The sequence below is a fragment of the Plectropomus leopardus genome, chromosome 2, assembly GCF_026936395.1.
Source record: "Plectropomus leopardus strain MGB_pleo_1.0 chromosome 2, ASM2693639v1, whole genome shotgun sequence".
In the NCBI taxonomy this organism is placed as follows: domain Eukaryota; kingdom Metazoa; phylum Chordata; class Actinopteri; order Perciformes; family Serranidae; genus Plectropomus; species Plectropomus leopardus.
In genome coordinates this window covers 10607087-10730997 of record NC_142177.1, presented here as the reverse complement: position 1 = coordinate 10730997, position 123911 = coordinate 10607087, and the positions used below count along the sequence as shown (strand labels likewise).

Here is a 123911-nt window from a genome sequence, read left to right as displayed (position 1 = left end):
CTATTCTAAGCTGTTTTCAGCTGTTTTCAGATGTTTTTGGGATGTGTCACATTTTGGCATTTTTCGCCTTACTATAGTCTTGGATTTTTTGCTCACTTTTTCGACATGCCAAATTCTGATGTTTTTGGCGATTTCCACAACTTTCTATACTATGGCTTGTGTTAGTAGGCTATTCTAAGCTGTTTTCAGCTGTTTTCAGATGTTTTTGAGACATGTCAAATTTTGGCATTTTTCGCCTTACTATAGTCTTGGATTTTTGTTCACTTTTTCGACATGCACAATTATGCTGTTTTATGCCATTTTTGCAACTTTCTATGCTATGGTTTGTGTTAGTAGGATATTCTAAGCTGTTTTCAACTGTTTTCAGATGATTTTGGGACATGTCAAATTTTGGCATTTTTCACCTTACTATAGTCTTGGATTTTTGGTCACTTTTCCGACATGCAAAATTATGCTGTTTTATGCCATTTTGCAACTTTCTATGCTATGGTTTGTGTTAGTAGGATATTCTAAGCTGTTTGTAGATGTTTTCAGATGATTTTGGGACATGTCAAATTTTGGCATTTTTTCATTTTACTATAGTCTTGGATTTTTGGTCACTTTTTCGACATGCACAATTATGCTGTTTTATGCCATTTTTGCAACTTTCTATGCTATGGTTTGTGTTACTAGGATATTCTAAGCTATTTGTAGATGTTTTCAGATGATTTTGGGACATGTCAAATTTTGGCATTTTTCGCCTTACTATAGTCTTGGATTTTTGGTCACTTTTTCGACATGCACAATTATGCTGTTTTTGGCCATTTTGCAACTTTCTATGCTATGGTGTGTCTTGGCAGGATATTCTAAGCTGTTTTCAGATGTTTTAAGATGTTTTTGGGACGTGTCAAATTTTGGCATTTTTCGCCTTACTATAGTCTTGGATTTTTGGTCACTTTTTCGACATGCACAATTATGCTGTTTTTTTGGGGACATTTTGCAACTTTCTATGCTATGGTTTGTGTTACTAGGATATTCCAAGCTGTTTGTAGATGTTTTCAGATGATTTTGGGACATGTCAAATTTTGGCATTTTTTGCCTTACTATAGTCTTGGATTTTTGGTCACTTTTTCGACATGCACAATTATGCTGGTTTATGCCATTTTGCAACTTTCTATACTATGGCATGTCTTACTAGGATATTCTAAGCTGTTTGTAGATGTTTTCAGATGATTTTGGGACATGTCAAATTTTGGCATTTTTCGCCTTACTATAGTCTTGGATTTTGGTCACTTTTTCGACATGCAAAATTCTGCTGTTTTATGCCATTTTGCAACTTTCTATGCTATGGTTTGTCTTAGTAGGCTATTCTAAGCTGTTTTCAGCTGTTTTCAGATGATTTTGGGACGTGTCAAATTTTGGCATTTTTCACCTTACTATAGTCTTGTATTTTTGGTCATTTTTTCGACATGCACAATTATGCTGGTTTTGGCCATTTTTGTAACTTTCTATGCTATGGCTTGTGTTAGTAGGCTATTCTAAGCTGTTTTCAGCTGTTTTCAGATGTTTTTGAGACATGTCAAATTTTGGCATTGTTCACCTTACTATAGTCTCGGATTTTGTTCACTTTTCGACATGCAAAATTATGCTGTTTTATGCCATTTCTGCAACTTTCTATGCTATGGTTTGTGTTAGTAGGATTTTCTAAGCTGTTTTCAGATGTTTTCAGATGTTTTTGGGACATGTCAAATTTTGGCATTTTTCGCCTTACTATAGTCTTGGATTTTTGGTCACTTTTTCGACATGCACAATTATGCTGTTTTATGCCATTTTTGCAACTTTCTATGATATGGTTTGTCTTGGCAGGATATTCCAAGCTGTTTGTAGATGTTTTCAGATGTTTTTGGGACATGTCAAATTTTGGCATTTTTCGCCTTACTATAGTCTTGGATTTTTGGTCACTTTTTCGACATGCACAATTATGCTGTTTTATGCCATTTTTGCAACTTTCTATGCTATGGTTTGTGTTACTAGGATATTCTAAGCTATTTGTAGATGTTTTCAGATGATTTTGGGACATGTCAAATTTTGGCATTTTTCGCCTTACTATAGTCTTGGATTTTTGGTCACTTTTTCGACATGCACAATTATGCTGTTTTATGCCATTTTTGCAACTTTCTATGCTATGGTTTGTGTTACTAGGATATTCTAAGCCATTTGTAGATGTTTTCAGATGATTTTGGGACATGTCAAATTTTGGCATTTTTCATTTTACTATAGTCTTGGATTTTTGGTCACTTTTTTCGACATGCACAATTATGATATTTTTGGCGATTTCCACAACTTTCTATACTATGGCTTGTGTTAGTAGGCTATTCTAAGCTGTTTTCAGCTGTTTTCAGATGTTTTTGAGACATGTCAAATTTTGGCATTTTTCGCCTTACTATAGTCTTGGATTTTTGTTCATTTTTTCGACATGCAAAATTCTGCTGGTTTTGGCCATTTTCACAACTTTCTATGCTATGGCGTGTCTTGGCAGGGTATTCTAAGTTGTTTGTAGATGCTTTCAGATGGTTTTGGGATGTGACAAATTTTGGCATTTTTCACGTTACTATAGTCTTGGATTTTTGGTCACTTTTCCGACATGCGCAATTACGCTGTTTTATGCCATTTTTGCAACTTTCTATGCTATGGTTTGTGTTAGTAGGATATTCCAAGCTGTTTGTAGATGTTTTCAGATGATTTTGGGACATGTCAAATTTTGGCATTTTTCGCCTTACTATAGTCTTGGATTTTTGGTCACTTTTTCGACATGCACAATTATGCTGGTTTTGGCCATTTTCACAACGTTCTATGCTATGGTGTGTCTTGGCAGGATATTCTAAGCTGTTTTCAGATGTTTTCAGATGTTTTTGGGACATGTCAAATTTTGGCATTTTTCGCCTTACTATAGTCTTGGATTTTTGGTCACTTTTTCGACATGCACAATTATGCTGGTTTATGCCATTTTGCAACTTTCTATGCTATGGTTTGTTTTACTAGTATATTCTAAGCTGTTTTTAGATGTTTTCAGATGATTTTGGGACATGTCAAATTTTGGCATTTTTCGCCTTACTATAGTCTTGGATTTTTGTTAATTTTTCCGACATGCAAAATTATGCTGGTTTTGGCCATTTTGACAACGTTCTATGCTATGGCATGTCTTGGCAGGATATTCTAAGCTGTTTGTAGATGCTTTCAGATGATTTTGGGACATGTCAAATTTTGGCATTTTTCGCCTTACTATAGTCTTGGATTTTTGGTCACTTTTTCGACATGCACAATTATGCTGTTTTATGCCATTTTTGCAACTTTCTATGCTATGGTTTGTGTTAGTAGGCTATTCTAAGCCGTTTGTAGATGTTTTCAGATGATTTTGGGACATGTCAAATTTTGGCATTTTTCGCCTTACTATAGTCTTGGATTTTTGGTCACTTTTTCGACATGCACAATTATGCTGTTTTTGGCCATTTTCACAACTTTCTATGCTATGGCATGTCTTGGCAGGGTATTCTAAGCTGTTTTCAACTGTTTTCAGATGATTTTGGGACGTGTCAAATTTTGGCATTTTTCGCCTTACTATAGTCTTGGATTTTTGGTCACTTTTTCGACATGCACAATTATGCTGTTTTATGCCATTTTTGCAACTTTCTATGCTATGGTTTGTGTTAGTAGGATATTCTAAGCTGTTTGTAGATGTTTTCAGATGATTTTGGTGCATGTCAAATTTTGGCATTTTTCGCCTTACTATAGTCTTGGATTTTTGTTAATTTTTCCGACATGCAAAATTATGCTGGTTTTGGCCATTTTGACAACGTTCTATGCTATGGCATGTCTTGGCAGGATATTCTAAGCTGTTTGTAGATGTTTTCAGATGATTTTGGGACATGTCAAATTTTGGCATTTTTAAGCCTTACTATAGTCTTGGATTTTTGGTCACTTTTTTCGACATGCACAATTATGCTGTTTTTTGCCATTTTGACAACTTTCTATGCTATGGTTTGTGTTAGTAGGATATTCTAAGCTGTTTGTAGATGTTTTCAGATGATTTTGGGACATGTCAAATTTTGGCATTTTTCGCCTTACTATAGTCTTGGATTTTTGGTCACTTTTTCGACATGCACAATTATGCTGTTTTATGCCATTTTTGCAACTTTCTATGCTATGGTTTGTGTTAGTAGGATATTCTAAGCTGTTTTCAGATGTTTTCAGATGATTTTGGGACGTGTCAAATTTTGGCATTTTTCGCCTTACTATAGTCTTGGATTTTTGGTCACTTTTTCGACATGCACAATTATGCTGTTTTATGCCATTTTGCAACTTTCTATGCTATGGTTTGTGTTAGTAGGCTATTCTAAGCCGTTTGTAGATGTTTTCAGATGATTTTGGGACATGTCAAATTTTGGCATTTTTCGCCTTACTATAGTCTTGGATTTTTGTTAATTTTTTCGACATGCACAATTATGCTGTTTTTGGCCATTTTCACAACGTTCTATGCTATGGCTTGTCTTGGCAGGATATTCTAAGCTGTTTGTAGATGTTTTCAGATGATTTTGGGACATGTCAAATTTTGGCATTTTTTCATTTACTATAGTCTTGGATTTTTGGTCACTTTTTTCGACATGCACAATTATGCTGTTTTATGCCATTTTTGCAACTTTCTATGCTATGGTTTGTGTTACTAGGATATTCTAAGCCATTTGTAGATGTTTTCAGATGATTTTGGGACATGTCAAATTTTGGCATTTTTCGCCTTACTATAGTCTTGGATTTTTGGTCACTTTTTCGACATGCACAATTATGCTGTTTTGGCCATTTTGTAACTTTCTATGCTATGGCATGTCTTGGCAGGATATTCTAAGCTGTTTGTAGATGCTTTCAGATGATTTTGGGACATGTCAAATTTTGGCATTTTTCGCCTTACTATAGTCTTGGATTTTTGGTCACTTTTTCGACATGCACAATTATGCTGTTTTATGCCATTTTTGCAACTTTCTATGCTATGGTTTGTGTTAGTAGGATATTCTAAGCCGTTTGTAGATGTTTTCAGATGATTTTGGGACATGTCAAATTTTGGCATTTTTCGCCTTACTATAGTCTTGGATTTTTGTTAATTTTTTCGACATGCACAATTATGCTGTTTTTGGCCATTTTCACAACTTTCTATGCTATGGCATGTCTTGGCAGGGTATTCTAAGCTGTTTGTAGATGCTTTCAGATGATTTTGGGACATGTCAAATTTTGGCATTTTCATTACTATAGTCTTGGATTTTTGGTCACTTTTTCGACATGCACAATTATGCTGTTTTATGCCATTTTGCAACTTTCTATGCTATGGTTTGTGTTAGTAGGATATTCCAAGCTGTTTGTAGATGTTTTCAGATGATTTTGGGACATGTCAAATTTTGGCATTTTTCGCCTTACTATAGTCTTGGATTTTTGGTCACTTTTTCGACATGCACAATTATGCTGTTTTATGCCATTTTTGCAACTTTCTATGCTATGGTTTGTGTTAGTAGGATATTCTAAGCTGTTTGTAGATGTTTTCAGATGATTTTGGGACATGTCAAATTTTGGCATTTTTCGCCTTACTATAGTCTTGGATTTTTGGTCACTTTTTCGACATGCACAATTATGCTGTTTTATGCCATTTTTGCAACTTTCTATGCTATGGTTTGTGTTAGTAGGATATTCTAAGCCGTTTGTAGATGTTTTCAGATGATTTTGGGACATGTCAAATTTTGGCATTTTTCGCCTTACTATAGTCTTGGATTTTTGTTAATTTTTCCGACATGCAAAATTATGCTGGTTTTGGCCATTTTGACAACGTTCTATGCTATGGCATGTCTTGGCAGGATATTCTAAGCTGTTTGTAGATGTTTTCAGATGATTTTGGGACATGTCAAATTTTGGCATTTTTCGCCTTACTATAGTCTTGGATTTTTGGTCACTTTTTTCGACATGCACAATTATGCTGTTTTATGCCATTTTTGCAACTTTCTATGCTATGGTTTGTGTTAGTAGGATATTCCAAGCTGTTTGTAGATGTTTTCAGATGATTTTGGGACATGTCAAATTTTGGCATTTTTCGCCTTACTATAGTCTTGGATTTTTGGTCACTTTTTCGACATGCACAATTATGCTGTTTTATGCCATTTTTGCAACTTTCTATGCTATGGTTTGTGTTAGTAGGATATTCTAAGCCGTTTTCAACTGTTTTCAGATGATTTTGGGACGTGTCAAATTTTGGCATTTTTCGCCTTACTATAGTCTTGGATTTTTGGTCACTTTTTCGACATGCACAATTATGCTGTTTTATGCCATTTTTGCAACTTTCTATGCTATGGTTTGTGTTAGTAGGATATTCTAAGCCGTTTGTAGATGTTTTCAGATGATTTTGGGACATGTCAAATTTTGGCATTTTTCGCCTTACTATAGTCTTGGATTTTTGTTAATTTTTCCGACATGCAAAATTATGCTGGTTTTGGCCATTTTGACAACGTTCTATGCTATGGCATGTCTTGGCAGGATATTCTAAGCTGTTTGTAGATGTTTTCAGATGATTTTGGGACATGTCAAATTTTGGCATTTTTCGCCTTACTATAGTCTTGGATTTTTGGTCACTTTTTCGACATGCACAATTATGCTGTTTTATGCCATTTTTGCAACTTTCTATGCTATGGTTTGTGTTAGTAGGCTATTCTAAGCCGTTTGTAGATGTTTTCAGATGATTTTGGGACATGTCAAATTTTGGCATTTTTCGCCTTACTATAGTCTTGGATTTTTGGTCACTTTTTCGACATGCACAATTATGCTGTTTTTGGCCATTTTCACAACTTTCTATGCTATGGCATGTCTTGGCAGGGTATTCTAAGCTGTTTTCAACTGTTTTCAGATGATTTTGGGACGTGTCAAATTTTGGCATTTTTCGCCTTACTATAGTCTTGGATTTTTGGTCACTTTTTCGACATGCACAATTATGCTGTTTTATGCCATTTTTGCAACTTTCTATGCTATGGTTTGTGTTAGTAGGATATTCTAAGCCGTTTGTAGATGTTTTCAGATGATTTTGGGACATGTCAAATTTTGGCATTTTTCGCCTTACTATAGTCTTGGATTTTTGTTAATTTTTCCGACATGCAAAATTATGCTGGTTTTGGCCATTTTGACAACGTTCTATGCTATGGCATGTCTTGGCAGGATATTCTAAGCTGTTTGTAGATGTTTTCAGATGATTTTGGGACATGTCAAATTTTGGCATTTTTCGCCTTACTATAGTCTTGGATTTTTGGTCACTTTTTCGACATGCACAATTATGCTGTTTTATGCCATTTTTGCAACTTTCTATGCTATGGTTTGTGTTAGTAGGCTATTCTAAGCCGTTTGTAGATGTTTTCAGATGATTTTGGGACATGTCAAATTTTGGCATTTTTCGCCTTACTATAGTCTTGGATTTTTGTTAATTTTTCCGACATGCAAAATTATGCTGGTTTTGGCCATTTTGACAACGTTCTATGCTATGGCATGTCTTGGCAGGATATTCTAAGCTGTTTGTAGATGCTTTCAGATGATTTTGGGACATGTCAAATTTTGGCATTTTTCGCCTTACTATAGTCTTGGATTTTTGGTCACTTTTTCGACATGCACAATTATGCTGTTTTATGCCATTTTTGCAACTTTCTATGCTATGGTTTGTGTTAGTAGGATATTCCAAGCTGTTTGTAGATGTTTTCAGATGATTTTGGGACATGTCAAATTTTGGCATTTTTCGCCTTACTATAGTCTTGGATTTTTGGTCACTTTTTCGACATGCACAATTATGCTGTTTTATACCATTTTTGCAACTTTCTATGCTATGGTTTGTGTTAGTAGGATATTCTAAGCCGTTTTCAACTGTTTTCAGATGATTTTGGGACGTGTCAAATTTTGGCATTTTTCGCCTTACTATAGTCTTGGATTTTTGGTCACTTTTTTCGACATGCACAATTATGCTGTTTTATGCCATTTTTGCAACTTTCTATGCTATGGTTTGTGTTAGTAGGATATTCTAAGCCGTTTGTAGATGTTTTCAGATGATTTTGGGACATGTCAAATTTTGGCATTTTTCGCCTTACTATAGTCTTGGATTTTGTTAATTTTTCGACATGCAAAATTATGCTGGTTTTGGCCATTTTGACAACGTTCTATGCTATGGCATGTCTTGGCAGGATATTCTAAGCTGTTTGTAGATGTTTTCAGATGATTTTGGGACATGTCAAATTTTGGCATTTTTCGCCTTACTATAGTCTTGGATTTTTGGTCACTTTTTCGACATGCACAATTATGCTGTTTTATGCCATTTTTGCAACTTTCTATGCTATGGTTTGTGTTAGTAGGCTATTCTAAGCCGTTTGTAGATGTTTTCAGATGATTTTGGGACATGTCAAATTTTGGCATTTTTCGCCTTACTATAGTCTTGGATTTTTGGTCACTTTTTCGACATGCACAATTATGCTGTTTTTGGCCATTTTGCAACTTTCTATGCTATGGCATGTCTTGGCAGGATATTCTAAGCCGTTTTCAACTGTTTTCAGATGATTTTGGGACGTGTCAAATTTTGGCATTTTTCACCTTACTATAGTCTTGGATTTTTGGTCACTTTTTCGACATGCACAATTATGCTGTTTTATGCCATTTTTGCAACTTTCTATGCTATGGTTTGTGTTAGTAGGATATTCTAAGCCGTTTGTAGATGTTTTCAGATGATTTTGGGACATGTCAAATTTTGGCATTTTTCACCTTACTATAGTCTTGGATTTTTTGGTTAATTTTTCGACATGCAAAATTATGCTGGTTTTGGCCATTTTGACAACGTTCTATGCTATGGCATGTCTTGGCAGGATATTCTAAGCTGTTTGTAGATGTTTTCAGATGATTTTGGGACATGTCAAATTTTGGCATTTTTCGCCTTACTATAGTCTTGGATTTTTGGTCACTTTTTCGACATGCACAATTATGCTGTTTTATGCCATTTTTGCAACTTTCTATGCTATGGTTTGTGTTAGTAGGATATTCCAAGCTGTTTGTAGATGTTTTCAGATGATTTTGGGACATGTCAAATTTTGGCATTTTCACCTTACTATAGTCTTGGATTTTTGGTCACTTTTTCGACATGCACAATTATGCTGTTTTGGCCATTTTCACAACTTTCTATGCTATGGCATGTCTTGGCAGGATATTCTAAGCTGTTTTCAGATGTTTTCAGATGATTTTGGGACATGTCAAATTTTGGCATTTTTCGCCTTACTATAGTCTTGGATTTTTGGTCACTTTTTCGACATGCACAATTATGCTGTTTTATGCCATTTTTGCAACTTTCTATGCTATGGTTTGTGTTAGTAGGATATTCTAAGCCGTTTGTAGATGTTTTCAGATGATTTTGGGACATGTCAAATTTTGGCATTTTTCGCCTTACTATAGTCTTGGATTTTTGTTAATTTTTCCGACATGCAAAATTATGCTGGTTTTGGCCATTATGACAACTTTCTATGCTATGGCATGTCTTGGCAGGATATTCTAAGCTGTTTGTAGATGTTTTCAGATGATTTTGGGACATGTCAAATTTTGGCATTTTTCGCCTTACTATAGTCTTGGATTTTTGGTCACTTTTTTCGACATGCACAATTATGCTGTTTTATGCCATTTTGCAACTTTCTATGCTATGGTTTGTGTTAGTAGGCTATTCTAAGCCGTTTGTAGATGTTTTCAGATGATTTTGGGACATGTCAAATTTTGGAATTTTTCGCCTTACTATAGTCTTGGATTTTTGGTCATTTTTTCGACATGCACAATTATGCTGGTTTTGGCCATTTTCACAACGTCCTATGCTATGGCATGTCTTGGCAGGATATTCTAAGCTGTTTTCAGATGTTTTCAGATGTTTTTGGGACATGTCAAATTTTGGCATTTTTCGCCTTACTATAGTCTTGGATTTTTGGTCACTTTTTCGACATGCACAATTATGCTGTTTTATGCCATTTTGCAACTTTCTATGCTATGGTTTGTGTTAGTAGGATATTCTAAGCTGTTTGCAGCTGTTTTCAGATGATTTTGGGACGTGTCAAATTTTGGCATTTTTCACCTTACTATAGTCTTGTATTTTTGGTCATTTTTTCGACATGCACAATTATGCTGGTTTTTGCCATTTTTGCAACTTTCTATGCTATGGTTTGTGTTAGTAGGATATTCTAAGCTGTTTTCAACTGTTTTCAGATGATTTTGGGACGTGTCAAATTTTGGCATTTTTCGCCTTACTATAGTCTTGGATTTTTGGTCACTTTTTCGACATGCCAAATTATGATGTTATTGGCCATTTTTGCAACTTTCTATGCTATGGTGTGTCTTGGCAGGATATTCTAAGCTGTTTTCAGATGTTTTCAGATGTTTTTGGGACATGTCAAATTTTGGCATTTTTCGCCTTACTATAGTCTTGGATTTTTGGTCACTTTTTCGACATGCACAATTATGCTGTTTTATGCCATTTTGACAACTTTCTATGCTATGGTTTGTCTTGGCAGGATATTCTAAGCTGTTTGTAGATGTTTTCAGATGATTTTGGGACATGTCAAATTTTGGCATTTTTCGCCTTACTATAGTCTTGGATTTTTGGTCACTTTTTCGACATGCACAATTATGCTGGTTTATGCCATTTTTGCAACTTTCTATGCTATGGTTTGTGTTACTAGGATATTCTAAGCTATTTGTAGATGTTTTCAGATGATTTTGGGACATGTCAAATTTTGGCATTTTTCGCCTTACTATAGTCTTGGATTTTTGGTCACTTTTTCGACATGCACAATTATGCTGTTTTATGCCATTTTTGCAACTTTCTATGCTATGGTTTGTGTTAGTAGGATATTCTAAGCCGTTTGTAGATGTTTTCAGATGATTTTGGGACATGTCAAATTTTGGCATTTTTCGCCTTACTATAGTCTTGGATTTTTTGCTCACTTTTTCGACATGCACAATTATGCTGTTTTTGGCCATTTTGCAACTTTCTATACTATGGCTTGTGTTAGTAGGCTATTCTAAGCTGTTTTCAGCTGTTTTCAGATGTTTTTGAGACATGTCAAATTTTGGCATTTTTCGCCTTACTATAGTCTTGGATTTTTGTTAATTTTTCCGACATGCAAAATTATGCTGGTTTTGGCCATTTTGACAACATTCTATGCTATGGCATGTCTTGGCAGGCTATTCTAAGCTGTTTGTAGATGTTTTCAGATGATTTTGGGACATGTCAAATTTTGGCATTTTTCGCCTTACTATAGTCTTGGATTTTTGGTCACTTTTTCGACATGCACAATTATGCTGTTTTATGCCATTTTTGCAACTTTCTATGCTATGGTTTGTGTTAGTAGGATATTCTAAGCCGTTTGTAGATGTTTTCAGATGATTTTGGGACATGTCAAATTTTGGCATTTTTCGCCTTACTATAGTCTTGGATTTTTGGTCACTTTTTCGACATGCACAATTATGCTGTTTTTGGCCATTTTCACAACTTTCTATGCTATGGCATGTCTTGGCAGGGTATTCTAAGCTGTTTTCAACTGTTTTCAGATGATTTTGGGACGTGTCAAATTTTGGCATTTTTCGCCTTACTATAGTCTTGGATTTTTGGTCACTTTTTCGACATGCACAATTATGATGTTTTTATGCCATTTTGCAACTTCCTTTGCTATGGCATGTCTTGGCAGGCTATTCTAAGCTGTTTTCAGATGTTTTTGGGATGTGTCACATTTTGGCATTTTTCGCCTTACTATAGTCTTGGATTTTTGTTAATTTTTCCGACATGCAAAATTATGCTGGTTTTGGCCATTTTGACAACGTTCTATGCTATGGCATGTCTTGGCAGGATATTCTAAGCTGTTTGTAGATGTTTTCAGATGATTTTGGGACATGTCAAATTTTGGCATTTTTCGCCTTACTATAGTCTTGGATTTTTGGTCATTTTTTCGACATGCACAATTATGATGTTTTTGGCGATTTTTGCAACTTTCTATGCTATGGCTCGTGTTAGTAGGATATTCTAAGCTGTTTGTAGATGCTTTCAGATGATTTTGGGACATGTCAAATTTTGGAATTTTTCGCCTTACTATAGTCTTGGATTTTTGGTCATTTTTTCGACATGCACAATTATGCTGGTTTTGGCCATTTTCACAACGTTCTATGCTATGGTGTGTCTTGGCAGGATATTCTAAGCTGTTTTCAGATGTTTTCAGATGTTTTTGGGACGTGTCAAATTTTGGCATTTTTCGCCTTACTATAGTCTTGGATTTTTGGTCACTTTTTCGACATGCACAATTATGCTGTTTTATGCCATTTTTGCAACTTTCTATGCTATGGTTTGTGTTACTAGGATATTCCAAGCTGTTTGTAGATGTTTTCAGATGTTTTTGGGACATGTCAAATTTTGGCATTTTTCGCCTTACTATAGTCTTGGATTTTTGGTCACTTTTTCGACATGCACAATTATGCTGTTTTATGCCATTTTTGCAACTTTCTATGCTATGGTTTGTGTTACTAGGATATTCTAAGCCATTTGTAGATGTTTTCAGATGATTTTGGGACATGTCAAATTTTGGCATTTTTCGCCTTACTATAGTCTTGGATTTTTGGTCACTTTTTCGACATGCACAATTATGCTGTTTTACGCCATTTTTGCAACTTTCTATGCTATGGTTTGTGTTACTAGGATAGTCTAAGCTGTTTGTAGATGTTTTCAGATGATTTTGGGACATGTCAAATTTTGGCATTTTTCGCCTTACTATAGTCTTGGATTTTTGTTCACTTTTTCGACATGCACAATTATGCTGTTTTACGCCATTTTTGCAACTTTCTATGCTATGGTTTGTGTTAGTAGGATATTCTAAGCCGTTTGTAGATGTTTTGAGATGATTTTGGGACATATCAAATTTTGGCATTTTTCGCCTTACTATAGTCTTGGATTTTTGGTCACTTTTTCGACATGCACAATTATGATGTTTTTGGGGACATTTTGCAACTTCCTTCGCTATGGCATGTCTTGGCAGGCTATTCTAAGCTGTTTTCAGATGTTTTTGGGATGTGTCACATTTTGGCATGTTTCGCCTTACTATAGTCTTGGATTTTTTGCTCACTTTTTCGACATGCCAAATTCTGATATTTTATGCCATTTTGCAACTTTCTATACTATGGCATGTCTTGGCAGGCTATTCTAAGCTGTTTTCAGCTGTTTTCAGATGATTTTGGGACGTGTCAAATTTTGGCATTTTTCACCTTACTATAGTCTTGTATTTTTGGTCATTTTTTCGACATGCACAATTATGCTGGTTTTGGCCATTTTTGTAACTTTCTATGCTATGGCTTGTGTTAGTAGGCTATTCTAAGCTGTTTTCAGCTGTTTTCAGATGTTTTTGAGACATGTCAAATTTTGGCATTGTTCACCTTACTATAGTCTCGGATTTTGGGTCATTTTTTCGACATGCAAAATTATGCTGGTTTTGGCCATTTTCACAACGTTCTATGCTATGGTGTGTCTTGGCAGGATATTCTAAGCTGTTTTCAGATGTTTTCAGATGTTTTTGGGACATGTCAAATTTTGGCATTTTTCGCCTTACTATAGTCTTGGATTTTTGTTCACTTTTTCGACATGCACAATTATGCTGTTTTACGCCATTTTTGCAACTTTCTATGCTATGGTTTGTGTTAGGATATTCTAAGCCGTTTGTAGATGTTTTGAGATGATTTTGGGACATATCAAATTTTGGCATTTTTCGCCTTACTATAGTCTTGGATTTTTGGTCACTTTTTCGACATGCACAATTATGATGTTTTTGGGGACATTTTGCAACTTTCTATGCTATGGCTTGTCTTGGCAGGATATTCTAAGCTGTTTTCAGATGTTTTCAGATGTTTTTGGGATGTGTCACATTTTGGCATGTTTCGCCTTACTATAGTCTTGGATTTTTTGCTCACTTTTTCGACATGCCAAATTCTGATATTTTTGGCGATTTCCACAACTTTCTATACTATGGCATGTCTTGGCAGGCTATTCTAAGCTGTTTTCAGCTGTTTTCAGATGATTTTGGGACGTGTCAAATTTTGGCATTTTTCACCTTACTATAGTCTTGTATTTTTGGTCATTTTTTCGACATGCACAATTATGCTGGTTTTGGCCATTTTTGTAACTTTCTATGCTATGGCTTGTGTTAGTAGGCTATTCTAAGCTGTTTTCAGCTGTTTTCAGATGTTTTTGAGACATGTCAAATTTTGGCATTGTTCACCTTACTATAGTCTCGGATTTTGGGTCACTTTTTCGACATGCACAATTATGCTGTTTTATGCCATTTTTGCAACTTTCTATGCTATGGTTTGTGTTACTAGGATATTCCAAGCTGTTTGTAGATGTTTTCAGATGATTTTGGGACATGTCAAATTTTGGCATTTTTCGCCTTACTATAGTCTTGGATTTTTGGTCACTTTTTCGACATGCACAATTATGCTGTTTTATGCCATTTTTGCAACTTTCTATGCTATGGTTTGTGTTACTAGGATATTCCAAGCTGTTTGTAGATGTTTTCAGATGATTTTGGGACATGTCAAATTTTGGCATTTTTCGCCTTACTATAGTCTTGGATTTTTGGTCACTTTTTCGACATGCACAATTATGCTGTTTTTGGCCATTTTCACAACTTTCTATGCTATGGCATGTCTTGGCAGGGTATTCTAAGTTGTTTGTAGATGCTTTCAGATGATTTTGGGACGTGTCAAATTTTGGCATTTTTCGCCTTACTATAGTCTTGGATTTTTGTTAATTTTTCCGACATGCAAAATTATGCTGGTTTTGGCCATTTTCACAACTTTCTATGCTATGGCGTGTCTTGGCAGGGTATTCTAAGTTGTTTGTAGATGCTTTCAGATGGTTTTGGGACATGTCAAATTTTGGCATTTTTCGCCTTACTATAGTCTTGGATTTTTGGTCATTTTTTCGACATGCCAAATTCTGATGTTTTTGGCGATTTCCACAACTTTCTATGCTATGGTGTGTCTTGGCAGGATATTCTAAGCTGTTTTCAGATGTTTTAAGATGTTTTTGGGACGTGTCAAATTTTGGCATTTTTCGCCTTACTATAGTCTTGGATTTTTGGTCACTTTTTCGACATGCACAATTATGCTGGTTTATGCCATTTTTGCAACTTTCTATGCTATGGTTTGTGTTACTAGGATATTCTAAGCTATTTGTAGATGTTTTCAGATGATTTTGGGACATGTCAAATTTTGGCATTTTTCGCCTTACTATAGTCTTGGATTTTTGGTCACTTTTTCGACATGCACAATTATGCTGTTTTATGCCATTTTTGCAACTTTCTATGCTATGGTTTGTGTTACTAGGATATTCTAAGCCGTTTGTAGATGTTTTCAGATGATTTTGGGACATGTCAAATTTTGGCATTTTTCACCTTACTATAGTCTTGGATTTTTGGTCACTTTTTCGACATGCAAAATTATGCTGGTTTTGGCCATTTTGACAACGTTCTATGCTATGGCATGTCTTGGCAGGATATTCTAAGCTGTTTGTAGATGTTTTCAGATGATTTTGGGACATGTCAAATTTTGGCATTTTTCGCCTTACTATAGTCTTGGATTTTTGGTCACTTTTTCGACATGCGCAATTATGCTGGTTTTGGCCATTTTTGTAACTTTCTATGCTATGGCTTGTGTTAGTAGGCTATTCTAAGCTTTTTTCAGCTGTTTTCAGATGTTTTTGAGACATGTCAAATTTTGGCATTGTTCACCTTACTATAGTCTTGGATTTTGGGTCATTTTTTCAACATACAAAATTATGCTGGTTTTGGCCATTTTGCAACTTTCTATGCTATGGTTTGTCTTGGCAGGATATTCTAAGCTGTTTGTAGATGTTTTCAGATGATTTTGGGACATGTCAAATTTTGGCATTTTTCGCCTTACTATAGTCTTGGATTTTTGGTCACTTTTTCGACATGCGCAATTATGCTGGTTTTGGCCATTTTTGTAACTTTCTATGCTATGGCTTGTGTTAGTAGGCTATTCTAAGCTTTTTTCAGCTGTTTTCAGATGTTTTTGAGACATGTCAAATTTTGGCATTGTTCACCTTACTATAGTCTTGGATTTTGGGTCATTTTTTCAACATACAAAATTATGCTGGTTTTGGCCATTTTCACAACTTTCTATGCTATGGTTTGTGTTACTAGGATATTCCAAGCTGTTTGTAGATGTTTTCAGATGATTTTGGGACATGTCAAATTTTGGCATTTTTCGCCTTACTATAGTCTTGGATTTTTGGTCACTTTTTCGACATGCACAATTATGATGTTTTTTGGGGACATTTTGCAACTTCCTATGCTATGGCATGTCTTGGCAGGCTATTCTAAGCTGTTTTCAGATGTTTTCAGATGATTTTGGGATGTGTCACATTTTGGCATTTTTCATTTTACTATAGTCTTGGATTTTTGGTCACTTTTTCGACATGCACAATTATGCTGTTTTATGCCATTTTTGCAACTTTCTATGCTATGGTTTGTGTTAGTAGGATATTCTAAGCCGTTTGTAGATGTTTTCAGATGATTTTGGGACATGTCAAATTTTGGCATTTTTCGCCTTACTATAGTCTTGGATTTTTTGCTCACTTTTTAGACATGCCAAATTCTGATGTTTTTGGCGATTTCCACAACTTCCTATGCTATGGCTCGTGTTAGTAGGATATTCCAAGCTGTTTGTAGATGTTTTCAGATGATTTTGGGACATGTCAAATTTTGGCATTTTTCGCCTTACTATAGTCTTGGATTTTTGGTCATTTTTCGACATACCAAATTATGATGTTTTATGCCATTTTGCAACGTTCTATGCTATGGCGTGTCTTGGCAGGATATTCTAAGCTGTTTTCAGATGTTTTCAGATGATTTTGCGACATGTCAAATTTGGACATTTTTCACCTTACTATAGTCTTGGATTTTTAATCATTTTTTCGACATGCACAATTATGCTGTTTTATGCCATTTTTGCAACTTTCTATGCTATGGTTTGTGTTACTAGGATATTCTAAGCTATTTGTAGATGTTTTCAGATGATTTTGGGACATGTCAAATTTTGGCATTTTTCGCCTTACTATAGTCTTGGATTTTTGGTCACTTTTTTGACATGCACAATTATGATGTTTTTGGGGACATTTTGCAACTTCCTTCGCTATGGCATGTCTTGGCAGGCTATTCTAAGCTGTTTTCAGATGTTTTCAGATGTTTTTGGGATGTGTCACATTTTGGCATTTTTCGCCTTACTATAGTCTTGGATTTTTGGTCACTTTTTCGACATGCACAATTATGCTGTTTTATGCCATTTTTGCAACTTTCTATGCTATGGTTTGTGTTAGTAGGATATTCTAAGCCGTTTGTAGATGTTTTCAGATGATTTTGGGACATGTCAAATTTTGGCATTTTTCGCCTTACTATAGTCTTGGAGTTTTTGCTCACTTTTTTCGACATGCCAAATTCTGATATTTTTGGCCATTTTGACAACTTTCTATGCTATGGCCTGTGTTAGTAGGCTATTCTAAACTTTTTTCAGCTGTTTTCAGATGTTTTTGAGACATGTCAAATTTTGGCATTGTTCACCTTACTATAGTCTTGGATTTTGGGTCATTTTTTCAACATACAAAATTATGCTGGTTTTGGCCATTTTCACAACTTTCTATGCTATGGCGTGTCTTGGCAGGGTATTCTAAGTTGTTTGTAGATGCTTTCAGATGGTTTTGGGATGTGACAAATTTTGGCATTTTTCGCCTTACTATAGTCTTGGATTTTTGGTCATTTTTTCGACATGCCAAATTCTGATGTTTTTGGCGATTTCCACAACTTCCTATACTATGGCTCGTGTTAGTAGGATATTCTAAGCTGTTTGTAGATGCTTTCAGATGATTTTGGGACATGTCAAATTTTGGAATTTTTCGCCTTACTATAGTCTTGGATTTTTGGTCATTTTTTCGACATGCACAATTATGCTGGTTTTGGCCATTTTCACAACGTTCTATGCTATGGTGTGTCTTGGCAGGATATTCTAAGCTGTTTTCAGATGTTTTCAGATGTTTTTGGGACGTGTCAAATTTTGGCATTTTTCGCCTTACTATAGTCTTGGATTTTTGGTCACTTTTTCGACATGCACAATTATGCTGTTTTATGCCATTTTTGCAACTTTCTATGCTATGGTTTGTGTTACTAGGATATTCTAAGCTGTTTGTAGATGTTTTCAGATGATTTTGGGACATGTCAAATTTTGGCATTTTTCGCCTTACTATAGTCTTGGATTTTTGGTCACTTTTTCGACATGCACAATTATGCTGTTTTATGCCATTTTGCAACTTTCTATGCTATGGTTTGTGTTACTAGGATATTCTAAGCTATTTGTAGATGTTTTCAGATGATTTTGGGACATGTCAAATTTTGGCATTTTTCGCCTTACTATAGTCTTGGATTTTTGGTCACTTTTTCGACATGCACAATTATGCTGTTTTACGCCATTTTTGCAACTTTCTATGCTATGGTTTGTGTTACTAGGATAGTCTAAGCTGTTTGTAGATGTTTTCAGATGATTTTGGGACATGTCAAATTTTGGCATTGTTCACCTTACTATAGTCTTGGATTTTGGGTCATTTTTTCAACATACAAAATTATGCTGGTTTTGGCCATTTTCACAACTTTCTATGCTATGGTTTGTGTTACTAGGATATTCCAAGCTGTTTGTAGATGTTTTCAGATGATTTTGGGACATGTCAAATTTTGGCATTTTTCGCCTTACTATAGTCTTGGATTTTTGGTCACTTTTTCGACATGCACAATTATGATGTTTTTAGACATTTTGCAACTTCCTTCGCTATGGCATGTCTTGGCAGGCTATTCTAAGCTGTTTTCAGATGTTTTCAGATGTTTTTGGGATGTGTCACATTTTGGCATTTTTCGCCTTACTATAGTCTTGGATTTTTGGTCACTTTTTCGACATGCACAATTATGCTGGTTTTGGCCATTTTCACAACTTTCTATGCTATGGTTTGTGTTAGTAGGATATTCTAAGCCGTTTGTAGATGTTTTCAGATGATTTTGGGACATGTCAAATTTTGGCATTTTTCATTTTACTATAGTCTTGGATTTTTGGTCACTTTTTTGACATGCACAATTATGATGTTTTTGGGGACATTTTGCAACTTCCTTTGCTATGGCATGTCTTAGCAGGCTATTCTAAGCTGTTTTCAGCTGTTTTCAGATGATTTTGGGACGTGTCACATTTTGGCATTTTTAGCCTTACTATAGTCTTGGATTTTTGGTCATTTTTCGACATGCCAATTTATGATGTTTTTTGGCCATTTTCCACAACTTTCTATGCTATGGCTTGTGTTAGTAGGATATTCTAAGCTGTTTGTAGATGCTTTCAGATGTTTTTGGGACATGTGACAAATTTTGGCATTTTCGCCTTACTATAGTCTTGGATTTTTGGTCACTTTTTCGACATGCCAAATTATGATGTTTTTGGGGACTTTTTGCAACTTTCTATGCTATGGCATGTCTTGGCAGGCTATTCTAAGCTGTTTTCAGCTGTTTTCAGATGATTTTGGGACGTGTCAAATTTTGGCATTTTTCGCCTTACTATAGTCTTGGATTTTTGGTCACTTTTTCGACATGCACAATTATGCTGTTTTATGCCATTTTTGCAACTTTTTATGCTATGGTTTGTGTTAGTAGGATATTCTAAGCCGTTTGTAGATGTTTTCAGATGATTTTGGGACATGTCAAATTTTGGCATTTTTCGCCTTACTATAGTCTTGGATTTTTGGTCACTTTTTCGACATGCACAATTATGCTGGTTTTTGGCCATTTTGCAACTTTCTATGCTATGGTTTGTGTTAGTAGGATATTCTAAGCCGTTTGTAGATGTTTTCAGATGATTTTGGGACATGTCAAATTTTGGCATTTTTCGCCTTACTATAGTCTTGGATTTTTGGTCACTTTTTCGACATGCACAATTATGATGTTTTGGGGACATTTTGCAACTTCCTTCGCTATGGCATGTCTTGGCAGGCTATTCTAAGCTGTTTTCAGATGTTTTCAGATGTTTTTGGGATGTGTCACATTTTGGCATTTTTCGCCTTACTATAGTCTTGGATTTTTGTTAATTTTTCCGACATGCAAAATTATGCTGGTTTTGGCCATTTTGACAACGTTCTATGCTATGGCATGTCTTGGCAGGATATTCTAAGCTGTTTGTAGATGTTTTCAGATGATTTTGGGACATGTCAAATTTTGGCATTTTTCGCCTTACTATAGTCTTGGATTTTTGGTCACTTTTTCGACATGCGCAATTATGCTGGTTTTGGCCATTTTTGTAACTTTCTATGCTATGGCTTGTGTTAGTAGGCTATTCTAAGCTTTTTTCAGCTGTTTTCAGATGTTTTTGAGACATGTCAAATTTTGGCATTGTTCACCTTACTATAGTCTTGGATTTTTGGGTCATTTTTTCAACATACAAAATTATGCTGGTTTTGGCCATTTTCACAACTTTCTATGCTATGGCGTGTCTTGGCAGGGTATTCTAAGTTGTTTGTAGATGCTTTCAGATGGTTTTGGGATGTGACAAATTTTGGCATTTTTCACGTTACTATAGTCTTGGATTTTTGGTCACTTTTTCGACATGCGCAATTATGCTGGTTTTGGCCATTTTTGTAACTTTCTATGCTATGGCTTGTGTTAGTAGGCTATTCTAAGCTTTTTCCAGCTGTTTTCAGATGTTTTTGAGACATGTCAAATTTTGGCATTGTTCACCTTACTATAGTCTTGGATTTTGGGTCATTTTTTCAACATACAAAATTATGCTGGTTTTGGCCATTTTCACAACTTTCTATGCTATGGTTTGTGTTACTAGGATATTCCAAGCTGTTTGTAGATGTTTTCAGATGATTTTGGGACGTGTCAAATTTTGGCATTTTTCGCCTTACTATAGTCTTGGATTTTTGGTCACTTTTTCGACATGCACAATTATGATGTTTTTGGGGACATTTTGCAACTTCCTTCGCTATGGCATGTCTTGGCAGGCTATTCTAAGCTGTTTTCAGATGTTTTCAGATGTTTTTGGGATGTGTCACATTTTGGCATTTTTCATTTTACTATAGTCTTGGATTTTTGGTCACTTTTTCGACATGCACAATTATGCTGTTTTATGCCATTTTTGCAACTTTCTATGCTATGGTTTGTGTTAGTAGGATATTCTAAGCCGTTTGTAGATGTTTTCAGATGATTTTGGGACATGTCAAATTTTGGCATTTTTCGCCTTACTATAGTCTTGGATTTTTTGCTCACTTTTTAGACATGCCAAATTCTGATGTTTTTGGCGATTTCCACAACTTCCTATGCTATGGCTCGTGTTAGTAGGATATTCCAAGCTGTTTGTAGATGTTTTCAGATGATTTTGGGACATGTCAAATTTTGGCATTTTTCGCCTTACTATAGTCTTGGATTTTTGGTCATTTTTTCGACATACCAAATTCTGATGTTTTTGGCGATTTCCACAACGTTCTATGCTATGGCGTGTCTTGGCAGGATATTCTAAGCTGTTTTCAGATGTTTTCAGATGTTTTTGGGACATGTCAAATTTTGGCATTTTTCGCCTTACTATAGTCTTGGATTTTTGGTCACTTTTTCGACATGCACAATTATGCTGTTTTATGCCATTTTTGCAACTTTCTATGCTATGGTTTGTGTTACTAGGATATTCCAAGCTGTTTGTAGATGTTTTCAGATGATTTTGGGACATGTCAAATTTTGGCATTTTTCGCCTTACTATAGTCTTGGATTTTTGGTCACTTTTTTGACATGCACAATTATGATGTTTTTGGGGACATTTTGCAACTTCCTTCGCTATGGCATGTCTTGGCAGGCTATTCTAAGCTGTTTTCAGATGTTTTCAGATGTTTTTGGGATGTGTCACATTTTGGCATTTTTCGCCTTACTATAGTCTTGGATTTTTGGTCACTTTTTTCGACATGCACAATTATGCTGTTTTATGCCATTTTTGCAACTTTCTATGCTATGGTTTGTGTTAGTAGGATATTCTAAGCCGTTTGTAGATGTTTTCAGATGATTTTGGGACATGTCAAATTTTGGCATTTTTCGCCTTACTATAGTCTTGGATTTTTTGCTCACTTTTTCGACATGCCAAATTCTGATATTTTTGGCGATTTCCACAACTTTCTATACTATGGCTTGTGTTAGTAGGCTATTCTAAGCTTTTTTCAGCTGTTTTCAGATGTTTTTGAGACATGTCAAATTTTGGCATTGTTCACCTTACTATAGTCTTGGATTTTGGGTCATTTTTTCAACATGCAAAATTATGCTGGTTTTGGCCATTTTCACAACTTTCTATGCTATGGCGTGTCTTGGCAGGGTATTCTAAGTTGTTTGTAGATGCTTTCAGATGGTTTTGGGACATGTCAAATTTTGGCATTTTTCCTTACTATAGTCTTGGATTTTTGGTCATTTTTTCGACATGCCAAATTCTGATGTTTTATGCCATTTCCACAACTTCCTATACTATGGCTCGTGTTAGTAGGATATTCTAAGCTGTTTGTAGATGCTTTCAGATGATTTTGGGACATGTCAAATTTTGGAATTTTTCGCCTTACTATAGTCTTGGATTTTTGGTCATTTTTTCGACATGCACAATTATGCTGGTTTTGGCCATTTTCACAACGTTCTATGCTATGGTGTGTCTTGGCAGGATATTCTAAGCTGTTTTCAGATGTTTTCAGATGTTTTTGGGACGTGTCAAATTTTGGCATTTTTCGCCTTACTATAGTCTTGGATTTTTGGTCACTTTTTCGACATGCACAATTATGCTGTTTTATGCCATTTTTGCAACTTTCTATGCTATGGTTTGTGTTACTAGGATATTCCAAGCTGTTTGTAGATGTTTTCAGATGTTTTTGGGACATGTCAAATTTTGGCATTTTTCACTTTACTATAGTCTTGGATTTTTGGTCACTTTTTCGACATGCACAATTATGCTGTTTTATGCCATTTTTGCAACTTTCTATGCTATGGTTTGTGTTACTAGGATATTCTAAGCTATTTGTAGATGTTTTCAGATGATTTTGGGACATGTCAAATTTTGGCATTTTAAGCCTTACTATAGTCTTGGATTTTTGGTCACTTTTTCGACATGCACAATTATGCTGTTTTTACGCCATTTTTGCAACTTTCTATGCTATGGTTTGTGTTACTAGGATATTCTAAGCTGTTTGTAGATGTTTTCAGATGATTTTGGGACATGTCAAATTTTGGCATTGTTCACCTTACTATAGTCTTGGATTTTGGGTCATTTTTTCAACATACAAAATTATGCTGGTTTTGGCCATTTTCACAACTTTCTATGCTATGGTTTGTGTTACTAGGATATTCCAAGCTGTTTGTAGATGTTTTCAGATGATTTTGGGACATGTCAAATTTTGGCATTTTTCGCCTTACTATAGTCTTGGATTTTTGGTCACTTTTTCGACATGCACAATTATGATGTTTTTGGGGACATTTTGCAACTTCCTTTGCTATGGCATGTCTTGGCAGGCTATTCTAAGCTGTTTTCAGATGTTTTCAGATGTTTTTGGGATGTGTCACATTTTGGCATTTTTCGCCTTACTATAGTCTTGGATTTTTGGTCACTTTTTCGACATGCACAATTATGCTGGTTTTGGCCATTTTCACAACTTTCTATGCTATGGCTTGTGTTAGTAGGCTATTCTAAGCTGTTTGTAGATGCTTTCAGATGGTTTTGGGACGTGACAAATTTTGGAATTTTTCGCCTTACTATAGTCTTGGATTTTTGGTCACTTTTTTGACATGCCAAATTATGATGTTTTATGCCATTTTGCAACTTTCTTTGCTATGGCATGTCTTAGCAGGCTATTCTAAGCTGTTTTCAGCTGTTTTCAGATGATTTTGGGACGTGTCACATTTTGGCATTTTTAGCCTTACTATAGTCTTGGATTTTTGGTCATTTTTTTCGACATGCACAATTTATGATGTTTTTGGCGATTTCCACAACTTTCTATGCTATGGCTTGTGTTAGTAGGATATTCTAAGCTGTTTGTAGATGCTTTCAGATGTTTTTGGGATGTGACAAATTTTGGCATTTTTCGCCTTACTATAGTCTTGGATTTTTGGTCACTTTTTCGACATGCCAAATTATGATGTTTTTGGGGACTTTTTGCAACTTTCTATGCTATGGCATGTCTTGGCAGGCTATTCTAAGCTGTTTTCAGCTATTTTCAGATGATTTTGGGACGTGTCAAATTTTGGCATTTTTCGCCTTACTATAGTCTTGGATTTTTGGTCATTTTTACAACATGCAAAATTATGCTGTTTTATGCCATTTTGCAACTTTTTATGCTATGGTTTGTGTTAGTAGGATATTCTAAGCCGTTTGTAGATGTTTTCAGATGATTTTGGGACATGTCAAATTTTGGCATTTTTCGCCTTACTATAGTCTTGGATTTTTGGTCACTTTTTCGACATGCACAATTATGCTGGTTTTGGCCATTTTTGCAACTTTCTATGCTATGGTTTGTGTTAGTAGGATATTCTAAGCCGTTTGTAGATGTTTTCAGATGATTTTGGGACATGTCAAATTTTGGCATTTTTCGCCTTACTATAGTCTTGGATTTTTGGTCACTTTTTCGACATGCACAATTATGATGTTTTTGGGGACATTTTGCAACTTCCTTCGCTATGGCATGTCTTGGCAGGCTATTCTAAGCTGTTTTCAGATGTTTTCAGATGTTTTTGGGATGTGTCACATTTTGGCATTTTTTCCTTACTATAGTCTTGGATTTTTGTTAATTTTTCCGACATGCAAAATTATGCTGGTTTTGGCCATTTTGACAACGTTCTATGCTATGGCATGTCTTGGCAGGATATTCTAAGCTGTTTGTAGATGCTTTCAGATGATTTTGGGACATGTCAAATTTTGGCATTTTTCGCCTTACTATAGTCTTGGATTTTTGGTCACTTTTTCGACATGCACAATTATGCTGTTTTATGCCATTTTGTAACTTTCTATGCTATGGTTTGTGTTAGTAGGCTATTCTAAGCTTTTTCAGCTGTTTTCAGATGTTTTGAGACATGTCAAATTTTGGCATTGTTCACCTTACTATAGTCTTGGATTTTGGGTCATTTTTTCAACATACAAAATTATGCTGGTTTTGGCCATTTTCACAACTTTCTATGCTATGGTTTGTGTTACTAGGATATTCCAAGCTGTTTGTAGATGTTTTCAGATGATTTTGGGACATGTCAAATTTTGGCATTTTTCGCCTTACTATAGTCTTGGATTTTTGGTCACTTTTTCGACATGCACAATTATGATGTTTTTGGGGACATTTTGCAACTTCCTTCGCTATGGCATGTCTTGGCAGGCTATTCTAAGCTGTTTTCAGATGTTTTTGGGATGTGTCACATTTTGGCATTTTTCGCCTTACTATAGTCTTGGATTTTTGGTCACTTTTTCGACATGCACAATTATGCTGTTTTATGCCATTTTTGCAACTTTCTATGCTATGGTTTGTGTTAGTAGGATATTCTAAGCCGTTTGTAGATGTTTTCAGATGATTTTGGGACATGTCAAATTTTGGCATTTTTCGCCTTACTATAGTCTTGGATTTTTTGCTCACTTTTTAGACATGCCAAATTCTGATGTTTTTGGCGATTTCCACAACTTCCTATGCTATGGCTCGTGTTAGTAGGATATTCCAAGCTGTTTGTAGATGTTTTCAGATGATTTTGGGACATGTCAAATTTTGGCATTTTTCATTTTACTATAGTCTTGGATTTTTGGTCATTTTTTCGACATACCAAATTATGATGTTTTTGGCCATTTTGACAACGTTCTATGCTATGGTGTGTCTTGGCAGGATATTCTAAGCTGTTTTCAGATGTTTTCAGATGTTTTTGGGACATGTCAAATTTTGGCATTTTTCGCCTTACTATAGTCTTGGATTTTTGGTCACTTTTTCGACATGCACAATTATGCTGTTTTATGCCATTTTTGCAACTTTCTATGCTATGGTTTGTGTTACTAGGATATTCCAAGCTGTTTGTAGATGTTTTCAGATGATTTTGGGACATGTCAAATTTTGGCATTTTTCGCCTTACTATAGTCTTGGATTTTTGGTCACTTTTTTGACATGCACAATTATGATGTTTTTGGGGACATTTTGCAACTTCCTTTGCTATGGCATGTCTTGGCAGGCTATTCTAAGCTGTTTTCAGATGTTTTCAGATGTTTTTGGGATGTGTCACATTTTGGCATTTTTCGCCTTACTATAGTCTTGGATTTTTGGTCACTTTTTCGACATGCACAATTATGCTGTTTTATGCCATTTTTGCAACTTTCTATGCTATGGTTTGTGTTAGTAGGATATTCTAAGCCGTTTGTAGATGTTTTCAGATGATTTTGGGACATGTCAAATTTTGGCATTTTTCGCCTTACTATAGTCTTGGATTTTTTGCTCACTTTTTCGACATGCCAAATTCTGATATTTTGGCGATTTCCACAACTTTCTATACTATGGCTTGTGTTAGTAGGCTATTCTAAGCTTTTTTCAGCTGTTTTCAGATGTTTTTGAGACATGTCAAATTTTGGCATTGTTCACCTTACTATAGTCTTGGATTTTGGGTCATTTTTTCAACATGCAAAATTATGCTGGTTTTGGCCATTTTCACAACTTTCTATGCTATGGCGTGTCTTGGCAGGGTATTCTAAGTTGTTTGTAGATGCTTTCAGATGGTTTTGGGACATGTCAAATTTTGGCATTTTTCGCCTTACTATAGTCTTGGATTTTTGGTCATTTTTTCGACATGCCAAATTCTGATGTTTTTGGCGATTTCCACAACTTCCTATGCTATGGCTCGTGTTAGTAGGATATTCTAAGCTGTTTGTAGATGCTTTCAGATGATTTTGGGACATGTCAAATTTTGGAATTTTTCGCCTTACTATAGTCTTGGATTTTTGGTCATTTTTTCGACATGCACAATTATGCTGGTTTTGGCCATTTTTGCAACTTTCTATGCTATGGTTTGTGTTACTAGGATATTCCAAGCTGTTTGTAGATGTTTTCAGATGTTTTTGGGACATGTCAAATTTTGGCATTTTTCGCCTTACTATAGTCTTGGATTTTTGGTCACTTTTTCGACATGCACAATTATGCTGTTTTATGCCATTTTTGCAACTTTCTATGCTATGGTTTGTGTTACTAGGATATTCTAAGCTATTTGTAGATGTTTTCAGATGATTTTGGGACATGTCAAATTTTGGCATTTTTCGCCTTACTATAGTCTTGGATTTTTGGTCACTTTTTCGACATGCACAATTATGCTGTTTTACGCCATTTTTGCAACTTTCTATGCTATGGTTTGTGTTACTAGGATAGTCTAAGCTGTTTGTAGATGTTTTCAGATGATTTTGGGACATGTCAAATTTTGGCATTGTTCACCTTACTATAGTCTTGGATTTTGGGTCATTTTTTCAACATACAAAATTATGCTGGTTTTGGCCATTTTCACAACTTTCTATGCTATGGTTTGTGTTACTAGGATATTCCAAGCTGTTTGTAGATGTTTTCAGATGATTTTGGGACATGTCAAATTTTGGCATTTTTCGCCTTACTATAGTCTTGGATTTTTGGTCACTTTTTCGACATGCACAATTATGATGTTTTTTGGGGACATTTTGCAACTTCTATGCTATGGCATGTCTTGGCAGGCTATTCTAAGCTGTTTTCAGATGTTTTCAGATGTTTTTGGGATGTGTCACATTTTGGCATTTTTCGCCTTACTATAGTCTTGGATTTTTGGTCACTTTTTCGACATGCACAATTATGCTGGTTTTGGCCATTTTCACAACTTTCTATGCTATGGCTTGTGTTAGTAGGCTATTCTAAGCTGTTTTTAAGCTGTTTTCAGATGTTTTTGGGACGTGTCAAATTTTGGCATTTTTCGCCTTACTATAGTCTTGGATTTTTGGTCACTTTTTTGACATGCACAATTATGATGTTTTTGGGGACATTTTGCAACTTCCTTTGCTATGGCATGTCTTAGCAGGCTATTCTAAGCTGTTTTCAGCTGTTTTCAGATGTTTTTGGGACGTGTCACATTTTGGCATTTTTAGCCTTACTATAGTCTTGGATTTTTGGTCATTTTTTCGACATGCCAATTTATGATGTTTTTGGCGATTTCCACAACTTTCTATGCTATGGCTTGTGTTAGTAGGATATTCTAAGCTGTTTGTAGATGCTTTCAGATGTTTTTGGGATGTGACAAATTTTGGCATTTTTCGCCTTACTATAGTCTTGGATTTTTGGTCACTTTTTCGACATGCCAAATTATGATGTTTTTGGGGACTTTTTGCAACTTTCTATGCTATGGCATGTCTTGGCAGGCTATTCTAAGCTGTTTTCAGCTGTTTTCAGATGATTTTGGGACGTGTCAAATTTTGGCATTTTTCGCCTTACTATAGTCTTGGATTTTTGGTCACTTTTTCGACATGCACAATTATGCTGTTTTATGCCATTTTGCAACTTTCTATGCTATGGTTTGTGTTAGTAGGATATTCTAAGCCGTTTGTAGATGTTTTCAGATGATTTTGGGACATGTCAAATTTTGGCATTTTTCGCCTTACTATAGTCTTGGATTTTTGGTCACTTTTTCGACATGCACAATTATGCTGGTTTTGGCCATTTTTGCAACTTTCTATGCTATGGTTTGTGTTAGTAGGATATTCTAAGCCGTTTGTAGATGTTTTCAGATGATTTTGGGACATGTCAAATTTTGGCATTTTTCGCCTTACTATAGTCTTGGATTTTTGGTCACTTTTTCGACATGCACAATTATGATGTTTTTGGGGACATTTTGCAACTTCCTTCGCTATGGCATGTCTTGGCAGGCTATTCTAAGCTGTTTTCAGATGTTTTCAGATGTTTTTGGGATGTGTCACATTTTGGCATTTTTCGCCTTACTATAGTCTTGGATTTTTGTTAATTTTTCCGACATGCAAAATTATGCTGGTTTTGGCCATTTTGACAACGTTCTATGCTATGGCATGTCTTGGCAGGATATTCTAAGCTGTTTGTAGATGTTTTCAGATGATTTTGGGACATGTCAAATTTTGGCATTTTTAAGCCTTACTATAGTCTTGGATTTTTGGTCACTTTTTCGACATGCACAATTATGCTGTTTTTGGCCATTTTTGTAACTTTCTATGCTATGGCTTGTGTTAGTAGGCTATTCTAAGCTTTTTTCAGCTGTTTTCAGATGTTTTTGAGACATGTCAAATTTTGGCATTGTTCACCTTACTATAGTCTTGGATTTTGGGTCATTTTTTCAACATACAAAATTATGCTGGTTTTGGCCATTTTCACAACTTTCTATGCTATGGCGTGTCTTGGCAGGATATTCTAAGCTGTTTTCAGATGTTTTCAGATGTTTTTGGGACGTGTCAAATTTTGGCATTTTTCGCCTTACTATAGTCTTGGATTTTTGGTCACTTTTTCGACATGCACAATTATGCTGTTTTATGCCATTTTTGCAACTTTCTATGCTATGGTTTGTGTTACTAGGATATTCTAAGCCGTTTGTAGATGTTTTCAGATGATTTTGGGACATGTCAAATTTTGGCATTTTTCACCTTACTATAGTCTTGGATTTTTGGTCACTTTTTCGACATGCAAAATTATGCTGGTTTTGGCCATTTTGACAACGTTCTATGCTATGGCATGTCTTGGCAGGATATTCTAAGCTGTTTGTAGATGTTTTCAGATGATTTTGGGACATGTCAAATTTTGGCATTTTTCGCCTTACTATAGTCTTGGATTTTTGGTCACTTTTTCGACATGCGCAATTATGCTGGTTTTGGCCATTTTTGTAACTTTCTATGCTATGGCTTGTGTAAGTAGGCTATTCTAAGCTTTTTTCAGCTGTTTTCAGATGTTTTTGAGACATGTCAAATTTTGGCATTGTTCACCTTACTATAGTCTTGGATTTTGGGTCATTTTTTCAACATACAAAATTATGCTGGTTTTGGCCATTTTCACAACTTTCTATGCTATGGCGTGTCTTGGCAGGGTATTCTAAGTTGTTTGTAGATGCTTTCAGATGGTTTTGGGATGTGACAAATTTTGGCATTTTTCGCCTTACTATAGTCTTGGATTTTTGGTCACTTTTTCGACATGCGCAATTATGCTGGTTTTGGCCATTTTTGTAACTTTCTATGCTATGGTTTGTGTTAGTAGGATATTCTAAGCTTTTTCAGCTGTTTTCAGATGTTTTTGAGACATGTCAAATTTTGGCATTGTTCACCTTACTATAGTCTTGGATTTTGGGTCATTTTTTCAACATACAAAATTATGCTGGTTTTGGCCATTTTCACAACTTTCTATGCTATGGTTTGTGTTACTAGGATATTCCAAGCTGTTTGTAGATGTTTTCAGATGATTTTGGGACATGTCAAATTTTGGCATTTTTCGCCTTACTATAGTCTTGGATTTTTGGTCACTTTTTCGACATGCACAATTATGATGTTTTTGGGGACATTTTGCAACTTCTTTCACTATGGCATGTCTTGGCAGGCTATTCTAAGCTGTTTTCAGATGTTTTCAGATGTTTTTGGGATGTGTCACATTTTGGCATTTTTCGCCTTACTATAGTCTTGGATTTTTGGTCACTTTTTCGACATGCACAATTATGCTGTTTTATGCCATTTTTGCAACTTTCTATGCTATGGTTTGTGTTAGTAGGATATTCTAAGCCGTTTGTAGATGTTTTCAGATGATTTTGGGACATGTCAAATTTTGGCATTTTTCGCCTTACTATAGTCTTGGATTTTTTGCTCACTTTTTAGACATGCCAAATTCTGATGTTTTTGGCGATTTCCACAACTTCCTATGCTATGGCTCGTGTTAGTAGGATATTCCAAGCTGTTTGTAGATGTTTTCAGATGATTTTGGGACATGTCAAATTTTGGCATTTTTCGCCTTACTATAGTCTTGGATTTTTGGTCATTTTTTCGACATACCAAATTCTGATGTTTTTGGCGATTTCCACAACGTTCTATGCTATGGCGTGTCTTGGCAGGATATTCTAAGCTGTTTTCAGATGTTTTCAGATGTTTTTGGGACATGTCAAATTTTGGCATTTTTCGCCTTACTATAGTCTTGGATTTTTGGTCACTTTTTCGACATGCACAATTATGCTGTTTTATGCCATTTTTGCAACTTTCTATGCTATGGTTTGTGTTACTAGGATATTCCAAGCTGTTTGTAGATGTTTTCAGATGATTTTGGGACATGTCAAATTTTGGCATTTTTCGCCTTACTATAGTCTTGGATTTTTGGTCACTTTTTTGACATGCACAATTATGATGTTTTTGGACATTTTGCAACTTCCTATGCTATGGCATGTCTTGGCAGGCTATTCTAAGCTGTTTTCAGATGTTTTCAGATGTTTTTGGGATGTGTCACATTTTGGCATTTTTCGCCTTACTATAGTCTTGGATTTTTGGTCACTTTTTCGACATGCACAATTATGCTGTTTTATGCCATTTTTGCAACTTTCTATGCTATGGTTTGTGTTAGTAGGATATTCTAAGCCGTTTGTAGATGTTTTCAGATGATTTTGGGACATGTCAAATTTTGGCATTTTTCGCCTTACTATAGTCTTGGATTTTTTGCTCACTTTTTCGACATGCCAAATTCTGATATTTTTGGCGATTTCCACAACTTTCTATACTATGGCTTGTGTTAGTAGGCTATTCTAAGCTTTTTTCAGCTGTTTTCAGATGTTTTTGAGACATGTCAAATTTTGGCATTGTTCACCTTACTATAGTCTTGGATTTTGGGTCATTTTTTCAACATGCAAAATTATGCTGGTTTTGGCCATTTTCACAACTTTCTATGCTATGGCGTGTCTTGGCAGGGTATTCTAAGTTGTTTGTAGATGCTTTCAGATGGTTTTGGGATGTGACAAATTTTGGCATTTTTCGCCTTACTATAGTCTTGGATTTTTGGTCATTTTTTCGACATGCCAAATTCTGATGTTTTTGGCGATTTCCACAACTTCCTATACTATGGCTCGTGTTAGTAGGATATTCTAAGCTGTTTGTAGATGCTTTCAGATGATTTTGGGACATGTCAAATTTTGGAATTTTTCGCCTTACTATAGTCTTGGATTTTTGGTCATTTTTTCGACATGCACAATTATGCTGGTTTTGGCCATTTTCACAACGTTCTATGCTATGGTGTGTCTTGGCAGGATATTCTAAGCTGTTTTCAGATGTTTTCAGATGATTTTGGGACATGTCAAATTTTGGCATTTTTAAGCCTTACTATAGTCTTGGATTTTTGGTCACTTTTTCGACATGCACAATTATGCTGTTTTATGCCATTTTTGCAACTTTCTATGCTATGGTTTGTGTTACTAGGATATTCCAAGCTGTTTGTAGATGTTTTCAGATGTTTTTGGGACATGTCAAATTTTGGCATTTTTCGCCTTACTATAGTCTTGGATTTTTGGTCACTTTTTCGACATGCACAATTATGCTGTTTTATGCCATTTTTGCAACTTTCTATGCTATGGTTTGTGTTACTAGGATATTCTAAGCTATTTGTAGATGTTTTCAGATGATTTTGGGACATGTCAAATTTTGGCATTTTTCGCCTTACTATAGTCTTGGATTTTTGGTCACTTTTTCGACATGCACAATTATGCTGTTTTACGCCATTTTTGCAACTTTCTATGCTATGGTTTGTGTTACTAGGATAGTCTAAGCTGTTTGTAGATGTTTTCAGATGATTTTGGGACATGTCAAATTTTGGCATTGTTCACCTTACTATAGTCTTGGATTTTGGGTCATTTTTTCAACATACAAAATTATGCTGGTTTTGGCCATTTTCACAACTTTCTATGCTATGGTTTGTGTTACTAGGATATTCCAAGCTGTTTGTAGATGTTTTCAGATGATTTTGGGACATGTCAAATTTTGGCATTTTTAAGCCTTACTATAGTCTTGGATTTTTGGTCACTTTTTCGACATGCACAATTATGATGTTTTTGGGGACATTTTGCAACTTCTATGCTATGGCATGTCTTGGCAGGCTATTCTAAGCTGTTTTCAGATGTTTTCAGATGTTTTTGGGATGTGTCACATTTTGGCATTTTTCGCCTTACTATAGTCTTGGATTTTTGGTCACTTTTTCGACATGCACAATTATGCTGGTTTTGGCCATTTTCACAACTTTCTATGCTATGGCTTGTGTTAGTAGGCTATTCTAAGCTGTTTTCAGATGTTTTCAGATGATTTTGGGACGTGTCAAATTTTGGCATTTTTCGCCTTACTATAGTCTTGGATTTTTGGTCACTTTTTTGACATGCACAATTATGATGTTTTTGGGGACATTTTGCAACTTCCTTTGCTATGGCATGTCTTAGCAGGCTATTCTAAGCTGTTTTCAGCTGTTTTCAGATGTTTTTGGGACGTGTCACATTTTGGCATTTTTAGCCTTACTATAGTCTTGGATTTTTGGTCATTTTTTCGACATGCCAATTTATGATGTTTTTGGCGATTTCCACAACTTTCTATGCTATGGCTTGTGTTAGTAGGATATTCTAAGCTGTTTGTAGATGCTTTCAGATGTTTTTGGGATGTGACAAATTTTGGCATTTTCGCCTTACTATAGTCTTGGATTTTTGGTCACTTTTTTCGACATGCCTAATTATGATGTTTTTGTGGACTTTTTGCATCTTTCTATGCTATGGCATGTCTTGGCAGGCTATTCTAAGCTGTTTTCAGCTGTTTTCAGATGATTTTGGGACGTGTCAAATTTTGGCATTTTTAAGCCTTACTATAGTCTTGGATTTTTGGTCACTTTTTTGACATGCACAATTATGCTGTTTTATGCCATTTTGCAACTTTTTATGCTATGGTTTGTGTTAGTAGGATATTCTAAGCCGTTTGTAGATGTTTTCAGATGATTTTGGGACATGTCAAATTTTGGCATTTTTCGCCTTACTATAGTCTTGGATTTTTGGTCACTTTTTCGACATGCACAATTATGCTGGTTTTGGCCATTTTTGCAACTTTCTATGCTATGGTTTGTGTTAGTAGGATATTCTAAGCCGTTTGTAGATGTTTTCAGATGATTTTGGGACATGTCAAATTTTGGCATTTTTCGCCTTACTATAGTCTTGGATTTTTGGTCACTTTTTCGACATGCACAATTATGATGTTTTTGGGGACATTTTGCAACTTCCTTCGCTATGGCATGTCTTGGCAGGCTATTCTAAGCTGTTTTCAGATGTTTTCAGATGTTTTTGGGATGTGTCCCATTTTGGCATTTTCGCCTTACTATAGTCTTGGATTTTTGTTCATTTTTCCGACATGCAAAATTATGCTGGTTTTGGCCATTTTTACAACGTTCTATGCTATGGCATGTCTTGGCAGGATATTCTAAGCTGTTTGTAGATGTTTTCAGATGATTTTGGGACATGTCAAATTTTGGCATTTTTCGCCTTACTATAGTCTTGGATTTTTGGTCACTTTTTCGACATGCGCAATTATGCTGGTTTTGGCCATTTTTGTAACTTTCTATGCTATGGCTTGTGTTAGTAGGCTATTCTAAGCTTTTTTCAGCTGTTTTCAGATGTTTTTGAGACATGTCAAATTTTGGCATTGTTCACCTTACTATAGTCTTGGATTTTGGGTCATTTTTTCAACATACAAAATTATGCTGGTTTTGGCCATTTTCACAACTTTCTATGCTATGGCGTGTCTTGGCAGGGTATTCTAAGTTGTTTGTAGATGCTTTCAGATGGTTTTGGGATGTGACAAATTTTGGCATTTTTCGCCTTACTATAGTCTTGGATTTTTGGTCACTTTTTCGACATGCGCAATTATGCTGGTTTTGGCCATTTTTGTAACTTTCTATGCTATGGCTTGTGTTAGTAGGCTATTCTAAGCTTTTTCCAGCTGTTTTCAGATGTTTTTGAGACATGTCAAATTTTGGCATTGTTCACCTTACTATAGTCTTGGATTTTGGGTCATTTTTTCAACATACAAAATTATGCTGGTTTTGGCCATTTTCACAACTTTCTATGCTATGGTTTGTGTTACTAGGATATTCCAAGCTGTTTGTAGATGTTTTCAGATGATTTTGGGACGTGTCAAATTTTGGCATTTTTCGCCTTACTATAGTCTTGGATTTTTGGTCACTTTTTCGACATGCACAATTATGATGTTTTTGGGGACATTTTGCAACTTCCTTCGCTATGGCATGTCTTGGCAGGCTATTCTAAGCTGTTTTCAGATGTTTTCAGATGTTTTTGGGATGTGTCACATTTTGGCATTTTTCGCCTTACTATAGTCTTGGATTTTTGGTCACTTTTTCGACATGCACAATTATGCTGTTTTATGCCATTTTTGCAACTTTCTATGCTATGGTTTGTGTTAGTAGGATATTCTAAGCCGTTTGTAGATGTTTTCAGATGATTTTGGGACATGTCAAATTTTGGCATTTTTCGCCTTACTATAGTCTTGGATTTTTTGCTCACTTTTTAGACATGCCAAATTCTGATGTTTTTGGGGACATTTTGCAACTTCCTTCGCTATGGCATGTCTTGGCAGGCTATTCTAAGCTGTTTTCAGATGTTTTCAGATGTTTTTGGGATGTGTCACATTTTGGCATTTTTCGCCTTACTATAGTCTTGGATTTTTGGTCACTTTTTCGACATGCACAATTATGCTGTTTTATGCCATTTTTGCAACTTTCTATGCTATGGTTTGTGTTAGTAGGATATTCTAAGCCGTTTGTAGATGTTTTCAGATGATTTTGGGACATGTCAAATTTTGGCATTTTTCGCCTTACTATAGTCTTGGATTTTTTGCTCACTTTTTCGACATGCCAAATTCTGATATTTTTGGCGATTTCCACAACTTTCTATACTATGGCTTGTGTTAGTAGGCTATTCTAAGCTGTTTTCAGCTGTTTTCAGATGTTTTTGAGACATGTCAAATTTTGGCATTGTTCACCTTACTATAGTCTCGGATTTTGGGTCATTTTTTCGACATGCAAAATTATGCTGGTTTTGGCCATTTTCACAACTTTCTATGCTATGGCGTGTCTTGGCAGGGTATTCTAAGTTGTTTGTAGATGCTTTCAGATGGTTTTGGGATGTGACAAATTTTGGCATTTTTCGCCTTACTATAGTCTTGGATTTTTGGTCATTTTTTCGACATGCCAAATTCTGATGTTTTTGGCGATTTCCACAACTTTCTATGCTATGGCTCGTGTTAGTAGGATATTCTAAGCTGTTTGTAGATGCTTTCAGATGATTTTGGGACATGTCAAATTTTGGAATTTTTCGCCTTACTATAGTCTTGGATTTTTGGTCATTTTTTCGACATGCACAATTATGCTGGTTTTGGCCATTTTTGCAACTTTCTATGCTATGGTTTGTGTTACTAGGATATTCCAAGCTGTTTGTAGATGTTTTCAGATGTTTTTGGGACATGTCAAATTTTGGCATTTTTCGCCTTACTATAGTCTTGGATTTTTGGTCACTTTTTCGACATGCACAATTATGCTGTTTTATGCCATTTTTGCAACTTTCTATGCTATGGTTTGTGTTACTAGGATATTCTAAGCTATTTGTAGATGTTTTCAGATGATTTTGGGACATGTCAAATTTTGGCATTTTTCGCCTTACTATAGTCTTGGATTTTTGGTCACTTTTTCGACATGCACAATTATGCTGTTTTACGCCATTTTTGCAACTTTCTATGCTATGGTTTGTGTTACTAGGATAGTCTAAGCTGTTTGTAGATGTTTTCAGATGATTTTGGGACATGTCAAATTTTGGCATTGTTCACCTTACTATAGTCTTGGATTTTGGGTCATTTTTTCAACATACAAAATTATGCTGGTTTTGGCCATTTTCACAACTTTCTATGCTATGGTTTGTGTTACTAGGATATTCCAAGCTGTTTGTAGATGTTTTCAGATGATTTTGGGACATGTCAAATTTTGGCATTTTTCGCCTTACTATAGTCTTGGATTTTTGGTCACTTTTTCGACATGCACAATTATGATGTTTTTGGGGACATTTTGCAACTTCCTTCGCTATGGCATGTCTTGGCAGGCTATTCTAAGCTGTTTTCAGATGTTTTCAGATGTTTTTGGGATGTGTCACATTTTGGCATTTTTCGCCTTACTATAGTCTTGGATTTTTGGTCACTTTTTCGACATGCACAATTATGCTGGTTTTGGCCATTTTCACAACTTTCTATGCTATGGCTTGTGTTAGTAGGCTATTCTAAGCTGTTTTCAGATGTTTTTGGGACGTGTCAAATTTTGGCATTTTTCGCCTTACTATAGTCTTGGATTTTTGGTCACTTTTTTGACATGCACAATTATGATGTTTTTGGGGACATTTTGCAACTTCCTTTGCTATGGCATGTCTTAGCAGGCTATTCTAAGCTGTTTTCAGCTGTTTTCAGATGTTTTTGGGACGTGTCACATTTTGGCATTTTTAGCCTTACTATAGTCTTGGATTTTTGGTCATTTTTTCGACATGCCAATTTATGATGTTTTTGGCGATTTCCACAACTTTCTATGCTATGGCTTGTGTTAGTAGGATATTCTAAGCTGTTTGTAGATGCTTTCAGATGTTTTTGGGATGTGACAAATTTTGGCATTTTTCGCCTTACTATAGTCTTGGATTTTTGGTCACTTTTTCGACATGCCAAATTATGATGTTTTTGGGGACTTTTTGCAACTTTCTATGCTATGGCATGTCTTGGCAGGCTATTCTAAGCTGTTTTCAGCTGTTTTCAGATGATTTTGGGACGTGTCAAATTTTGGCATTTTTCGCCTTACTATAGTCTTGGATTTTTGGTCACTTTTTCGACATGCACAATTATGCTGTTTTATGCCATTTTTGCAACTTTTTATGCTATGGTTTGTGTTAGTAGGATATTCTAAGCCGTTTGTAGATGTTTTCAGATGATTTTGGGACATGTCAAATTTTGGCATTTTTCGCCTTACTATAGTCTTGGATTTTGGTCACTTTTTCGACATGCACAATTATGCTGGTTTTGGCCATTTTTGCAATCTTCTATGCTATGGTTTGTGTTAGTAGGATATTCTAAGCCGTTTGTAGATGTTTTCAGATGATTTTGGGACATGTCAAATTTTGGCATTTTTCGCCTTACTATAGTCTTGGATTTTTGGTCACTTTTTCGACATGCACAATTATGATGTTTTTGGGGACATTTTGCAACTTCCTTCGCTATGGCATGTCTTGGCAGGCTATTCTAAGCTGTTTTCAGATGTTTTCAGATGTTTTTGGGATGTGTCACATTTTGGCATTTTTCGCCTTACTATAGTCTTGGATTTTTGTTAATTTTTCCGACATGCAAAATTATGCTGGTTTTGGCCATTTTGACAACGTTCTATGCTATGGCATGTCTTGGCAGGATATTCTAAGCTGTTTGTAGATGTTTTCAGATGATTTTGGGACATGTCAAATTTTGGCATTTTTCGCCTTACTATAGTCTTGGATTTTTGGTCACTTTTTCGACATGCGCAATTATGCCGGTTTTGGCCATTTTTGTAACTTTCTATGCTATGGCTTGTGTTAGTAGGCTATTCTAAGCTTTTTTCAGCTGTTTTCAGATGTTTTTGAGACATGTCAAATTTTGGCATTGTTCACCTTACTATAGTCTTGGATTTTGGGTCATTTTTTCAACATACAAAATTATGCTGGTTTTGGCCATTTTCACAACTTTCTATGCTATGGCGTGTCTTGGCAGGGTATTCTAAGTTGTTTGTAGATGCTTTCAGATGGTTTTGGGATGTGACAAATTTTGGCATTTTTCGCCTTACTATAGTCTTGGATTTTTGGTCATTTTTTCGACATACCAAATTCTGATGTTTTTGGCGATTTCCACAACTTCCTATGCTATGGCTCGTGTTAGTAGGATATTCCAAGCTGTTTGTAGATGTTTTCAGATGATTTTGGGACATGTCAAATTTTGGCATTTTTCGCCTTACTATAGTCTTGGATTTTTGGTCATTTTTTCGACATACCAAATTCTGATGTTTTTGGCGATTTCCACAACGTTCTATGCTATGGTGTGTCTTGGCAGGATATTCTAAGCTGTTTTCAGCTATTTTCAGATGATTTTGGGACGTGTCAAATTTTGGCATTTTTCGCCTTACTATAGTCTTGGATTCTTGGTCATTTTTTCGACATGCACAACCATAATGTTTTTGGTCATTTTTGCAAATTTATATGCTATGGCATGTCTTGGCAGGCTATTCTAAGCTGTTTTCAGCTGTTTTCACATCTTTTTGGGACATGTCAAATTTTGGCATTTTTCGCCTTACTATAGTCTTGGATTTCTGGTCATTTTTTTGACATGCACAATTATGATGTTTTTTGGGACTTTTTGCTACTTTGTATGCTATGGTGTGTCTTGGCAGGTTATTCTAAGCTGTTTTCAGTTGCTTTCAGATGTTTTTGGGACATGTCAGATTTGGTGGGGTTTCAGATTTTTATAAATATTCACTGATGTCAGAAATGACAGATGTCATTTTAAATTGTCAGATGTCATTTTAAACTGTCTGTACTTACGAAAATAAATATCAAGAGACTTCTGCTGGTACCTTAATGTGTGAAGTCTTTATTCTTAACAGAACTAGTTCTACTGCTGTGCTTGAGACCTTTGATAGTAATGATTGCAGGAAAGCTCTTTTTAAACATTAGTTAATAGAACAATTAAATCAAGTGTCATTTAATAATAATAATTAATAGCATGAAATAAATACATGCAAGAAACTACATGTTCAAGTTTTTTTTATTTTAAAATAGCTTGAGCACAAACATAATATATAGAAAAATCAAATATACATGTGAAAAAGAAAACACTTAGCTGCATCTTCAGAGGCTTGTCCTTTGACCCGTCTGTCACATTACTGTACTTTTACATCAACTGTTTGACATGTACCTTTGTTGACTCAAGCAAAAGAAATTGTCCACTTGTTCAAACTGAAAAGTCTGTCTTGGTGCTTTGTGCGTCAACATCAAGCAGAGCGTTAAGTGACAACAGATCCTTTGTCTCTATGAGGTTTTCCTGGTACAATCTTCAGTGTCCTGTCCACATCAGTTTATCATGATGAAGTTTGACTTGCAATGAGCTAAAAAAAAAAAAGAAAAGGAAAATAATGACCCACATGTTAGTGCTCCAAGATGGGGGTTTTAACATATTATTTTATGTTCTAATTTATGGCCCATTTTAATGTGCGAAAAGCACTTCCTTCCTATTTTTGAGTGCGTGTGAAGCTGTTATTTGCTGTGCATGGTCGCCCTGATCTTATCATGACACTTGACTTTCTCTCTCAGTATAGCGTGAGTGCACAGACTTAAAACATTAATGTGTCACCTACCAATAAACTCTGCAACAGGGTCATGTTCTCCCTCTGTGCGGATTGTTCCTGCGATGCTGTCGTTCTCCAGGATGGGCAGGAAGAGCTGAACAAAGTCTGATGTGTAGGGAGGCGCGATCACATCCAGCACCTTATGAGGAGAAACACTCAAGTTTAAGTGATTTGTTCTAAGTTTTTTTTAATGCACAAGTTATAAATGTTTCCTCATGTAAGTTATATCTGAAAACAGCAGCAAAACTTTAAAGCTGCAATTACAGGCAGCAGAAACAGCCTGTCAACGCTGACATAATCCCTAGCTCTGAGTTGATTTTAATTTCAAATTGATCCATTCAACCAAATATCATTCAAGGTAAGGGTGAGTAATATCCACTGAAATAAAAATCTCTCAAATTTACACCACTTGATTCAAGACTAGTTTAGCACCATGAGTGTAGTCAAAGTTTGAGACTTTCAGGACCTTCAGACACTAACATCTGCGATGGAGGAAAATACTCTTTCTAGTTCTAATTGTGGTCACTTCCTTTCCCAAATTTTATCTCTTTACTGCTAATCAAGATCAGAAGCAGCTGTTACCTCAGTGACAAAATATCTAATGAGGGAGATGTCCGTGTTGAGTTTCTCCAGACACTTGCGAATGTAACCAACTACGGGCAGGACGTAGCCACGACTCAGCAGATGAACCATCCGGTCCAACAGAGTCTTCTTCAGCTCCAGCTGAGAGAGAAGTAAAACTGTCAGCTGTGAGTTACACCAAACCCACTGCTGAAAACTAAAAAAAAGGAAGCATGAGGTTAACACGAGCGAACCTGCTCCATGACGTCCAGCTGAGAGTGCTCCGTCTCAAAAAGCTTGATGAGCAGCTGGAGGACCTGCGGGTGCAGCAGCTGGTGACACGTACAGATCTGTGTGGAGGAAACGTTTATTTTTGAAATCACTTCCTCTTTCAAAGAATTTCAAATGTAAAGTTTCATGTGCTGATAATGTCACACCTCGTCAAGTAAAGCTAAATGAACTGGAGTGTGGTCTGTCTGCAACTGGAAGTACCGCGGCTCAGATACCGTCCAGTCCACCCATTTCAAAACCCCCATAGCAACTACTGGAAACCTGAATACAAACACACAAACATAAAGTGAGCATGGATCAGTCAGAAGTGACAACAGCTGAATATTGAACCTCAGTCATGTTTGAATAAGACTGTAAAGTGGCCTATTGCGTTACTCTTAGATCTGATCTAACGTGGCTTCCACAACAGTACGCTGCTTAGCTCCCGTGTGAGTTAAGGGTTAAAGGAGTGTTGCTGATGTGGAAAGTCGATAACACAAAATTCTCAAAGAAGGCTTGGCTCAGTCGAAGAGGCACTTGGCATTAGGCGGGATAGGCTTATACGTGGCAATGTCATCATGCAAAAACGTATGTCGGATCACATCAGAAAACATTTTTTAAAGGGTTTGATGCTTAAACATACGTACTTTGACCAAAATTTGAATGTTTGGATTTTAATACATAAGGATTGCTACTGGGATGCTGCAGAGTGATATAAACACCTCATAAAATGACTTCAGGTGACTACAGCTGAAATGTAGCCTGATGGCTAACACAGGCACATCTACAGAGATGTTGATTTATGTGCATTGTCCTTATAAATAATATAAAATACAAAACACAAATAACATAGTAGGCCCACCCGTTAATTAATGTTTCATCTTTTGAGGAATGATATCTTGTTAGTCGACTCACCGGATGCACTGATACAAAGTGCCGAGTTCAGCCACCAGCTCTGTGGCTCCTTTGTTTTCATTGCAGCACAGGTTGTGCACGGTCTCTATGGCCTTGGAAGTCGACTTCAGCTCGTCTTTGTTGATGTTGACTCGCTTGTTCTGGGGTTGAACAGACATAAAGGTGTAAAGCAGTTATGAAGTTGAAACCAGGGTTTCTGAAGGACACAAATGATCAGAGGAATTCTGTAAAGAAATAAGTAGTTTAGAACAAACTAGCTGAGCCAGTTGATCAAAATCAAATGAAAACTGAAAACTACCATGAGTGGTAACAAATTACTAGTCTAATCCAGTTAGTCAGTCACCAACACACAAAAATTCATCCCCGCTCTCTGTACCTTTTTCCATGTTTCAACCACGCTGGCAGCATAAGCCAGGATGTGGATGTATTTGTGTTTGTGGTCTTGGTTGATCTTTGATCCGGGCTTAAACAGAGACTGCATGAACAGGTCCAGAAAGGCCGGCACTCTGATCTAAAGACGAGAAAGATAAATATGTCAGCACCTTAACAAGCGTTTAGTGGATACAAACCACAGACTGTATGTAAACATGGACAACGCCCCCTAAATTACCCCCCCATGCTTAAGTGAAGCTAAAATATCCGGGATACGGGCGTTGCCATCTTGCGCTGGTTAAGTCTTTTGGAGCTGGAGTCTGCGCAGTAGTGATATCCACGGTGGGGAAGTCCCCGCCAAAATAACTGTCTGACCAATCGTGAGCAGCTCCATTGAAAGCGAGCGAGCGAACACTTGAACAAACATCAGAGAGATGAGAAATACCTTCAGAAACCAGAAACCGTCTTTGGGAAAAATGTATTTTGTGTGTACTTTGAGTTTTTAGTTTGGCCTATACTGCAGACAGACACCAGGGGGCGATCCAGACTGAAAAGTTACACTTCAGGGTAACTGTCATCTTGTCCATCTTTATATAGAGTCTGTGATACAAACAGGGTCAATGATGCTCAGTACTTACCAGCTCCACAGGAGGCGGGTCCATGCTGCTGAACATCTTGAACAGAACTGTGATGTCTGCAGGATTCAGGGCTCCTTTAGACAACATGGCACCGAGCGCCTGGCAGGCTCGAGGGTAGGCGGCTGCTGTGCCGAGCGCCAGGGTTATCTGACTGGCATCGTGACCTCTGTGATATAAACCGCAGAGTTAATATCATCCAGATTTGAATGAATTCCTGTTTGTATTCAGCAACGTTATCCACATAACATATCGTTGTTGTTTTTTTAATTTAACCTTTGTTTATACTTTATATATAATCTCATTGAGACACAGGGTCTAATTCTCAAGGGAGACCTGTTTCAGACAACATACAAAATAACAAATTAGTTACAGACAGACAGATTTATCAATATAGTACATACTATATTTCAGTCAAATGACAAGTGGAAGCAGATTAAAAATACTAAAAACAGGAACAAGTTTCAGTTTGCAAAAGTGGATAATGATGGCCAGTGGACCACAGAGTACGAAGTGCAATGCTGAGTGAGGAGTTTACAGCCAGTTATGAATCCATGCGCTCCGTGATAGACGGCATCCAACATTTGTAGAGAGCTGGCAGAGGCATTCATGTAAACAATGTCACCAAAGTCAAGAGGAGGTAAGGACGAGACATTTCCTTGCATTAAATGAAAAATGTGATTTGCTCCTAAAGAAAAATCCTGGTTTTAATTTCAGTTTCTGTAAACGATGTTCAATGTGGGCCTTAAAAAGAAAGAATTTTATCAACTGAGATCCGTAGGTATTTACAGGAGGCCACAAACTCCAGGGGGGTGCCTTGTGTGGATGTAATAAAAGGGAGAACTGCTGGCACCTTCCCTTTGTTCGAAAACAGCATACCCTTTGTTTCGGCAGTATTTGAGATGGAACAAGTGCAACTGAATAGTGTCGAATGCGTTTGCATGACAATAAACAATTTTGTCATCGGTATAGAGATGTAAAGATGCATCAGTAATATTCTGAACCACATTGTTAATCCACTCCCTGAAAAAAACAGAAAAAAGAATCTCATTAAAAACGATAAAGTTACCTCTCATGCGCTGACTTCTGCACCTCCTGGCCAATCCTACGAACAGCTGAACCGCCCTGCTCCTCCTGAGAGAGGATGGACATCATCGCCTGGGCAAAGAGGTAAGTGTGCTCACCGTGACACACCATCTTCTACAAGAGAGAGGAGGGAACCGCTCAGCATAGAGCAACACGTTCAGCACATGCACTGTGGTTTTAATAAATCAGCTTGATATTTTTATTTGGGACTGAACTCTCACTTTCTAAGCCGAATCGATAAACAAGCTAGAGAAATAATGATCCCTCTGTCTATAAAATGTCTGATTAGGAGCAGAAAAACAAGCTGAAAATGATTCTTGGTTGTTCTTTCTGACTGACCAACAGTCCAAAACTCAAATATTTATTCAAGTTACAATTATATAAACTGAAAAACAGCAAACCCTCATATCCTCATATCTGAGAAGTGAGAATCATTGATTTTATTTTTTTTTTAATCAACTAAAATAATAGATACAGAGATTAATAATATCATCATTTCAGCACTAAAATCTGGGTTTTAAAATGTCGTATTAAAAAAAAGTGCAAGGTAGATACTAAGGTACAATATAAATGATTCTATATTTGAAAACATGAAAAAGATTTTTAAAAATAACTTACTAAACGCTGAATGTAAATGTATGCAGAAAGTAACTGATAAATGGAAATGACACTTATATTTTATTGCACCACTGTCAATGAAACAGAGAAGCAACAGGCTCACAGCAAATTCTGGCAGGTTCTTCTCCAGGTTTTCTTCTCCTCCGTCCAGCAGCGTCGCTAAAGACGTCCTTAACACCCGCGAGAAAACCTCCAGCTGCTGGCACGCTGTGGATACACTGGTAATCTCACCTTGATAACCTGCGTCTGAAATGAGCTAAACACACACACACACACACACACACACACAAAATATGTTCACGTGATGAAAACGGACATACAGACTCTTTCAGGCATTATAATGTAAAAGCTGAACAAAGCTAACAAATGTTCATTTCACAAAATGTATGAAAGAATGGCGAATCTATGTATTGATTAATCATAGAATTAAACTACGAGCCGTTTTAATTTATTAATTCATCAATTACTGTTTAGTCTGTAGAATGTCAAAAAACAATGACCGGTTACCATCTCAACATGCCAGAAAACAAATCTTGAAATTGCTTTTTTTCTGTTAAAAAGTTAAAAAAAAAGAAAAAAAAAGAAAAAAAGGACAAACTGATTAAATTTATAGTCACAGGAAACATAAAAAGATTGAAATGTGCCTATGTCATTATATGCATCAGCAATCAGCCAACAAGAGTCAGAAAATATCAGCATATCGGATACTGGCAAAAATGCAATATCGGGCATCCCTAAAACTGAAAAAAAAACAAACCCCAAAACAAACAAACAAACAAACAAACAAATCCTGACATTTAATGAGCCAAATTTTAGTGGACCTAAAATACTGTTTCAGTACAAAGCAGTAAACTATTCTCCATTTCTCTGCTGAGGGAAGTAAATAATAGAAAAAATTAAATTTAAAATAAATGTTAAAAAATATATTATTTTTTATAGTAACTCAATAAAAGAGATCACAAATTAGTGGCTTGATATACTTTAATTAACAGCCTTAACTCTAAAACATAATTGTGCTATAAGTCCTACACTTGTGGGCCAGGAACTGCTTTACTGCCGTTTTTACTGCCGTACCTTTACAGTGAAGTTGAGCATCAGGCAGTCTGGGTGAGCCTCTGCCAGCTTATAGAAAAGATCTCTCCATGTAGTGTGTGCTATCATCTGCTCGAGCCAAGCAGGAGTCTGAAAACACAAAAGACCGGATTGGTTTGGTCATGTGTAAACTCAAACAAATAAATATGTTTGACAAAAGATGTTTAGGATTTCTGAACACTCGTATTTGTAAAATTACAACCAGGTTTTCAGAAATCTCACCTCTCCCTCGACAGTGAAAATGGAATCAGCTTTCTGAGGGTCAAAGTGTTTTATCAGGAGACTCTTGAGGTGATTTTCTACTCGCTCCTGGACCTGAGCGGGCTCTACACCTACAATCAAAATAAAAAAATGACAGATGAGTGAATGGTCATCAACGAGGCACAAGGCAACAGTCGGGGCGGGAAGAGCTTTGTTTTGGGCACAGTAATTCTGACTCGTGTGCCCGGAAAACACCCCAGGATCTTGTAGGCTACCAAGTGAAACCTACCCATCTGGATGAGCCACTCTGCCAGCAGATTGACGGTCTGAGCCACAGCAGAGTAGTTTTCAGAGAGAAGCTGGATGACATGTTCTGGAGAGCCACCTGATTGAAAATACCTGTGAGAAAAATGAGAGAAAAGGGTGGTTTTCCATCAACAAATTCTCAGTTTTCAGTTATTTTGTTGGCTTTTTCTCATTTAGAGATGCTTTGTGTGTCCCTCAGTGGGATGAGGGCGATGATGTTATGTTTGTACGAAGAAACAGGTGCTCACGTTTTGAGTGTGTTGAAGATGGCAGGCTCCATGATGTAATCCCGGCTGGAGAATTTCTGCAAACAGTCTTCCTGGATCTTCCCATCATTTTCTCCTTCCACATAATCCTGCTCAAAGACACATAAATACATGTGCTTATGCTTCTGTAATGGCTCTTCTGTCGTTATCAAATTGGGTTATATATTTACATTTATTATGGGTCAACCGATGTTGGTTTTCAGTGCTGATACTGATTATTAGTAGTTACTGGGACCAATAGCCAATATTTGGAACTGATGTGCATTTACAATAAAAATGAAAATCTTTCTGTCAATATTTCGAATTTGGAATTAACAAACTGAGACTTTGAGTAATTCAAGTGACAATTTAAATGAAAAATGTATAAATAAAATTAGCTCCCTGAGGTTTTACAAAGTAAAAGTTCCTCCCATGCTGACACGTTCTTTGCACTTAAATTGATGAATTTTGTCAGCGATCATTGACATATAATGCTGATACAGATATTTAGAAAAATGCAAAATATGGGTCCCGATAATTGGCCAGGCCGAATATTTACAAGTGATATTCTTTATTTTTTTCTGCAAACAGTCATATTGATGGAGAGTGACAAGCGTCACAGAATAAACATCACGGACATTAATTTAAAGACACTTGTCACATGTACGTGACTGAGCATCATCAGCTTTAAAGCACAATAACATGTAGATGAAAGCTCTATGCTTGAGAACAGTAGCGGGTTAAACGTTTACTAAACTCCTTCAACAAATAGACTTTCCATAAGTTACAACACGGGGTCATTTTTTCAGCTGAATTTATATGAATACACAAAGCATCAAACGAGACTCGTGTTGAGTGTTATTGAGCCAGCATTTGGCTTCTGAGGCAGATTTAAGCACATTTTATGTTAGGAAAAATAATCTAAAATACGACGACAGAGATTAAAGAAGTGGTTCAGTTGTACATTAAAGTGAGCTGAGTAACTATTAATGAAACTTTCATTTCCATGTCATCTAGCTGTAACGTTAGTTAGCCTGTAGTTAGCTAGCGGATCCGCTAAGCTGCTGCAGATTCAAACCATGCAGGAAATCTTGTCAGCGCAGTTGTGTGGCCGCATTTATCTCTACACATCACCTCTGTGTTCACTGTAAAGTGTAGAGGAAACAAATCAGCAGCTTGTGTATTTGCAGCTATGCTAACGCTGCTTAGCTAGCTAATGAACTGAGCACCGAGTAGCAACAAGTCATCTCACCATGGGACCCTCCCCCGTGCCTTCCCAGTCTCCGCTGCCGCTGTAATATTCCTCGTCCATGATGACGGGAGAGAGGTAGTGTTGAATCAGCTACAACAACACAACTTTGACTTTTAAATCTTGGCGTGACTTCGTTTTACTGCTGAAGATGCTGGGAGCAGCTAGCCCGTCTAGCTTGCAAGCTAACAACAACAGGATGAAGATGGCGAGTCGGCGAACTTCAGGCCACGCCCCCCGCGGTAAACTGACGGTATTATCTCCCTGAGTTCTGTCTGTCAGGATAACAACTTTAACTATCTGTTATCTTTAAACTGTTAGTCATTTAAGAACAAAACAATTTAACCGAACATCAATAATGCCAAATATTTAGTAAGAAAATGGCATAGCAATAATATCAGTGATAACACATTAAAAATTAATAATAATGAAATGTGCTAATATACTTTCTTTATGTGATTGACTTGAAATCTGACAGGGGGATTCATAAAAGGTGACACGTGCTCAGTGTTACACCAGAGAACTCAGCTTTTATACATTATTTCTTTCATAAAGCTTGCAACATTGGAATAAACAAACACATAAGACAATAACAGAACCAGGGCATGATAAGGAGATCAATCAGGTGCTATTTACAGGCACTGAGAAAGTATATAGAAAAATATCTCTCGGGTTATATGACATGGAAAAACACCCTAAATGAAAATTACAACTTGACAGAGGAAGCAGGTGGTGAGGCAGCTCAGGATGTGAGATTATGTTGTTTTGTGTTGTATTTACATACATGATTGAGATTTAAGATAACTCCACAGGGAGCCTCTAAAACATGAGTTTACTAATCTGATGGTCCTGAAAAGCTAATGTGAGGTGCTGATCTTTAATGTTTATAAACTGCAGTTATTCATACACTGATTTAAAATGTCAAATATGGTATAACATGTTCTGTACAATACTGACTAGATGTTAGTGGATGTTTGCATCATTGTTGAATCAGAGGCCCCACTGTTCACATGAGTATTTATGTTATTATCAATATACTCTGATAGTGTCATTTTCTATTTTACAATGAATTCTTCAACTCAAGAAGCAGCTATTTTTTTGGTCCTTTAAACCCTTTAAAACCTGGTTGGCCATCAGTTTTCTTGTGCTGCCTTCAGACACCTTTCGCAAGGTATTTAACCCTTTCAAACCTGAGCAATTTGGTTTGGTTTCTTTCAAAAACATGATGAAAAATATAATCACCAACCTGGCAAGAAATGTCCCAAAAATTGTATGAAATAAGTCAAAGGTGAAAAAGAAAATGAAGGCAAATAAACAGATTTTTTTTATTTTTAAAAGAGGGTGACAATTATTACAAACTTATTTAAAAAAAAAAAAAAAGAAAAATGTACAGAAACAGTTTATAATTAAATTTGTGTTACAGAAGAATTCTGCATATATTTCTCAATTTTTCTGCATTTTTTTCATGACATTTTCTCATTTGCTTTTGTTTGCTTTTCTTTTTTTGCTTATTTTCAGGTAATAGCAACTTTTTACTCATTTATTTCATGGTTAAGTTGCTTACTGCCTTCTTCCCCTGTTTTTGAAAGAACTTGCTTAGGTTTTGAAGGATTAAAGGTCACAGAAACCAAAACGTAACATCAAAATGTTTGCTTTGTTGACCTGCACTCATCTATTTTGTTAAAATGAAAGTCACCGACTTCTTTAGTGAGGCTGACATTTAAGTTTTATAGTATCAGAAGTAAGAAGTTGGTGTGGACTTAACGTTTTGTAAAACTGTTAGAAAGAGGTTTTTGAAATATATGACTCGCAGCTATGGACAAAGGAATCAGCTATGTTTTGATCTCAGATCTAAAAATCTGTGATGAGTGATGGTGGCTGGCGGACATAATTTCATCACAAAGTTGGGTCAAATGTGAGCAGGGTTGGTTTTAAAAGTAACAGATTCAACTATAAGAACCTAAAAAAATACAATAACAGTCTAAGTGAATGCTGTACTGAGAGTATTTTAAAAATTAAGTTTCATTTCAATCGGATTGCGAAACAGCCACTGACAGAACTTTCTGACCCAAAAAGCTGACCGGAGCTGGATAAGAAAATTGGTGCCAATGGAAAAGGCTGTGTGTATAATGTCCACTTTGATTGATATTGATTTTTTTGGGTAGGCCTTTTTTAAAGTGAAATACATTTCCCATACCAACATGTGTGGTGTGCGCCCCGTCTGCGCAAACTGGAAGTGTGCACCAAGTGTCCACCAGCTAATGTATGTTATACACTGACCATACATAAATATCTCATATAGCCCCAATTCAAAAATCTACAACTATCACTTTAACCTATTATTCTAATATTTAAAAATGAATTCTGGCCAAAAAATATAGCAGAGTGAAAAGTGTGCCAACTAATCCTGATCTCCCCTACAGTATGAGTACATTTTTTTAAAGTCATATTTTGTTTCTCACTTGTAATCACTGATAGACAAAAATGCATTTCCAAGCCGAATACAGACACATTTCCTGTTGTTGTTTTGAATTCCCGAAATAGATCATTTGAGTAGAACAGTTCTTCTTTTAGAGAGACCGTAACGGTCTGAGAGGAAATCAAAGTAAACCAATCAAAATCTACTGCAGACAACAAATGATATATTATGCCTGTATAGCATTTAGCACCAAGAAGATTGATGACTCCAGGCATTTGGGAACAAACAGTTTTTTATTTTATAATGCAAACTGCAACATATGAATTATATTATTTACCCAAAGGAGCAGAAAAAGGTCATATACCCGTGGCAAATAAATCACACAGTCTGTGTTAAATCTAAGTCCAACACAATATTTTCATCTAAACCATAGAGGGAAAATCCACCCTAAAACAAAATGTACATTCCTTTGATGTCGGACAGTTCATTTGCATTTTGTGAACATGATTAAGTCTCAGCCAATGCCGGGACTCGTGATTTTCTTTCGCAGACATTGCAAAAAGGATTCGGACTGAAGTCAGTGACTTGTTAAGGGATATGGGCAAATACTCAGGTGCAAACTTTTGCACATATTGGATTAAAAAGCTCAGACAAACAGTCGTTTCTTTCCGATTCAAGTCCTGTTCACAAATTTTAATTGAACTGTATAATATCATAGGATTCATAAAGTGTATTATTCAGGGTTTTTGCTTCAAGAAGGCATTCTATCAAAGACTTTCTAAGCACAAATATAGCTCAGGTGAAAACTGAACCTCAATTAGTTGGTTCAGTTATTGCTTAGATAAATAATATTTACTCTACAAGAAAAAGATAAGTTTCACATTGTTCAGATGTATGTAAAAAAAAAAAAAAAAAAGCAGTTCTAAAATGTGGTGTCAAATTGACTTTTTTTTTTTGGTTGAAAAATCCCTGCGCTGTTGAAACATTTTGCCATTATGTACATCTGCATCAAGTCCTGGAAAGTTTCAGAAAAGGATTTAGTTGATTGGCTGAAAAACCAGCCACGTGACAAAAACAGTGACAGAAGTCTTTTGTAACTCTGGAAAAAGAAACAGTAAATAGCACCATGTTCACTAAGGGCAAGCCAGAAGGTAAAGGGGGGAGAAGCCACAGGAGCGCACAGAGCTCAGGTGTACCCTCAAGTGCTGCGGCCCACAACAAAACTGCTGATCCTTCAAGTCACTTTTTGGTCCTCATTCTCCTCTGTCGTAGTCTGGCTGTGTGCAGCTTATGCAAATATAGTCCTCCTTCTCTGCGCGCTCAGCAGACAGTCCTACACAGATCTGGTGGAACCACTGATTACAGCTGCCGTCACATTGGACCCAATTTACCTGAAAGCAGTGAGATGAGAACAACAACAGTTAACAAAACCAGCCCTTAAATCAGTTTAAACTCTTCATGTAGAATATTCAGTAGACTGATTTAAAACCAACCTCGTCGCCCTCTGGCTCTCTGCACCACGGCGCAGCACACAGTGAGTAGTCCTCCTCTGAATCTGAAGCAGCGGGGTCAGAAGCTGTGTGTGTGGGAGAACAAGCCTGCTTTGTTTCTTCGCTCCTCTCTTTGCTCTTCTTAGACTTCTTCTTGCGGCATTTCTTGGCCTTCTCGCTGTGCTGAGAGTCGGAGCTGTCCTTACGCCGCTTGGTCCTCTTGCTCTGACCGTTCACCGCTTCCTTTTTGTGACCGGAAACTCCGTTCTGTATTAAGACATAAATATTACAATAACATACCAAAAAGTAGTCTGGATGCTGGAGGATATGCCGATATATACAAAAGTCAAGTCAAGTCAATTTTATTTATAAAGTCCATTATCACAAGACACAGTCTGCCTCGGAGGGCTTTACAGCAAATGACATCCCTCTGCCCTTAGACCCTCACATTGTCTAAGGGCAATCTCCCCCCAAAAAACCCTGTAACAGGGGAAAAAATGGTACAACAACTCATTTGGTCGATAACCAATGCCAATAGATATAATCACCTTTTTTTTTATTATGCAACTCCTCTCCCAAATCCTCTGACAGAACATACCCCATCTGTGTGCCTGAACCCAAGTTTATTTCTGCATTTATATTTATTTTCTTTTATTTACTTATTTATTTTATTGTCTGTTTATCTGTTTGTTTAATTTTTGTAATTTATATCTTCATACATACTCATATTTGTATATCTGTATTTGTATATTTTTCAGATATGTTGTTTTGTTATCTGTGCTGTATCATTTACCTGATGTTTTGTACTTCACTTTAAATAAAAAATGAAAGGAAAAACAAAAAAAATTGGTTTGTCACATCAGCAGATATCACCATACTGGCCGATTCTGATAATTCATTTTAAAGCCAATATTGACCAATACCGTTGATGTGCTGACTTTATTTTGCATCCCTAAAAAGTAGCAATTATACAACTACATCCAGTGTGACGGAGAGTGCGATCCATATATCTGTCTTTACCTTGTGGTGGTGGGGGCTCCCTCGCTGACACTGTTGGTCCTGTTCTGTGTGAAGGGGGCTATGTGAGGGCAGGGGAGCCAGTTTGTAGAGCAGGTATCTGTACAGCTGCTCGGTTTCAGGCAGTGTGACCTGCAGCAGGAATCCCTCCACCATCAGCTCCTCCAGCTCAGGACAGAGACCTGCGACAAATATGATAAGCGGCAGAGAGTTAAGAGGTGAAATTCGAAGGAAAATGCAAAGTATGCACAGATGCAAAGTGCTTTAAGGAATAATTCACCCCCAAATGTTCATATTTATATGAGTTACTTACCACGTGTTATGATGAATTCCTGAAAAAAAACTGTTTTTCTAGCATGCCTACACAGAGGACAAAAAATCCAACAGATACAATTCTTGAGAAATTCAAGTAAAAGGGGGCTGTGGTTAAGAACAGCAAAACTATATCAAAACACCTGTTTACAAACTTTCGCACAACTCGTGCATTATAATCCAAGTCCCATTAATCCAGTCGAAGGATCACTACTTCCCAAACACATGCATTTCTGCTAAAATGTTATTATTTTTAACATTTCTCCAGCTGTGCTACTCGTCTGTGCATGGGACTAGTGTTTTAAATTGTAAAGTCTGAGGGAAAATGCGTGTGTTTGGGAATTACTGAGCATACGACTGGATAAATGAGACCTGAAGTTGTGTGAGAGATTGTAAACTGATGTTTTGATATAGTTTTGATGTTATACAGGGACCTCTTTTATTCCAGTTCATCAAGAATTTTTTTTCAGTTTTTGGATTCTTTGTTCACTGAGGAGGCATGAGAAAAAAATACAAATTTTCTTCCTGAGTTCATTGTAACATGGAATGAGTAATCAATATACATATGACCACTGTGGGGGTGAGGTATTCTTTTAAAGCTCTAACACTCACCCTGGAGAGGAACAGACTTGTGCTCTATATGATAAAATGAACCGTTTATTTCCTGAGTCCGATGTGAAGATATTCCGTGCCCCGATTTCCCCTGAAACATTTAACAATAAACATTGGTATGCTTAAGAGCGATTGGAACATCTGCATCATTAATGTCACAAAGAAAACAAACACTGATGATGAATTATATCAACAACAACAATCAAGAGCAAAATCTATTCAACTACATTTACAGTGAGTAATAACGTGTTCCCACTGACCATCTTTGACACTTTCTCCAGCACTCCCTCTGTGCACGCCTGCTGAACTCTGTGCTGCCATCGCACCGTCCTCTCGATGAGGAAGCGCAGGGCATCCCCTTCTGGGAGTCGTACCCGAATCCTCTGCAGCGAAGCCAACAGAGGCAGGACCTTGTCCAGAGGGGGTTTCCTCGACCGCTGGCAAATTGGGCAAAGCCAGGCTCGGCCGTACTCGAGGTCCGCGGCTGTTGTAACGCAGCCACAGTGGAACACTTCTCGACAGAGCTCGCACTTCACCATGGCACCTGAAGGAGCCTTTTGGCAAACGCAAACACTAAGTGCACAACAGTTTTCAGCAGGAACAAGCTTGGACTCATTTGAAGAACGCAGAGCCAACAAGATCTCCATCTCCCTCTGGCGGACCTCGGCAAGAGTGACCATCTGTCAGGGAAGAAAATAACAGAAAAACTAATGTCATTCTCAGTCTACAATCTCACACCAGATCAGGTTTCATGACCCCCGTTACAATTTTAGGCTGTCAAGGTTACATCACCACACGGTGTTGAAATAGGGTTAACTTTCTACTATATGTAAATGTTCCACTCAAACATTACAGCGATACATTTCATCACTGACAGCCCAACATAAGGCTGTTAAAAGCACTGATAAAACAGAGGTACATGTATAATTTTTGATGTTAAGTATGTTTTACATTCTTTTTGGCTTAAAGAATGGCCTATTTCAAATAATTTTTGAAAAAAAGGAATGTAACATCTCAAATCACTCAACCACCAGGGAATAATATGCCATATTGGGTCATTTTGGAATAATGAATGATTTACTATGTCGTCTGGGTATATTTTTGTGTGTGTGTGTTTGAGGCTCCTCTATTAAATCTGAATGTCTCACTGAAGTGTGACTGGCATTTCAGAGAGCAGCCTCAAGGTCATCGGGACTTTACACAGTTAAAAGGCACTTTTTAGCTGCACTACCAGAAAAAAGGAAGATTGGCCCCTAAAGGGAAAACTTGCCAACTTTTATGGAGATGCCCAATCAGTTAAGATGTTCATGCAGTCGACTGAAGCAATAAATCCCTCAGTGCATGCTGCATTGATCGTGAAAGATGAGTCGGCAGCTGCAAAATCGAAATTTTTTTTCTGCGTCCTGCGCCCTATTTTGATGTGACAATAACATAGTTCTTTGCAAGAAGGACTACAGGATTTTATTTTTTAGCTTGCATATATAGTTCACAAGATATGAACTTCCTTGTCCTCTTCACTTGTATTGCACACTAGCTATTTTTCCAACAACAAAAATAGCATCCACAAAATATAAGCGAACTCCACACCAAAACATCTTCTACAGAGGCTGAAAAATGCAGCAAAGAGAGGCCGAGGCCAGAATCTGAGCTGCCAAAAGAGACCCAACAGAAACGGTATCGTTCTGCTGCGATGAATTTCAGCGTGGGCAGTTTTTGTTGGATGCTTTCGCCAACCCTGAGAGATTCTGCATTACCAAGCATGAAAGTTTTATTGGACAAAGTTGTTCTGGTGATTTCATCCTTAAAATAACTGGAAAAGATAATGAAGACCAGCAGGGCTTAGAGGGCAGATGACCATTTAGTGACTATTTTTGTCAGCCAGCACTATGTTTTGCTGTGCAAAATGCATCCTGTTACATGCAGGAAATGCCAGCACAGCTTTGCGAGCAGCAGAACTCAGCTTTAGTGGCACTGAGGAATTTTTTCTTTAAACTGACTGTATTTGTCATAAATACTGATTGGACATCCACATAAAAGGTGGTCATTTTTCCCTTATATCAGTTTGGATTTTGAGCACAGTTGGGTTTTCTGCACATTTGAAACAAATGTTATTGCTGTTAACACAAGCTGAAATATGCAGCCTGTTGTCAAACCCTGTTAAAATGTATTGTCACTGCATTGTAGTTGCTGATGTGAGAAACAATAAAATCCAACAGATACACTCACAGCAGATGCCGAGTCCTTGCTTTCAGAGAGCGCTCTCTCCACATCACACACAGACTCCAGTTTTGATGAAGATTTTTTGCTGATCTGTGTGGCTTCTTTTGCCTTTTTAGATCTTGACTTCTGTTGCCCAGTCCCAACATCACATCTCGGGCACAGCACCTAAAAACATAAAAGCCAACACACTTTATTTATTGGTCCTGACATATTTGAAAAACAGCTTTAAAATGAGCATACTGATATTGCTTTACCTCAAGGAGAGAGAAAGGAGAGTTTTTCAGTAGGAATGTCTTGGCTGCGCTCTCCTTCCAGGTCTGAACATCACTGACGAGGGCCTCCAGGCGACTCAGCGGGTCGAGCCTCACTGGGAGGCCCTCTGCTCTGAGAAGCAGCTCAGAGAGGCTTTCCAGCACGGGAATACGACCCCCAAGCTGCAAGTGTGCACACACAAGATTTATGACCCAAACTCAATCATCTCTGACCAAGTGTTCAAAACATTCATTCTTAAGTTGAAGTATATTTCACCTGGAGTGCTTCGGCTTCCTGGAGCCATTTCTTGGCTTTGGTGATGACATCTTTCAGCTGCAGACAGTTGGGGAGATAAGCGGGGATGTTTTCTACTTCTTGTAGAGCGGTGTCTAATGTTTCTATGCTGTGACATGGCCTGTGAAGGAACATGAACTTTGTAAATACAGTGTACATGAAGTGTCACTCTATCTTTATCAATTACAACAGACGCTAAAACTCATTTCCTTCATCCCACTTTCATCTTTTAAAAGTTTGCTGAAGGCAGCAGTAGCTGACTATTGTACATGCTTTTAGCCTATTTTATCTTTACAACCCTTATTGTATTCTTTTGTTTTTGTATTGATTTGTATGAATGTTTCTCGTTTGTTTTTCTTTGCTTTATGCTGCCTCTTGGCCAGGTCGTCATTGTAAATGAGAATTGGTTCTCAATGGACTCACCTGGTAAAATAAAGGAAAAATCTTTTGTCTTGTGTGTTTCAGTTTTGAATCTTAGCAAAAAAATGACTGCATTTTTGATAGATATATAAAAACATTAAGTGTCGATCATAAGAGCTTGCTATGACAAAGTCTGGTGCTTTACAGTGTGTAGTCTCTGTGGTGCCATCGGTGGTTTAAGCACCGCTACAATACCATGATCCTCTTTATCCACCATGATCCTGCTCTGCCGACTTGGCACATTTTACTTGCCGCAGTCTGATGTTAAAGCGGGCTTCACATTTTCACTTCACGTTTGACACCACAATTTAAGAAAATCAAAAAACTACATAACTTAAATTTACTGTTAGAAGAGACAAAAAGACTTAACTGTATTTTAGTATGTTATATGAATTACTGCATCTCAGTAGTATTCCTCCACCAATCAGTCAAGTCTCCAGTCAAGACTTTGAAGGAATTTAATAAAGCATCAAGAGTGGTTTTGGCAAAATCTCACTATATTAACATATATTTCTCCAGTGAATACTTTGCAGTGAGAAACATGCCATCTTTAACTACAGACTAATTTTATGAACGAGTGCAGAGGACGGATAGAGAGCCTCTACACATGGTGCAACAACAATCACCTGAAGCTAAATATTAGTTGTAGTTAAGCAACAACTTCCAAAACATGGATGCGTCACACATCTTCAATGCAGCAGCACAGAAAATCTATACTATCAGCAAAGTTTCAAGGTGTACACCAAAGATTAGTGTCACCAAATCAGTATCTAATCAGAACATTCTAATGTCCCAGCAAAGTTGAGGATATAAATGTCATTACTTCATGATTTTATCCACTTGGATATTTGGGTGAAAATGTGTCTAGCGTATAAATTCTTTACCACCAAAATGTAATCAGTCTATTTTTGAGTGCATGTGTACATTTGCGCCAAATTTAAAGAAATTCCCTCAAGGTGCTCTTGAGATATTATGTTCATTAGAATGGGACAGACAACCCGAAAACATAATGCCTAAGGCCACAGCTGTTACCTGCACGTAGGCATGAAAAGCTCTTCAGAGCTTTCAGAGACTGTCCCTCAGAGCTAGTGAAGAGTAAGTGTGTTTGTGCATGTGTAATGAAAGGTCTGTCATCGCTGTAGTTTTGGTTTTTTACGTTTTTCATAGTTAAGTTATACCATATGCCAAAACTTTGCCAACCTTGAAGGTTCTGTTTCTGAAGATTCCTTCATATACAAAAGTTAAAAACACTGCAATAAATTAATAAATAAACAAACAAAAAAATACTGAGAGAAAAAAGCTGAAGTATCTGAACGTGGTTAATGGATCATTTTTAATTAAACTATTGACTGCTCCTGTCTTGACACAAAGATAAAAGCTCTAGAAATACAACCTGAGGCCCAATGCAGCTCAGTGTCCTTACCTGGCTTCCATGAGACTGAGCACCCGCTCCTCCCACTGCTCCGACACGGTCAGCAGCTCCTGCAGACGAGCCATGGCTCTTTCCACAGAGCTGTGAGGGGCCAGGCCCACGCCCTGGTCTATCAGCCTCCTCATGGTGTCCAGACAGAGGCTTTCAGGCCGGCTGCTGGCTTGCTGCACGGCCTCCAGCCAGCGGGCCTGCTCCAGCCTCTCCCTCAGCAGGGGCAGCTGAGGCAGCTCCACGTCCAGGCCCAGGCTCACGTCCAGCAGCTCCTGCAGCTCCAGTGGACTGGGTGACTCATCGGAGAGGAGACGCTCGCCGCGCTGCTGGAAGTCATCTACCCGGGTCAATAGGTCCTGGAGGACACATTCAATGGGCATTTAGGGACTGATGTTTACTAATGGGACAAAAACTTGTCTAAATTCACTCACATTCTGATATTTTTAGACTCAAACATAAAAGTCTGATTTCATATGGGCTAATTTTTCAGAATTACCAGTTCAATTTTAATTATATTTAACATTCAAGTAGCTTTGTGAAGTTCATGCCTCTAATCCAGGCTTACTCACCTTCAGTAAAGGAGCCTGTCGAATGTTGCATGGCAGGTTGTCTAACTGTCGGACAAAAGACCTCAGTTCCTCAACAGTCAACTCGTTCTGGTTTTGAGACTTTCCTCCTCCAGAACGATACCTGAAAAACAAAAAACAAAACAAAAAAAAAACTGCTCAAGAGATCTATAAAAACAATTATCAATATGACAGAATTGTCTTAAACAGCAAAAACAAAAACTATATCATTACATAAATGATGTCTCCAAACAACAATGCACCTTGAAATTAACGTCAATATTGTGCCACCTTTGACTGACAAGTTAAATGCTAAATACTAGCAGTAAAATACCTCCAATAATGATACAATGAGTCAATAACAATAATAAAGAAAACTAGAGCCCCTATCACATATAAACATACTGGAACACTAATGTACAGAACAGACAGATAACTACAAGAAGTAGTAAGAAGATCACTTAAACAATGTTGAGTGTAAAGCATTATGAGAACAATGTCTAATCTCTTCTTGTCGTACCTTGTCTGCCTCTTTCCATTAAGGAGCTGTTGTGCCATCACAGCAACTTTATCAGCCTCTGAGGCCACTGTGCGTAGCTGGTCCAGGAGGCCGATTTGTGGATACGCCTTTGTTTCTGCCTGCTCTGCCAGGCTGTGAAGCTCTTCCAAACCTGACCAGAAAGCAGTAAAAACTCTTACAAAGTACAAAATATGAAGTTAAGTAATATTATACCGAGTGCGATGTCAATGGTTGTTTTTCCTTAAAATGAGAAAGACATTTTTGGGATAACCAAGTTTGTAGTACAGAATGTTCCTCACTTCTTTTCTTGTTTCCTTTGTTCTCCAGGATGTCCTGCACACTGCAGAGCCAGTCCTTATAGGACTCTGCACGCAGCTTCACTGACGCCATCATGGGATACAGCTCATCCAGTGTAAACTTGTAACTAAAGGGAAAGACACGGCAATGAATGTATAATAATGATTGACACTGGTCAAGGTTCAGTAAAAAGTTCTGTTACCTCTACCAAATGACAAATTTAAAATGATACTTTTGGGAAACTGAATGCAAGTAGACAGTCAGGCTTTTTTCCTTCAACATTTAACAGCTGATTTTCATGACAGTGGAGAACATTTAACTTCAATTAATGAATGTATATCACTGCAAAACCAAACTGCTTTGTTATTTATACAACACTGAAGCTTCAATATTCTCCCTATGATTTTTTTTTTTCAGCAACATTAAAAATGTGAAAGAATCTGAGAAAACGTATGCTTTCTAGAATGCGAAAATTGGATATTGTAAGAGCTACCAAGGTATGGTTGTTTTATATCATCTTATCAGACCAAAACTTGAAATTCTTTTACTGTATCTTCCCATATCACTGCCTCAGAATTTTTTTTTAATTACATTGTGAGACTCAGTCAAAAAACTATATGCTCCTATGCCTAATGCAGCGCTCTGACTCTACTGTACATGATGTCACTCACGTTATATAACATGGAGCATCAATATCAACATTCAATATATGTACATACCTTTGTTTTTTGTACAGTTTTATGCATTGCCTGGAAATGATCAATTAGGAATTTTGTATAATATTTGAATAAACATTTGTATGCATTGTGTGTCTTACGTGCATTTCCTTTTCTATTGTAACTTTTCTCAGAGGTAGAAATACTTCACTGCAGACAAACCTGAAAGTACAGCTCATTTTTGCTGACACACCTTGGTAAGTGTCATGTGCTGGGTATTGTAGTTTTAAGTTATTCAGTTAAGACTTAACTTCACTCTTCATGTAAAAACATGTCAGCAAAGCTGCCCATTTCTGCTAGTTTGGGTCTCGTACTATTGTTCTGAGTGATGATTTATCTGTATATTGTGTTGAAACATTTAAACCAGCTGTGATTTTGTGTAAATGTAATCTTTTTCCCTGAATGGTTTCATTCAAATGTAATACAAAAATATAAGTTCATTTTAGGATAAAAGTTGGGAAAAATCCTGATGCATGCAGCATTTGGCATGCCAAAGAGTTGATGCAGATAACTCATAATAGTAGTAAAAACACAAGTCAAATTCAGAAGCGAGTTTGTTCAGTTGCTGTGATTACTGAGGACTCACTGGAGTGTAAGGTTGCTATGAGGACAGGAGCAGAGGTCCTGGGTGTGGTACAGACAAACCATCTTGTCAGGACTGCAGGCACAGGTGATGCCAGACAGGTAGCAGGTGGTCCGACACTTGCAGCACTGCCGCTCCTCGTCTGGGAGCACCTCATAATCAACTTGTCGAGATTGCACCACACCCTGGGGAAAAACAGTCACAGTCATTAGAGCTGCAGAAGAGACAGGGGAGCTAAATTAGACAGCTGTGCAGAGGGGAGAAAGTTTCCTTCTAAAGTTCAAACTATTCTCTAATAAATCCCTGATGACACGTTTGTAATAACTTTGTAATAAGTGACCGACAAGATGTAATACAAAACACTGAAAAATTAATGGGATTTAATATTTTTAAGTGTTCAGATGTTTTATTTGCATAGCAAAAATCAAGTCATTGCATCCTGTTAATGGTTTGTAATGATGTAAAATTTCCATATGAATCAATTTATTTCCTGGATGTCTTTAATATGTGCTGTAATACTTAAGCTACATCCTGCTATCACTGAACTGTGTTACCAAAATAAGAACAGAGTCCTAACAAGAAATCTCTCTCACCATTTTTTTAATCTTCTCTCGCAGTTCTTCTTCTTCTTGGACCATCACCATCATCTCCCTCTGAACTGCTGCCGCCAGCTCAACATCCATCGTGTCTGCTTTGTAGGCCATATTACAAACCATCTCGTCATGTGAGAAGACACAGTACCTGCTCAGCTGCCGATAGTGCGCCACACAGTTACGACCAATGGGCATCTGTCAGAAAATATATGGATGAGTTTGAGTTTAAGAGCGATGGACCAATAGGAACAAAAAATGAATAGGAATCACAACAGACCGCCGTTCCTGGAAATCTGATTTTTCTACCATATTATCTGTATTGGAGGTCTTTAAAATCATTTGAATTTCTGTCATGTAAAGCACATTGGGCTACATCTCTGCGTGAAAGGTGATATTATGCAAATAAGTTATCATTATGACTACAGAATTTTTCAACGCTTTTGTTTCAACCAATTATTTAGAGCATCCTTAAATATTAACGCTGGAGAAACATAATTCTCAGTAAAATCTTTGGGCATGAACAGAACTAAGACTGTATAAACACTATGACATTACACCATGACAAGTATAAAAATGATCCGATACTGTGCACACAGAGTGACAACAGATTTTCTTACCCAGTCCATGGTGCAAAAGTTGACAGCTTCAGCAAAGTTGAAGCCCTGGTTAAATCCACTGTGGTACGCTCGGGGGAAAGTGATAACAAACTCGCCTGCACACTGGTTGGTGCGATAAATCTAGTTAAAAAAAGAAAATATATATATATTACGAGACAGAAACAGTTTTACTGTAATTTTTACAATAATAATTTATTCTTAAGAGGATATGAGACTGGCATTTATCTATAAAAAGCAGTAAGAAACTGCAACATGTTTAAAATTTGTATCTACTTTGTTGATTATAGAGGAGCATTACATTTGATGTATATTAACGAACATATTTTCTGTGCAAGTGTGATGTGTGATATTTGAAGGTAAGTCATAACAGTGGATAAATATCTCGCTCGGTTTAAGACATTTAAATGTGATGATTAATAAATGAGTGTAACAGTGAGAGCAGGTTACCGGAACACCGTTGTTCATTAGCGTGTTGGGATTCATAATGGTGACCAGCTGGTGAAGGAGATCAGGCTGAGACTCAAACAGCTCAGGTGCCAGGTTCTTCATGACCGCCTCAAGGTGCTCTGCGGCATAACCAGGGGCCCCGTACCACGTCTTTGGCTCCCCCCTGAAAAGATGTTAAGAGCTATAAGTGGAAAAACACTTAACAAGCACCACCACACACATTTCTTTTAAGAATATTTCAGAAATAAATCTCATCTAAAAAAAAAAAAAATTAGTGAAAGTACCAGATTGCTTTTATATCTACATAAAATCACTGTGATAGATACACAATAGAGCTTAGAGAGTGCACTTTACCAATGAAGGTAGTTTATGGAGTAGCTCCAGTGGTCCTCGATATGCCAGCAGAAGGACGAGAAGCACATGCCCACATACAGCCAGGGTAACTTCATCCCACAGATGTCGGCTGTAATGTGAGTCAGCACGGAGGCGTCCAGCACCGGCATGTTGTTCAGGTTCCAGCCGCTGCTCAGGTAATGCTGCAGGTCACACACAGGTCTCAATACTCCACTGTACTCAAGTACAGCCCCGTCCAGCTGGCATTACAGTAGCCATCACTGGGAGAACTGAGCATTACATTATATCAGTCCTGTTAACATCATTTGTAGGATTCCAAGTTATTTTTGCGTTGATGATTGATGTATATGAAATATTGTGTGTGGTAATGGTTGCTGACATATATAAAGGCTGAGGAGGTAAAATATTTGATCAATTTTCCCCTTTACAACCACTTATATTTTCTGTAAGAAACTTAAAAGGTATACACATGTTTTTATAGTTTCCAGTTAAATTCAAGTTCAATGAATTAAGTTAAAGAAACCAAATTATGAAAAAAACAAAAAACAAACTGTATGTAGACAATTATAGTACACCATTCCCATAACAGCAGACAGGTTGTACCTCGTCCTCAGGAGAGACTTCAAAATGGCTGTTACTCAAAGGGAAACCACTCCCAAACTCCTTAGAGGCGATGTCTGCTCCGTACTCCACAGTGACGTCCTCCTCAATGGTGCTGACTAGACGCCAGAACTCCTTCTCCACCAGCTCAGTGGGAACCATCTGAAATTCGAAAAGGGATAACATGGGATGGCTATGTGACACATGTCAGAATATGTCTGCTTGGGATCAATGACAAGAACATAATCTATTTCTAGAATTAAAACGTTCTGCCTCAAACTTGTCGCTCATGAGGTTTTCTTTTTCCTTCTCCTTCCTTTTCCCTCCTCAAAAGCTCATTGGATTTCAGGGAAAATGCTGGTTATGTTGTGAATGAAAGGAGTGCATGTAAAGAGTTACATCCATCAGATGAAAGATGCAAGGTTTTTTGCCATCTGCACACACATCCAGCCATACTCCATCTTCTTTAGTTGAGTTTAATGGCTGTTGACATCCTTAAGTGTTGCATACCACCACCTGCTGGACTGTCCCACATCCCATCTATTCCCACATTGTCATGGCATGTGTGAAAAGGCAAAAGATAGATTTTTTTTTATAAATGCAGTGCATGTGTGAATTGTGAAAATAACTAGCAATGCCTGAAAAGGTATCCCAGAAATTTACCAAGAAGTATGTGCAAAAAGGTCTAAAGAAAGACCTCTAACCTCTTCTCTTTTAAGAGTGTGTTTACAGGATGTGAGAGTGAGTGTGTGTGAGTGTGTGTGGGTGTGGGTGGGGTGCACAACATCTGATAAGACAAACAGGACTCTCTCTGAAAGCGTGTTAACAAAGAATTCCTTTGTCACAGACCAAAGTCAGTGTTCAGGACTGTTTTTCTCAAAGATCTCCTAAAATTTTCCTCATGTTTCACAGCACATAAAAAGGATCATTTCAAATTATTGAAATATTTAGTGCATGCTACTTTTACAAGGGCTTTGGAGGTTTGAATGATAACACTTAATTAAACCAGTAATGACGTTGATACAACTTCTGTTTGAAAAATCGTAATCTGGTTTAACATACATTATATGTTCAAATGTAATTGTAAAATAGCATCCAATAACAGAGGTGTAACCTTAGACTGCCTATGGATGGGCTAGTCCTTCAGCAGACAGTCTCCCATGCAGGTCTCCATATAAACTGTCCATGCAACATATTATGTTCATGGGGCTTTCAAAGGTCTTGAATAGAAATAATATAATTCTCACCACTGCCAGTGGTAGCATCCCTTGAAAAAAATAATACATGTAGATAATAGAGTCATAATTAAATCAAGTGCTATTATGTGTTCTCCTCATATGAATTAATTTTGTCCTCGTACATTAAGTTTGTTTAATTATTGATCGCATTTTTACTCTCATTTCTACCATCTGTCCAGGCAAAAAAAAAACAAAAAACTGTCAGAATTTCATTATCTATCAATAGATATGGTAGGACTGGGCATTGGTACCCAGTTAGGTATCAGCTGACATAATCCAGTACAGAGTAGTATTGAAAGATCTCCAGTCAAATGATGCCTTTATCAGAGAAAAATGAAAATTTGTATGCTTTTGGTCAAAGCCAATTAATGTAATGCATTGGCCAACTATTGCAGCAGCTATAGCCCATAAAGTCTGGGATGTGCTGAGTTTTAGCACAGTGTATTTGACATCTTTGGCAGTTCAGCGTAACAAGATGGCACCAAAACATTTACAGGCATATGGTATAGCCATACTTTTAGAGTCTGGTGGCATTTTACACAACTGAATTGCTTTTATTCACACAGTATCGTATAGAAAAAAAGTATCAAATTAAAGATTTGTATTGGTACCACATTACAAGATATAGGTATTGTAATTTTTAAAACAATACCAAGCCCTAAGACATGGTTATCCATGTCAGTATCCTATATTTGACCATGTATCACATTTTCCCATCTGTCAGTGCAAATGTATATCCACATTTCAAATAAACCTGCACATACATGAGAGAGCTTATATCAAAAAGCAACCCATGGACCCTTTAACATCGGTAAATGTGAGAAATGAGAACAGAATAAAACCCACCCACTTAAAACTGTGAGTTAGACGGCATGCAATGACCAAAAACACACGTTGAAACCATTTGTAATTAAATTAACATGTTATGCAAACTCACATGAACTGGCATGTTGAAATAATCAGACTTGAAGGAATCGGCCATGTCTCCAAAAGACTGGAGGGTGTAGCTCCTGCTCGCCTGCTCAAAGCCAAAAGCCACAGGAGGTTTGCCACATTCCTATGAAAAAAATATAAATAAAATAAAGAATAAATACAAAAGGTAAAAGCGTGGAGTCGTATAATATTTGTAGATACCAGTCAGATGATTATACTCTTGTTCCTCATTATGAGCGTCTCTGCTGGGATTTAGCTCCCTGGTGGTGAAGCTCACCTGAGCCAGGCACTTGGGGCACCTCCAGTCGCCTTTGGGAACATCGTGGAGGGGGGGGATCAGACAGAAGATGTGATAGCTGTCGTCGCAGCCATCACACAACAGCAGGCGGTCCTCAGCAGTCCCACTGCCGCAAACCAGGCACATGTACTGGTCCACCTGGGGAGAAGAGAAACCATGAGCACTGCCTTTGTCCTGTGATGTGCAATTTTCTCTGATGTGTGTATTTTTAGAGAGCCCTACGGCAGGGACAGATGTTTTTCTACTGGCACAGTATTAGAATTATGGAAATGTAAGCCAACATATCAACACAAAACAATGTACGTACTTTACTTGAAGGGGGTCTGTTCATCTTATTTAACACAGTTTCCTCATAATCTGTTGGCTGCTCATGTTTGATGGGGTCCTGTTTCACCTCCATGATTGACATCCTCACTGAAAGACACACAGAAATGCTCAATGGAAGCTTTGAGACAATGTCACTAATTTCATTCAGTGCCTTCTCCTTTTTCTTTGTGAAAAAAGCTGCACTGCTTTCTTTGTTCTTACCAGGTTCGTGTTTGCCAACATACGATCCCATCCTCCTTCTGAGATTGGGTCGATTCTGACAAACTTCCCCTGGTTCAGTTTTGACACAGCCTCTCTGTTGGAGCCAGGGTGAGAGTCAGAGAGAAGCAGAGGAAGAGAGAACAACAGTTGCACATTTTACTGTTTGGTCCTTGAAAAACATGTGACTTGACTATTTAAGGGCAAAATGGCCACAGTCACAATATAGACTGAGATCAGCTGGTTGTCAAAGCAGTCCTGTGTGTGGACTGCACAAGAATGTGAACATTTACTAAAAACATCCAGATTTAAGAGCACATATTAGCACATCATAGACATAACAACCTAAACATGACACATGGGACAATGTCAGCGAGAGAGAGAGAGAGATGGGACTCACTTCAGATCTCATGCGTTTCGCTCGGCGAGCGATACTGCAGGTCTCCTGGGGCTGGACAGACTGCCGCTGCGGCAGGTCGTGAGGGGTGTACTCCTTATCTTTAGTGTCATTGGTCAAGGTGGCTTTCTGCAAAGAGAAGTAAACGAATGTGATGAAAGTGAACATTAAATTTGCCTGACCAAAAAAAACAACTGAAACAAAAACATACAAAGCCTCTCATTTTATTTTTTCTTTAAGACAAACCAACAAAATGAAATCACACTGGAGCTGCAACGATTGACCAATTAGTTGTCAGCTATTTTCTGGTTTTTCCACTCCTTTATATCAGTGAACTCAATATATCTGCACTGTGGGCAAAACAAAACAAATGAGGATGTCATCTTGAGCTTGGTAAACACTAGTGGGATCTATCAATCAAGAAAATAGTCAACAGATTAGTCGACAATGAAAATAATTGTTAGTTGGAGCCCTCAAATGCACATTTTTTAACCAAAATATCAAAAATATCAAAACAATCTCCTCCTGAGTCCCTTCATTACACTTAAAAAACGAAGAAATGCTATTATGAAAATGTGGAGCTATCCACAAATATCACCGTTTCTTAAAAAAAGACACCAGTGCCACCAAGTTTAATTTAAACCATCATCAATCTGTTTTTCAAAAAACTGTAAAGGTGAAATATATGATTACATCTACCTGCAGCATACTTTGCATTTAGAAGAACGTCACTTATCATTCAGGAATGTGATACAGAAATGTGTGCGTGAACAAAACCTTCTCTGTGGCAAAATATTGTAGGATTAAGCTATCTGCTTATTGAGAGGCCATTCAACACTGCTTAATCAAAAACTCAATTGAGACTGTTGGTTCTATGACATTCTCGGGACCGAACTAAGACTTTTTTCTCAATCAAAATTCAAAAGATTCAGATCAAAAGATTTCCCCAAATTATAATGCCATTGTTAACTACAATAATACTGTGTGTGTTGAACTGGTAGAGAAATGTCACTACCTGTGGTATATATAATAAACTATGTAGTGTGAAAAAGGCTTTTAATGGACCATGAATTCTTCCAATGAACATTCATTCAGTTTTGATTCTAACTACTGCTGCTGCTCTACCGAGAAAAGCAAATATAACGATAGGGGACATACAGGCAGATTGTCTCCAGTCTGGAACACGTTATATGGGTAGAGGATCCTTTCATAGTGTGCCCGCAGATGAGAGCCAATAGCCTTGCCTGGAGCAAAGCCCATCTTGACAGATATCTTAGTCCAGCGGCGCTCCCTGCAGACAGCATCGAAGCCTCCCTCCTCATTTACCAGCTTAGAAAGAGAAAAATGATTCAGAATGTGTGGAAAATAATAAACATTGTCAATAAACATTTTATTATGAATTTCTTTACACAAATCGATCTTTATAGAGTGCTGATTTGCACGCACCTTGTTCAGCTGGTAAAGATCCAAAATCTTTCTTTCCACATGAGGGATTTTCAGAGTGCATCCTTGAAGCTCCCAGAATTTTGCTATTTGATCCAGGAAGTTGAGCTTAACTCTGGTCTGAGCCTGAAAGCACAGCGAGACAAAAGGTAATGTTTTCGATTGGACAATTCATTGTTTATTCTTCAATAAAGAAAAACACAATAACCAAACATCTTAATAAGGATTTATCAGATATTTTAAAGCACTGAATGGTTTGTTTTACATTTGCACTGTTTACTATTTACAATTGGCACATTGTATGCCTCTTAAATTCATATTTCTATCTCTTTATAAACATGACATATAAATGTACCTCCAACTCATTGAGTCTTTGTATCCGTGGTGTGAATTTCAGTCTATCAACATCACAGGCAAATGGTGGCTGCCACTCCTGGGAGAATTAAACAAACAAAAAATGTTACTGAGCAAACTGACATCAAATCTTTGAATGTTACACAGAAACAGAAGTCTTTGAAACAAAATTTTGTCTGTTTGAAAGAGTGCATTATGTACAACAAGGACCCAAGTGAATACCACTCAAAACAAGCCTCCTTCAGGGATAAGCCTGGCGTTATTGTAGATTTATGTTTTTTTGCCAACAAATCCCATGAAAACACCAAAACAAATGTGCTTCTGGCCCCCTTAGCCTGTCTGCGGTTCTCAGCTCCAAGCCATTTGCTTCAATTGAAGACTTAAATCTTTGAAACAGATCACAGATATTTACTTTTTTTTTTTAACTATTTCCTGAACAAGTTGATTACTGTCACTTTAACAAATATTAGTCAAACAGAATAGCTTTTGTTTTGCTAAGGACTATTTTCAGCCACAGATTTGGTGCAGTAGTGAATATGTTTGGCTGCAAGACAGCAAATGTGGGACTGGCCTTAACCTTTTTTTCCTTGAGCAAAAATAAAACCACTCAGACTACCAGACTTTTTGTTTTAATAAAGCTTGGAATATAATACCACTGAATTTTGACCCAAATGAAAAGGAATGCAAGAGGAGAAAAGATATTTGACTGTTGCTTCTCATCACTTCAGTGTGATATTTTATATTTTATATATCATCTAATCCTCTTTATAAATATGTAAGTGGTCAATACGGAGTAAAAACTAAAAAAATGAATACAGACAACAAACTCAGTCTGCAGATCCAAGAGACTGCAGTCATTACAGTAAACCAACAGACTGTCATTAAAGGCAGACATACAGGAAGTATGGAAGGAAGCGTTTCGTTGCACGCAAAGATGCTGTGTGCAGGGAATCAGGTTTGTCAATATTTGTAATCGAATAAGGGTTGACTGAATGTTGAATATTTTTGTTTTGTTTTACATGTACAAAACTTCATAGGAAATAACACAATTTGCATTCAGCTGCATGGCGATGTTAGGAGTGATTGTCTAAACTAAACACAAAAATGTCTCGACGTGTTTATCAGAGCCCTTAAATAAAACTGTCTTATTTATCCCATTTGCAATCATGAGATGATTTCACAAAACACACAAAAATATCACAATGCAGCCTGTCACTATGTGAAGGAGTGAACTACACCAACCAGACCGTCTGTCTGACTGACAGACTGAACACCGACATGTCTGATATTAATGCACTTGCACACTGTATTAAAACAAACCTACTCATGCGAGACCACACAACTTCCTGCCAGACTAGAGAACATGGTGTCAGTGATCCCTCAAGAGTCAGCAAGATAATCTCAGTTTTTCATCATTAAATGCGTGATACCACACTCCTGCTGTCACGAGCGAGAATATTTACAAATGAGAGCAAAACAACTTGTGAAATTGTTTCCCTGAGTGTGATAGAAAAGATGCTATCCTGGCCCACATGAAATAACAGTATATGCTGTCATAGTCTGACATAGTTATATTGTTATTTTGGTAGCTTAAGAGCTTTTATCAGTATGAACAAAACTCCAAACATGTAGAGTTAAATTGTCCCACTATGTCTTAAAAGATTCCCAAGATCAAAGAGTCATTTCTGACACTGTGGAACAGACAGAAATGCATCTTGGAGACAAGTTTCAGGTTTCAGATTTGCCCTTCAAATAGTACGCAAGACGACAGACAAGCTGACAGTGCATTACACAGTTAAAAAAAAAGGCAGAAATCAACCAATTCTAAGTAAATCCATAAACTGAAAAGACACGCCTGCTCTGTCACAGCACTGAATGGATGCTTATTTTTTTGTTAAATGGCTCAGATCACTCGGCTCCACAGTGTTTAAACTTTCATTATAAACACCAATCTGAACAAGAGGTACTGAGCATTTTGCTTTTTTCTATTAGATTACTACTCAAAAGCAATCACTACCAACTAAATCTACAATTTGGATTTTGAAATTTGGCTTTCAAATATTTGCACAGAATTGGATTTTTACTTATTATGGCATTTTTCATTCACTCTTCGTACAGAGTTATTTGTGGAAATACTGCATTTTAGCTACTACTTATTATTACATAATAACCAAATGCGGCCATCAAATTTTGCTCTAAAAATCGCCCACACACTGGCACGCAAGATGTGTAAAGATGTGACCCGACTGGGCGGTGACCGGAAATTGGGCTTCAGTTTTGGATCTAATTCAAACTTTAACCAACTCTTAATAGGTGCGGAAGCACATAGTTCTTTGGTTTTTTTTTTTAATAGTCAGCATTTTCTTTATAACTGACCACCTGCTGCATGCCATTTTACTGTGTGATGAGCACTAAAAACATGTAAAATGTCGCACACAAGATTTACTGGTTCTGGGCAGGCCTTTTTTTTCTATTAGGATGGAAATGCTGGTCAGAGCAGGGACAACAATAGCTGCATTAACACAACCTTATCATCTGCAGACAAAGCTGGATTAGAACCACGAATGTCCTGGCACAAAAGAAAACAATCACTTTGAAACGTATGGAACTGCACAGGGAACTGTTTTCTTTTTTAAACCATCCTTCAATCACAAGTCTGACCACACATGTTACGATTACAAGTCCAATTCTGGTCTGAACATGACAAGCCTTCCGCCTAGCACAAAAAGACAAACACAAGTGGTAAGAAGTTAACCACAAACAGCCGTGAGATGAAAATTATTTGCATATGTGCTACCAACATCTACAGTCAAAATGTGACCCGTGCAAAACCTTGGAGGAATTACAGACCGCATACTGTGCACCCAGAAATCACTAATCAAAAACAGGTTGTGGTGCAATGACTTCTTCTGTTTAAAAAAAAAAAACTTTTTGTTTACACTAGAGAAAAGGAAGAAAAAAGTAAACAAAGAAAAAGAGATCTCAGGTCAGATCTCATCTAAAAAAAAACAAAAAAAAACACAGGATGCTGCATTTACACTGTGTGAACCTTTGCTATACAAGCCTTCAGGATGCACAATGCCCTCTTTCCACAAACACACAAAACAAACATAAAAATCCAACACACTTAAGAATTTGATTCAGTGGAGGTCTGCTCTCATGAGCTCAGATTCACATTGCTGAAGGATTTAAGATTGTTTATTGGTTTGTTTGGCCCACACATCACCCTGGAGCCAAATTTTGGTCTGAATGTTGAGCAGAAACTACTGGTGCATGACACAGAGCTGCAGACAATGGTGCTCACACAGTGTAGGACAAATGGTAGAGTTTTACGTAAAACAGTGATTTGTTTTCTCTCCTTTTGGTACACAGATCAGTTTTATTTATCAGGGAGTAGGCATTGTATTTGAACTTTGTGGGCCTGCTGCTTCTTACCATATGGTGTTTAGTTTAAAAAAGAATTACCCTGCATTTTAAAAGCCGCCATAAAGATGCCAGTAAATAGAAACGACTTGCAGTAACATGAAGCTGCTGGGCTAGGGTGTATTAGGGTACAACTTAATGTTTAAGTATTTCTTTTGAATGAACCTCTCTTTTCTGTGCAACCAACGACCAACAATTCCCTGGTCTATTCCATGTACAGATAAACCTAGACCTATCAGCATCCAATCTTTGCTCAAAGCTTTTGCCACAGCCATCTTTTGTTTACATGTGCTGTGCATATTCAGCCTTCAAATACGGGTTCCTTTTAGGACGAGCAAACACCAAGCAGTCCCCCATCCACCCCCTTTTTTTTTGTTATAGGGCAGCCTATTCACTCCTACCCATCCAGTTCAGCCATACAAAATGGGCTTTTACAGCTTTCTTATTTCTACTAAAGATGAGCCTCATATTAGCTGATGTCACACAGATTAGATAATTTCCACCCGTGCCCTCAATGCTTTTAAACTGACACATTGATAAATGCCAGAAATTATGTCATCAGTCTTTGTAATATAATATATTCCAGCAAAATTTGCACTTTTATCTAATTTGCGTGGTAGCTTGGACACACCCTTGAATAAACTGTCTTCCCTCTCCCATCATCACAATGCATGAAAAATAAGGTCACTGTGAGATTCATTTGGATTATGGCCATTTTGGGGGAAAATCTATAACTATATCACGTTCTTAATGTGCTGAAAAATTGAATTTTGGCGCATGCGACGTGTTAGAGACGTGTGGATTACGGCATAATTCTCCAAATACAAAACAAACAAACAGAAATGTGTTATAAAATCGGGTAGTTGCTTTCATAATAATAATGTAACGCTATTTTGCAACTTTGACGTCAAACTAACGCTGACAGCAACGTGAAATTATCACATTAAAGTAGTTTTCTAACACGATCAAACTCCAATAAAAAAAGGAAACACAGTGTCTCTTAGGCTCGTGTTAACGCGTCCCCTCTCTCCATAAACAGTTGGTCACCGAGCACGTACGTAACGCTAGCCAGCGTTAGATGTGACACAACTGCAGCTTTAAACGGGCCTGATTAACGTTAGCTAGGTTACCTCATACTGGCTAAATCCGCAAAATCTTGTTGGGAAAGTTATGCTATATAACTGCCTAACTGTTTAAAAGAAGTGGTCATATTATTAGTTCAAATCTTGGTGAACTAATTTCCGTGCGCCCCGTCCAGGAAGCATTTCATACTGCGCTAACGTAAACACTTTCCATTATATTTGCATACAGGCAAACTTTAGCGTTTGAATTATTTTTAGAAATTACGCTCTTTGAGTTGGCTGTTATAATAGATACGCGAGTGTGTTTTTGGAGGTTGAAAACTTGACCAGGACAAAGATTTAATGGTCAAAGAGTGCTTCACCATCGTTGTTGCAAACACAACACACTCCAAGCTCTGGCTAGCTGACAATTCAACTCGGAGCCGCAATCCGCCATGTTGAAACCTGTCTAAAAACACAACTTTGCCTGCTAAATTATCAACAGCAGCTCGGGCAAAAACACCACGCCGAAAACAAAACGTCGAATAATTGTCAAAAGGAAGAATTACTCACCGGCGGCGGTCGGACCTTGCAGATGCCAGTTTTCTCTGCAATCGGTCGTATTTTGTTGATGTACGCAAAAGGGTCGGCGAATTCCTCCCAGCTGGGCTCAAAAACAGGGCACTCCGGAGGGGGAATGAACTCATTCAGCTGCGGTTGAGTCATCGTTGCATCTTCGTTATGACTGTAACTAAAATATTTTTTTTTAAAGGGCTTCCTCGCGCGGAATGTGCTCGCGGTGAATTTCTTGCCTTTCAGTTCATGTCCACTCTCCACTCAATGAACTCAAAGACGAATTATCTAGTTGGAGACGAGAGGTGACAGTCAGAGATTGTGCACCTCCGCTTCACAAAGTAGATACCCACAAATTATTCACGCTACTATCATTATTGCAGCCAGTTCGTTATTATATCCCACGCAGACACTCTTTTGGGTACTATTTCACATGCCAACACTCATTGTGGCTATAACTGTTTGTAACTACATCAGCACAGCTCGTTCATATGCGTTAGCTGTACTTAAATGCCTGTAAGACTGTATTAAGAGTAGAGTAAATCCCTGAAACGTCCCTTAACATACTTTGACACCGTCCTGAATAAAATAAAGTGGAGTTTGCTCTGACACAGTTGACATTTTGTGAGCACAGTACTCTTTAGTAAAATATTGTGTAGTTTATTGGTTCCGTGGTTTCCTATCAGATGATTGCCCCCCAGTTGGATGAGCTTGATTCGCATACCGTTTTTGCACGCGGGTGCACCGAGTTGAGTCGGTTGACAAATAAAGGGAGTAGTTGGATTTGGCTCTTCCTCACCCCGCCCGGCTGAGCTGAAATAATAGACGTATCAGACGGTACATTGGGTTTTCTAATCAAACACACCCACCAGATCGTTGCGCGCTGACCGGCACTTCGTTTTTAAATGGTCGGGAGGAGCGCTATGATTGGTAGAGATGGAAGTCATATGGTGATAGCTCGGCTGTGTATATTTTAATAACAATAAAGTTAATTAAGTCGGTTATTCTTTGCCTAGACGCCTCACGTTTAAATAACAGCCTTTACAACATAGTAAAATATTATAAAAATGCCCTACAATTTCAGTTGTTTCATAATGTATTTACAGATTTTGCGAGGTTCTGATATACGCGCATTTAGAGTGTAATTATTTTTTGTTGTTGTTTTTTGGTGTTGGTTTTTTAGTTTCTTATTGGGGTCTGTGTTTAAATATGCATAATTGTAGCCTATGTTTTGTTTTTCATCTCTGTTCACACATGTATTTACTCTAGTACATTGTTGGACATTACCTATTGTCTGTTTGTTTACATTGGTTGTAAAAATCATCCAAACTATCTATTGAGGTTTAATATTGTATCTTCGGATATATATATATACAGCTGGTCAATGTTCATTGTTTTGTGGGCTCTATAAATAAACCTGACTTGACTGTCATTGGAAAATGTGTGATAGTTTTAATTGTTTAATCATGTATTTACAGTTTTCCAATGTGCTTTTTTAAACTTCATGTGTAAATATACAGAATTTAGAGGATCTACACACATTTATATGCTGTTGCACAATGTCAGACATTAACTCCATAAATGTGTCTATTTATTGTGTCTGTCTATTGTAAACATTGACATTTTGCCTAACAACTACGTTTCAGTAATATTGTTTGCAAATCTTATATCATCAACCTCAGTCTTTAACCACTTTTTTATATGAGCAACTGTTGTATCATCTGCTGATATCAGTATGGCCTCCAACTTCAGTAATTTCACTCTGTGTACAAGACTGATTTGAATGTCCCTGTTCTCTGTTTCGTTCACAGTGGTTTTGGACAGAAGAGTTTAACGGGTACACACAACAGGTGTCTTTCAAAACTAACTGAACATATTTAAAGGTGCTCAAGATCACTCTCACACACAAAAAATGTCATGGAGCATATACAGCCTCGATCTGTTCATGTAAAATGATGCACACTTGTACACCTGATGTAATTCCACATGTATTCTCTATATGCCCCTTTTTATAGTATTCTGAACATATTACTCTACCTCCACCATTGTTTTTATATTTAAAAAATGCACAAAGGGAAGCAAACAGCAGCACCTCCCTCTCTCACTGTGTAGCCTGCTGACCATCACCACTGCCACTGATGTGTTGGGGTTCAGCTGACACAGAGGGGGCAGAGCCTGATAGGTGCACAGCACACACAAAACAATAACAGCCACATCCTATAGGAGATCAGCCAGCTGCCAGAGTGAGATCTCTGTGTCAAATAGCAGAATCGTGACATCTGGTGGCAAAGAGTAGACCTACACCTGGAAATTTTTAATGTTCACCTATGCTGTAAACCAGTGATACTCAATTTACAGCCCATAGGGGCAGATTTGGCCCTCGATAGGGTGCCTGGTTGCCCCCCAACCATTTTCTAAATCACAATAAAAAATACAGTAATTCACATGAAGAATTGTTTTTGTACTTTTAGTATACATAAGGTGCCAGAGTGCATAAAACAGCATCAAAATAAAGCTTGTTTATCAAAAAAAAAAGTGCCAGTGAAGGATCCCTTGCAACCCCTGACAGAGGTCCAAGCCCCTACAGAGGTCATAGCTAAACCCCTAATGTCCTAAATCCTAGAAACTTCAGAAAATCCTAAAAATGTCCTTAAATCCCAGAAACATCCAAAAATCATAAAAATGTCTGAAAACCCTAGAAACATCTTAAAATCTGAGAAATATCCTAGAATCCTAGAAATAGCCAATAATTTGAGAAATGACCTACAATCCTAGAAATGTCCTAGAATTCAAGAAATATCCAAAATTTGAGCAATGTCTTGAAATCCTTGAAACTTTATGAGCACTGAAAAGAAAAGAGTGTTCCTTTTATTTACATTTCCACTTTATATTTTACAATAATTTTCCTGCACATTTGACTAGGGGACTGTCTTGGCTGTTTTACACTGAGCAACTTTTAATATGATTTGGGCTTGTGTGGAGTTTTGAGAACATGCATGTGCTTTAATTACAATATTATAACTGGACCTTTGACTGAAACTACCAAACTGGTTAAATTACTGGTAAATGTGTCTGGCAGTCGTATTAAAAAAAGAGGAAATTGAGCAAACTAATGTCGGGCTGTGGTGCTCATTGCAAATAACAACATATAATTCACCGCCTGTAATTTTAGGGTATAATAACACAGATAAATGTTTTTTTTTATTTTCCTCTACAGTGAGTAACAGCAACATATTAATATTTTCAGTATTAAATAATCTGTGGACATTGTTTACTGTGAATTGATTACGGGTATGACATACAGGATTTTCCTTAAAAACAACGTATAGACTCATACAAAAGGAGTCAATCATTTCTTCTTAGTGCGTAGCTATGGGGCAATTGTGAGACAGAGGGCCTTGGGTACAGATATGCAAAGGGCCCCGCCACCTTTCCTACGTAGGAGCAAGACACAGACTGGTTTAGGTGGTTTGTGTCTCTTTGTAATTGTTATTTGTTATTTTCTGAATTTGTGTCTTTTTGAGGTCATTTTGTATCTTTCTTGGCCATTTTGTGGCTTCTTCAGTACATGTTAGGTTGAGTGACTTTTGCAAGTGAAGGCCAAGTGGGCCCCTGACATTTTGGGCCCCTACAGGTCTGTGCCCAGTAAATCCGTTCAGTAATCTATCCACATGCGGTGGTGTATTTACCTGCAGTCTCTGCCCTATGCCTGTGTTTTCCTATGTTATTATCGTTTTGCTGTGTTTGGGACGTTCCTGGGCACAGTGTGCTGGTGGTCTGGACTTATAAAAACGGTAGTGACCAGACCATCAGCAGCAGCAAGAGGAGGCTAAGAAACATCACTGACACAACATGGAGAGGAAAAAATAAATAAAAAAGAAGAGCGAGGCGGAACGCCAAGCATAAAAAGCTGGGGTTGTCTTTTATCTCCAACTGGGATACTGTTTAAAAAGAGTAGCCAACAATTCCTGCATTGGATAACTTTAACTTAAAAAAATGACTTAAAAAACAGTGGTTCAGTTTGACCAAAAGTATGAAATTCAAAAGCATTTGATATACAAAACATAAGAAAATAAAGCAATGAATACTCATATATGTAAAACCTGAAGATTAAAGTCAGTTTTTAATTGACTTCAAAGAATGATTAATTATCCAAAATGGTTATTTACTATAAATTGATTGATCTGGCTGTTTAAGCACTCAAATATATTTATAAATGAAACAATCACTTTTACCTTGTGTTAGGATTCCAACACAATCTCATTAATCTGGCTGGAATTTATTTTTTTTAACGGGTTAAAAGACACTGACATGATGGACCTTACATCAAATTATCCAGGAAGCAGCTGCAGGATGGTATTCAACATCAGCCTCCCAAAAACATCATTATTAGAACAGGATGGTCACTGTCATCATGAGAGAGTGACCTAGTCCTGTTATCATAATCAATATACACTTAACAGTATAGGTGTGTGTGTGTGTGTGCGTGTATGTGTGTGTGTGCGCGCGCGTGTGTGTGTGTGTTTGTGTGTGTGTGTGAGATAAGGTTGAGGTCAACTCTGAATAAATCCATGAAAAGATGCATAGCCTGCCAACAAATTTTTTTAAAGTTCATGTCGACTCACATATACATTTAGACTACGCATGATTCACTCGTTCCACAGCCACGTAGAAGCTTTTCTTGTCATCCAAACAGTGCCAGCCAATTGGTCCGATTTCACAATCTGCACAGATGAGATACTTGATTCTCCCCACGTCCTTAGTGAAGCCCACATTCTCAAAAGTGTACATGTCGTCCACAAACCAGTGGGCGGTCAGAGTGTCCCCGTCCACCGAGCCCTCTGTGGTGCTGAGGCCGCTCTTTTTCCGCATGGATGGTAGGAACAGCTGGTGGGAGAAAACAAACCTCAGATGACATAAAAACACTTCAGAAAGAACTCTAAATCAGTAGTGTAATAGGAGTTGGGGACTTAGTGTACCCATGAAAAGGTTGCCGTGTATTCATGTCTCAATCACTCTGGTCTCCAGAAACATCCACTGGCCGCATGTTGCTTTTCACGATCCTCCTGGTATACAAAGCTCTAGATGGCCCATAGCAAATCGTGTGCTCTCAGTATGTAAACCCTGCAGATCTCTCGGCCTACAAGGCACCACCATCCTTCATATTCCTTCTTTTTTTTTTTTAAATCCCTGAATGTCGCATTTATACACCCAATTAGTCAAACAGCCTGCATGTTGATCTTAGACTATCATATGATAAAAAATTAAAAACCTATAAGACCTTTTTGTTCAGTTAACTATTCTCTTAAAACAATTTACCAGTTTCTATGCATTGTGGCTCATGAATATATGATATTCATGTTTTTCTGAGCCTGTACATCTGTTACAGCTGAGCAAAATGGAGAAAATGTAATATCATGATATCTGTGATCAAATACCGCAATATCAACATTGTGACGGTATTGTAGGGTTGACTATTAGTACTTTCACAAAACATTTACACCATGAGACTTCTGATAAATAATCATCAGTAATGTAGATATAGGCGACTAAGTGGGTAAAGGAAATACTAGAACAGGGAGAACAGTGTGGTTAATTTGGAAAATCAAATCACTTAATTGTAATGCAGCATTTAAAAGTAGGAAAAGAAAATGCTTACATCGTTATGTTATTCAAAATCTAAGATAATATCTAGTCCCACATCACGATATTGATATAATGTCCATATATTGTCCAGCCTTAAAATCTGTAGCTTTCTGTTTTTTGTTTTATTCAGTTTTAGAGAAAGTTTTCAGTTCCCTTTCTAAAGTAAAAGTAGCAATACTACAATAGCAAAAAAATCTCCATTACAAGTAACAATCATCCATTTAAATGACAAGAACAAAAATATTATGAGCAGCACACAAAGTGTTAAAAGTAATTAAATATTAGTCAAAATATTTAAAGTAGTCAATGCATAGATGTCTGTCCTGGGATTCCTCTTCAGATGTTCTTCCTGAGGTCTCTATCCTTTTCACCCATTAAGGGTTTTTTTTTTTTTTGGTGGTGGTGGTGGGGGGGGGTCCTTATCTGGTGTGAGGGTCCGAGGACAGAGGAATGTCGTATATTGTAAAGCCCTCTGAGGCTAATTATGATTTGTGATATTGGACTATAAAGTTCAAATTGGAATAGAATTGAAATTACTATTTCTATAAGCCATTTGGGGCATGCTTTGTGATTGAGATACAATGAACTCTGACGTGATTAACCTGCAAAGCACTTTAGGTTGCGTTTGGCTGCGAAATGACCTATTGCCACCTGTGAATGTTTATCTGTCAAATATCATCATGCTAGATTATTACTACACATTAATAAAATTTTACTGTTGTGGTTGGTCAAAATAAAGTTACAATTTACTCTAAATGCTGGGTGGTTTAATCTATAAAACTGCATGACATTTAATAAATATATTATATGCTTTGAATGTTATAGATGTCTGTATATTACTCATTAACTAGACTGTTTAATTAATTACTCATCTCTAGCTGTCTAGTGGAGTAAAAGTACAATATTTCCATGTGAGTAGTACAAGTGTTGCATGCAATACAAATACTCAAGTTACCTAAAATTTGTACGTCCTTAAAGTACTTCAGTGAATGTACATAGTTGAGCTGTACCACTGGCTTCATTATCACGTAAAGCAATCAGCCCACCAATGTGAGCCCATCGCCCATCATACCTCTTTCTCTGCCATCACAGCCATCCCCGGACACAGCACCTTGGACCCGCAGCGCTGACACACCACAGACTTGCTGTTCTTTCCGTCCTCAGACACCAGGTCGGACCGCTCCGTGCTGTCTTTGGACTGCTGATTATTGTCCATCTCGAACCCTGACAAACAGCACATTCACGTTGTTGTACATGCACAAGTGGTTTGGGACACAGTATCCTCCACCAGCCTGAACAGAGGGACAGTAATTAACCGTGAGGACTAACTGTCCTGTGTAAAATCGGAGCGCTATCTTAACGAAAAGAAAGAGTGGCGCACATAAAGTGGACCGGAACTAAGAGTATTCGGAACCTTTGTAGTGAGGAACTCACTAATATTTTTCATTATCCAGAAAATATGACTAATGGCAGACTTATCGCCGAGCTACGGTCTGAGATATTTATGACAAAGACTAACGAGAATAAATATTAGCTTTAAAAACTATCATCTTCACGCTAACGGGAAACCCCACCCCTTGCATGCTAGCATCCGTGCTAACACTGAATTCAACGGACTAAAGATCAGACAACGACATTACACGCATATAAAATGAGATACAAACACTTGAATAAAGTAAAATGAGACGTACCTAAATGCTGAAGTAAATATAATCTTAAATACAACAGCGATATGATAAAACGGACCGGTTAGCTAAACCAAGGCTCGCATACTAGCTTGCTTTGAAGTTTACCAACCACTAAATACACTCGTTCAGAAACTCGGTGATGTGCTTGGTTCCTCATTAAACAGGATAACATTTTTACCGTGGTCTCTCTAAACGAGGATGTAACGCCGTCTGAAAATAAATGTAATAGATACATTTAAATTTTAAAAATTATTTATTTTAAAAAAGCAAAAAAACCCAGAGTTTTACAATAAATTATGATCTGACATTAGACTACAACAGAATATATTGTATCCAAAACACAAATTTTGAGGATTGGTCAGTTGAGATAAAATTGGGTTAAGCAATGGTGGCAGAAATACTTTTATTTTTATTTGTTGGGATATTTATTTTAGATGTAATACCAAAATATTACATACTCCACGAGTTAAATGCATCAATAAAAGTGTTTACATTACATCACGGATTATTATTATTATTATTATTATTATTACTATTATTATTATTATTTTAATTTCTTGTGCATTTTTCTGTAAGCAGCATTTTCATGTGGGCTAACTTTAGCTGCTAAATAAATGTAACTGGGTAAAATATACATGATATTCCTCTATAATGTAGTTAAGTAGAAGTAAAAAATAGCATAAAAATGAAAAAGTCCTGATTGCGTGGTGGAGGATTTGGGGATAGCCTATATTTATTTCCATCTTAAGGAGACTGAGATGCATACCAACTCTATGTTTCCCTGCATACCATACTTACTTGTAATGATGGTGCAGCTAAATACAATCCACCTACAGGGCAGCGTCAGGAGAATTTCTGCCAAGTAAATGGAAGAAGTCAGTTATAGGCAACAACCTACTGAAGCCAGGACATCATGAGCTGTTTAAACTAGTGGTGTATATTTTGTGAGACAGAACGGTTGACCAGCTCACAAAAAGATTGGATGCAGGTTACAGTCTATCAGACAACATATTGATTGAGTACAGTAAAAATAATGTCCATCAACAGACTAACGGAGATGAGTTTATAGGAGTAGGGTGCAATGCATGATCCAGATAGTTACTTTTTGTTTGTTTGTTTGTTTATACAATAGTGAACTGTGCAAAAGCCCTTATATACATAGTACCCATTATAAAAATAATAATTAAAATCCTAATATGCCCTGTATTCAAATAAAAGATGTTAAATGAAGCCTTGAATGAGGCACAGTATCTCTCAAGTGCTTTCCAATTATGTTTGATTAACAGTCCCGGCAGCCTATTATTTAGTATAATCAAATTATGAATCAATCTATTTTAGCAAAAGAACATGGGAGGAAGCATTTCCTAGCACTGGACATTATTGCGGCTATGGTCACATCCCACACATCTTCCTTCCTCTACCAAGCAAATGATGAGAAGCTGTCTGTTGCAGTTCATGTGCCCACAACATACTAACTGTTGATCTCTATAATTCATAGAAAACTACTTTATGTAAACACAGTCTTGCACAGCTATAAGACTCATGATAAGCTGTAGACCATTAATCCTTTTGTTTTCACTGTTGCTTACCACTTCTGTGTTCTTGGCAAATATCACAAACTCTAAGAAACAACTGACAATTGGACACCACGTTTGTACATGTGGAAAAAAATTTATTACAATAATTTTCCAAGATTACCATTAATAAATATTTATGTTTACATTTCAGTGAAATGTATGATTTATCACTTTCTACACAGGACATTACACAAAGTCAAGAATACACATCGTTTTAGTCTTTGTAATAAAGCTCAAATAAGTTGATCTAGAAAAAGGAGTCTTAAACAGCAGTTGATACAACCTATCCATGGAGTTGTAAGTTCAATAATGATTCGATTGTATATATGGCAAGGAAAACAAGAAAAGTCAACATCTGGAAATCCTTTAAGCTCCCTTGACTGTTAAGATAGGCCGTTTTATTTAAAAACATTTCCGTTGGCCTAAGGCACAGGAATACTAAAAGTTTATATCAATCATACATAACACATTTTAAACCCCGTACGGCGATTTTTCAATTTAATAGTATACACTAAGGTGCATTTGATATTTACACCTCTCATTGCATCTGAAATCTAGCACAAAAGAAATATCTCTAGCTGACAAAAACACAATTTGACCGATCCAGATCTGTACATTGTGCGACGCCCAGGAACTGTTACTGAAGAAATGTAGTAATGATGAGTCGTTGGACTGAAACATGATGGCAGGGGAGTTCTTTCACTTCTACATTTTAAGGGTCTAACCTCAACTGAGCAGATACATTTGGCACAGTTGCAGCTTTTCTGTGCCATTATGTCACTTGTTTGGGACTTTTGTAAATTACAACAATGCATCAAAAACCCCAAAATGCTGAGGAATCAGTTTAAAAGGGATGGTGCAGATCTTTTTAAGCAGGATTGTATGAGGTACTTATCCATAACCAGTGTATTACCTACAGTAGATGGCAGTCGGCACGCCCCCAGTTTGGAGAAGCAGGCCACCACAGAAGCCAAGCAATGTATTCCTGTGAATGGCAAAACAGCAGCAAAATGTATTTTAACCATTTTAACTTGCCACCAGAGAACAGTTTCTAATGGGGAATTGAAGCTAATATATTGCTCTCTTTAGAGCCAGACTCTGTTGAGAAAATCAGAAATCAGAAGCTGCTGGTCAATCACTGCATCCATCACTTTTTTTGGTATGTGTTATTGTGTAACCATAGTGTTTTGAGTGGTTAGTTCAGAGTCACCAAAGTCAGTCACTTTTTTGGTCAATGTATTCTTGTGGTTTTGACGAGAGTGTAGATGGGGAACAAGTCGTTAATGGCTTTCCCATCGGAAAGGGCTGTCTGTTTCAAAGTAAAACAGTGAAAATATTCTCAATGTTGAGTACACTTAACTGCTATAACCTCTTTTGGTGGCAAAAATAAATTTTGTTGCTACCCCAGCTCACAGCAGTACATTGCTTAACTTCCATGACAGTGCTCTTGCCTGATTCTCTAAACTGAGGGCGTGCTGACTCCCATCTACCGTATGTAATACACTGACGATGGATAAGTACCTCATACTATCATAACTATCCCTTTTCAATCATTTTTGTAAAAATTCAGACGAGCATTGGATCTTGTCTTACTCAAGACCAATCTATAGATCATATCTATAGGAGTTAGGCTGCGTTTCTTTCATTCATTTCATGTATTTTATTTTATTTTGATGGGATTTTATTTTATTTCTAATTAGATTTCCTGGGGGGTGGCGACTGGGCATTGAGAGTACAGTTCAGGTTTTATTGCAGAGCAGGCGTGGATGGGTTTGTATAATGGTCCTCCAGGTTTTAACGCAAAGCTGCGCATTCAGTGTCAGCACAGTTAGAAAACATCTGGTCACACCTCTATACACTATATGTGTAAACTTTCATTCTTTTAATACAAATGTGTGCGCAGGCCCTCAAGCTCCTAAATGGTCCTGGACTGCTCTACACCTCACTCCTGGTGAACAGTACATTCATCCTCTAACCTGCATGGAAACTGGGAGGAAGGACAGGAATGGTTTACAGTATGTGCCCTCTGCTACAGCACAAATAATACTCTCTGTACCCTTTGTGCAATGGTAACAGACTATGAAGAGGTCGGGGTACTAGTGAGCTTCTAAGAAGTGACCATCAGTTACAGTAATCTACGATTTTGGTTAAAATCCCATTTTGACCTTACTTGAAAATGTAGAGTTCAAGTTTCAGAATTATTGAAGAAGTAGTGCCTGTTGAAGATACCCTCTGTAGTTCAATGGCTAGTTAATGCTACTTTATTTGAGCAAAAAAGAGCCAAAAAGAAAGACCACCAAAACCCAAAACAAGATGTTAGCAAATCAGAAGTACAGAAGGAGCAATAAGTGACTATATTGAATTCCAGCAGCATTTAAAGTGATTGTGTGTGCGAGTGTGTGTGTGTGTGTGTGTGTGTGTGTGTGTGTGTGTGTGTGTGTGTGTGTGTGAGGTGTTTGTGGGACTATAAAGAAAAGTATGAGTAGGTCACAGTCAGGCCTCTCAGAGTAGAGAGTCATCTGTGCATCCTCCCTCAAGGCCGTAGCGAAATTCCTGCAGGTTGGAAACCCCGTAGAAATGGATGAATGCCGCCGCCACGACCAGAACATGGAAAATCTGATGAGAGTGAAACTAGAAGGAGAAAAGGAGAAAAGGAAATGTTCACGTATCAGTTTCATTCATTATAATTTATCTGTGTTTGATCAAACAAAGGAAAATACATGTATTGTCTACAGCGGTGCCTGAAACGGCTCCTTTTGTTTACTTGTTCTTTATTCCCTTCAGTGTAAAAAAAAAAACACACTCAGTGGGTTCCACTTTGAGATTTCAGTCTCTTGTGAATGATCATTATTTTGAATCACTTCTGAAAGATGTGTGGCCACGGGGGGCTGTGTATTCAATCTTCACATCTTTTTGGTGCCGAAAAAGTCGTACTGACAGCTGGCATTGAATTTCTGGTCAAACTCAAGTTTACTTATTTTATAATTTTTTGATTAGAGGTTTCTAATTACAGACCAAATTTTACTAATGACAAACTATATATTATCTAGTTAGTTCCAGCTGCTTGCGTTTAGACAGCACATGGCAGTTGAAAACTTCATAAAGTGGAAAGAGTTTTGTAAAAAATGATTTTTCCTGTTTTTATACAAAATAAGTACTGTTTTCGCAACAAACCTTGGACACTGTATCATTACTAGAGCTGGGCGATATGACTGTATAAACCACGCAACAGTGGCAAAGTGTCAACTGGTAGAGATTTGGAAATACCATTTCTTCCATGGGAGCTATCTGGAGCAGGCTATGTAGCAAATCAGGGCTGTATTGTCGCATCATCTCATGATTCTTGCAATTCTCACAATTTCACCAATCCAGCTGCTTCACAAGGAAATGTGAGTTTGGCCATAGACTGTACATAAAGATATAAAAAATAAATATAAATATCTTTATTTACAGTCTATGAGTTTGGCAGACAAGGAAGAGATTGAAGTTGTAAATACAGATACCTGTAAGACTTGAAATTATTGTTCTCAGGAACCTTAGCTTTCATTTTTTATTTGTTTTTTTAACTTTTCTGTTTTGAGTCTTTCTCATATCTCAATTAAGGCAGCTGTTTTTGTTTGTATGGAAATGCATACCTGAATATACAGATATGCATATGCATGAATATACAATTTCTGTATGACATATATATATATATATATATATATATATATATATATATATATATATATATATATATATATATATATATATATATATTTAGATAAAAGATTTTGGCCATATCACCCAGCCCTAAAGATCACTAGAAAAATCTCGAGCAATACTCCGCTGTAAGAGCTATACAATAGAAATATTTACATTTGTTTTGTAAGAAGCAAATGTAAAGCACTGCATTGTGTTTTTCACATAAAATGTCTAAACGTTCCCCCCTCCACTATGGTGAATATAGAATAATTTTAAGTCGATTATCTTTTTTTGGGGTGGTGAAACTTAACTGCACCACTAAACCTGACTTTCTTAAGCTCTGTTATGTAACGTAAACACATTCAAATACTTACCCAGATGTCACACTTTCCAGGAAAGTAGCGCTCAGGGATCCTGGCAGCATACAGACCCGCTCCAGTGATATACATGGCACCCATCAGGTAGAACCAACCCATCTGGCCCACTGTGGTGGCCTTAACAAAGCCCTCCTCGATGGTGAAGTGCATGGTGGGGACAATGCCGCTTAATCCAAGACCCATGAACACACCTAGGAGAAAAGTGGATTGACTTTAATTTTCGTTGTTTAAAAAAAATGGCAAAATTTACTTTACAATTATAACACAAAGCAAGCACATTAGAGGAAAGTGCATATTATCTCAACTGGTTCCCACCTGCTCTTGTAGGTCTGTGACGAGGTGTTGAGAACCGGTCCCACTGAGCCACTATGATGGCGGCAATGCCCAGGACACATACAATGGTGAGGTAGATAAGTCGAGGCTGAGGGGAACAATAGAACGAGTAGTACAGCCAGGGCACGAAGGAGCCCATGATCAGGAGGGCGATGCCCGAGTAGTCAAGCCTAAAGAGACGGGAGTGATACAGAGACAACAGCTGTTTGTTTGGCTGGAAGATCTGGAAGAAAGCTGATGTTTACTCACGTTTCTAAACATATTAGGGGTCAACCAATATTGTTTTTTTCTGGGCTGATACCAATACTGTTACCAATTATTAGTAGTTAATGAGACTGATAACTGATATTTGGAACTTATATGCATTTACAATAAAAATGAAAATATTTCTATCAATATTTAGAATTTGGAACATAACTAACTCCAACACAAAACTTTGTTTAATACCTTTAGAAAATTTTCATTCAAAATTGAAACTTTCAACATTAATAAAAAAGGTTTTACAAATTAAATGTTCCTCCCATGCTGACACTTTCTTTGCACTTTTTAATTAATGAATTTTTATAAGCGATCCTTAAAATAAAAAGCTGATAGATAATTGATAAAAAGCCAAATGTGGGCCTCAATAATTGTCCAGGCGGATAATGTGTCGACCCCTAAGACACATACGTACTTCCCAGAGTGATTTTTCACATTTTCACAGGATCACTGTGGACCTTATGATAATAGTTTGTACATTTCAACAGCTACGGCAGTCTTCCAGAGTAAATGCACTTATCTAACAGCTTTAACATCAGATCAGTGTTAAGCTCTTCACCATGCCACAATGATCGCTGTAGCATTTTTGTACTTTAAACTGAACTATTGACCATTTTGCCCTGAATAATGGCTGTGGGTGTTTCCCGCCTGCCTACGACAAGAGCACTGTTAAAATACTCTGACAGTTGCAAATGATTCCTTTAAGACATACAAGTCAAGTAAGGGAGAAGAGGTGTTTTGACAGTGTGATGTCTTACTTTGAGAAGGTGCGAGACACTTTCTCAGAGTGGCAGTAGACGGTGTGAAAAAGCCAGGAGAAGCTGAGGCAGAGCACAGCTCCCAGGAAGAACATCCCGAACACCACTTTCTCTTGCAGAGGGGCCATAAAATACATGTTGGGCCGCAGCATGGTTAACGTGCCCAGACAAAGGAATAAGATCAGCCCTGAGGGGAGAAAAGAGGCCACTTTTACTAACAGCTGACAAGAGAAGAGACATACATACTATGCTTGTAAACAAAATGAGAACCCCCTAATAAAACTTGTGTTTAACAGTTTCAGAAATGTTATGCAAAGTGTTTCATTCTCACCTAGCAGGTGAGTCCAGATGTTTCCTGTCTCAGTGTGAATTCTGAAGATGCTTCCAAAACAGGCCCGGAAGGAGGGCATAGGGGGCCGATGTCCATGCAGGAGGTAATCGTTGTCCTTTAGCCACTCTGGCAGGACATGGAAAGGGATGACCCTCCAGCGGCCCTCCCAAACCTGAAAAGTAACAATAGCTGTCACTTGCAGATGTATACATTTACAGTGACTATATGGCTCTCACAGAGCAGACAATTTCTGTACATGCAGATTAAATATTTAGGGAGTTTAAGGGCTGATAAACTTAATTAGATTTAGGTAAAATAGACACAATGCATTTTGAGTTATGAGTAGATGTAAAATTTCAAATTAATTTCATATCTTCTAAGTCTTTCAATAGCAGTAAAATCCCCTATAATTCTAAAATCTAATAAACAGGTATATATATATGTATATGTATATATACATATATATATATATAAAAGTATATGTATATACACAGTATATATGAATTGAGAAATACCTGTATGATTTATAATAAACAATCTTGCTCTTGGTCACTCTCAATAGCAACGAATAGCACACAAAATAATGTACACTTGTTTTTTCTTGGGTTGGTTCCCTCTTATTTATGTACATGTATGTGTAAAAACCAGAATCAATATGGCCTGCGCTCTCACAGTACTCTTCTGATGTCAGTCCCCAAGGTTCACACAGAACTTGACAAAAAAGCTTTTAAATTTGCCGCCCCCTCCACTTGGATTAACTTACAGAAGGACTGAAAACTGTCTGAGCTGATCACTATGGGGGAATTAAAGTCACTTTTAAAAGGCTGGGAAAATAGCACTATTGGTCAATGTGACTGCTACTCCAATGATGACTGAAATTTGATGACTGCACTTTTCACATTTTAACTGGAGATTGTGCTCGCTCTTTGCATGTGATAGTTGTGTTTGTTTGATAGTTGTATTTATCTGTCTGTATTTATTGTTGTAACCTTGTTTTAAGCTGCCCTCTTGGCCAGGTCACTCTTGGAAAAGCGATTTTAAATTTCGATGAGTCTTTTACCTGGTTAAATAAAGGATAGATATACCACTGAAGTCGGCTTCACATCAGGCTTTAACATACAGTTAGAAGACCAGATCTTTCTGATCGGGATTCTTATCAATATCTAGATGTGTTTTGGTGCTTTTTTTTTACTGATCAATAAGTTCTTTGTTGTAAGATGACATTGGTCTACCTATGTAGACACACCGGTCGCACCACTTGTCCATCAAAATCTGAAGATGACATATGCTTCTTTAACGGTGAGTTCTTTGATTTTTGAATAGCCCAATCCTAGACCCACAAACTCTATTGTCTGTTGTCACGTGTTTATGGAGGTGGTTGTGCTCGCAGACATGGCTGCATTTCTTCTGGCTCTCTTCTGATGTCTCCTTTTTGTCCTTTTCATCTCCAGAATATAAACTCCATCTTTGCACAGCCTTCGCCAGGTGCAGCGATCAGAGGCAACATCCTCCAGGTCCTCAGGTCTGACCCTGCACCTCTTCAATAGGTTCTTCATCTGGCCCTTATAGTGCTTCTCTGGCCCTCCCACTAAGCATTGACCTCGATGTAATTGGCAATATAGTACTCAGCGGGGTAAGAGACAGGGGGGCATTTGTATAACATGACCCAGCCATTGCAGCAGGCACAGGGTGATAGTAGCTTCAATACTTCTGCAGCTGGCCTGGGGACCTATCTGCGTCTTATATGACACATGTCTGATGTCCTACCATAAACAAAACCCTGTATATGACTCACTTGAACTAGTTGAACAGGTTAATCCCTGTTAGTTGCCGTTGACCTAGATCAGCAACTGTATGCCCATTAACTTCACTTATGAACAACAGAATTCTACTACACCTGGTGTACACCTGTGAAATGAACAGGGTGTTGAGTTTCAGCTCATTTTACATGGCTGATAAAATATTTATGCTGGGTGCTCAATTGTGTAATGTCATATGATCTTTTATCTTCCTTATTCTGTATCATTCCAATATTTACCAATCAACATTTAACAATCACAGTCAACTTTGTCAGATTGGGCTGAATACGCTACCAAAAAAAAAAAAAAAAAAATCAAAAGTAACTATATTCATACCAGTGGCAATTATATTAATACGTGAAATCTGTGTTAATTCTGTCGCGCTAAAGCTGGGGTTGGGAGCAGGAGAATGAAGCCACATTGAATAACGTGCTGACTGACCAGTAAACCATTTTTTGTCCCCACCATCTATCAGAACATTTTGGACAGGCAGTTTAGCCAGATAAGAAATGGATTGATACCGATACAATTTTGGGCTCAATAAATTGAGAAGACATTTTACCTTGTGTACAAACTCCTCCATCTTCTCCATGGCATGGTGAGCCTGAAGTGGTAAAGTCAGGACCTCTCCCACCTCATCATCATCCTCTTCCTCGTCAGCAAGCATTGCAGCTCCCTTTAAAGAGATCCCAAGACAATACTAAAGCTACTGAACCATAACAACTTCTCTCTGGGTATTTTACTGCAACGGCCTTACCTCTGGATGGACGCCTTTAGATGCTGCCGGTCGCCCCCCTCCCTCCTCCAGCAGTGGCCCCAGCTCCATCAGCTCAACATCTGGGACACGGCAGTCCTCAGAGATCCGGCAGTCTGCATCACTTGCAGACCCGTTTCGGCCTGACATAGGGAGACTGCCTGATGACCCACTCACAGCCTCTGTGTTCTGCTTCAGAAGGTACACTTCAGTTTCCTCCTGAGCAACCAGAACCACAATCAGCTCCACCAGCTAAGTATGTTGACATACACAGACAAGAAATTTGACTCCAGTTTTCAGAAGCTCTCAATATACTCTGTGCTGCAGAGAACAAATTTACAGGAAGATCCAAATATAGACATACAGCTAAACAAGGACAAGAAACTTTATCAAGATAAGCACACATTAACATAACTGCTTTGTATAAAGGCAAAAAGTGAAAAACAAGCAGAATCTATATGCAGGTTAAATTAAGTTACTATGTTCTGTAAATAAGGTGGAATGCAAAAGTGCATGATTAATACAGAAAAGCTAGAAAAGGATTTGTGTAGATAATATGTAGATATGTGTGCAGCTTGATATATATGTGGCTGATTTAGTATTGGTAATTGGGAAGATGCAATTATTGATATGGTTCCAATTTCAGCTGATAGTTACATCTGATAATGTGAATCCTGTTTACAAAAGCTGCAGACAAGAAATTTCACAAGAAGGGGGGTCAGCTGGGAGTAAGTAACAAAAAAAGAAAAAAAAACCCAGAATTTTTACTGTCATTTCCTCTAATGTTTTTTTCCTACATCCTGTAAATTCTTGTCAAGGATAGAAGGTCTGACATTAATTAACCAAAATGTTACAAAACAACAACATTTCAAAACACTAAGGGTTTCTGGTTATATTGTCACACACAAGTTTACAACAACTTAATTAATACATTATTTACTCTATAAATTACCAATGTGTTATTTTAGATTACATACATACATACATATATACACACACACACACACACACACACACACATATATATATATGATAATTATAATTACAAGATAATTATTATTGGTTATTTATTGTTATCAGCCACAGTAAATAGGTCGGTTCTGACATTACATATTGGAGCATCTCTGATAAGTTGCTCCATAAACAGAAGTGGCTTTATGTGCATATACTGAAGGTCTGGATACAGTGAATGTTCAGTCAATTCAATCTGCATAGCCTCACATGTAACAGCGACGACATGATATTATATACATGCTGGCACAATGGCTGGTACAATGCGTGCTCTGCAATACTGAGTACAGTAAAGTGACTTTTATTTTAACTACTGTATAGTTATTAAAGATCAAGGACAAACATTCAAAGTGATAGACGATCATCCAGCTTCTGATTTAAAATGGCTGGTGATTAATCTGGGTCTCGTTTGACATCTGTGTTTCATCGATCAGACATTCACAACAAGAGAACAAAGAAGCGGCTTAACTTACTCACGTCTATGTCACCAGCCAAAATCATCGGTCGACAATTATAGTAGTGACAATACTCCAGATATGAGACAGGATAGTGACATTTGATAACAGCGCTGATGCTGACAACACAAACAAAAGGCTTAACCGAGTTGCTGCTGAGCAGAGCCAGCCAGACGGATGTTGATTAGCACAGCGTCAGACGGAACATGGAGTACAAAAATGTAAACAACCGCAAGATACAAAATACTAAACGCAAACCCGTCGTATTTTTACAGTTGACTACACTTTAAAGTGAGGAGATGACATACAATTTAATGAAAAAACACCGAGCCGTTTATAAGTTGACAGGTCACGGAAAGCTCATATATTATCTTGCTAACATTACCTTGTAGCTAGCGCTGAGCTGTCGCTAACCAGCCGAGCAGGCGACACTGGTTTGACAATTAACTTGCTAGCAGTGAGATAAAAGTCTTTACGACGAAACAGCCATAAAACGTTATATAGGTAAGCTGTTGTACTGACACCTGCTTTGAAAAACTAAATAAATGGACAGAAGTTACCTGACAAGGTAGCCCACAAACCAGGAAGGTGAATTATTTATCGATATGCGAAACACAATCCTTTCCGGAAGTGAAGTGCTCTTCCGCAAACCTAGCTTCTTTTTTTTTTCCAAAATAAAAGCACTCATTTGTTCGTACATTTCGGGACTGTACTTTATCTATTAGAAGAGGGGGTGACTACGGTAGGTATTGTATACCCCCCATACCATGACCCTCCCTGGAGCTACAGATATTATTCTTTGAGCGAGGGGAAAATGCATGACCCTCTCCCTTCATCATAAACAACCGTATTTCACAGTTCCTGGCTGAGTTAAATGTTGTGATTTCAGAGGTTTCTCACGTGCCGTTTCAGGGTTCTGGGGGTATTTCATATATATACAAAATACAGAATTGAAAGTCTTTACCCACAGTCAAATTAAAAAACAAACAAACAAACAAACAAACAAACAAAAAAAACAAACAACAAAAAACAAACCAGAGGTCATACCCCGGTGCCTATAGTAAGTCTTTGGGCAGTTTATAATAATATCTATAAATGCATTTAAAATCTTGCATCTAAAATAAATATTATATACAGTATGTATCACAGAGGAAACGTTTTCTATTAATAAGGTATTTGAGGCCATATCAAAATGTAATCTAATATATTTCAGAGACTATCAGCACAGTATGACAGTGTTTTGTGCTTCAAATCTATCTGAAATGCACTTTAACCCGGAAATATTTTAAGTGTTATTTTTTTTGATACAGTGATCAACAGTGGGATATAATTCCCAGTAAAGGCATAAAACCATAAAAGAGGCGGATGAGCAGCATCAACAAAGCAGAGACTGAGAAAAACATACAGGGTTGGATAAAAGCCGCTGTTCTCACAGCCTCTTGAAAACAGATGGCTGTGACATATTTGACAATCATTTCTGGGGAAAAAGCGGGATACTGTTAGAGCATACATGGTAATGTTTTTTTTCTGAATCAAGGTCCATTTATCTCTGACATACAAAACAGTGTGGCCTCACAGACTACCTTGCTCTGATGTTTTTGTGTTGTGTCTCAAAGGGTACAAATGACTTAAAATGCATACTGTATGTCAGAGGTGCTGAGTGGTGCACTAAAAGGAGCAGTTTGATTTACATAAAAGTGCTTAACCATAAATAACTGAATATAAAAATATATCATTTTAATCGTTATAAAGTTTACAGTAGAGTTTACAATCCTAATACAGCAAACATTTCCTCAACTCTGCAAACAAGTTGCCAGTTAGAAAAACTTCCCCAAGACAACTCACTGCACACCTCATTGTCTTATTACCATAAGGTATATATCGAAACGTCTGCTGTGAAAAAAAAAGTATAAAAGTGAATGAATTATACTCAACACTATGCAAACATAACTCTTTTATTTTCTTCCACAGGGAAAACACTTTCACATATTTTTCAACAGCAATACAACTCATTATTATCATTATTAGGTCCACATAAACTACTTTAACTGATAAATTAAAAAAAGACAGTAAAAAAGAGGCACACAAGGTAACATGATTGTTTTTATATATATATATATATATATATATATATATATATATATATAGATGTATGTGTGTGTTTGTGTGTGTGTGTGTGTTTGTGTGTGTATATACACAACTAGAATCAGTCTTAATTGCTGCTGGATTCTGCAAACTTAGGTTCATGTCTTCTTTTTTTCAAGTCTGACTCTCCATGGGTCCAATGGTGCACACCACAATAAATAAACATAAATAGATCACTGGGGAGAGAGACCAGTCAGTGTGTAGTGAATCTGCAGTAATTTGCTGCAAAATGATTTACCATCAAAAACTTGTTTGATAGAGAGATTGTGGATCACATATTGGCAGTGTTTCGAATACAGTTCATAGTAGAAATCGTGTTGGTCCTAACAAAACTGTTAGTGTCTGTTTCATTAAAGCTCAGTACATTTCAATTTTAATTGAACTCGTTAATAGCTGCCAAGCATCGAGACTGCTTTTGTTAGATTTGCTACTTTATAACTCATGTGAGTAAGTTACTATCTAGTTTCAACTAGCTGATTAAGTCCATTAGTAATTCAAGTTATCTGGCAGAGTCACAGACACATTTAAGTATAAAAACAAGACAAATCTGCCTCCAAAAGTACATAAGAAGAAAGAACTGGCATCTTAAATTCAAGCAGCTCAAGTTCACTGACATGGTGACACAACTAACGCAACATTATACACAGTTTAAAAAAAAGAGAGATATTGCTCATATACATTATTTTACAATGAATTTCTTTCCTTCATACAGCTGGATGAAAAGGAGAACTTTTATTCTCCATCTACCAAACTGCAAAAAGTATACATCTCTGTCTTGAGAACATGCTCACAAAAAAATTGATTATTTGGCAGTGTTTTTGGCTACAGATAACCATAGCTACTACAGCACTATGTTGTATGATTGCGATTTCTTGTTGACTTTACATGTGACTATCTCAAAATCATCATAATTCATTCATAAATCATAATCCATGTGAGTGTAACTTCACTATGACTGTAAAGTTAGTTACATGTGAAAACTTCCTTTAAAAACGTTCACATTTCTCATAGACTCACTACAATGTGCAATATTGTTGGAACACAGTTTAAAACAGTGACAAGCATTCAGTTCAATGCTTAATTTGTAACTGAGACATAAAGAGAGTGGACAAAAACAACAGATACACTTTACATATGTGCTCTAAACCCAATAAAACTGCTCTGCAACAAACTTTACCGTGACTGTGCCAGACAGGTGTTCAATTCAACTTTATAGTAAGCCGTTGTAGCTGTAGTTTGCATTAGAGTTGCACTAGATCGTATTATATTGCCAAATGTTCTAAGTATTTTCATCCTCCTTCTATATGCTCAAATACAGGCAGCTATGTTAACAGGAATCATAAAAACAGTGTTGTTTTTATAAATGGGAGTAAACTGTTAATTCGACTTGATTTTTTTCCCACTTCACTTTGGTTAATTGGGAATGAATACAGTTGCAGCATCTGAGTTCAAATGTTCAGTTTGCGGCTTCGATTTACACTTGACTTACAAAGTGAGAGCCATCATCTACAACCCAGTGCCCTTGGGTGTCATCCACAGCTCTATGAAGAGCCCTTCTTTGGACAACCTGAAAGTTTGGACAAGAAAAACAAAACCATCATTAAGATGTGATAATACAAACAATGAGACATTTAATTTGCTAGTATGCCATTGTATCTGCAGCTTATTACAAATCATACTATAAAGACTCAAGTTTGGGGGTCTATTTACTGTCTCTTGTAGCATCTTGAGTTTGTCATTTATATTCTGCAGTGATTACTGACTGTTTAGGACTTTAGGTCTACATCCTACATGACTTATATTTAATGTAAGTGAATAAAAATGACAAATGCAATTCTTCCCTTTCAGTGATATATTCAGCATTTTGCCTTTACTGTCAAAAAAAAAAACAAACAAAAACCCCCACAAACATCAAAAGCATTCCTGCTGTATCCAGTTAGACTTCCTCAATGACCTAGAGATGAAATTGCATTTTATAAAGTATGTTAACAGGAAATCTTCAGCAGCTGCAATAGTTAATGCCTTCTTCACTTTAAAATCAAATTTCCCATTGCATAAAATTTGCTGTATGTATCCTGAATATAAACTTCAAATATAAAATGTCCTTTTCACATCTACCAAAAGTAGTTGAAAACACCAGTGTCTGCTTTACAATTGGAAAAACTTCTCTTTAACATAGAAAATATCTCTTCTATAATGAAATGAGACAAGAAAAATGAGGGCTGAATTTTGGTCTTTTCTATTACTGCCTTCAAGCAGAGATGTATTGTTTCTTCAGTGTTTGTACCAAATGTGTCGCTGCTTCAGTGTCTATATCTTATGCGTGACGACCACTTCTCCATCCCCCATAGTCTTAGGAAGTTGCCGGAAACATCAATGACTTACAACTGCTAGAAAACATTCCCCAACACTTACATCTATGCAGCGTTCCACTTTATAATAAAGTAAGAGAAAGTGAAACACTGCATAGATGTAAGTGTGCAGAAATCTTTTCAAACAATTTCCGCATCAGGGCTGCCTAATCTGAGGCATGCGGGCCAAAGTTGGCCCACCATGAGCTTCAATTTGGCCTGCTAGATATTTATAGTGAAAAATAAATCACATTCATTTTTAAAATTATATATAAATGACTGTTTCATTCATTTTTTGGTAAAAAAAAAAAAAAGCTTTTTAAATATGTATGATCCCTATTATAAATAATATTTCATAATGTAAGTACAGAGTGACAAAGTTGGTTTGGCTCGAGTGAGGTAAGGAAAAAATGTAGAGGCAAAGGGCTTTTTAATTAAGGAAACTTGGAATCCTAGTGCCATTTTGCATCTTATCAAAGCAACTCATCAGGCGTTTGCTTTTGGCCTGTGGCCCACCATTAAGTTTCAGTTATGGCCCTCTGAGGGAAAAGGTTTGGGCATCCCCTGGTCTAAAAATGAAAAAACTCTAAATTTCTTTCCTTTTCCAGCCAGTCTTACAGCTGTGCTATTCCACTCATTAAAAAAGTTACTTGAGTAGGTAGATTGGGAAAATGTGATGAGAAAATCTATCATGTATCGTACTCTACTAATTACTTACTAAACAGCACTTGTCATTGACACACTGTTGGTGATGTCGACTGACAGACTGTTAGACAGATAGCACTTCTGTCTGCTTACCTGTTCATGGTACTTCTGATTTTGGTGGCAGGTCACCTCCCGCAGCGTCATGTTTTTAACTCTGACTGCTCCCTGTCTGTCAAGTGAGCGAGACCTGGGTGCTTTGAGCTGCTGACTGCGCCGGTGCCATGATTTGAGCTGTTCAGTCACCACCTGTTGTGTGAGACCTCCGGAGCGGTAGTGTGGATGGTCCCACTGCGCCGGGGAAGGGGCGTGTTTGACATCAGGAGGCAAAGGCCTCTGTGGTCTCTGGTGGGGCACAGCAGCATCTTTATAGTAATACTCATATCTGTTGGGAGGACAGGGAGCCTGCGGGGCGTAATAGCTCCGTGCCAAGTCCAGCTCTGGTTTGTAGACCACTTCTTCATTGTAATAGGTTTTGTGGAAGCTGGGGCTGGACTGGTGCCTGGGATTATGGTAGAAGCCAGAGCGTGAGAAGGCTTGAGGTCTATAACTGCCAACTGGGCTAGAGTGCGGGAATGCAGACTGATACTGTTTGGGCAAATCAGAGGGCAACTCCTGAGACGGTGAGCTGTTGTAAGATGTAGACGAGTGTTCAGAGTTGCTGTCCTCAGAGTTAACAGGGTTTCCATAGTTCACCGTGGGGGGAGGAGTCTCTGGTAAGGTTATTGCGTATTCTGTCAACCGTCTCCTTGGACCTCTGGTGCGTCCCCGGTCCCTTTCACCTGAAGTCTCAGGGTTGGATATCCTGCAAAAATCACACAAGAATTATGGCTACTTTTAATATGTACATTTCACAATGCCCAGTTTTTAAGAAATAACTAAATGTGTATAGGTAACTGAGTTGATCAAAGGCTCAACAAAGGCGTGCTGCAGATGCACAGTACTGTAGATGTATCTGAGGTGCAGCTACCTGAGGGAAAGTTGTCTGTGCACACGCATCTCTGGTGTGGAAGGCATGCTGCTTGACTGGGAGCGGCACAGCTTCAGATGGGAGGCAAAGCAAGCCTCGAATGGTGGCAACACTTCACTCTTGGCGGGACTGCTGAATACACAAAAAACAGGAAATGTGATTTATCTTGTTTCACTGTTGGTGTTTATGTATTTTTTAAAAATCTAATCTACTTAGAAAAAATATCCAGTCTCTGATAATGATGGGACACATCAACAGCAGAAATATTTAAAAATGTGAAGCTAGATAAACAAATGAAGTTGAGTACAAAGGGTTTTAACATTTTCAAAGAATTATTACTGTATTGCCTCTGACATACTGTGGCTGAGATCATTAATGACTTTATGTCAACATTAATTCATTACAGCGACAGAGAAGAATACATCATCACAGGCTGGAGTTTTTATTACAGCAACTGACTACTGGGCAATAAAGCCTCTGTGTCAAGGTGTCCTCTAAATCAGGAGTATTTATAGCTCTGTGTTCTCCTCATTGACTGTTGTAGCACCAGAGCAAAAGCAGATGGCAGTGTTGCACATTTATGACCATTGCTTAAGTCTACTTAATAAAACTTTTGAAATGGTGCACAATGGTTTGTTAAAGGAATTAAAAAGCTATTATTTTTCACTTCCATCAACTTGTTTTTTTTCCCAGCCTTTCCAAAGAATCCAACCAGGACCACAAGCTTGCTCATGCTACTAGTAGCCACTAAAATCTGTATTTCACAGAGCTTACTACAATCTTAGTACCGTATTTTGTTCTATCTGATCCTAAAAAAGTGGCTGAGCAGGAACAGAGCCGTGATGGATAGTCTGCGTTACCTTGTCTTGCTGGAGGAGCGTGACTTCCTGCTTTTCTGGTAAGGTTGGTCGAGACTAGACTCTGTCCATGGAGAGTGTTGGATGGGGGGAAGGTCACAATCGGGGTTTGAGTTAAAACTCATCGTAGAGTCAAGGCTCGGGTGGGGGGACTGGCTTGGGGTCAGTGGCAGGGTCTGAGGGGCCACAGATGGAGACATGTAGGAGCCGTTTATGAAGGTCTGTGCAGACGCAATGGGAGGCGGGGGAGGATCAGTCTCTCCTGGATATGGGAGTCCCGAGGACAGCTGTGACGACTGACTTGTCACCTCTAGAAAAAAAAGTCAATTATAAAGTGTATCTGTACCTACAGACAGTGATCTCCTAATCTGCAAACACCGTCTACCCTTTGAACTAAATAAAGCTGGGCTTGCTCTAACTCTTATTAACACCAGGTTAAAAAAAAAACTTGTAGAAATTAGGTAAAGATTAGCCTTACCTTCATCTTGTACGACAGAATCAGACAGAGAGCTGTCATCAGATGTTCCCAGATCTACAAAAACAGAGAACACTTTGATTCACATGTGAGGTATCAAACAATATCTATGAAATCTATGAAAAGCCAAGGACTGATCGATAAGGAATTATTAACTCTTATTATCTTGTGGTCTTGCTGGGTGTCTCTCACCATGTTGTGCAATATTAAAAGCAGGGAGTGGTGATGATCGGCCATGCTCCAGTCGCAGCTTAAAGGCTGACTCTTGGAGCCGTTTCAGTTTTTTCTCCTCTCTCTTGCACTGCTGTAAACGGCTCTTTTTAACAGCCTTGCTCAGGTGATCCTCCTCACAGAGCTTGCGTGCTGCCTCATATATCTTCATCTGAAGTGCCAACTCAGCATCCACCAAACTCAGTTCTGACTCCTTTAAAATAGCAGGGTGACGAGAGAGAGACAACAGGGTGAATCTTAAACACTGGCACTGTTTATAATGAAATTATTCAGTCTTGCTGTCTCTAAATACTGCTTGTACCTCTGCTCCTCGTGGGATGCTTTGATCATCCAGTTTAAACGCAGCTCCAACACGTCTGCGAATCTGCGGAGGCTTCTCTCCTGGCAGCAGGGGGTAATCATCTGACAGCCGGCCTGTCAACTCCTGAACAACACAGAAAACATCACAAATCCTAATGTGCGCAAGCAACATTTGAACATAACTTCAACAGAACATAAGTTTATGAACATAAGTTTATTTTTCAGATGCAGATTAAGGCTTAGTGAAATCAAAATAAAGACAGCTGTTCAAACACTAATGAATCCTTTCACTTTTGTTGTTTCACTAAAGACACATATCTTTTCAGAGTTTATTCAACATGTCTGTGGAAGTTTTGAAATGATGTAACAGTATCTCTCTTTGCATGTCGAGGCATATAGGTTTGAGGAATCTGTTGCACAATTCTGCAGATATTTCCTTTCACAACACATTCTTTGGGTCTCACTTTCTCACTGCATCGAGTATCCGGGTCCAAACTGAACCCAGAGCGTGACAAGGTTACTGATTGCATTAAAGAACAGTCATAAAAACAGTGACTTTGAGTCACTCTTAAACAGCCACCTTTGCAGACAGACAAACACGTAAGCGCGGCCAATGAGCTTGTTCTTTTGTCACTAAGAGAAGGGAGAGGCATCATGCCTCCCATTAGTTCATCTGAGCATGTCCCAACAGGAGCGCCCAGCCCGAGTGTCAACAGGAAAGAATGATCAGTCCTGGGATTTTACCCTGGAGCTCAGACGCATGGCAGAGATACTCCCACAGGGATATGTGTCCAGTTTCGAAGTGACTCAATGTGCCAATTTCTAGTCTCTATTTGATCATTCACAGCGCAGAGAGATGAAGAGACGAGTGACGCGTGGCAGAAATCTCATGCTGGAGCTGAATTGAAATCCAGGCTGTAATAGGAACATTGAAATTGCTTTGGCCAACTGAACCACCAGGATACCTCTTCAAAGGCTATGATACATGAAAAAAAAATCTCACTGCAGCCACATTGCATGTTCTGTGTCTGAAAGGAAAGGGACGATGTTTGTATTCTGCTCGGCGGTAAGAGCCAAAAAAATAACGCCACAAAGGCCGGGAGGATTAAAAGACTGTTTGTTTGCTCTCAGTGGACTGTGGCTGAACACAACCATTGTGACATTAACTTCGTTTTGAAGCTAATGTAGACAAATTTGAAAATGCGTCAGTTTTTTGGACTTCCAAGTCAGTGTTTTTGAGCCACTAAAATTCGACATCTGCTGGTTCAAAATATAAATGTGTTTGCAAAAATTTCCCCACCCAAGCCGCTTTTACAGTACACATTCAGTGCAGACATGGCTGAACACATTTCAGAAATGTCCCCTATTACAGGTTACTTTGTTAACCTGCACTAACATGTGTCATCAAACATTGTGTACTAACTACTCCACCTACTTCACACAATTCACATGCAATACTTCAGGTACACTTTGTATCATCCTGTCTAATTACTCAACGATTGTCTTCAGGTTCACTTTGCTGAAACATTTATCAAGATTTTAATAAGCTCAGATTATCATGATTATGTGACTCATTTGTTCTGTGACATGTTTAGGGCTGTCACAACCAGTTCAAAGCTTTGCAGCCGCATTTTTAACATTGACGTTTGAGTTCTAAATCAACATTCAAATGCTGCTTACAGTTGGTTTTTTTGGGGTTTTTTTTTTGCATGTCTATTCATTCAGTTCAAACTCGATATTTCTGCAGTTGGAGATAACGATCAGCCTGCAGTACCATTTTTAGTATTAGAGGCACATATCTTTAGTAACAGGGTAGTCTTACAACAGTGTAACAGCACAATAAATTACATTTACTTATTAAAGAAAGATTTAATTAAAATATGATGACCTGATTTACCCCGCTGAATTACATAATTAAAACTGAGGATTCTGTTCGAGGCTTTTGTTTTTTAGGGTGATGAAGACATTCAAAGCTTTAATGTAATTTTTTAATGCAGTTAGTTTTTAATCTGTTGGCCTGTTGATTCGTGGATGACTTTTACTTACAGCTTCTCGGATGCAGAGTTTCTTCAGCTCCAGCAGGCAGATCTCCAGCCGGTTCTGGAGATCCTGGTGTTTGAGCTTCATGGCTCGTGTGTGCGTGGTCACGTCTTTTGTATGTGTCATTGGGCTGTCAGAGCCTGCGAAGAAGCAAATGAACTAGTCTGAGATTATATGACTGGCACATTTTGTTTTTACTCAGTAGTCAGGGGCGTTAAGTAAAGTGGAAATCAAAGTTAAAAATGATCAAGTAAAGACCAGACTTAAAGCAAAAGCACATTTCATTTCACAGCATATAAAAATCCACAAAAACAAAGCAAACTTCAAGTGATTACTTTCAGTATCATTTAGTCAAAAAATCCAAATAGTTATAGATATTAATGCCTCATGTCCACACAGTTTTGTTGTATATTTCCGTGTCAAATACAGTGTAAGCCCCTGGTGTTTAATGTAAGGAAATGCATCAAAACACCACTGCAGAAATGGCAGAATGAGAAATAAGAAGTGTTTTTTGCCATTCAATCCTGTGGAATATCTGCAAAGAGAAAGGCATGATCTGATATGCGTGCACTCTATCTGCTACACAGCTAGCATGCTACCAGTGTCTGCTAGCTAAACATACTGTCAAATCTTTGAATCAGAAAAATGTTCAAATTGAACTTATTACTTTCATCAAGCTTTTAGCTGATTTGATATTATGCTTACTTCTTGTTGCACAGTGCATACCGTCTGTCCAAAGATATTCTGAGCTTTTCAGTACTTTGTTGTGGTAGACGGTCCGGCCGTGTATGCACGATAGTGCACGTGAGACCCTGTATGGATGTCCCACTGGCATGTGTCACAAATATTTGGACACAATCAAATACATAAATACACAGTACAAATAGACAGTTGCCACTTTTATGAGAACATCTCTCTGAAAGTTATGTAATCCAATTCAGAAGCCAAGCAGTAAACGCTCCCTTTTATGGCGCTTATCATGTTCAGTTTTTGTTGACATTGTCACAGAAATGTTGATTTAACTCTGTGGTCATTCAAGAGACTGTCATTTGCTAGGTTGCATTGTATGATACTAAAAAGTAATTTTAGTCTACTTATACCTCAATGTAATACTAATCTTGCTACAATTGAACTTATTGATTATCAGTCATATGTCCCATATTGTGTTTGAGTAATAAAATTACTTTTACATTTTTTGCGTTTTTTTTTTTTTTTGAATCCCTGATATTCCATTTCCTTCTTGTTGATGGTGATCTTTAATTTACAATTATTATTTTTTTTTTTTTTACATTGTTCTCTGTTTAATGCCTTGTTAGTAGTCTGGCATTCTAATACTATGCCCACCAGTACTTTAATCTGAAAGTGCCCTTTGATTACACTGCTTCTGATTAGTTCTCAAGGTCACTATGGACAACACAATGGTTACATTCAGCAGAACGTACCTTCTGTTTTTATCGTTGTTTTCTTTGGTGGCATGCAGAATGACTGGCAGGATCTTCGTAACTATAAACAATGTGATAGTGTTTGACTGGTGCTGTCTGCAGCCTTGGTGACTAATGACATTAAGATTAGTCTCAGGGCTGTGGGAGTGGCTTCTGGCAAAATGCATTGAGCGCCACATACCTTCAGAGATTATTAACAGAATCCCTGCAGGTACTGACAAACATCTGAGGTGGGACAGGAAAGAGTGTGACAGCATTACAATAGGGCAAAGAATTCCTCTTCCGAGAGCGACAATCCCCCTATTCTTTGCAGATTGACACTTTTTCATTGTATAGGGTAGACATCACGTGGCTTAATTAAGGCACAAGGAATGTCAGAGAGGCCACAACTAATCAGTACACACTGCTGGGCAAAGCAAAAACAGGGCTGCCAAAGTTTGCTGCTGATTCTATGGTTCTGTTACCATATGGGACTGAGGGAATAATGTGGGTAACCAAACTTTGTGACTCCCTTTAATAAAGTTGACAGTGGCAACCCCAAAATATACATTGACTTACAAAATACAAAGCACAATATATTCACTGGAGTTTGCACCTGTTAAGTCAATAAATCATGTGGTCAGAAAAGAGCCAAAAATGCCCATCGCAATTTTTCAAAACCAAAGGTGACATATTCAAACTGTTTGTTTTGTCTGATCAGCAGTCCAAAAAGTCCAGTTTGATATCACACAGAAGACTAAAAAAAAAAACCAGCAAATATTCCCTACTGACAAGCTGGAGCCAGAGATGATTTGGCTTTTTTTTTGCTCAGACAAAAAATAAAAAATAAAATAAAAAACACAAATGGTTAATAGACTACCAAAATTTGTGCCAATTATTTTTTTGTTGATCAACTAATGGATTACTAGATTGACTGTTTCTTACATTAATGTCTATTTAAAGATCTTAGTTGTATAGTTGTCAGAAGCCTTTTGTGGCTCCAGAGGGAGCTGCACAGAATCAGACTGACGACTAAGTTTGAAAATGAGAATAATCTCAAAAAGAAGCAAATGAGAAGTGAAACCTCTTTAGTCTGCTCCTCATCTCTGCTTAAGGCTGGAGGCTACATCAGCTGCTATTAGCATGACAAACCCAAATCTCTGACAGAACTGTCACCGACCAAGTTGCATTATGGTTTACGTAGGCGTCAAGTTTTGACAAGAAAGAAAAATTAATGTAAAAAAAAGACAGTGTCTAAATTTGATCTTTTTTTTAAACTGTCATCGACTGCTAGTCACAATGGAACATATAGATTTTAGTCTCCCTAAACATTTGATATCTTTAACAAAATGACTTGCACTTGTTTTCAGCGAGTTGAAATCACTGCCTAAACCTAATTACATTTTGTGTGTGCGCTCAAATGTTGATTCAAGAATGAAGATTATTTTTATTGAGAACACCTTTGAGATCTCTGCAGCCAAGAGAACTGAGCAGCTGTTTACTCGATGTTTTCTGCTATGATTGTATTATTCTCTGAAAGGACGTCATCTTGCTCAGTGCTTGATGACGCACACGCCTGACGGATTCAATAATGATGCTGCAAAGAGGTGAAATGTGTCAAGGTGAACTCGTTCTCTACTGTGGAGTAAAGAATGAATCGGTAGAAATAATTGGTGTCGTTGGCAGCAAATAAAAGATGTACTTGAAATAGCAAAGATGTTGATCAGTTGGAGGAAGGAATAACAAATCTGTCACATGATGGATAACTGGGCTTCAATTAGCCATATTATTCCTTATGACTGTTGATGTAGGCATGTTTCTATAACTTGACGTACTGATATTTTGTTCGCACACAGACGTGTAGTAACTTAGTTTCTTTAGACATAAACATATATGCTGACATGTACATTTTTACTGAGCTCTAAATGGGATTTTTTGGTTTTGTTTTGTTCGAGGTCATTTGAAAGCAGGTGCTGAGATAAGGTTACCATGGACTGGACTAAGGTGCCAGAAAAAAAAAGAAAAAAGTAGAACTATTTGTTTTATTTTTTCAAGGCAAATAAACTTGGTTTTAAATCATTTGTATTCAAACAGGATTTTAATTTAGCTGTACTGACAAATCCACAAGTTTATGTAACAAATGGATTGATGTATAACTGAATTTAAATGTATGTGTGTACTTAGTTTCAGCACAGGGGTCCTGAGCGTGAGCGTGATGCAATGCCAACTTAGACCCCCTTTCTATTTTCACATTAATTAATGCAATTCAATAAAGCTGCCCCGTGTCTCTCAGACATATTTGGGTAACCAACTAAGGATAATCTGCTGTCCAGTTTGTTTTCTACTAATTTTAGGTCTCACGTGGCCAACCATTATCACTGATTTGGATTTCCAAGCATTGAGATTTAATGCAGCCAAACACCAAACCTTGTTGCAGTCAACTGCACTGACATAACAATCAAACTTATGGTGTTGCATCTGTTGTTATATCCAGGACCATTTCTTAAAATATATAAAATATAGCCTTAATGATCAAACGTAATTGTTAATTTGCAGTGGAATAAGTGTACCGGTATTCGGCATGGAAAAATTTAAGTGCCTAAATGTGCATTTCTTCATTTAATGCAAAAAAAAAAGACAATTGTGTTAATCCATATTTCAAATTTGAAAGTAATAAAGACAAAGTTTTACCTGAATGAAGGATAATGCCGCTGTCAGTGTCACTGATCTCTCCGTTGCCTTCCATGTCAGTGGATCGACTTCTTGTTTCTGTTCTTCAGTAGATCACGTTGACGCTCACCATTTCCTGTAAAGTATTATTTCAACTTTAGCATCACTTCACAAAAGAAAAATGGACACACTTCTAATACGCTATTTGGAACATTTTTAGCGTAAAATAACGCCTAACACTGAAACACGAATTTCATCTCAAAAAATTTGAATTTGAGTGAACAAACAATATTGAACATTAAATACTGTTCTTCTGTCATTTCATCAAGGTACTGTTTTCTTGTGTCTTCAAAACACCAAACCAGAACAGATTCAAACTGTGACGCTTAAGCTCAGAAAGCAGCAGTGTTTAATCCTGCAGCCTTGGGGAATCCATTCAAAGGTTGGGGGAATAAAAAAACAAAATAGACTAATAATCTCACTCACTACTCATGAGGCTACAGAGACAAGCTAAAAGTGATTAGTAAGAATCTAAAGCCAAATCTAAAGGCACCCAGCAATAACACAAGCTTTCCAAAGCTTAACATAACCTAATCTTGTGACCTGCTGATTGAGTGATTCAGGTGTGACTTTCCTTCTCGACCCTACAGTTAGGTCTAGTCATAGTCTCCCACAGCATGAGTACACATACACGTTCCCAAGTCTCGGGTGTTTCCTGTGACTGCCTGTTTGTTAGTCTCTGATGTCATATGATCGCCATTATCTCATTCCTTCAGATAAGAGGCTCAACACGCATGAGCCATATATTCGGCTGGTGTCAAATAAAAACTGCGAAACTAGGTAGTTAGATTATTAACCAAGATAGCACAGGAATGTGGCGCTGGTTGCATACCAACACAAAGAGGTTCCCCTCAGCTGGGAAGCTACCCAGCAGTCACTGTTTTGAGGAACAACGGGATGAAGTGAAGTCATGAGCGACATACAAGCGTTGTTTCTATCATAAGTCAGTCCAGCCTCATGATGACAATCAGTGATCCATATGAGGTATCCCATCATCCTCCAAACACATGACAGTGACTGGAGTCTTCACTCCTCCACATTACAGATAACTGGCTGCTGAGTTTGCAAAATTAAGGCAAAACAGCTTATGTACAGGACAATCGAATAACAACGCAACCTCCTGCTAATAAAAAAAAAAAGTAAACATGGGCTACTTGTGCTTTTGGCAAACAACTACACATTCAGAGCCGCTAACTGTGCAAACAGCTCAAACGGTGCTAATAATGCCAACCACGCAGAAAGAGCTAACTGCTTTTATGTGGGCAGAGACTGGAGGGCAGCAGTATGCTTTTGCGATGCCACTGTTTTGCCATTGTGGGTCAGGCGGGATTATCAGTGGTCACTGCCGTATGACCGCAGTGCAGAGGCACTGCGATTAATTTGCCCGTGGGACATCCTTACAGGGACGGCCGGACCGTCTACCACAACAAAGAACAGAAAAGCTCAGATTACTCACAGAGGAAGTTTGACTTCACACTCGGCTCTGAACACCATCACTCGACTAAATCTTTACACAACAATAGTGGTTGTTGTTATACTAATGCTCAGAATGTCTTACACAGCTTATCAATTCAATACCAATAAAATCAAAAAGCTACAGGAATAAACACACTTGGGTTGCAACTAAAGATATTTTGTATCATTAACAAAAACTTATAAAAATATTGAAAAGTAACCATCACGCGCTGCCAGAGCACAACTTCGAATGTGAAGATTTTTCATTTGCAATGATACGACACTGAAAAAAACAACACTTCTTCACATCTGAAAGGCTGAAATCACAATATATTTGCCACTTTTGCTTGACAAATCACTTAAAAAGTTCTTTTCATTTTAGTCGTGTAGCTGATCAATCAACTTATTGTTTCAGAACTAAAAACCAAAATATCACGATCTAATGAAATACTTCTTTTATCATGTAGGTAACTTTATCTAACCGTACACACAAAGACAGACTGTTCTTTAAAATTCAAGTCAAATGTCTTGGGGTTGTTTTGAGCTTTCAGATTCCCTTTCACCGGGTCAAGGTGTTCAAGATGTGCTAATCACTGAAATCCCCTGAAATGCCAGCAGACTCCCTTTCCCTTCCGAACAAGGATGGGACCAAAACTACTCAAGTAGTTTAATGCACTGTAGATGTGCAATATCTTGTTGTCAAAATATACAATATAGGCTGTTGTTACACTGATTTTTTTTTCCAATTACATGTTTTGGGGGACACATTTTATTTGTGTCGAATGCTTTTTTTGTGTTATCTTTTCAAAATAGGGAAGAAGTTGTCAAACACTAAATAGTTCTCTGCTGAACTACAAAACACGAGCTGCAGTTTTCAGTCAAGTCAAGTGTCAGTGTAAGCACTTCAGACAAAACAATCAAACCACAATGACACTGTGTGTCTAACAGCACCAACATCTCAATATGATAGATTAACTTAACCATACAACACAATGACAGTTATTCCACATTATTCAAATACATTATAAATAATAAACACAGAAGACACAGCACACGAAACACTGCCAGTCGGATAATAAGTACTTACTTGATGAGAACTTAAAATTTTTTTTTAAAAAATTGTCAGAATCCAATGAGTGAAAACGTTCCCTCAGAATTCCCGACCTGAATAGAAATGCACAAAACCTGAGCTGTGTAAAGTCTGGACAGGAATGAGAGACTCGCCCACTAAGCAAGCGCTGCCTGCTGTAGAGGAGTGGCCACATACGGAGGGCTGAACACTTGAGTCAGTATCATATAACTCAGCGCTCCCGTCTGAGTTTGAAACTGTGTCAACAACAATGACAAAGATACTGAGAAATTACACCTCGCTTTACCCTCTTATCAGTGTCCTAATAGATGGGTGGTGGCAACCTGAGCGAAACGTGTGTCCCGTTACAAAAGCACTATTACAATAAAGTCTAACGCACTGTATGAGCAATAGCCCCTTAGTATAATGTCCATTTTAGAGCTGAAATGATTTGTGAAGTAATCTATTTGTCGATTTAAGGAAGATAACTGGCTGCAATTTTTGCACCTTATTATTTGTGCAAGTAATTTTTTTAGGTAAAAAATGCAAACATTTTCCAATCGCAGCTTCTCAAATATGATTTTTTTTTTCTGCTTTTCTTTACGTTGTATGTTAGTAAACTGAATTTCTTGAGGTTGTAAACTTTTTTTTTGGCCCAAACAATTTAAATACATCATCTTCCAATATGGATATGAATTCATTTTATTGAATTTATTTTATTTGATCATTTTTTGCCGCAGTCCTCCTAATCTGTTTCATTGTGTTAGTAGTAATTTTTTTTTTTACAGTCAAGGAGTCTTGTTCAACAGTTTCTAACTTTGTCGAAAAATATTTTTGTCCATGTTTGTGGGACATAGTAATAGATTACTTGATGACTTGATAACTGACTGCTGATGACTCACTGACTCTTCCCCTCATCTGTGTGTCACAGTTCAGCTGCACTGTACAAAGGTCAAATATCCGGTCAATGCATTTCTACTGCCATCTCCTGGATGTTCAAAGAGCCTATAAAAATGGAAAATCAATTACAAACGAACTAATTTACTTTGCAAAAGCCTTCTAAATGTCACCACTCCTCTTCTAACTTCCAGGCTATCAGTGCAGAGGCCCTTTTGTGGCCTGACATTTTTGCCTCCACTAAAAAGAGGGAAACACATGCTGGAGGGATAGTCCTCATGATTTACAGACCCAGATGCAGCACCTGCTCTCTAACTGCATGGCTTACATTCATTCTGAATCTCAGTGTTCATTTTGGCTTTCCAGGAATGTCGGTGCTCAGACACGCTAAGAAAAAGGTCCAGCAATTCCCAGACACTCAAGAATCAGATCTCAAATGACATGGCACCGAGAGCACGGCGGCCAGGGTGACAAAAGCAGCAGATATTTGGTTCAGTGACTTCTACATTTAGGTTTCACAGTGTGAACACAACCAGGTGCACAACACGGGTGCCTTCACGCTGGACAATGTAGTGAAATATCATATCTGATTTCCTGCAGTGTGCTGTGCTTATTGTATATACTTTAGCTGGCCAATTATATGGTCCAATGTTGGCTTATTACAGATCAATGACAGGTTGACAACATAGGCGGGATTGTGATCCTACAGCAAAACACTAGCCATGGCACACCACCTCCGTTAAAGCTCAAACAGTAAATTATGCAGGTTCATAGACTGATCACAATCTGCGTATATGTTAGCCAATAAATGACAAATAATTGAAGGACAGAAATACCAAAGACATGTTTTGGTATGCGTCACCGCTACATTGTTTTTCCAGCAGAAATGATAGAAAGTTTTTCATGTTCTGTACATTTCTTGCTCACAAATATTTTTTTAAAATGATTTAAGGGAACTTTAATAAGGCATAGTATTGCAATACTGGCAATACTGTGCCAATACATGGACGACTAGCATCTGATTTTTAAAGGTATAAATGATCAATATTATAAATATGAATTAAACTTTTGGTAGCCTATTAGAATAGTACAACCAACTGCTTTTTCAGTCCACTAGATACAATTTGCTGCAATGAAAATGCTTGAAGTGAAATGAAAAGACTGGGAACTATCTAGGATAAAACACATGTTGACAAAGTTTTCCTTTGGGGACATGATTTGCGGTTGATAAAAGGTAACAGATCACGACAATATATCACAATGTATGCTAATGGAATACCAAGACTTGGCATTATCTAAATAATAGTATAGTGTGACTCAAGTATTGTGATAATATCGTATCGTGGGGCCTTTGGTGATTCCCACCCCTAAATAATATTGGCCAATATGTCATTTTCAGATTTTTTTTGAACTCTCAGATACCAATATCTGTGTCTGCTTCAGTAACCGTGTCATCGGTCAGGCTATAATTTCTATTCTAACATATGATTTTTGTTTAAAATATTTTGCCCTCCACATTTAAATCAGTGAGAAGGGCTACATAATAGAAACACCTGTCTGCAGCAATATAGTTCAATACCACCACAAACTAAATCCTCTAAAATGACTATGGGTTGAATCAGCAACTCTCTAAAACAATAACCTTCATGAAGGCAGCATTTAATTCAGGACTGTTGTGTTTGACAACACTACTTTTAGCTCAGTGTACCTTATAAACTGGTAACTAAGTGCGTTAGGAAACAACTACAAACTGCCAGCGCCTGTATAGTTAACAGAATAAAAGAGTAGCAGCGTCTTGTGTAAACAGGCAGCATACCAAGCAGCTTGATAACCTAAAATCTACAATCAGATATAAAGGAAGTGCTGTTATGTAAATGAACAACAATCTCTTCCGTTCATGGGAAACTAAAGTTAAGAGGTTATAACAACACTGATGCTAACAGTATTGTATTAATGACCCTTCAGAGCTGCGAGGAAATAACTTTGATCATAACAACTGCGCAGTTAAGTCCATCATGATTGATGTGAAGACTACAACTTCCCTCTACACGCCTGCACAACACAGACACTCGTCCTGTGTTTAAGTAGCCAGTTGGTAGATGTCATGGGTAGTTTATATAAACCAGAGGTCCCCAAGAGACAGAGAGAGAGCTTTGTGTAGGCAACACAGCAGCTGGCAAAACAAATTCTTTAAATGTTCTTGAGCCCCTTTATAAGTGTACGGCTAGACTACCGCTGCCAGTGTGTACAGCCATCAGCTGCCAGCGGACACACATTTTCCCTCAATATTTTGCAGCGTGGCTCTGCTACAATCTGCTATCATTCCACTGCAATGATGCTTAAATTAAGGATGGCTGTCATAAAAATGTGCTCCATTACATTAGTTACACTAATGTACTACAAATCATAAAGCTTTAAAAGGCAAACAAAGCCGAGCTGCTGGGTCCCCACCCACCACCTCTCTCCGCCTGCAGCCAGCTTTAAGTTTTATGTTGCCTAAAGGCTCTAATTGACTATAATAAAGATGTGAAAAAAAATACCACGTGTATCTGAAATGAGCAAGCGTGCAGAAGTGGTGTCTCTGATGTGGATTACTGAATTAGAAGTTTGTGCACACCCATTTAAATCAAGGTCTATTCTAAACCGTGGCCAAGCCCAGAGACTGTGGCTGAGTGAACAAGCTTAAACACATCAACACGATTACACACACAGACAGACATTTAGACCTAAAGCTCTTCTTAAGTAGCTTCTAAAATGGAAAAATCTATTTGTTTCCCATTGTCTGATAGCAAACTGTTTATTTATTCTGTATCAGCTTGTTCAACCTGTTCATTGAAGCTATATGATGTTTACAGTGAGTGAAATATTGAAACCCAGAGTCTTATGTTTTTAATATTTTACATTACATCAAATTGACATTTTCTAGATGTTTTGTGCATCTAATTTTTCCAAAGTTTAACCCTTTAAAACCTGGTGTGACATAAATTTTCTCCCCACAAGCTATTTATCCCTTTGAAACTTAACAAATTTGTTAGATTTCTTTCAAAAACATGGGGGGAAAAAGCAATGACCAGCTTGGCTAGAAATGCGTCACAAATTGCAAAAAAAAAGAAAAAAAAAAGTAAAAGGCGACAAAGAAAATGAGCTAAAAATGTGTGTTAAAGGAGGAGGGACAATGATTAGAAAATTATCAAAATGTCCACAAAAATACATTCATAATCATTCTGATTATATATTTAAAATTATGTTACAGGGAAAAAAACATCTTTTATTTTTGTTAATGTTCTGCATGTTTTTTGGGCCATTTTCTTGCGTGATTTTGTTTTTTTTTCTTGTAACTTTTTACTAATTTCTTTTTGTCTTGTCTTTGTTTATTTTTTGGGCCATGTGTCGTAAAGTTGCTCACGGCAGTCTTCCCAAAGAAATCAAACCAAACTGCTCAGGTTTCAAAGGGTTAATATGACATATCTCTGACAAACTTTCGGCTCTCCGCTAGAATTAAAAACAAAGATTTTTTTTGTTTTAACAAGTTTGGCTGCATAGCTTGAGTTTGTGATGACTGCCTCACCGGTAGGTCGCTGAGGTTTCGGGGGTTAAGCCACCTCTCTCCTCTTGCCCCCTGGTCAATGCTCAGGAATGCAGCACACAGTGAAAATGACAACTAATGGGAATACTGCTCTGAGGAAAACCTTTATACAGATTAAAACTTCATTGGGTAAATATACTATTAGACTATTACCTCCTAATAATACTGAATGTGAATGCAGGCAAGACAGCATATACCCCTGCAAGTTGAGTCTCATTGTTCCTCACTGTTATGTTTTCAGTAGACTGCTGTGTGTTTATGTTAAAAGAGGATGTTGCTAATTTATAACTTCTCTGCTGGTCAGTGCAGTAACATATCTTTTTTTTTTTCTGTTTACAGGTTATGGTACTTTGAGCTTTGGTTCTCTTTTACACAGAACTGGCACATTCATAAAAATACCACTGACTGTTCATGAACACCAGGCTTAACTTACTATAGGAAAAAAGTGATAAGATTGAAATTAATTAGAATTAATACAGTAATTACAAAAAAAATAATCTGTGTCAGATGTTTATCTCTGTGTTTAACTTAAAGCTCATGGGGAAATGCATAAAAAATGTTACCTGAAAATGACATAAAAATATATACAAATCTAATCTACCTTTGTACCTATGTAAATTCAAGTACATTTACACAATAAAGTCAAATGATACAACAACCATGACAAAACTCCAACAAGACCAACTCGAAAGTTGATTTTAAGTTAAAGTTATGGAAAACTCCTGTAGTATAAAATAAAAATAGTAATAAAGATATACGGGCATCCATTTCATCCTCTGGCTAACTCAGCTTGATAAAGCTGCTGGGCCTTGGCTGTCGAGAGTTTCTCAAAGTGTACAAACTCGCTTTACTTGTGAACTTTCCCCAAACATTTAACAACACGCTCCCAAATACTTTTTTTCAAATGAACAGCGAGTTCAATGGCATTAGTGGGTATCGCATTGCGTGCATGCATACAGTTTGTAAAACAAAACGTCACGTAAAAGCAAACGTTCATCGCTTTGGCTCTTACCTCTGGAGCTAGTTAGCCAGCTAGCATCGTGCCTCATCTGTATCCATACAAACTGCGCTCCATCGGTCTCCCAGATTTGAGCTCTCAGTTTATTTCTATTTTAGTGGCAAAATAGCGTGCGAAAACACTACTGAGTCATCAAGTTGTGTCCCTGCAGTCTAAAAGAGTGGATACGTTACAGCTCAAACACTAAAATAACGCTTTACTCCCAAATCCTAACTTTTTTTTAAGTTGGAGAGCTACTTCTGAGCACAGTAAAGCAAAGCAATGCTGTGGTGCCTTCACGTGCTGTCGAAAAAATGAGTGAGCTAACAGCATAACGTTTTTACCATGGTAACCGCGTTTCCGATACACGACGTATGTATGACTATGTGCATCAAATTAAGTTATCGAAATCAATAACACCGTGAATAAAACGACCAGTACAAGTCAATATGTTTAATGAACTCTTAAAGGGTTTTTATTCAAAGCTCATGTCATTTTTCGATTCCTTCACTCTGTTGGAAATGCTGCAGATGTCTCTTTTTTTTTTTTGCTAAAATCAAACAACAGACAAAGTGTAAAACAATCCGTCGATGAATAAATGTGCTATTACTGTTATCTAGTGGCCCTTGAAAGAGCTCCTAGTTATATTTACCACAATAGTTGTGGAAATCACGAGCTAAAAATGGGTTTCTTGAACGCCGCACAGGTCATCCACTTCTCTGGTACTGTGTGGGCGGTTTACCGACAGTAAACACCGTTTTAGGGTTTTTTAAACCGTTTTTCACGTCAGAACCACGTTATTATATCCCCATTGCGTTCAGCGTTATTTTTCTTATAACTTATGAGAACAATGTTTGTAAAAGTGGCCTAAAATTGCCATCATACTCGTTTGTTTGAGCCACTAGAGGGCAGCAGTGCGTCATGTAGATCTTTAATTATGTAAACCACGTGATCAGTCATGTACCAAAACATCTCATTTTGCTGCGAACACCGATTTCACTACGGAAGACTTTGGTGTAGATTGTTTAGACATTTGGTGTGCTCTGTTATCACTTAACATAATGTGGGAATTTGGGTGGGTTCTCATATTGTGAATGACTTATGAAACACTTTTATGTATTTGACACAATGTAAAGATGCCTTGACTTAATTACAGATTTATTATTATGTATTAAGTTAATTTACGTATGTGCTCTTTTTCTTTTAATGTAGTTTTATTTTATTACTAGCCTTGCTGTTTTTGTTGAATCAGAATATACAGTTTAAAGACTGCAATACTGATTCTCCTATGAGATATTGGAATGTTCTTAATTGTTCAAATAAATTTTGTGAAAACAAAACAAAAAATCAACAAATATCTAATGCAGTTAGCTACTATAAGGCCTACATGCTGCATGGTTGTCTTAAAATGGTGGTGTTTTAAACTCACTGTTATTGCAAAGCCATCAGTAGATAAGAAAATAAAATAATGAACAATAATAACAAAAATCCACTGTATGTTAAATACATAGTTTGAAGTCAGGTAGCCTTATTTTGGCCTTTTTTGTGTGGAAATTACCAAGAAAACCACCAAAAACATTGAGGACAACCTTAAATGTTGAGCAACTTATAGAGCTGACCATGTGTCTCTATTATATTTCTATAAAGAATATATGTTGGCAATTTAAATAATTTAGACACTTTGCACCTTCAAACCATTATTTTACCCCTGTTCAGATAAAATGGGACAGCTGGTAAGATAAAAGGGGACAGTGATGTCTGTTTGGGTTTTATTATGGTTAAATTATTAATTATTATTAATTATCAGTTCAGACATTAATCAATTAACTCATTAATGTAATCTAACTATTAATTAAAAAAGATTGTCCAACTTTTGTACCATGCTTCCCCTGTTCTTTTACTGCCTGTTTCCTTGATCTACAACGGACGCGTGTGTGCTTGTGTGTCTGTAACACTGATGGCTAATTATGAACTGTTGTGGCTGGCAGACAGTTGATCTGTAACATTACAGGATGGGAGGTACACAACAGTATAAGCAATGATTTTATGACACCTGGTTGCCTAAAACATTCTAGTATTTTATCAGAAAAAAAAACTTATTTTAGTTTAATTGTTGTCCATTTCATCTAAATGTGTTAAGTCTGATATTACATAATAGCTCCTTCTTTTATGGGCTTCTGACCTTTAGCCATTAACTCATCCAGTTGGTAAAACTAAAACTGACCTGATATAGACTTCTTGGTAACACCTAACTTGTGCTGTTCAACCAGATTTAATTTTTCACATTTCACATAATTTTAGTTCAAATTGTACTTGTGCCATGTACTACACATCTATTTTATAGGCTATACTTTAGTGTAGCCTATAAGTGTCGATGAAATATTCTTGTTCCATATGGGAAATACTGACAAAATATGTGTTTGAAAACAATACATTTTAGTGTTGCTGTTTTTTTCATAAAAAGTATGATTTAGTGATAAACAACATCTGTTTTTTATTTTTAATCAGTACTTCCTTTACTCTTGTCATACACAACAGCATAAAACCACATCTGTCTCAGTGGTTTTATTTTGCAGACAGTTAGTTGTCCTGAATAAGTCTGAAACCATGATTTTTTTAATATGCTTTGCAGGCGGGAACTGTTTTTTGGGGGTTCTCCATTCAAAAGTCATCGTTTTATATGTACTCAACTAGAGATGTTCTCAGTGAGCCATCTCGGTAGCCTACAGACCAAATGATGGAGTCTTGAACTGACTTATAGGAACAAAGAAACCACAGTCTATCATCTGACCTGAGAGTTGCAGCGTGAGCATGATAGCTGTGTGAACGCTCTGCATGTCGGTGGTGTAACAGTGAAAATGTGATATGTACCCTCCACTGTGCCATGCTACTCTATCTTTAAATTCACTTAAAGCTGGGCAAAGTTGAAACAAGTAAGTTATCACCAATATTTGCAAAGTGCCTTTTTTCATACCATTGATGTAATCTATCTGACTGTGGGTAAGTTATATTTGAACTGGGAAAAAGTACCTATGATAGCCTATGAATGTGGTAGTGATGCATGGAATTTATTTTCACAGATTATTTTTTACTTAACTCCAACAACTCCAACACTCCAACAGCGTTAACAAGTTAAAAAATAATGAAAAAAAAAAAAATGTAATGCAACCCATAAAACACTGAAATAAGTGACAAGGAAAGTAACAAAAGCTAAAACATGTAACAGCACAAGTAGAAGAGTCATTACACTGACAAACTGTCAGAATATTATCAGTCATAAAGATGGCCAAGGTTAGCTAATATCAGCCACCATTATCTATAATCATACCTGACCCATCTGTGTCTTAAATTGAATATGGGTTTTTATTGCTTATGAGTTTAACCTTTTCATTTGTAAGAAGAATAATTGGTCTTTCTTTTCTTCATACAGAAACTACTGGCTGAAGACTGAAATAAGTATCTGATGTCGGTGTAACAATTTAACATCAACTCCAGCTCCAGCTGAGCACATGGCATTAAATACACTTCTGTTATTTAACTGTCATTGTAACATTTGTAATTTTGCAGTTAATCATTTGACAAGTTGAAAGCAAGTTCAGCATGGCTGATTTAGTTTTTGAGTTTTGTAATGAGAGGCTGACGACAAGAGACAGCATCAACAGAGCTGTGAGAACATAATCTGTTTGTCACCTCAAAATGAGCAGAAACAGAAACCAACTGAAAGCTCGCCCACTTGAAAACACAGATACGGCTCAGTGCCAAGGTCACACCTTTCATTTTGTGTGTACCAGAGTGGCACAGTCACCAAAGAGTTTTTATTCTAAACTGACTGTTGGGCCTACATGTGATTAACTATGTTAAACGGTCTCAATTTAAACTTTCATTAGCTACTGTAACTTTTCTTTTTCAATTGCTTGTTTTAATCATCTTGACTTTTAACACTGCTATCATGTCTACATTTATGGAAATATCTGCCACAGGACACTCGAGCCTCAACAGTTACCTTCTGAACTCATAGATTTAAAAACCTATCAGTGTTACACCTAAAAATCAATTAGCCTAAAAACAAACATGAATCTGCATCTGTTGTCATTTTAGTATTAGATCTTCGTGACACAACTATTCAGTTAACAAAACTGAGCTGCTGATGACCGTTCCTGCAGGGTTGGTGGTTTGAACCTTGGACCCAAGTAACTGCATGACGAAGGGTCGTTGAGCAATTCACTAAACCTCAAAGCTGCAAGCACCTGGCATTGGTTTCTGCCAATGTGTGTGTGTTTAAATGAGATGCTTGTGAAATGCTCTGTTCTCAAGTTAAAAGGCAAACTATTAACATGTTCAAATGTGCGATGAATGCACAAAAACCCTCAACAATGCTAATAAAGTACACTTTTTACATGAAAAAAAACCCCATGACAAATCTAGAAACAGATTTTGTTAAAACTATCTATGATGCATTTATTTCAACTTGTAAAAATGAACGTGTTTCTATACTGAAGCACGCACATGCGCACGCACACACTTACACATGTATGTATGTATGTATGTATGTATGTATGTGTATATATATATATATATATATATATATATATATATATATTCAAGCTTTTAATGTACATATAATTCATCTTAAAAATGCACTCTTGTCTATTATGCTAGAATAGATGCATGCACGTTCTTTGAAATAAATAAAATAAATATATATACAAACATATATATATGTATGTATGTATGTATGTATGTATGTATATTTATATTTATATATATTTATACATAATAGTGATCATCTACACTACAACTGTTTATTAGATTAGATTCCACCTCAGTGGAATTCTTTCTTTGGCTTTGCTCAAACACAACAAAGGTACATGCATAAACATAACACAATACACATGACATCAAACACATTAGAATTATTTGTGATAGTACTGAAACAGTGTTGTGACCAAAGCTGGTCACTGTGTCTCTGACACAATTTGTTTTTTCAAGCAGGATAGGGGAAATTCCTGACCCCTTGAACCCACAGCCTGGCAGCTTTAACAAGCATGGTTTTTATGTTTGAAACTACTCATACGCAACTGAAACAGAAATGGGCACACATGAACATTTGAACTTTCACATACGCTGCTAACATGCAACTGAATGCCCCTGATTTCTCAGAACTTAGCGTTTAGTCGAGCTTCATGCCCGAGTGACTTTACTTTGTTGTCAGACATTAAAGAAGTTCTTGTCAAGATAATGAAAAAAGTTTGTTCACATACAAATGTTTTGCATTTTGTCTTCTCGTCAGGGAACATCATAGATATCACAGCTAAGCTGTTGTTTTCTTATTTTTATTGTGGTAAGCTTTTGTTAATTTTTTTTTTTTTTGTAGTTAAAACTCATCCAGAATTACTGCCATGGAGCCCCTTTTGATATTTTAAGGAACATTTTGATAACCTGTGAGAATGTAATCTTTTCGTCAAGCTTCAATCAGCTTTTGTTTCCTGTTCTTAAGTTGCCAGTTAAGCGTCTCCTAAGTGTGACTTGTCTCCCACGGTCTTTTTTGCTGTCCCTGATTTCTTTTGCAAAACTCAGGCATGAAAGTGAGAAATCAGAAATGACCACATATTTCACACCTCTCTTGGAATTTTACAGGCATTTTTCAGAGTGTATTTATTGTTTGCACTTTGTGATGCCAAAAAGATGATGATCAAAGCATCAGTAAAACCACACACACAGCGCATGGAGCAAAACAGTTACTGATAAATGACAAGATAAAACCTGAGAAGTCAAGTCAATCGTGATCTTGCAGCCAGAGTTACAGAAAGCAAAGACCACCAATGTGTTGTTCATAAAATAAAAAAAATGAACCAAAAAAACCCCCCAAAACTACAAACCTCTTTGTAGTGTATTATCTTATTCTAATCAATTCAAATACATTTTTAGACAAAAACAATATCCTTTGAATAGCCAATGCTGGTATTATTTTTACATTAATCCACCAAACATTGAACATTATTGCACTCATATTGAGCAAATTTGCAAAAACTGTGAATTATTGCTGAAAGACTTAAAATGACTTGATAATGCAAGGCACCTTTACATCAGCATTAAGTAAAATTAAAAGAAGGCACTGTAGTAGGGAGAACAGCATGCAAATTACCCTGTATTGTATTATTTGAAATTACAGAAATGCATCCTAACAGCTAATTTGCTTCATAACAGACAGCATAGAAAATAATTTTCTTTCTTTTCAGCCCTGAAAGTGCTATTTACAGGCAACAAGGAATGATGACAGAATTGAGTTAAAAAATGCTGCCAAGCATCAACATGCTTTTCTTTTCTCTCTAGATCTCCCTAAACTTGACTAAACTTGCTCTTTTTATAATATTATTTAAATATTGACTTGGCCGTGCATGATCTGGAACTACAACACTTATTGTATGAATGCAATAACTCAAATTTTAATTTACTAAATATTTTAATTCTATTCTGAATCCTATTTATTGAAAACCTTGTTCTAAACTTTTGAGGTGTGATGTCCCTTTTATATTAAAATTATTTATGACATCTGCCAGAAGTTGGATGGGCAGTCCTATGGAAGCCCAGTATATTATTATATTATTATAGCACAATTAAATCATGAACTTAAATTCTGTAATCCTTGATTAAACAGTGTTTTGACAGATCATTCTTATTTGATTCTTTTTTAGATCAATAAAATAAATGGAAAACACAACAGTGTAAAAACTTTCAAGTTACAAATACACACAGTTTTTTTCAGCTTTTATTTTTTCAGATGTAATTTTATCACAATATAAACATTTAATAAAACATTCATAAACAACATTCATAAACTTTTCACAGTAACATCAGTCTATTAAAAATACAACTTATCAGTTATGCTACACATTTCTGAATTATATATTTTACACCTGCAAATGAATAATATTGTACTCTACTAATGCTGCAAAAGTATATAGGAATTTCAAACTATAAAACATATCAGTGGATACTCATACACAACTGTACTATATGTGACACTATACGCAGTTATGCACATCATGTTCAATATTTGTAGTAAACTAAAATAAAGGAAATGTATGACAAAAGAAAATCACATTTTTGTACTGAATGAAAAAAAATAATTTCTTGCCATGTATGTGGTCTTACATCATATAAACATTCCTTTTGTGAAATGTGCACAAACTCTCATTATCAAGATAACACTTTTTCACAAGTTGATAAAATAATTCTGAATTTACTCCCTTCAAGGTATAAAAAAGAAAAAACTGCCTCCTACTCAGTGATCTGCAGGTGAGTTCTCCCACCAGTTGTTCCGAAGCTCTCTGAAGTGCCGACATTTGTGAATGAGGCTGAAGAGTTGAAGCTCTGCAGTAACTTCGGCTTCCCTGTGCAGGTCTTGTACAACATCCCGGCCTGTCGTCTGAAGTGATGGTCCAGGAAAAAGTAGATGGCAGGATTCACGCAGCTGTTGAGGAAGGCCAGGCAGCACGAGACAAGGAGCCCGTTTCTTTGCCACGACTGAGCATCACAACTCAGCTCAGCGTCTGAGAGCTGCGAGAGGATGATGATGACTTTGAAGACGTTGAAGGGGAGCCAGGATACCACAAAGGCCACTATGATGGAGAGAACCATCTTGAGGGAGTGTCTGCGGCGGGCTTCGGCTCGAGGATTTGCAGCACAGTGCTGGTTCAGGTGCATGACGATGGTCCCGTAGCAGAGCACGATGATCAACACCGGGAGGACAAAGGTGAGCAGTGCCATGGTGAGGCTCAGGCCAAGAAAGAATGGTGAGTTGTTGTCTTCCACGCAGGAGAGTCCATCACCGGATGGCTCCACTCTGCGGTACCCCAGGGATGGGATGCCGAGCACCAGGGAGCTCAACCAAACTCCAATACAGGTGAGACGGATGCACTTGCTGCTCCTCATGTACCTCGAGTCCATTAGCTTCACCACAGCCAGGTAGCGATCGACACTCATGCAGGTGAGAAAGAAGATGTTGGAGAAGCGGTTCACAGCTATGATGTAGCTGCTCAGTTTACACAGCAGGTCTCCAGCGAGCCCAAAGTCCCACTGACCTCCCTGGCTGGCAGAGATGGCCCACAGAGGCAGTGTGAGGACAAAGACGAGATCAGCCAGGGCCAGGTTGATCACAAACGTGTCCACCAGACGCCCACCTGTCTTACCTTTGCTGCCCACCACTGTGATCACAAAGAGGTTGCCCAGAAGGCCTGTGAAGAATATGAAGTAGTACACTATGGGCAGGAAGATTTGGGAGCCGTGCAGGTGTGAGTCAGGGCAGTCCACTGTGACATTTAAATCAATCATGCCATCGTCAGTGAAGTTGTCGTAGTCATAGTTGGCATAGATGTCATAGTTGTAGTACTCAAAGGATGGAGAATCAGCCATCCTGAGAGATCACAGAGAGGCTCTGCAGTGCAGCTGTTGTTTTGTGGCAGGGTGGTTAGTCTAACCACGTCAACATGCTGCTACTCGATATTAAATGTGAAAACCACAGAGAAAAATAGATCCTATTTCAGCTCTCTTCCTCTCACCCCTCAGAGCTGCCTCTCTTTAACTGTGTGATAGCTTCCTCTCTGTCTTTCACGTGATGCAATTGGGCCAAAACCTTTTTTTAAAAAAAATTGTTTTATTGGTTATTGTCACAGTTTGAGGCTTGATGGAAAATTATAAACTCTGATGTCAGCAAGGTACTGCAGGCTCTTTAGTGGCTAATAGGGAGCCAATCTTTTGAACGACTTCATTAAAGCAAGTAAGCTTTTAAGTTTACATATAAGTTAACTATCGCAGCTGTTTGACTTTTTCCCTGTTGCAAAAGAATTTAAACGTAAGCTGAAATTCATACGTTATTCCTATGG

At 37.4% G+C, this 123911-nt stretch overlaps 6 protein-coding genes across 13 annotated transcripts; all 6 read right to left on the bottom strand.

Moving 5' to 3' along the window:
- Nucleotides 1-39984: 39984 nt before the first annotated feature.
- On the bottom strand, nt 39985-48354 carry nelfcd (negative elongation factor complex member C/D). Its single transcript, XM_042511238.2, has 15 exons — nt 48136-48354; nt 46887-46993; nt 46622-46731; nt 46354-46463; nt 46114-46221; nt 45143-45295; nt 44405-44535; nt 43339-43504; nt 42705-42839; nt 42329-42468; nt 41581-41695; nt 41398-41493; nt 41165-41305; nt 40592-40721; nt 39985-40342 (listed from the first exon to the last, which is right to left on the bottom strand). The coding sequence occupies exons 1-15, from the start codon at nt 48193-48195 to the stop codon at nt 40308-40310; spliced, it is 1737 nt and encodes a 578-aa protein (XP_042367172.1). The 5' UTR covers nt 48196-48354; the 3' UTR covers nt 39985-40307.
- Nucleotides 48355-50825: 2471 nt separating this feature from the next.
- On the bottom strand, nt 50826-74440 carry kdm5ba (lysine demethylase 5Ba). Its single transcript, XM_042500472.2, has 27 exons — nt 74130-74440; nt 69074-69151; nt 68722-68844; nt 68434-68604; nt 67279-67404; nt 66882-66975; nt 66661-66767; nt 66333-66491; nt 66060-66179; nt 63888-64046; nt 63285-63466; nt 62931-63093; nt 62484-62603; nt 61867-62061; nt 61277-61458; nt 59977-60101; nt 59678-59828; nt 59161-59281; nt 58592-58947; nt 56731-56869; nt 56457-56636; nt 56209-56367; nt 54243-54662; nt 53983-54073; nt 53062-53240; nt 52045-52308; nt 50826-51942 (listed from the first exon to the last, which is right to left on the bottom strand). The coding sequence occupies exons 1-27, from the start codon at nt 74280-74282 to the stop codon at nt 51805-51807; spliced, it is 4455 nt and encodes a 1484-aa protein (XP_042356406.1). The 5' UTR covers nt 74283-74440; the 3' UTR covers nt 50826-51804.
- Nucleotides 74441-78025: 3585 nt separating this feature from the next.
- rabif (RAB interacting factor) lies at nt 78026-81622 on the bottom strand. 2 transcript variants are annotated; one of them, XM_042496111.2, is made up of 3 exons: nt 81467-81622; nt 80848-80999; nt 78026-79016 (listed from the first exon to the last, which is right to left on the bottom strand). In XM_042496111.2, exons 2-3 carry the CDS (start codon nt 80989-80991, stop codon nt 78768-78770), a joined length of 393 nt encoding a protein of 130 aa, XP_042352045.1. In that variant the 5' UTR covers nt 80992-80999; nt 81467-81622; the 3' UTR covers nt 78026-78767. The 2 variants fall into 2 exon arrangements, with proteins under 2 accessions (XP_042352045.1, XP_087940787.1); XM_088084661.1 differs by having other exon boundaries at nt 80848-81067; nt 81467-81580.
- Nucleotides 81623-83114: 1492 nt separating this feature from the next.
- adipor1a (adiponectin receptor 1a) lies at nt 83115-93436 on the bottom strand. 4 transcript variants are annotated; one of them, XM_088084637.1, is made up of 8 exons: nt 93361-93436; nt 91338-91553; nt 91143-91256; nt 88782-88953; nt 88451-88637; nt 87417-87604; nt 87099-87292; nt 83115-85671 (listed from the first exon to the last, which is right to left on the bottom strand). In XM_088084637.1, the coding sequence occupies exons 2-8, from the start codon at nt 91482-91484 to the stop codon at nt 85543-85545; spliced, it is 1131 nt and encodes a 376-aa protein (XP_087940763.1). In that variant the 5' UTR covers nt 91485-91553; nt 93361-93436; the 3' UTR covers nt 83115-85542. The 4 variants fall into 4 exon arrangements, with proteins under 4 accessions (XP_087940763.1, XP_087940770.1, XP_087940781.1 ...); XM_088084644.1 differs by lacking the exon at nt 93361-93436 and adding an exon at nt 93186-93339; XM_088084655.1 differs by lacking the exon at nt 93361-93436 and adding an exon at nt 92819-93159.
- A 1303-nt stretch (nt 93437-94739) lies between these two features.
- Nucleotides 94740-115313, bottom strand: inavab (innate immunity activator b). 4 transcript variants are annotated; one of them, XM_042500430.2, is made up of 10 exons: nt 115042-115313; nt 106984-107098; nt 102878-103011; nt 100833-100955; nt 100493-100724; nt 100304-100357; nt 99829-100135; nt 98969-99100; nt 98095-98803; nt 94740-96512 (listed from the first exon to the last, which is right to left on the bottom strand). In XM_042500430.2, exons 2-10 carry the CDS (start codon nt 107036-107038, stop codon nt 96420-96422), a joined length of 1839 nt encoding a protein of 612 aa, XP_042356364.1. In that variant the 5' UTR covers nt 107039-107098; nt 115042-115313; the 3' UTR covers nt 94740-96419. The 4 variants fall into 4 exon arrangements, with proteins under 4 accessions (XP_042356364.1, XP_042356356.1, XP_042356373.1 ...); XM_042500422.2 differs by lacking the exon at nt 115042-115313 and adding an exon at nt 109565-109702; XM_042500439.2 differs by lacking the exon at nt 115042-115313 and adding an exon at nt 109565-109702 and having other exon boundaries at nt 98969-99097.
- A 6464-nt stretch (nt 115314-121777) lies between these two features.
- gpr25 (G protein-coupled receptor 25) lies at nt 121778-123608 on the bottom strand. The gene has a single exon (XM_042505225.2). The coding sequence runs from the start codon at nt 123439-123441 to the stop codon at nt 122308-122310; it is 1134 nt and encodes a 377-aa protein (XP_042361159.1). The 5' UTR covers nt 123442-123608; the 3' UTR covers nt 121778-122307.
- Between the last annotated feature and the right edge of the window lie 303 nt (nt 123609-123911).

Coding starts and splice junctions, on each gene's coding strand:
- kdm5ba (XM_042500472.2), bottom strand. CDS start 74,282: ATGACTCAACCGCAGCTGAATGAGTTCATTCCCCCTCCGGAGTGCCCT. Junction 58,948..59,160: donor GACAGGCTCCTTTACTGAAG/GTGAGTAAGCCT, acceptor TGTGTCCTCCAG/GACCTATTGACCCGGGTAGA. Junction 52,309..53,061: donor GGAGCCCCCACCACCACAAG/GTAAAGACAGAT, acceptor GTCTTAATACAG/AACGGAGTTTCCGGTCACAA.
- gpr25 (XM_042505225.2), bottom strand. CDS start 123,441: ATGGCTGATTCTCCATCCTTTGAGTACTACAACTATGACATCTATGCC.
- inavab (XM_042500430.2), bottom strand. CDS start 107,038: ATGGAAGGCAACGGAGAGATCAGTGACACTGACAGCGGCATTATCCTT. Junction 100,358..100,492: donor TTTTAATATTGCACAACATG/GTGAGAGACACC, acceptor CTGTTTTTGTAG/ATCTGGGAACATCTGATGAC. Junction 96,513..98,094: donor ATCAGAAGTACCATGAACAG/GTAAGCAGACAG, acceptor CCAAACTTTCAG/GTTGTCCAAAGAAGGGCTCT.
- rabif (XM_088084661.1), bottom strand. CDS start 81,015: ATGTGCTGTTTGTCAGGGTTCGAGATGGACAATAATCAGCAGTCCAAA. Junction 79,017..80,847: donor CTGTGATGGCAGAGAAAGAG/GTATGATGGGCG, acceptor TTCTCCCACCAG/CTGTTCCTACCATCCATGCG.
- nelfcd (XM_042511238.2), bottom strand. CDS start 48,195: ATGGACGAGGAATATTACAGCGGCAGCGGAGACTGGGAAGGCACGGGG. Junction 46,994..48,135: donor GCACGGGGGAGGGTCCCATG/GTGAGATGACTT, acceptor GTCTTTGAGCAG/GATTATGTGGAAGGAGAAAA. Junction 46,464..46,621: donor AGAGTGGCTCATCCAGATGG/GTAGGTTTCACT, acceptor TTTTGATTGTAG/GTGTAGAGCCCGCTCAGGTC.
- adipor1a (XM_088084637.1), bottom strand. CDS start 91,484: ATGTCAGGCCGAAACGGGTCTGCAAGTGATGCAGACTGCCGGATCTCT. Junction 88,954..91,142: donor TGGAGGAGTTTGTACACAAG/GTAAAATGTCTT, acceptor GTTACTTTTCAG/GTTTGGGAGGGCCGCTGGAG. Junction 88,638..88,781: donor CATCTGGACTCACCTGCTAG/GTGAGAATGAAA, acceptor TTCTCCCCTCAG/GGCTGATCTTATTCCTTTGT.